The 144,179-nt window shown below is 40.1% G+C and overlaps 1 long non-coding RNA gene across 1 annotated transcript; it reads right to left on the reverse strand.

Annotated features, from left to right (window-relative positions):
- Positions 1-12,101: 12,101 nt before the first annotated feature.
- On the reverse strand, positions 12,102-89,275 carry LOC129629715 (uncharacterized). Its single transcript, XR_008703321.1, has 3 exons — positions 89,184-89,275; positions 44,441-44,493; positions 12,102-12,231 (listed from the first exon to the last, which is right to left on the reverse strand). It is a non-coding gene; the product is annotated as an uncharacterized LOC129629715 (long non-coding RNA).
- Between the last annotated feature and the right edge of the window lie 54,904 nt (positions 89,276-144,179).

Raw genomic sequence — 144,179 nt, forward strand, 5'->3', positions numbered from 1 at the left:
CATTTTATGAATGAGGAGACTGAGGCTCAGAAAGGCTGAGTAGCAGAGTCATTAAATGAAAGTCATGCTGGAAATAAATGGCAAGACTGGAGTTGGAAACAAGGGGTCAGAATGCAGGCTGCATAAGTGGAGAGGGGTTGCTCTACCAAGGAGAAAAACTCCAGGTAGAAACCATGGATTCAGTGAAGCAATTTAACCCCAAATAATAACCCCCAAAAGGCTTCCCTAAACATGCTATGAAAAAGAAAAAAGCTAGTTTTAATTCTTTTCAGAATATCCACAATAAAAAACATTGACATTTGTGCTGTTTTCCACCATGCTCCAAACCTACGTACTACCATCAGTTATGAAGCGTAAATAACTTGTTACTAATAACAAACCATCTTGGTTTGTAAACAAAAATTCCACAGGGGAAAAAACAGTTTTGTATATCTACAAAGAAGCTATACACTTCTTTTTTCTTTATGCTCACAGACATATCCTCTCATCTGAAAAACAAAAAATGGCATGCATGTGAAATCTGGTACAAAAGAGAAGAATTTGCCTAAAGTTATGACAGAGCAAGTGGAAAAATCACTTTGGAGAAGATCTCTAGTCAGTAAAATAAATATCTAATTAGCTTTATCTGCAATTAGCTAAATAGAGTAACCAATTACTCTGACCAGGAGTTTATTTATTCAATACTCTTCATTCAAAGCTGCTAACCCCTACAGCTTCATGTTTCTGAATGTTAATCATATCTGAGCAGAGTTCATCTGGTCTGATTTCTCTATAAAAGGACAATGTCATGAATACTGCTATATTACACCAACTATAGTTTACTTCCAGAAAAGGCAATGGCAAGCCACTCCAGTACTCTTGCCTAGAAAATCCCATGGATGGAGGAGCCTGGTGGGCTGCATTCCATGGGGTCACTACGAGTCGGTCGTGACTGAGCAACTTCACTTTCACTTTCACGCAATGGAGAAGGAAATGGCAACCCACTGCAGTGTTCTAGCCTGGAGAATCCCAGGGACGGCAGAGCCTGGTGGGCTGCCGTCTATGGGGTCGCACATAGTCGGACACGACTGAAGCGACTTAGCAGCAGCAGCATAGTTTACTTCAAACATGCAATAATGTTGACTTTAAGAAAAGTCCCTAAATTCTTATTTTTACACTTCTAATGTCTATAACAGCAAGAAGATCAAACTAGTCAATCCTAAAGGAAATTAACCCTGACTATTCCCTGGAAAGACTGATGCTGAAGGTGAAGCTCCAATACTTTGGCCACCTGATGCAAAGAACCAATTCATTGGGAAGGACCCTGATGGAAAGGAAAGATTGAGGGCAAGAGGAGAAGGGAGCGACAGAGGATGAGATGGTTGGATGGCATCACTGATTCAGTGGACATTAGTTTGAGCAAACTCAGGGAGATAGTGAAGGACAGGGAAGCCTGGCATGCTACAGTTCATGGGGTCACAAGGATTCAGACACAACTTAGTGATGAACAATGAACAGCAACAATGTCTGTATTAATCCTTTTAATGAATAATACCTTTATTATCACTGTTAATACTTGTTGGTAACTGATATCATAAAATGATTAACAGATACTTATATTCCAAACTTCTTAAGATTCATTCAAGTCTGTCAAATATCTAACAGGTACAATAGAGGGTGTTAAGTGATAAACAAGGCTGCTAAGTCACTTCAGTCGTGTGCGACCCCACAGTCCAACTATGTCACCAGTTGTCATATAAAATCCACTTTTTGTCACACATCATAACCTGATTGAGAAATGGTTCATTGTTGTTGTGTTTCAGAATAAGAGAAGACACTTCAAAACGATGATTTTTTTAAAAAATTTTTGGTCAGCTTATAAGGCACCCACTTACCAAGCTTTTTCACCTTTCTGCTGCTGCTGCTAAGTCGCTTCAGTCGTGTCCGACTCTGTGCGACCCCATAGACAGCAGCCCACCGGGCTCTGCCGTCCCTGGGATTCTCCAGGCAAGAACGCTGGAGTGGGTTGCCATTTCCTTCTCCAATGCATGAAAGTGAAAAGTGAAGATGAAGTCACTCAGTCGTGTCTGACTTTTCACGACCCCATGGACTGCAGCCTACCAGGCTCCTCCATCCATGGGTTTCTCCAAGCAAGAGTACTGGAGTGGGGTGCCATCTGAACTGGAAATCAAGGACCTTACCATGTAGTCAGCACCTCTTTTTATCTAATAACTTCCATAATCACAGCATAAATATTTAAATAAGCCTGTAGGCTAATCTTTCACAATACCTCTCCTATGGATAACCTTTGTTCTCTTTTTGGTGTATCTCAACCATATTAAGAAACCCAGCCCACATAGTAAGATTTCTATTTCTAAATAGAGGTGAATATGACACCTGATATTTTTACTTTCTATTTCTAAATGCAGCAAAGTTCTAAGTGTTCCTGCAGAGGAAGAAAACCCATGACAGAAATTATTTGCTTTTTTTAATTTCAAATTTCAAGTCATCTTTTCCACAATGAAAACATGTCCACTTGTTGACATGCTCTACTCTCATTGAAATGACACAATCATTTCAACCCCCTGAATTTAAAACTGAAATGTCTTTTTCTTCTTCCAGAAAAGAAAGAACCACCCTATGATTCAAACTTCCCACAGTTGCTTTTAAAGTGCTGGAACTTAAAAAGCCCTCCTCTATTTTTATCAGAAATCACCCTTCCTACACAAACACTGTGGCTAGCTCTGAGTGGCTGGCGAGTTGAGTTCCTTGCCTTCCTCCCACCTCACCTCCATTGCCCTGTTCTTTCCAGGAGTACAAGTGGGCAACCACGTTTGAGCATTTCCTGTCTTGTTCCACTGCCCCCTCCAAACACTGGTTCCCTTCCCCTTTCCAGCTGTGGTTTCCCTCAAGTGGCTGAACTGCACAGAACGTCCTCTTCACCTTACATGGGTGCCATAGAAAACTGAGTCTTTAGATGATATAATGTCTAAACAACATTACCTCCTCAAATCTTTCCAAACAAAGATATTCCTGAATTGCTTTTATTTTTTTAAGATTTTTTAAATTTATACAGAGCATTTGTTTTTAAGGTCTTTATTGAATTTCCTATAACACTGCTTCTGCTTTTAAAGTTTGTTTTTTCAGCCATGAGGCATGTGGGATCTTAGCTTCCCAATCAGGGATCAAACTAGCACCCCCTGCGTTGGAAGACAAAGTCTTCATCACTAGGCTGCCAGGAAAGTCACTGAATTGTTTCTGAAGTCACTAACTGTACACGTGCAAAAACTTGATTAGGCCATTGTCATTATTAAAATATATATTTACTCAGTACTTACTGAGCATCTATATTACGCTAGTCACTTTACTAGGCCCTGTGGTAGAAGACTTATGAAATGACAGCATGACTGTCCTCTGGGGACTCTTAGAGTCTAGAGGAGGTGGATGCAAACCTGCACAGATCGGCACAGACAAGGAAATGCTACCGAAGCACCGACCCAAGGGAAAACAAAAGGCAGAGGGGATGGTGGGGGGCAGGAAAAGAGTAGGAGTTGTTGACATCATCAAGGAAAGGTTTCATTGATACTTTGAGATTCAGCTAACTGAAAGATCAAAAAGTACTGAATGAAGTAAAGAGAGACCACAGTTTCAAACAACTAGAATACAAATTGGCGTTCTTTTTTTTTGGAATAACAATCGGTTTAACAATACCTGAGTGTTTACAGCTCAGAGGGAAATCCCTGGGAAATATAATAAAGATTTATATACATCAGATCAGATCAGTTGCTCAGTCGTGTCCGACTCTTTGTGACCCTATGAATCAGGCTTTAGAAAATATTCATTGACAGACAGCAACTATGTTTCCCAGGGACCTGGATGAGACTGGAACTTCTCTCTAGCTTATTTCCACTCATTGTAACAATCTACACTCTCCCTTCCCTTGGCTCAAATTTAATTAAGCCCTGAGGAGATCTTCACTATATTCTCTCTTTTTTAAAATTTTTACTGACTTATAAAAACATTGATTTACAATGTTGTGCTTGTTTCAGGTGTACAGTAAAGTGGATCAGTTATACATATACATATATCCACTCTTTTTTAAGATTCTTTTCCCATATAGGCCATTACAGAGTATAGAGTGCAGTTCCCTGTGCTATACAGCGTGTTCTTATTAGTTACCTATTTCATATATAGTAATGTGTAATCTCCCAATTTACCCCCTTATCCCTTGGTAACCATAAGCTTGTTCTCTGTATCAATGACTTAACTTCTGTATCTATGACTTTACTTCTATTTTGTAAATAAGTTCATTTGTACCCCCCCCCTTTTTTTTAGATTTCATATAGAAGAGATATCATATATTTGTCTGTCTGACTTACTTCACTCAGTATGACAATCTCTAAATCCATCTATGTTGCTGCACGTGGCAATATTTTGTTCTTTTTATGGCTTAGTAATATTCTACTATATATATGTACCACAACTTCTTTATCCATGCCTCTGCTGATGAACCTTTATGTTGCTTCCATGTCCTGGCTATTGTAAATAGTGCTGTAATGAATACTGGGGTGCATGTATCTTTTCAAAGTATAGACATTTCTCCAAAGAAGACATACAGATGGCTAACAAGCCCATAAAAAGATGCTTACATCACTAATTATATAAATGCAAATCAACACTACAGTGAGAAGTCACGCCAGTCAGAAAGGCCATCATCAAAAAAATCTCCAAACAATAAATACTGAAGAAGGTAGGAGAAAAAGAAGACCTCCTACACTGGTAGTGGGAATGTAAAGTAGTATAGCCACTATGCAGAATACTATGGACATTCCTTACGAATCTGAAATAGAGCTAGCATATGACCCAGCAATCCCTCTCCTAGGCATATACTCAGAAAAAGCCTTCACCTTATTCTTACAAAGTTCTACCACATTCAACCTTCATTCAACAATCATTTATGAGTCCCCAACTCCAGTATTCTTGCCTGGAAAATTCCATAGACAGAGGAGCCTGGCAGGCTACAGTTCATTGGGGCCAAAAAAGAGTTGGACACGACTGGGCAACGGAGCACACACACGCACTATAGGCAAGTCTCTGGGCTAACAGCAATAGACAGAGACAAAATACAGCCCTTAGCTTTAAGGAATGCACTTCTAACAAGTAAAACGAGTGAAATGAGAGAGGCACTGAAGTGGGGAAAGGCGCTGTGGACAAATAAGGGAGAGAGCATTTAAATGGAGGAGGAGGAGAGAGAAATAGTCCAGGGAGACCTCATGGGAAGGTGACCTCTGAGGAGCATCTGGAAGAATGCTGACCCTTTTCCTATGGAACAGTAACCAAATTTCTTGGAATGAAGGCAAGAGCCAGAGTTTACAGAGTCAAATTAAAAGAGTTAAATATGTCCTATAAAGGGATTCACACTTTAACCTCTAGGCATGAGGTGGAATATTAAGCTACTGAAGAAGGTTAAACAAAATGAATGTATATACATATGTATATTACATTTATTTGTATACATGTAGTAAACAGATGGATATTTATGTTATCTCTACTTAATACTATATTAGTGTTATAATTAATGTTGAATCAATTACATATATACATAAGTACTCTGGTAAATCAGTGCAAGACGGATGGGAGAAATTAAGCTAAAAGCAGGAAGATGAATTAGACGACTACTCCAGTATTTCAAGTAAGAGATGTGGGGGACTTGAACTTAGTGAAAATTGAAATTGAAAGAAAGGGATTTTAAAAATGCATCAAATGTTTAACTGAGAAATCTTGATTATCAATTCCATGTGTGGGGCTCCCAAGGAGAACTTGGAAGGCTCTCTAGATTTCTGATTTAGAGAAGGGGGTGCAGAATTGCCAGTAAGGTATATATTAAGCATAATAGAGGTATTATATTTGAGGTGGAAGAAAATGAGTTGATTAAAGCTTGTTAACTATGAGGTACCCATGGGTAGTTCAGATGGATTCATTCAAAAGATACCTGAAAAATTGTATGGTGATATTCTATTCCCCACACAAAAGTACATGAGGAAGAAGAGAAAAGAATCCAGATTGGTTATGGCTTATACTAAAAATTTAACAGAAACACAGCTGGAAAATCTCCAAATACTTGGAATTACACAACACACTCCTAAATAATACAGACATCAAGGAAGAAATATCCAGAAAATTTTAAAATATTTTTAACTAAATGAAAATACAACTTATCAAAACATGGGATACTGTTAAAACAGTACTTAGAGGGAAATTGAAGAAAAGAATAAAGATCTAAAATCAATAAACTAAGCTTCAACTTTAGGAAACAAGAAAAAGTAAAACAAATTTAATCTCTATTAAGCAGAAAAAATGAAACAATAAAAATTAGAGCTGAAATGAGTGAAATTGAAAACAGGAAATCAACAGAGAAAATCAGTGAAACTAAAATCTGGTTCTTAGAAAAGACAAAATCGATAAGCCTCTAATCAGAATAACAAAGAAAAAAGAGAGAAAACAAAAATTACTAATACCAAAAATGAAAGGGGGGTGTCATTACAGATCCTATGGATATTAAAAGGCTAGTAAATAAATACCATGAACAACTCTATGCCTATAAATTTGGTAACCTAGTTGAAAAGAATCAATTTCTTAAAAGGCACAATCTGCCATACTTACATAAGAAGAAACAGACAATCTGAATAGGCCTATATCTATTAAATAAATTGAATCAATAATTAATAACCTTACAAAAGAGAAAGCACCGGGCCCAAATACTGTATTCCAATATCAAATGGCAGATTTCAACAATGCAAAAACTCACAACATCAACAACACATTTGGTACAGGAACTGCTATCGAATGTACAGAGCAGCAGTGGTTTGAGAAGTTTTGCACGGGAGACAAGAGCCTTGAAGATAAAGGAGCGCAGTGGTGAGTCATTGGAAACTGAGAACAATCAATTGAAAGATCATTGAAGCTGATCCTCTTACAACTACAGGAGAAGTTGCTGAGTAAAACTTAACGTCGACCATTCTTATGGTCATTTGGCATTTGAAGCAAACTAGAAAGGTGAAAAAGCTTGGTAAGTGGGTGCCTTATAAGCTGACCAAAAATTTTTTTAAAAATCATCATTTTGAAGTGTCTTCTCTTATTCTGAAACACAACAACAATGAACCATTTCTCAATCAGATTATGATGTGTGACAAAAAGTGAATTTTATATGACAACTGGTGACATAGTTGGACTGTGAATAAGCTACAAAGCACTTCCCAAAGCCACACTTGCACCAAAAACAGGTTATGGTCACTGTTTGCTGGTCTGCTGCCTGTCTGATCCACTATAGCTTTCTGAATCCCAGAGAAACCATTACATCTGAGAAGTATGCTCAGCAAATCACTGAGATGCACCAAAAACTGCAATGACTGCAGCTGGCATTGGTCAACAGAAAGGGCCCAATACTTCACCAGGACAAATGTCCAACCGCACATCACGCAACTAGCGTTTCAAAAGTTGAACAAATTGGACAACAGAGTTTTGCCTCATCTGCCATATTCACCTGACCTCTCACCAATGGACTACCACTTCTTCAAGCATCTTGACAACTTTTTGCACGGAAAACACTTCCATAAACAGCAGGAGGCAGAAAACGCTTTCCAAGAGTTTATTGAATCCCGAAGCACAAATTTTTATGCTACGGGAATAAACAAACTTATTTATCTTGGGCAAAAATGTTTTGATTGTAATGGTTCCTATTTACTTAATAAAGATGTGTTTGAGCCTAGTTACAATGATTTATAATTCACCATCAGAAGCCACAATTACATTTGTACCAACATACCAATACTCTATAATCCCTCCCAGGAAACATAAGCAAAGGGAATAGTTCCTAACTCATTTTATGAGGTCAGCATTACATTAATACCCAAAACAGACAAAGACATTGCAAGAAAACCACAGACCAATATCTCTTATGAATATGGATACAAAACTCCTCATCAAATACTAGCAAATTGAATTCAATAATGTATAAAAAGAATTAGACATTGTGACCAACTGGGATTTATCCCAGGTATGCAAAGCTGGTACAACATCCAAAAGCCAGTTAATATAAGCAATCACATCAACAAGCTAAAAAAAGAAGATCACATAATCATATTAACAGATGGTGCATTTGACAAAATCCAACACCCATTCATGATAAAAACTTCAGTACACTATGGATAGAAGTGAATGTCCTCCAACCTTCAGAATGGAAGAAAATGATAGCAAATGAAACAACTGACAAATAATTAATCTCAAAAATATATAAGCAGCTCCTGCAGCTCAATTCCAGAAAAATAAATGACCCAATCAAAAAAATGGGGCAAAGAACTAAACAGACATTTCTCCAAAGAAGACATACAGATGGCTAACAAACACATGAAAAGATGTTCAACATCACTCATTATCAGAGAAATGCAAATCAAAACCACAATGAGGTACCATCTCACAATAGTCAGAATGGCTGCTATCAAAAAGTCTACAAACAATAAATGCTAGAGAGGGTGTGGAGAAAAGGGAACCCTTACACTGTTGGTGGGAATGCAAACTAGTACAGCCACTATGGAGAACAGTGTGGAGAGTCCTTAAAAAACTGGAAATAGAACTGCCATACAACCCAGAAATCCTACTGCTGGGTATACACACCAAGAAACCAGAATTGAAAGAGACACATGTACCCCAATGTTCATCGCAGCACTGTTCACGATAGCTAGGATATGGAAGCAATCTAGATGTCCATCAGCAGATGAATGGATAAGAAAGCTGTGGTACATATACACAATGGAGTATTACTCAGCTATTAAAAAGAATACATTTGAATCAGTTCTAATGAGGTGGATGAAACTGGAGCCTATTATACAGAGTGAAGTAAGTCAGAAAAAAAACCAATACAGTATATTAACGCATATATATGGAATTTTAAAAGATGGTAACAGTGACCCTATATGCGAGACAGCAAGAGACATGGAGATAAAGAAGAGACTTTTGGACTCTGTGGGAGAAAGCGAGGCTGAGATGATTTGAGAGAACAGCATTGAAACATGTATATTACCATAAGTGAACTAGATCGCCAGTCCAGGTTTGATGCCTGAGACAGGGCGCTCAGGGCCGGTGCACTGGGATGACCCTGAGGGGTGGGATGGGGAGGGAGGTGGAAGGGGGGGTAAAGGATGGGGGTCACATGTACACCTAAGGCTGATTCATGTCAGTTCAGTTCAGTCACTCAGTCATGTCCAACTCTTTGTGACCCCATGAATTACAGCACGCCAGGCCTCCCTGTCCATCACCAACTCCCGGAGTTCACTCAGACTCACGTCCATCGAGTCAGTGATGCCATCCAGCCATCTCATCCTCTGTCGTCCCCTTCTCCTCCTGCCCCCAATCCCTCCCAGCATCAGAGTCTTTTCCAATGAGTCAACTCTTCGCATGAGGTGGCCAAAGTACTGGAGTTTCAGCTTTAGCATCATTCCCTCCAGAGAAATCCCAGGGCTGATCTTCAGAATGGACTGGTTGGATCTCCTTGCAGTCCAAGGGACTCTCAAGAGTCTTCTCCAACACCACAGTTCAAAAGCATCAATTCTTCAGCACTCAGCCTTCTTCACAGTCCAACTCTCACATCCATACATGACTACAGGAAAAACCATAGCCTTGACTAGACGGACCTTTGATGGCAAAGTAATGTCTCTGCTTTTGAATATGCTATCTAGGTTGGTCATAACTTTCCTTCCAAGGAGTAAGCATCTTTAATTTCATGGCTGCAGTCACCATTTGCAGTGATTCTGGAGCCCCAAAAAATAAAGTCTGACACTATTTCCACTGTTTCCCCATCTATTTCCCATGAAGTGATGGGACTGATGATGCCATGATCTTCGTCTTCTGAATGTTGAGCTTTAAGCCAACTTTTTCACTCTCCTCTTTCACTTTCATCAAGAGGCTTTTGAGTTCCTCTTCACTTTCTGCCATAAGGGTGGTGTCATCTGCATATCTGAGGTTATTGATATTTCTCCTGGCAATCTTGATTCCAGCTTGTGCTTCTTCCAGCCCAGCATTTCTCACGATGTACTCTGCATATAAGTTAAACAAGCAGGGTGACAATATACAGCCTTGACGTACTCCTTTTCCTATTTGGAACCAGTCTGTTGTTCCATGTCCAGTTCTAACTGTTGCTTCCTGACCTGCATACAAATTTCTCAAGAGGCAGGTCAGGTGGTCTGCTATTCCCATCTCTTGAAGAATTTTCCACAGTTTGTTGTGATCCACACAGTCAAAGGCTTTGGCACAATCAATAAAGCAGAAATAGATGTTTTTCTGGAACTCTCTTGTTTGTATTCATGTCAGTGTATGACAAAAGCCACTATAATGTTGTAAAGGAATTAGCCTCCAATTAAAATAAATAATTTTTTCAAAAAGAAAAAAAAAGAAGTGAATGTTCTCAAGTTGATATAAAGAACATCTACAAAAAATCTACAGCTAGCATCATATTTAGCAGGGAACCTGGAAGCTTCCCTCTATGATCAGAAATAAGTCAAGGATGACCCTTCTTGCCACTCCTTTCATCTTTATACTGGAAGTTAGAGCTAATAAACTAAGGCAAGAAGAGGAAATAAAAAATTTGGAAGAAAGGAATTAACTGTCTTTGTCCTCAGATGACATGACTATTAACGTAGAAAGTCTGAAAGAATTGACAGAGAAACTCTTGGAACTAAGAAGAAACTCTAGAAAGGTTGAAGGATATAAAGTTAATACACTAAAGTCAATCACTTTCTTGTATAATAGCAGTAAACAACGGGATTTCCAATTTAAAATAAAATTCCATTTACCAACCCCCCTAGAAAATGAAGTGCTTAGGTATAAACCTAACAAAATATGTACAAGATCTAAACACTTAAAGGGTAAAAAGTACTGTATTGTCCTATATACAATTTCCTTATATATGGCTTTCTGCCAAGTTAAGAATCTTTTTGGCTTTAAGAATCAAGTAGTAGAGCATCTTCTTCAGGGTTTTAGTCCATGTAATAAACCAGTTAATTCATATGTATTAATTAATCAGATTCAGTATTTATGTTTAGAAACTACTGTGCTGGAAACTGGAGACAAAAAAAAGACAGTAAGAGACAGTTCTGACTCATTTGATTAAAGTACCAAAGAGGGGAGGGGTGAGTGAGGTGAAGTCAAGCAGCAAAAAACTCTATAGAGTGACATTTGGGCTTATATTCCCCAGGTCTGACATGCCTTACATTTTTATTTGTCTCTTGGAAATATAGAATTAGAAAAGCCACCAAAACCAGTTAACAATTATTTAGAGGTTTCCCAAATGAGGCACTGTTAGCCAGATCAAATACTAGACACCCAAGCCCAAGAACTAGCCCTCTAATGCAGTTTCTTCCAAAAATTTCTACCTAAAAAGAGCAAATGTATCTATACCATAAGGTATAGGACATCAAACCAAGGATCTCTGAGACAGGAAAAGTACTTATCTTCCTGGAAGAGGCACACTTAGGGTTAGGCACACACTTCAAAGAGTGTTTACTCTCCTATCTCTTGGACGCCTTGGTGTAGTAGCCAGTACTAACACTCCATTAGCACTTCATTAGCCAGGGCTCAAGAATGCTGGAAGAGTCCTGGACCTCGGAAGCATCCCCAGACTAAAACTAAGAGGATTCTTCCATTTTTATTATCACTTTTATAAATGCTCCAAAGGTCATTTATGACCCCCAAATAATACATATCTGAGCTGGTGTCACCTAGAAAAACATAGCAAGGTTAGACAAATTTTAATATCAAGATATCACATACCCAAATCTTTGAAAATACACCAAAATAGACATCAGGTCTAGGACCACTTTGACTACACATGAATCCAAAATCCTTAACTAACAACAAAACTTTGCCATCCACTTAAGATTTTTTTTTTTTTTTAGAGCTTTTGTGTAATAAAGTTTTCTTAAAGTATAAAGGAGATAGAGAAAGCTTCTGACATAGGCATCAGAAGGGGGTAGAAAGAGTACCCCCACTTAAGATTTTTACAATAACTTCTTGGTCTTTTCTTTCTACTAGAATTCCTATAGCTCGTATACCACTTAATCCAACAGTTTATATATACCTTCAACATTGCAGGCACTGAAATTCCAGTACAACAGTTCAAAACATTCTTTCTTCATGAAAAGCAAAATCATCTTCCCGAAGATGCTGTTATTAGCACATGTCATCTGTTTCCACGGGTTCCTGCAGGAGAACCAAACCTCCTTTACAAATTTTTCCTGATGCACATAGTACCTATTAGACTGAATAAACACACCAGCCTAAAATGTTAACATAAATGTATAGCTGCCAGCTGCCAGATAACAAAGATTTTAAGAAACTTCATGTTATTGAAATGTTAAAGGAAGGTCAAGAATTCTAACTTGTTAAGGGTTTAAAAAAAAAAAAAAAGAGAGCAAGACCTCTTGATGCTGTTTTGTTCCAGAGTACAATACAATAGTTACTTTCTTTAAGTAGTTAAAAAGAAAACTAGAAATATATGATGAAAATTGAATTCTTCATATTCCTTTAAAATAATGAAAATATCTGATAAAGCTGTTAGTGCACTTAAAATCTTATGACCTGGTTGAAGGATCAAGTTTTCCATAGAATACCAAGCAGTGATTCCACTTGGAAATTCCAACTCATAAAGAATGAAAGGAAAAACCTTACTTGATATGCTATGTTGTGAAAACACATTGGTAAAAGTAATGTCATGTTTGCAGTTCTAGGCCAGTTGTATAATCTAAGAGGAGTAGCCAAAAAATTTACTGACTATGCAAATTCTAGTTTGTTGTTAAGAATAAGATGAATGATTTCATGAAAGTAATAAAGTAAAAATAGTATTCAAAGGGGGATACAATGAAAACTGATAGCTTCTCCCACTCTTAATGTCACTTACCACCATCAACAATTTCTTCATCAAATGTTCCATCAAAAATCTGTACATATTTTTATTCAAATGGACATATATTATTTACATTGTTCTGAATCTTCCTTTTTTATTTAACAATATATTTGAAGCTCTTTCCATATTTGCATAAAGATAGCTATACATTCCTTTTTAATGGCTACATAATATTCCAGTGGCATTTCGCTTTACTTTGGGTTATTTCCAGTTTAGCAACCTAGATGTGAAATCTCTTTTTTAGGATCTTGTTTCAAAGTGTGGTGAAAGTGAAAGTGAAGTCTCTTAGTCATGTCCAACGCTTTGTGACCCCATGGACTGTAGCCTACCACGCTCCTCCATCCATGGGATTTTCCAGGCAAGAGTACTGGAGTGGGTTGCCATTTCCTTCTCCAGAGGATCTTCCCAACCCAGGGATTGAACCTGGGTCTCCCGTATTGTAGGCAGACGCTTTACCATCTGAGCCACCAGGGAAGTCAAAGTGTGGTAGCTTTGCAAAAATAAAATGGTAGCATTTCTCTACTCAGTTTTAAACAGTGTATAGGGAGCTTTGATATCATTTCTCAAGATCAACTGATTCTCCCAGAATGCTTTCATTGAGTTTGCCAAACTTTCACCCAACCCATGGTGGTGCCTGATAAACAAGTGTGGTTCAACATGAATGTTGGATGATATTTTCTCTTATGTTAATAATTCAAATGAAAGTGAAACAGCAAAGACATGCATCTGGGAACTTCACTCCTTTGTCAAGGACTTGAGCAACTTATTTGCTGAACATAACAGATTCAAACACTAGAAAAATACATCCTCAATTTTTTGTGCTAGAGACATAACACTGTTAATGTTAATCAGTATGATTAAAATGTTTTCCATCATTTTAAGAGTAAATAATAAATAAGGCTATAAATCAAGGGCTGATCTGTAGCATTTGCAGATTTTCATGGTATAATTACTCCCACCATGGCTAATTTCAAGCCATCATACCTGTGATATCTCTGACCATAAGGTTAGGAAGAAATGCACAGTAGGACACTTATATAATCCTCTCACCAACCAGCTACAATCAATGTAAATAACCTTATGAACAAAGATAATAGTAAATTATAGTAACTAAGGAGTGATGAATTTTGGGTACTTATTTCTTTTTAAATATAATGTATTGTACATTTATAATTTAATTTTTAATAGTGACTATGTATAACAATTGACTTGCAAAATTTCAAAAATTTACTGATTGTCTCCAGAGAGCAGACATGAGCTGGCTCCAGCACACCATACATGTCTTCAGCTGCCTGTAATTTCCTGTAAACTTTGTTGGCCTCCTAACATCTTCCCTTTTCCTAGAGGTCAGCCTGATTCTGATAAAATGGTTGCTGTTGTTGGTCAGTTGCTAAGTCATGTCTGATTCTTTGTGACCCCAAGGACTGTAGCCTGCCAGGCTCCACTGTCCATGGGAGTATCCAGGCAAAAATACTGGAGTGGGTAGCCATTCCCTTCTCCAAGGGATCTTCTCAACCCAGGGATCGAACCCAAGTCTCCTGCATTGGTGGATTCTTTACCACGGAGCCACCTGGGAAGCTCAATAAAATGGTATGTCTGATAAAATGGTAAATCTGTTTAACCATCACCCTGCTCCTCTTCGGCTGTGTAAACCTGAATTCACTGACCTTCCTGTAGCCAAACCCCCAAATTCTGGGATTCCAGGGGAAAATCGTTGGTTTGGCCCCCAGCTTATAAAGTGCTATGTTTACCACCAGAGACCAGAGATGTCCATGCCAGCAGACTGAAGCCATCTCAGTTCACTCCTAATTTCACTGTTTTGGGCACCTACGCTTTGCCGTCTAGTTGGCCTGTGCCTGATTTCATCAAACACAGGGTTTCTTATTTGTTTTGCCTTATTGTTTCTTCATGTTTCAAGGAATAAACTCGGCTACAAACACATTTCCTCTAACATCTTTTGTCAAAAATCTGTATTTGGTCTCAAACATTTTTACCTTGATAGCCATGTTTCTCTTGACAAGCAATGCCCTTGAGATACATAATCTTAAAGGGGTACCATAAGAATATCAAGTATAAAAGTACCAAAATAAATGTCCCTCCCCAAAGAAGGTGCTGAATATATAAAGATTACAAAAGTGGGAAAAAAAAATCATCTGTGTCAGGACATTTGCTGATTGTATGCAAATGTTCAAAGAACCAGAGGTTATTTTTAATCTTCAGCTGAAATGCATTACACACATTGTTTAACGATATGAAAGGAAGAACTCTTTACATATGTTTCCCATTTATATGGAAGAGACAACTTTTTAAGGAGGGAAAACAAGGACAGTCAAGTCATTCCAAAGTAGTGGATCCTGTAGAATTTATTCTCTGTGTGTGGAACATTGACAATTGGGGGGCGGGGAACGGAGAGGGCCCATACTATTACCACAGAGTCTTCTATTTGCTGAAAGGAAATGTCATTTGACAGTGGAGGTGTGTAATTAACATTCTCTGGGTGGTGGTGTTGTTGTTTTTTTTAATACAGATTCGTTTCAGAACACTTTGAGATCTATCCTAGCATTTAACATGGAAACACTTGAACACATGCTCATTTTGGCATGTCTTCTTTTCTTCAGAATTCACCTCCAAGAGTTGGAAAAAAGACAATACGACCTAAAACAAGGCAGAACATTTTTGGAGGACAGACGTGTAAGGATGATGCCCATCCTGACAGCAAGGCCTCATTCAAAGCTAAACTTTTATCAGGCCAAAAGTCGACTATCATCCAATAGAAAGTGGCAGGAGGGGAACACTGGCAAATCTTACATTCTGAAGGAGACAGAGAGTCCCCAGAGTAATGATGACCCAATCAAGTTTGTACTGAAGAGTTTCTAGATAAATAATGTCTTCCCACAAATAATTTGCTCTCAAAAGGCAGCCCCCAGATACAGGAAGCAGAAGGGGTGGCTAAAGGCTGTGGAATTTTTGAACGCGAACAGTAGAGAATGTAAGCCTTTGTAATTGAGAAATAACATCACTTTGAAAAAAAAAAAACACGTCTAGAACCAGGACTATTGCACAAGGTGGCACGTTTTCAGAGCCTTGGGAAGAAAAAAAAAAAAATGCAGTCTCAAGATTAATCTTTACATCTGTTTCCAGGGACTTCATTCAAAAGTTGACACTTTTGTACAAAGAACACCCTGATGCTGCCTGTGACAAGCAGACACCATTGCCCGCAAAGCACTAGCAGCTCATAAATCTGTGGGATGTAGTGTGTGTGCCGTGCGGTCACCCCCACTAAGCCCCTGCAACCTCTCCTTTGCCCCAGAAATGTGGAGGCTTAAAGTGAGAAAAGAAAAGCAATATAGCGTGTGAGAAGAAAGTGGCCTAATATGTAAAATAAAAGACAAAAGCCGACTGGATTATGCCAGCCAGCCATCTGCACAGCTGAACGCTTCTTCAGGAAAAAAAAAAAAAAAAAATGCTCTACTGTTCTTGAATCAATTGCTTCCTTTTCACAGGCCCTCTGTATAGGGCCAAATTCAAAATGGCTCTCGGGAAATTCTTGCCAATCCTGTGGTCTGATTTTAGGCTCTATTTTTCCTTTTCTTTTTAAGACCCGAGGATGTAAGTATGTATCAGTGCTGTAACCTTGCCAGCATTCGCTGGAATGAGTCAAAGGAACCTGGCATTAAATCACACAGATTTGAGTTGCTAATAAATACAGCAGGCCCCATCCATTGTTGATTAATTCTGACTGAAATCTAAACACCAAACAACAAACACTCTTCTGAACTGCTCTGGTACCCATTAGTTTGATGTGTTTATTAGACAGGGCTGTGTTCTTTCAAGTATATTAACAACAGATTAAAAAACTGCAAACAAATCTAGGTTTCTTTTTATGATTTAAAAGTGCGGGTACCATTTACTAATGTTTTTAGGGTTTGACAGAAAATCCAAACAAAATGAAAACACGCCATCATGTCAAATTAGGATCCTGGTACAAAGGATGAATACTCACTGTCAATGTGCAGCTCCCATGATTCAAACAAATAATCAAAATGTCTACTTAATTTTTTAATGTTTAGAACTGTCATGTTATTTAAATCCATTATTGAACAGGGATTTAAGTGACAGTGTAGGATGAGATGTAAAGATCTTTGCAAGTCATAGGATTTATTACATGGTTTTAAAGAGGACAGAGGTTAGTAAGATACGTTCATGGTATTTGATTATATTTATCACATAGCAAGAGTTCCTGCATGTTAATCTGGACTGGGCCAAGTAACACATGGTCATGAAAATGCCATATATTATTTATTAGCAGTACCTGAAAGTAAAAAAATAAAGTACAAGCAAACATAGAGTGTACAAAGATAATCAGTGGTGGCTCAGTATCAAGGATTCAAGAGATCAAAGACCACAAGCACAAATTTTCACACTTTTGGAATGTATTAATCCTAAATACTAACGCCTGACTGAATCCTTGAAAATTTCCAAGGTATGTAGTTTTAACAAACAGGTAGAAGACACAGAAGTCTCTGGGTGTCTCACAAAGGCCCAGTTACTGTTATTTCAAGTTCATCAGTGGAAGCAAAGACAACAGAGACATATATGCCATATTTATAGGCCCAAGAAAATGATCATAAAGGATATTTACTTTAATTCAAGCTGTCCAAGACAGAATAGATTTTACTGGCTTAAAGACCATACATTTATATCCTGTTTATAGTTTTTGCAAGCCATGTAATTTTACATGACCCTTTAAATAATGTTGTGAAAGGGAACCATTTTCAAGGTTTGGTTAAACAGAAAACTTCTGGTCTAGATGTCTAGAGCCTTGGGAGAACCATCATGTCCTAAGGTCGCATGAGGCAATATCCTGAAATGAAAAGGCTTCCATAAGTGCATCTGCTATTGCATTCACAAAACATTCCAACCCAAATCTGTCACTACAATATCTGGATTTCCCCCAGAGTTCTGCAGACCACCAGAGCTCAGCTCAGCAACTCCAAAATTAAATCACTACCTCCTTTAATCCTAAATCATGTCCTCTTAATTTTTACAGCATGTAAACTACTAAGCTTTCATTCTCTACTTCTTTCACAAATGTATACAAGCCACGATAGTGAACATCAGAAGACAACTCTAACAGATTATAAAATCGATTCATTGATTGAACCCAAAGGTTACTGTCACTCTGGTGGTGTTGATGATGATTATGATTATATGAGCCAAGAATGATGTTTGATTTTATGACATCTGTAAACAAATCTTTTTTACCAAAAGAAAGGATTATAAATATTTCAAAGACCATATGGTATGAAAATATAGCTTTGTGCCAAAATTGGTAAAAATTCACACACCTCATTGAAAAAAATAATCATTGCTAGGCTCTGCCCACATGAAGAACTGATTGATTGCTAATCAATTGAGCAAAGAAAAGAAGAGCGAAAGAGTATAGAAGGGAGGAAAGAAAGAAGAGAGTGTACTAAAGGTTATTATTATAAAACAGTCAAGTACTATTTTCAATCATTGATAGTTAATCAAGAAGATGGAAAAAATAAAAGAATAAGTAACACTGCCAACAATTAAGGGGCCTCCCAGGTGGCGCTAGAGGTAAAGAACTTGCCTGCCAATGTAGGAAACATAAGAGTCACAGGTTCAATTCCTGGGTCGCAAAGATCCCCCAGAGGAGGGCATGGCAACTTACTCCAGTATTCTTGTCTGGAGACTTCTATGGACAGAGGAGCCTGGCAGGCCACAGACCATAGGGTCACAAAGAGTCAGACACGACTGAAGTGACTTAACACACAGCACACACCAACAATTAATGACTAAATAGTTCACTTCTATCTATTAGAAAGTTAGTACTTCATAAAACTAAACTTCACATTGTCAGTTTTTTGAGGAATACATTGACATAATTATATGTCATACTCTATGTTTCAAGATAGATGTAGAAAATGGGAAATTTCAGGGGAAATTTATCTGGTTTTCTTTGATCCTATTTGAAACAAAATTCCTCTACCCAAAAACTAAATGGTATTTTGGGTTGGCATCCTAGATGCTTAATAATACAGCCCCACACAACTTTTCCAGACTTATTTCCTTTGGTGCCCCAATTTCTGATTCAGTAGTTTTGACCCTGTCCTTTGTTTTATGTAGAACATTCTTTCCTCTGTATGCATCTGTCAACATTAGACCTATTCTCCAAAGTCTATCTCAGGGTTAATGAAAAGAATGTCAGCTGTGAGACAGATGACCAAATCTAAAGAAAGAATGAGCAATGATTATGTGAACCAGAATAACTTCATGTGTACAACTTCCTCCTAAAATTGTGCCAAAATCAGGATTTTTAGAGATCCCTGGTCTTTCCATTGAAAAGTAATCTTGTAGATCCATTAACTATTCCTTGCCTACTGGACCACATGCTGAGTCCCAAGCCCCTAGCCTCCAGGTGTTGTTATAGACTGACACCCTTTCCTGTTTCCCAAGTTTGTCTAAACCACTGCTTTGAACCTCAGCTTTGACACTTATACTCTATCTTTTCTGGTGTGATTTTTTTTCCCCCTTCAATCATTGTTAATATTTATTTTTAGTGCCCCACTATATTAAAAAGTCCTCCAAAACAAGGAATTTGTCTTTAAAGCCCCCACATTTCAGCACCTGGCACATAGTGAATGCTCAGTGACTATCACTGATTACTAGATACATTAAGCTAAGACACACAACTGATTTTTAAAAGAATGATATCCAAAATACAAACTCCATTTTCAGTACCACTTGGAGATAGCTAAAGCCCAAATCACAAAACATGTGTGGTGGTGGAGCAAGAGAAGGTAAGCATGCTGAGAGGACTCGAGGGTCACAGAAAGAGCCCACTAAGTAGACTTTCCAGTGGTGAGAAGCATACTCATCCATGAAAAACCTAAATTCCATTTTTTTTGACAGGAGTTGGAAGAGTATGTTGTGTCTGGTCTCTAGAATTTCTCTGTAGTTTGGTTCCAAAAAGCAAAGAAGACGGGGATCAATAAGAAGCCACACAAACAGGCTGTATTTGCAAGGAGCAAGAAAAGAAGGGAAATTGCACTGTAGAGACAAACATGCTGCTAAGTCGCTTCAGTCGTGTCCGACTCTGTGCGACCTCATAGACGGCAGCCTACCAGGCTCCCCCGTCCCTGGGATTCTCCAGGCAAGAACACTGGAGTGGGTTGCAATTTCCTTCTCCAATGCATGAAAGTGAAAAGGGAAAGTGAAGTCTCTCAGTCATGTCTGACTCTTCGCGACCCCATGGACTGCAGCCTACCAGGCTCCTCCACCCATGGGATTTTCCAGGCAAGAGTACTGCAGTGGGGTGCCATTGCCTTCTCCCACACACTCAAAGGACCTCCACAAATGGCTTCCTATCTCTCTAAGAAAAGCAAAGGCTAGCCACAGTTATACACAAAGACCTGAGTTATAACACAAACTCAGTTGTCCTGAAACCAGCCCTGACCACTCCTCCAGGGGAGCCTCGTACAGATAGCTGGCCCCAGGAAAACTCACTTCATTCCAAGACAGTTTATCAGAAAAGAACATTCACAGTATCGACTCAGACATACTTCACAGAAAAGGAGAAAAGAAGCAGGAATTACAAATGACAGATACAGACCCGTCTCCAGAAAAAATTGCCACTGAGGGGATAAATAGTGTGCTAAACATTTTCACCATTAATCTGGAAACCTCAAGGAGGTCATAGCATCTATGATGCTAGAATACAAAACTGTGGATACAAGATGCAAGAACTCAGAAAGCAGTGAGACTGCTAGAGGAAGTGAAACATGAGCTTAGAGCTCAAGCAAGGAATACAGGAAAAAGTAAGATTATCACAAAAATGAAGGTGAAATCAGAAGACGTGCAAAGGAAAACAGACATTGCTAAAGTACACTAGGGACATAGAGGATAACAAGAGGAAATCAACCCCCCAAAAAATGGATCCAGAGAGATAAAGATGATTAGGAAAAAATGATTAAATGGCAAAAATAAATGTTTCACAAACCCAAGAAGAAAACTAAAATAATGGAATCACACACACACACATATATATATAATTCAAGAAACCTTTCTGAAATAAAAGAGAATTAGGATCAAGATGTTAAAGCGTACATACAATATGTCCCAAGAAAAACTGGTCCATTAGTAAATAGCAACTAGTAAAATTTATAGAAAAAAATAAAAGCAGGCATTGGGAAGCCAGATAAAAATACCATGTGACTTTAAAGGAGAGAATGTCAATTTGGGTGTATTTCTCAAAAGCAAGATACAGCTAAAAGATACTCATTTACAACTGCTGCTGCTGCTGCTAAGTCGCTTTGGTCGTGTCCAACTCTGTGCGACCCCATAGATGGCAGCCCACCAGGCTCCCCTGTCCCTGGGATTCTCCAGGCAATAACACTGGAGTGGGTTGCTGTTTCCTTCTCCAATGCATGAAAGTGAAAAGGGAAAGTGAAGTCTCTCAGTCGTGTTCGACTCAGCGACCCCATGGACTGCAGCCCACCAGGCTCCTCTGTCCATGGGATTTTCCAGGCAAGAGTACTGGAGTGAGGTGCCATCGCCTTCCCCTTCATTTACAGCAAATGATGGTAAAGATGTAGCTATTCCACATCTAGAACGTAGCTACAACCAGAAAATCATCAAATCACCCTAAGATTTGCCACCCAGACAAACTGTCATTTGATAAAGAGAACAAACAATTTTGCACATACAAAAAAAAATCAAGGAATATGCCTCAAGAATATCTGGCTCCCTTTTCATTTGCAGAGACTCTGAATAAAGTGGTTCGGGGCAGACTGTTACAAGTATGGAAATAGGTGAGGAGCTATGACTATCAATTATAGTGAAGTACTGTTCCCCAAACCTAGGCTACTTGCGGTTATATAATTTAGGTTGGACTTCACTATGTTGTTCCACTATTCCAGTACTATAGGTACCAGAATTAGCGATTGCCAAAAACCCTCCAGATCAAACCATCCCATTAGCTATTCCAACCCACACACTGCCTCATAGCCTCTAGTACAATGATTCCTTCCTTCATTCCCATTAAAGTCAAGTGAACCATTTCAATCAGTTGAACCATTTCAATGGCAGCATCTCACACCTTGCTTCCTGGACAGTAGTCACTATAAAGCTGGTGCTTCTACTGCTCCAGTTATGCACCCTTAACACACTATTTCTCAACTGCTTAGTATAGACAGTGTACTCTGAGCTCTCCTAGGATATGTAGTTAGGAAGTGAATGAGTAGGTCACACATGATATACACTCCTAAATCTTTGGATTCCTTAATCAATGTTTTACCAATGACTTTCTGGCATCATGATTTCATTGAGTTTAGGAGGACACTGATATTTCAAGCCAAACAACTGACACAGTTAGAGCCCAAATTCTCAAGTTTATGTTGATTTCAGAATTTTTGGTAAGTGTACCCAGACAGATGAAATAAGCCTAAAATTTATGTTCCTTTCTTCCTGGTCGAGCATCATTTTACTCTATCCCATGCCTTTTCTTCAGACTTCTTTCTTTTTTGATCTAAGAAAAGTGGAAAAGTACAATTTCTAGTCTGCAAGAGATTTCATCCAAGAGTAATATGTGTATCTCTGCACAGATCTTTTTGCTAGTAAAAAAGAGAAGAAGGAGAGAAAGAAAGTAAATATGTTGTTATAGCCTTTAACAAAATAATTTCTTAATGTAGAAGAGAGAGACCTGAATCTAATCCTCAAGAGAAAAGTATATATATACATATCTCTCTCTCTCAAAATTTACATCTCTAATGCATGTTACCAAGAGGAGTACAAGGTAAAAGGAAAAGTTTAAAATATTTCCCAATATTTTATTTTGTGCATAAACAAGACTAATTTCTTAGTGGTAAGAACAATGATTTGAGATATATTGGGAACCGTAACTGGGAACTTTAACCAGATATACTGATTTTATCTTTTAACTCAATCAGCTAGTCAGTCAGAAATGCAACTATCCACTTATTGGATGCCTAAAATGTGACACCATTCAAAACAACAGAAATTCTGGAGAACAAAACCAAAGCAGCCCCTCCCTGATGTAGCCAACACACAGTTTGAGGGGAGAGAGGTGCACATCAAACAAACAGTATCATCAGTGAATACGTGATCAGTAAACACAGACAAGAGGAAGAGAACAGGAGGCAGGAGAGGAAGTGATGCTTAATTTGAAACTAGATATGAGGAGTTAGTTAGGCAAAAAAATAATAATAAAAATAGACCCTTGGCAATCCCATGGACTATAGCCTGCCTGCCAGGCTCCTCCTGTCCATAGAATTCTCCAGGCAATACTGGAGTGGATAACCATTCCCTTCTCCAGGGGATCTTCCTGACCCAGGGATCAAACCTGGATCTCCTGCATTACAGGCAGATTCTTTACCATCTGAGCCACCAGGGAAGCCCGTCGCTGGGCAAAGAGTAAGTAAAAAAGTGCAATGCAGGCAGCAGGAGTTGTATGTGCAAGGGCTGTGAGCTTGAAAAGGCGTATGCTTTAAGAATTCAGTGAAGGTATGTGCTATTGAATCACGGTGAGCAAGAGAGAGGTTGATACAGAGGGACTGGAAGTGGGGGGGCTGGGGTCATGTGCTAAGTAGTTCAGAGGACATTCAAAGAACATGAATAACAATTGAAGGTTTTTAACGATGGACTCAGTATGACTAATGGGCACCTTCTGCAGCTTTCCTTAAAAATTCAAAGTCTCCTTAAAATCCAAACTCCTTCCTGTGACTAGGTAGTACAGCATAATTAGAAAATACTCTAACATGAAAAAAATGTCCTAGGACCATATGCAGTGGAAGTGAAAATAGTCCATTTCTCCCCTATAGCTGGTATCCTGCCATTTAATGAAATATGTGTATCCAGTAGGGGAGGGAAGATGTGTTATTAGTAAACCATCTGGTAGCTATATTCCCCATTAGAAAATGAGAAGATGAAAAACACAAACATCATAATAGAAACAAAGCCAAACAAAAAGAGCAAAAGACATAAAGAGAATTCACAGAAAAGGAAATTCAAATAGTAATAAACTTATGAAAAAGGGTTCAACCTCATTAACAATCAAAGAAAAGCCAAATAGAGTGAAATGAGAGGCCTTTGGGCCTCCTAGATTGGCCATTTAGACTGGCCAAACCCTTTGAAATGTTTAAATGCTGCTATATGTGTGGTGGGACTGGTACTCCCATGCAATGCTGGTCTGGGACACAAATTAGTAAAATCTGCCTGGAAAGCAAACTGACAATGCATTCATGATCCCTAAAATATTCAGTGATTTTGTTTCTAAGAGTCTATCCAAGAAAATAGTAAAGAGATATGTGACTTTTCTAAATTAAAAGTTAGAAGTAGTATTTTTTATTTTAGTGAAACACAAAGAATCTAAAATTGCAAATGTTTGACTATCAGGGAAGAGTTAATGAAATACTAAAAGGTAGGATGTCACACAGACAAAAAAAAAAAATCACAAATTAATATGCTTGAATGTCATAATTAAGAAAAAATGTTTTGTAGACTTACCTGTAAAGTATACAACAATAAACAACAGCCATAGCATGATATACTTAAAACAAGCAATCAGAATGTAGAGACGGGACTATTTTTGACAGTTCAAGGGCTAAGAAGAGCGATCCAAAAGCTTAGTGATCAGAATGTCCCTGGTGGTCCAGTGGTTAAGAATCTGCCTTGCAAAATGCAGGGGATCCAAATTCGATCCCTGTTCAGGGAACTAAGGTCCTACATGCCATGGAGCAACTAAGCCTGAGCACCACATATACTGAGCCTGTGTGCCACAACTAGAAAAGCCATGCCCTATAATGAAAGATCCCACATGACATAATGAAGATGTAATGCAACCAAATAAATAAATAAATACAATCTTCTTTAACAAATTCTTAGTGATAAGTGGGTATCAGTTCAGTTCAGTTCAGTCGCTCAGTTGTGTCTGACTCTTTGAGACCCCATGAGTCGCAGCATGCCAGGCCTCCCTGTCCATCACCAACTCCCGGAGTTCACTCAGACTCACACCCATTGAGTCAGTGATGCCATCCAGCCATCTCATCCTCCGTCATCCCCTTCTCCTCCTGCCCCCAGTCCCTCCCAGCAACAGAGTCTTTTCCAATGAGTCAACTGTTTGCGTGAGGTGGCCAAAGTACTGGAGTTTCAGCTTCAGCATCATTCCCTCCAAAGAAATCCCAGGGCTGATCTCCTTCAGAATGGACTGGTTGGATCTCCTTGCAGTCCAAGGGACTCTCAAGAGTCTTCTCCAACACCACAGTTCAAAAGCATCAATTCTTCAGCGCTCAGCCTTCTTCACAGTCCAACTCTCACATCCATACATGACCACAGGAAAAACCATAGCCTGGACTAGATGGACCTTTGTTGGCAAAGTAATGTCTCTGCTTTTGAATCTAGGTTGGTCATAACTTTCCTTCCAAGGAGTAAGCGTCTTTTAATTTCATGGCTGCAGTCACCATCTGCAGTTATTTTGGAGCCCAAAAACATAAAGTCTGACACCGTTTCCACTGTTTCCCCATCTATTTCCCATGGAGTGATGGGACCAGATGCCATGATCTTGGTTTTCTGAATGTTGAGCTTTAAGACAACTTTTTCACTCTCCACTTTCACTTTCATCAAGAGGCTTTTGAGTTGCTCTTCACTTTCTGCCATAAGGGTGGTGTCACCTGCATATCTGAGGTTATTGATATTTCTCCTGGCAATCTTGATTCCAGCTTGTGCTTCTTCCAGCCCAGCGTTTCTCATGATGTACTCTTCATATAAGTTAAATAAGCAGGGTGACAATATACAGCCTTGACGTACTCCTTTTCCTATTTGGAACCAGTCTGTTGTTCCATGTCCAGTTCTAACTGTTGCTTCCTGACCTGCATACAGATTTCTCAAGAGGCAGGTCAGGTGGTCTGGTATTCCCATCTCTTTCAGAATTTTCCACAGTTTATTGTGATCCACACAGTCAAAGGCTTTGGCATAGTCAAGAAAGCAGAAATAGATGTTTTTCTGGAACTCTCTTGCTTTTTTGATGATCCAGCAGATGTTGGCAATTTGATCTCTGGTTCCTCTGCCTTTTCTAAAAGCAGCTTGAACATCATAAGTGGGTATGGATTCCAGTGAACCTCCCTCTTGTTGATTGCAGTGTTGAAGGACTACATCTTGAGAATTAGGGTGGATCAGAAGTAAACAGGGCCTCATAGAAAGTAACTTTGGACAATTTTAATTTACTAATTGAATTGAGGTGATCCTGGAGTGGTACTGGCCACATATGCTTAGAAGAATAAACACTTTTAGGAGTAAGGTAACATTATCCTAGGCCTAGAAAAATTTAAAGCAAGCAAAGCACACACAAAAAAAGTACCTTCAAATAACAACTAGAATGAAAGCTGAATTCTCAACAGAAACAATGCAATAGATTCAAAATTATTAAAGAAAAGACTACCAACCCAGAATTCTGTATGCAGAATTTAGAAAGAAAATGAGAAAAGGAGAGTAAAAGACTGAGAATTATCCCACCTTTTCTCCTAAAAGCTTTAAAGATTGAGATCTTTAATCTACTTGAAATGGATTTTTGTGTATGGTGTGAGGTAATATTTCTTTTTTTTTTTTTCATTTTTATAACCAACCATCTCAACACAATTATGAAAAAATAGGGACCAATCTACTGTTAGCATAAATCAAGAATCCATAGATGTGTGTTTCTGAGCTCTTTTTGATTGTTCCATTGATCTGCTTATTTCTGTGGCCAAACTGATTTAATTACTATGGTAAGTTTGGTATGTAGTAGGGCAGTCACTGCACATTATTCTTCATCAAAAATATCTTGGCTATTCTAGACCTTGACATTTGTACAGAAATATTAAAATCAGCCTGTCAAAGTAAAAAAAAAAAAAAGAAACCTATTGGAAGCTTGATTCTTCCAATCTTGAGCATGATAAATGTCTCATTTCATTGAGAGTTTTTCTGTTATAAAATTTATAGTTTTATAAAATTTCCATGAAGATATTGCACAAAGACTGTACAGCTTAATTCTAGGTACTTGATACTTTCACATAATTATAAATGACATTTTAAAATTTTATTTATTAAATGCTTAGCATTGATTTATGAAAAAGCAATATATCTTTAAATTGATTTTGTATGCAGCAATCTTGAAATACTTTGATATAAACTTACAATTCAGCTGTGGATTCTTGGGAATTTTCTAAATACACAGTTAAGTCATTTTCAAATAATAGCAGTTTTCTATTCTCGTTCCTACCATTTTAAGTGTGAGTTCATCTCCGAACTGTCTGTTCTGTTTCACTGATCTATGTGTCTATTTTAGTGCCAGTATCATTCTGTTTTGATTACTGTAGCTCTGTGATATGGTTTGAAATCAGGGAGCGTGATACCTCCAGCCTTGTTCTTCTTTTCAAGGCTGTTTTGACTATTTGGAGTCTTTTGTGTTTCCACAGAAACTTTATAGGTCTTTGTTCTAGTTCTATGAAAAATTATCTTGGTGTATTTTGATAAGGATTCCATGGAATCTGTACATTACTGTAAGTAACATAGTTATTTTAATATTAAATTTTCTAATCCTTGAGCACAATGTATCTTCCCATCTATTGGTGTTCTCTACAATTTCTTTCATCCTTGTCTTATAGTTTTCTGAGTACAGGTCATATATCTCCTAAGATTTATTTCTAGGTATTTTCTTCTTTTTGATGTGATTCTAAGTGGGATTATTTCCCTAATTTCTTTCTGATATTTCAGTGTTGTGGGTCAATCATACTTCAAAAACAAACAAACTCATTTAAAAAGAGATCAGATTTGTGGTTTCTAGAGGCAAAGGGGAATTGAATGAAACAGTCAAAAGGCACAAACTTCCATTTATATGTAAATACTAGGGATGTAATGTACAACATGATAAATATAATTAACTGCTGTATGTCATACGTTAAAGTTGTTCAGAATAAAACATGAGTTCTCATCATAAGGAAATATCTTTTCTATTTCTTTAATTTTGTATCTATATGACACAGACATTCACTAAACTTACTGTGATCATCACTTCATGATGCATGTAAATCCAATCATTATTCTGTATACCTTAAAACCATAACAATGTTGCCTGTCGATTATATCTCAATAAAATTGAAAGGAGAAGAAAAGTCTGTCCCTGAGATTCATTTGTAGAAAGATTTCTAGCTCCTGGTTTATCTTTAATGGTTATGGTATTATTCCAAGTTTGGTCTCTTATTGAGTCAGTTTTTCAGTTCAGAGATGAACTCACACTTAAGATGATAAGAATGAGAATAGAAAATTGGTATCCGTTTAAACAGGTACATCCACAGAACCTAAAAGATCTTGGGGAATATTTTAAAATCTAATAGTCTAAATGAAAATCCCAATAGCTATGTTAGAATATAGAATTGAGAAAATCTCTTAGAAAAATAAATTAAAAAAAATAAGCCAAAGAGGGACTTCCCTGGCAATCCAGTGACTAAGGTTCCACACTCCCAATGATGAAGGGGGCAGGGATTCAACCCCTAGTCAGTGAACCCAAATGTCACACAGCCAAAACATTTTTAAACTAAATAAGAAGAGGGGGCAGGTGTGGAGAGAGAGACAGACAGAAATTTAAAAGAGAGATAAGAAAATCACAGGAGCAGTCCAAGAGAATCACCGTTCAACTCATAGAGTTTCAGATGTAGAGAACAAAGGAAGCTAACCAAACTAGAAAGGACGTGATTCTTCAGATTGAAATATTCTTCTGGGTGCCCAGCAAAACATACGAAACAGACATATATGAAGACATATGTTATAAAATTTTAGCATACTGAGGACAAAGATTTGTCAGAAGAGGGGGCAAGACATGTCAAAAACAAAGAATTCTAATAGCTTTAGAATTATCCACTGTAACATTGAAAGCAAGAAGAAAATGGAACAATGGCATCAAATTTCTGAAAAGGGGAGACCCGGGTTCAATTCTTTAGTTGGGAAGATCCCCTGGAGATGGAAATGGGGATTCTCCAGGATTTTTGCCTGGAGAATCCCATGGACATAGGAGTCTGAGGGGCTACAGTCCACAGGGTTGCAAAGAGTCAGATAGGACTGAAGCAACTTAGCCCATAGAGGTCTATACTAAACTCTCAAGTATGATGATGGAATAAAAATGTTTTCAAACATACAGGGCCTCAAAACATGTACCTTTTGTGCACCCTTTTTGAATAGGTACTGAAAACAGTTTTAACCCAAACAAGTAAACCAACAAAGAGGAAGATGAGGTTTCTAGGAAACAATAGGTCTAATGTCATAAAGAAGCAGAGAATTCACAGTAGGATGCTGTTTGCTACGAGGATGGCACTTGCTCTGTGCTAAGTCGCTCAGTTGTGTCTCTCTTTACAACCCCATAGACTGTAGCCCACCAGGCTCCTCTGTCCATGGGATTTTTCCAGCAAGAATAATTTCAGGCAAGAATGGAGTGGGTTGCCATTTCTTCCTCCAGGGAATCTTTGCAACCCAGGGATTAAACCTACATCTCCTGTGTCTCCTGCATTGCACATGGATTCTTCACCCATGGAGCCACCCAGGAAGCCCACAGTATGACGGTAAGCAAGTGCAAATAAGTGGAGTGCCATAGGTCCAGAGATGTTGGCCAAGAAGATGAACTCCACAGAATAATTCATATGTTAGATGATATAGAAAGAGGGATTAGAAAGATGTCTCGAGTTTGCAGTTGATAAGAACACAGAAAACCAATCAAGTAGTCAGAAAAACCAATACAACTGTTAACTCCAAAGAAAACAGAAAGTTGTGCAACAGAATGTAATAAAAAAAAACTGCATGGCTCAGTTAGAAATAGTATTTACATATTCCTAAGAACATAAACTCCTGGCATTGACCAAAGCAAAATTTTCTATAACTGTATTGAAAAAAATACAGGACCCAAGTGTGTGTGTGTGTGTGTGTGTGTGTGTGGTGGGGGTTTGCAAGAGAGTGCTAAAGTCTTCTTACTCTTAGAGGTAAGTAATAATCAAGATCAAAACCTTCACTATTAAAAAACAGCATTAGAAATGTATCATTTGAAGATGTGGGGAAAATACAATGAATCAGTTTACTTTATTGAAAACAATGAACAATGACCTCTGAAGAGAGAAAAACTGGGGGAAAGTCAGGAAGCCAATGGTTTTGTGTAACAAAATTCGTAGAAAAATGAACTCTTTAAGCATCATGTGTGTGTGCTGGGTCGCTCAGTCATGTCGGACTCTTTGCGACCCTATGGACTATAGCCCACCAGACTTCTTTGTCCATGGGATTTCCCAGGCAAGAATACTGAAATGGGTTGTCATTTCCTTCTCCAGCATTAAAAATCATAACTTTGATGAAAAAATAAAACTCAGTACGATTTTGTCCACTATTCTATTTGGGCCTGTAATACAGGACATCCAAACACTTTAAGATTTAAATACTTTTATTTTTCTTCTACTTTGTAGAATAAAACCAATCAAAGGCAACCCCTATGCCAGGACACCTGTATCACAAGGAGCTTATCACCCTGGACAAAAGGAGGAAAATGTGAAACGCTGCCACCTTTCTCTTGGCTTGAGCAGCCCCCTCCTGCCACACTGCCATGAAGCATAGGATACTGCGTTGCTGGGGCCCTACTCCTGACACCACAATGCTTCTGAGAAATATACATGGTTTTCCTTTCATTGTGATGTGCCGGACTCGTGCCAAGAAAAGGCACTTTCCACCCACTTTGGGCACCATCATCTCCTTCTCACAGTTTATGCCGTTGTATGAAACTTCCCTTCTACCACGTAAGAGGCTGTTCCTACACTATTTCTACTGTCCTGAAAATTGTGTTTCTCACCCACTCCCTCATTGTGATCCGACCACCACAGGGCATTAGTGAAGCTTTATGCATAGTTCAGAGTAAGGAGGGTGACAACGTCTCTGGTTTTCACTCTCCACAAATCATTTCATATGTTTCATATTTCAGGAGGCTGGACTCAATCACTCATTCAGTCTTTCTAAAGCTCTGCTATATTCTGGTGCCAGAGCCCATAATTACCATGAAACAGGTTGATTTCAGGCCGAATTGCACTGGAAAATGACATTTTGCATTTTTATTGGCACTTTGAAGAGAACATATTCTTCTCCAGTTATTGTACTTTTAACACATTAAAACACTGAGAAATCGTCTTTCCATATGTATTATAAGAAAAAATATTCAAAATTTAAGATTTATTCCCATCTCTTATAATTTTATTAGCACTTAAGCAAGTTCAGTGCCCATCAGACCTAGGTCTAGTTATTTTTATTGATGCCATATAGACAATCCATAATCAAAACCACCAGCAAAACTGCTATGTCTCCTCTGCTTCTGCCAGAAAATTGGCAGAAAATTCTCATTTAAAGCTTGCAAGAAAAACCCAGAGGAAGCTTGCAGAAATCCTTTATGCTATATTTCCCAGCAACAGAATATTTTCCTGTCTTTGAAAACTCAATTAAATTTTACTTTGCCAAAAGTGTGAAAACCAGGTGGCACTTAAGAATCCCATCCCCACTCGGGTTGATCCTTATAAAAATAACATCGTGGTATTTTGCAACAAATCGTATAAATCCTTTTTGACCACCCTAGTAAAGCGTTATGTCGGAGACCATGAATATGGAATATTGATTTTCCCCCCAACCATGAAAAGAAGAAACTTGCCTACAGCATAAATCTGTTTTGTGTACTTCACCAAGAACACACTTATTCTGCTGCCCAGTGTGGTTCTAGCTTTGCCTTCGTGTTTGAAGCTCTCCTCAGAGTTCTGTTCCTATAAGGGATGCCTTAGTAAGCTCAAACCACATCTTAAATGAAAATTTCTCAAATGACCACTTAAGCTCCTAGCTGTCGCTAAACTCCACCCAACTTCTGGGCACGTCTGGGAGGGACCTTATCCTTCTCCAGAGAAATCCAGTTACTGTTTCTTTTGTGGGTTTAGAAAAGAGAGCTGTTGGGTTTCGTTTTTCCTTTACTCATGTTCAATTAATATGGCTCTAACTAGGCTAGTCTCTCAAGAGGCCTGAGTTGAAGAGAAACGTGTTATGAATGCTTCTGGCAGCAGCACCAGCTTTTGTAAATCCGAGAACTTGATCAGTTTTGTTTGGTTCAGCCGGAGCCAAAGTTTCATCCACATTTTGTTTTATTACCATGTTGCATTGGTAGGGATAGAACCACAAAGCAAGGCAATATACTAAGCAGAGTTCAGAATTCTTTCAGCAGGTTAGTTAGAACTATGTTTGGGGGCTCTTCTGGGTTTCTCCAGAAAGCCTGCTCAAATTCCCTTCAAGGGTTAATGGCAGCACCAGCTGGAGAACCCAGTTCTCTCATCTCTCTTTACCATGTTTATATTATAATATTACCCACGGTGCCAAATATGGCAAGTCAGAGTAGATTTCCTGTTGCAATTAGATACAGGACAGAACTCACGTAAAAGGACTGAATTAGAGGCAGAAGTTCAGAGACACGCCAAATGAAGTCTGTAGCCACTGACTTTCCCAAAGGGGAAAACGTGAATAGGATACATTTACTGTGAAAAAGATTATACTTAAAATTGTAGTTTTGAGCATCTGTGAATAAATCTGAAGTCCCAAGATACATGGTGCTTTGAAATTTTGCTAAGATTGGAAGATTAACTGGTCTTTGAGCCTCACCTCAAGCCTAGCATACATACCTCAGTGGAAATTTATTGTCCTACACTTCTTCTCCGCCAAAAGTAAGGTGCGTAATGTTTTGTTTTTTTTTAAGAAGAGAAAGTCAACTAGAGGTGTGAACGAGAAAACAAACCAAAAGCAAGTATATCTTTAAAAATGATGTTCCTGGGACTTCTCTGCTGGCCCAGTGGTTAAGACTCTGCACTTCCATTACAGGGGATGCAGGTTTGAACCCTGGTCAGGGAACTAAAATCCCACATGGGCGTGATGCAGTAAAAAAAAAAATGATGTTTCTTAGATGAAATATGAGGTAAAGTACATATTGTTGAACTTGAAATGAACAGGCCTATAATCATTCAATCAATTAACCAACAAAAAATATTCTTTGAGTTCCTGATACATGACTGGACTAATAAGTCTTAGGGGTACAGCTGTCAATACTTAAGACATACGCCAATGAATTACAAATAATCAATCTCCAAAAAAGATGCCTTTTCAAAAAGAAGAGTATGAGGTGCCTCAGGACCATTTCATGAAGGAGCCTGCCATTGTCCTGCAGCTCAGAGCAAACCTACCTGAATGGGAGACACTGAAGCCAAGCCCTGTACTCCATACGGAAATAAGAGGCAGTCATCAACTGGTTTCAGCAAATGCCAAGTCAGTTCCAAAGTTATACTTCATGGAGAAAGTAGTGTCATTTAGAAATCTTTGCACTCAAAGTTCTCCAATTATTTATCCCTCAAAAATGTTAATGACAGGGGAACGGCTGAGGGCTGATGACTGAGATCCCTGTTAGGAGGTAAAATGATGAAGTTGATACAGAGAGACAGAAAAATGTGGCTGGAGAGATGGAGGAGGTGAACAAGAGTAAGAAATGCTTCCAGGGGGGTTAAGAAGAATAAAGAAACAGAAAAGAGAGTCTGTTGGAGATCTTCAGGAGGGTGGAGGGGTGATGTGATCGCAAGGGCTTATAAAGGGCTCAGGTGGACTGGAAACAGAGGAAGCCAACAAATAGCTTCACTCTTGCAAAGTTGTTGCACGTGTTCACCCTGCCACACTTCAATGACCTAAAATCCTACTGTCTTTAAGAAATTATTTTTAATTGGAAGAAGGCATGAAGAACACTCTTCCCTACTTTTCCTCAAACATCATCACAAACTCACTGCTGCTGCTGCTGCTAAGTCGCTTCAGTCATGTCCAACTCTGTGCGACCCCATAGACGGCAGGCCACCAGGCTCCCCCATCCCTGGGATTCTCCAGGCAAGAACACTGGAGTGGGCTGCCATTGCCTTCTCTGCAAACTCTCACTAAACATTAGCATATTCTAAAAATTTAACATCTTATTTACTCAATATTTATTTCACACAATTAGATGCTTTTATTTTTTAAACTTTTATTGTAGTAGAGTTGCTTTACAATGTTGGGTTAGTTTCTACTGTACAGCAAAGTGCATCAGCTATATGTATACATATATCCCCTCTTTTTTGGATTTCCTTCCCATTTAGGTCACCAGAGAGCACTGAGTAGAGTTCCCTGTGATATACAGTAGGTTCTCATTAGTTATATATTTTATACATTGTAGTGTATATATGTCAATCCCAATCTCCCAGTTCATCCACTTCTTCCCCTTTCCCCTTGGTATCCACGTTTATTCTCTGCTTTCAGTTCAGTTCAGTTCAGTTGAGTCACGACTCTTTGCAACCCCATGGACTGCAGCACTCCAGGCTTCCCTGTGCATCACTATCTCCTGGAGCTTGCTCAAACTCAGGTCCATCGAGTCAGTGATGCCATCCAACCACCTCATCCTCTGGGCCCCACTTCTCTCACCTTCAATCTTTCCCAGCATCAGGGTCTTTTCCAATAAGTTGGCTCTTCACATCAGGTGGCCAAAATATTGGAGCTTCAGCTTCATCATCAGTCCTTCCAATGAATATTCAGGACTGATTGCCTTGAGGATTGATTGGTTTAATCACCTTGCAGTCCAAGAGACTCTCAAGAGTCTTCTCCACCACCATAGTTCAAAAGCATCGATTTCTTTATGCTCCAATTCTCACATCCGTACATGACTGCTGGAAAAACCATAGCTTTGACTGTACAAACCTTGATTGGTAAAGTAATGTCTCTGATTTTTAATATGCTGTCTAGGCTGGTCATAGCTTTTCTTCCAAGTTACAAGCGTTTTTTAATTTCATGGCTGCAGTCACCGTCTGCAATGATTTTGGAGCCTAAGAAAATAAAGTCTGTCGCTGTTTCCATTGCTTCCCCATCTATTTGCCATGAAGTGATAGGACCAGATGCCATGATCTTAGTTTCTAGAATGTTGAGTTTTTTCAACTTTTTCACTCTCCTCTTTCACTTTTATCAAGATTCTCTGAGTCCGTGTCTCTATTTCTGCTTTGTAAAGAAGATTGTTTATAGCAATTTTTTCAGATGCATTTAGATGGGCAGCAAACTGAGAAAATATGATTCTGAACCATTGGTGATTAAGTCAATAAAATCACTACTATTCGGATCGATCCTGGAAAACTTGGTAATATACAGCCTTAAAAGAATGTCACCTTCACAGCTGAGCCAGCTCTGCCTCTCACTGTTTGATCAAGTGGCCCCACCGTTTTTCATGTTCCAAGTGCTCTGTGCTCACAGCTCTTGGTTCGGTCACTCTCTCTGCTCAAAAACATTTCGAGTTTCCTTTATCTACATGTAAAAGCAAGCATGCCCTAGCTTATCCTAAAAGGTCCTCTACCATAAAGGGTCCTCAGCTTGGCCAACTTTCCAAAATTGCCTTTTAAAAATCTTCCACTTCTGTCCAGTTGACCTACTCTCTATTTCTTGCGCCATTCCCCTTGAATGAAAGCCAGTGTCCTCGTTTGTATGGACATGTTTCTGTTGGGTGTCTCTGCCTCATGCCTTCCATTTGACCATAACTGAGAGAATACAATTAAAGTATTTATGACAGTGTCTGGCAACAGTGGGCACTAGATACATTTTTTTGCCTTTTTTCCCTTCAGTAGGCCTTTATTAATGAACTGTGAACAACTGATTATCTAGTTTTTATTGTGTCCAGTCCATTCTGAAGGAGATCAGCCCTGGGATTTCTTTGGAAGGAATGATGCTAAAGCTGAAACTCCAATACTTTGGCCACCTCAGGCGAAGAGTTGACTCATTGGAAAAGACTCTGATGCTGGGAGGGATTGGGGGCAGGAGGAGAAGGGGACGACAGAGGATGAGATGGCTGGATGGCATCACTGACTCAATGGACATGAGTCTGAGTGAACTCCAGGAGTTGGTGATGGACAGGGAGGCCTGGCGTGCTGCGATTCATGGGGTCGCAAAGAGTCGGACACGACTGAGCGACTGATCTGATCTGATCTGATTGTGTCCGGTATGTGTCTTGCATGATTCTTTTTGTCTATTTATCCTTCTTCAGATTTTGTCTTTTTTTTTTTAGTTCAAGATTCCTAGAACTAGAAAGTCTGTGTACTAACACTGTAAAGCCAGCGCTGTGAAGTTATAGTCTCCCCATAAATACTTCTGGATAATGACGATAGCTCACTTTCTTTGAATGAGTTAGTATATACAACACATGAAATGAACTCAATTATGAATTTATTATCTATAATGCATTGACAGACAGGTTAAGTCAGAAGATTAATTTTATGCAATCCATATAAATATGATTCCACAAGAAAATACACGTTTTATTTATTTTTTAAAAGTCAATGCCATCTCCCAATACCTTTCCTGTTTTATTCTATTTCATATAACTATGAAAATTATGCCCAGGCTTCAAAAATATTCTAAACTTTTTAAAGTCACTATTTTTAAAATCTAATATCAAATGCCAATGATTGGCATGCAAAATAGCTACCTCTCCAATCATTTAAACAAATCTTATTTTTCACACAATAAAATGTGCCTCCATACCTTAAAGAATATATATACTTACTTCACTTCATCTAGTTTTCCAATAAGTTCTATTTTCTGCAAATATTGTGGTCTTATTTCTCTAAGTGGCTACATAATAATGACATAAACTTCCTAACCCACATTTATTATGGAGAAGTACCATTTTTCACACTAAAAATAGCTGCTGGTAAATTTGTGCGAAATTCAGTGATTGCTTCCAAAACTTTTTATCAACATTTTTCAATTGCTCTGTTTCATGATTGTAAAGCTCGAACCAAAGACATTTGCAAAGAAACTGAAATGTGAATCAAAGATGATGGGAACCAGAATAATGAAAGTTGATTGATGTAAAACTCATAAATCTCTCCTAGTTTTAACCAAAAAAGTCAAATTAGATGACTGTGCTCTCCTTCCCTCCAGCTCCTCCCTTTCCCATCCACCAGGACCACGACACCCCTGCTGTTTTATGTGATTGCTACTAGACTAAAAATCCTTACCTCTTTCCCACCTTTGGAGAAAATGAGGAAGCACTACCCACCTGGTCTAATGATGACCAGTTCCAAAGCATGATATCCTTTGCAGAGACCATGCAAGTATTATTGATTAATTCTATCAACTCCTACTTGATATTACTTTTTATTGAACATTAGCAAATTTTGCCTGTATCTGCACACCATCACAAACCAGTTAATAAGAAAATTCAAATACTTAAAAATGATTTTGAACTGTGGTATTAAAAGTTCTTGAGAATCCCTTGGACAGCAAGAGGGTCAAACCAACCAATCCTAAAGGAAATCAACCCTGTATATTCATTGGAAGGACTGATGATGAAGCTGAAGCTACAATCCTTTGGCCACCTGATGTGAAGAGCTGACTCATTGGAAAAGACCCTGATGCTGGGAAAGATTGAGGACAAGAGGAGAAGGGGGTGACAGAAGATGAGATAATTGGATGGCATCACTAATTTAATGGACATTAGTTTGAGCAACTCCGAAGATAGTGAAGGACAATGAAGCCTGGTGTGCTGCAGTCCACGGGGTGGAAAAGAGTCAGATACGACTGAGCCACTCAACAACAATAGCAACAATTTCATCCATGTAGTGGCATGCAAATGTTTTTTGGCTTCCGGAGAAAGTTTTGTTTTCTCTTCATTTATCTTTTCTTCATTTTATTTTTCACTGAACTGACCCAGAATTGAGTGTCGTGAAGATACAGATTAAGACAATAAAAAGTATCTTTTTTAAAGTCACATAGATAACTGATAGAAATCATATAGCAAGACAACAGCAAGTATATGGTGAGAGAGACTATTTGCTACATAGAACTATATAATAAACAAGAAATAGGAGTCAAGAATCTTATACTCAAGGAATTTAACTGGAGAGATAGATCATATAAAACCATGGTAGAGCTCAACCCTGTTACCCTTGTCTGTTTGACTTTAGGTTTGTCATGCCACCTCTGTGGCCTTCACATTAGCTTTACTTGTAAAAGTAATAGACTGAGATTTAATCAACTCCAAGTCTAGCTCAAAAACAGGGACTAGGAGGCAAAATGTAGTGAGTGCCCCCAAAATGCAATAATCAAGATAAAACTGTTTAATGTGATTTTTTTAATGAACAAACTATGCCCCAGAGATTACCTATTTTTTAAATAAAGTTTTATTGGAATTGGGGCCAGGGTTAGGATGAGGTGAGTGAGGCAGAATTGTTCAAATATAAGATAAAATTCTGTCTTTATTTAAAGTTTCCATACAGTCTTTATCAAGGGGTTTTTTGGACTAATTCTGATTTTTTTTTAACATAGCAGTTATCTTTATTACTAAAGTTTTTGCAACTCCCTTAAATTCTGTGCCTGAAATGAATACCTTACTGACTTTACTTTAAATCTAGCCCTTCAAGACTCTAACAAAGCTGTGGTACATATACACAATGGAGTATTATTCAGCCATTAAAAAGAATACATTTGAATCAGTTCTAATGAGGTGGATGAAACTGGAGCCTATTATACAGAGTGAAGTAAGCCAGAAAGAAAAACACCAATACAGTATACTAACGCATATATATGGAATTTAGAAAGATGGTAACAATAACCCTGTGTACGAGACAGCAAAAGAGACACTGATGTATAGAACAGTCCTATGGACTCTGTGGGAGAGGGAGAGGGTGGGAAGATTTGGGAGAATGGCATTGAAACATGTAAAATATCATGTATGAAACGAGTTGCCAGTCCAGGTTCGATGCACGATACTGGATGCTTGGGGCTGGTGCACTGGGACGACCCAGAGGGATGGAATGGGGAGGGAGGAGGGAGGAGGGTTCAGGATGGGGAACACATGTATACCTGTGGCGGATCCATTTTGATATTTGGCAAAACTAATACAGTTATGTAAAGTTTAAAAATAAAATAAAATTAAAAAAAAAAAGACTCTAACAATGCCTGAAAATAAAATAACAGGAAAAATATCCAATGCATACATGACAAATTATTGAAATCACTGGCCAGCAAGTTGTTTTAATAGGTTATAGACATACACTTTATTTTAAACAACAAATTCCACAAGCAGCCTAATACTATAAAAGCTCAAAGCAGGAAAATTATCTCTACAGGCAGGGTGGTAATATGTGAAAAAAATTATTAATAAAATACTGACAAATCCAGAAGCTAGGGTTTGGTTTTTTGCCCTTGTGGTGTGACTGGCCATGTTTAGTCTGGCCATTCCACTTCATAGCCAAATCTTTGAGTGTTAGAAAATGCAGACTGAGACACCTCGGTTTCCACCTACTTCTTATAAATAAAGAGACTGTTGATATAGCTCCAGAAAGATGGGTTTATTTGGGATCAGCAGAGAATTTAAATTCAGGGTCTGCAACCATAGCAAGCCACGTGCAAGTCCCCACGTGGCAAGGACAGGAGATTCATGGGGAGGAAAAGGACGTTGGGAGGGTTATAGTAAAACAGAGTCCATGGCTTTTCATTGGCTGAGTCCTTGCCAAGAAAGAAGAGGACTCTACCTTCTTCTTCTTGGGCTCTGCTATCATCACAGGGCGTGAGAGTTCCTTGTTCTGGTCTCTCAACTTTATTTAGTTAGGGTTCTTGTTATTTTATAATTTTTTTCTTACAGTATGCTGAGAATAGAATGCTTCAGTTCAGTCGCTCAGTCATGCCCAACTCTGCAACCCCATGAATCGCAGCACACCAGGCCTGGATGTCCACCACCAACTCCCAGAGTTTACCCAAATTCATGTCCATTGAGTCAGTGATGCCATCCAGCCATCTCATCCTCTGTCGTCCCCTTCTCCTCCTGTCCTCAATCCCTCCCAGCATCAGGGTCTTTTCCAATGAGTCAACTCTTCACATGAGGTGGACAAAGTATTGGAGTTTCAGCCTCAGCATCAGTCCTTCCAATAAACACCCAGGACTGGTCTCCTTTAGGATGGACTGGTTTGGATCTCCTTGCAGTCCAAGGGACTCTCAAGAGTGCTTAGAACTGTACAATTGTTTCAAGTACATCATAAGTTGAAATCCTGGCCTTTCATAAAAGGCAAACCCTGCCTTGACTTCCTTAGAAATACCTGGTTTCCCTGGTTTTGCTTCTGTCCAGAGCTGCCTTTCCTGCCTTCATAGGCCTGTCTCACAGGCCATCCCTGGGAAACTGGGCCCCTTGAAAGCCAGTAAGGCATGAACTCTAAGGCCTAACGTAGGGAGGGGTCCTGTTGGCACTGGCGGGATGGGGAAGCATGGGGGTATGTGAGACGTGAGACATAGAGCACTTGAGAACACTGCATATACGTACGTATGTGATGTGATGTGAATGTGAAAGTCACTCAGTCATGTCCGACTCTTTGCGACCCCATGGACTATACAGTCCGTGGAATTCTCTAGGCCAGAATACTGGAGTGGGTAGCCTTTCCCTTCTCCAGGGGATCTTCCCAACCCAGGGACTGAGCCCAGGTCTCCTGCATTGCAGGCAGATTCTTTACCAGCTGAGCCACAAGGGAAGCCCAAGAATACTGGAGTGGGTAGCCTACCCACTGGTATCTCCTGCTTTTAATTCATCTACCACAGGTATAGGGCTTCCCTGCTGGCTCACGTGGCAAAGAATCGGGTTCAATCCCTGGGTCAGGAAGATCTCCTAGAGAAGGGAATGGCTACCCACTGCAGTATTCTTGCCTGGAGAATCTCATGGACAGAGGAGCCTGCTGAGCTGCAGTCCATGGGGTCACAAAGAGTCAGACATGATGAAGAAATCGCACTTCCACTTTCACTTTTTTCACCATAGCTATAACTGCCCTTGATGTACAGTTCAAATTAAAGAAAGCAGCTTGAATTAGTATTTACTTATTGCATAAACAAAATCAACTCCTGTTGGAATTGCAAGCAGTAGAGCATTATGATCAAAATTGTAATAGCTTCTGGTGAACAAACAAGCATGTATGAGAATCTACAGAAACCTTCATCTCTAAATAGACTTGAGGGAGAATTAAGGGGAACAGTGTTATAGTAGATCGGATTGAAACCCCACATCTGTCCCAGCAAAAGAGAAAAAGTGAACATGTCCTAAATAAGACACTGTGTCTTTTTATTTATGGATTTATTGATGCTTATTAAGTTGACATTTGCTTTTTACCTTCTGAATTATCTGAAAGTAGATGATAAAAGAGATAGTTGAATAACAAAGTGGCTGGAGTATATATAATTATTGTCAATAGCTATATTCTAACCTCTTGTTCAACCACAAATCCAAATAATGGAATAATAATTATCTGGCATTTCATTACTATAACACAAATTCCCTGCAAAGCATATAGGTAAAGAACGGAAGGTAAAATAAAATTTTCTTCAAAAACAATTATCATTTCACCTCCTAAGAGATGATTCTTCTATCATGCATAGCTCTCAAGTTCAATCTTCCCTACTTTTTCAATCTTACTAAGGTCTATCCTAAGAAGTCTGAAGATCAGAAAAATAGTCATCAGTCCCCTAAAGAGATAAGTAATTAAAACTAAAATATTTTATTTGGAGATACCTGCAACTTTCTGTAAACTTACCTTAATTTCACCCCAATATTTATCTTAGTTCATAAATATAATTTCAAGTTTTTTACTGATGAATAGTTGAATAATTTCATGTTATCTTTATGAATATTTATAGAACCTAGTGAGTACTGAAAAATTACAGAGAAAGGTAATGCATTTGTTTATGCTCTTGCTGTAATTATTTTAAATATTCTTTCTTTAAAAAAAATTTTTTTAATGTTCTTTCTTTTAAAATGTTCTTTCTTTTAAAAAAAAATTTTCTTAACACGAAAAAATTTTGTATTGGGGTGTAGCTGATTAACAATGTTGTGGTAGTTTCAGGTAAGCAGCAAAGGGACTCAGCCATCCATATACATGTATCCGTTCTCCCCCAATATTTTAAATGTTCTTAGAAAGCTTTCCACAAACTAAAAGTCCATCGACAGAAGACTTACTGAATAGCTATGGACCATCGATTCAAAGGAATACTATGCAGCTACAGAAAGCAATGAGGTTTATCTCTGCATGTTATTAGTGATTTCTGGAATACATTATTAGGTAAAAATTTTTAAAAAGGAGACAAGAATATAGAGTATATTATTGTTCATCTAAGAAAGGGTAGATATAAATATATTCATATCTCCAAAATAATAAGTGAATTCTTAAATTACAATTTTAAAAAAAGAAAAACTGATGAGGGAATGAGAAAGGGGATAGGGTTCAGGAGATGGGGTAAGAAGCTAGATTTTTTTGATCTACTGTGTTTTGTGGCTATGACTCTCTAGGACCACATAAATGCTTTACATAATTATAAAATGAAACTATAGTTTAAAAAAGAAATCCCTAAAAAATAAAGGGAAATAAAGAAATAGAAATCTGCATCTATTTTTTCTGGTAAAACCACACAAAGAAACTATCAATATTTCAAATAACCCTGAAACACAATAATATATCATCAATGAGGGAGACTCTAGGGATAAATAAACATGAAAAAATGAACCCAAAGATAAATATACCTTTTCACTATAATAACTTCATTGCTGGTAAGAAGGTATTGTTATCCTCAAATTATTATGTGTGTATTGTGGAATAAAGGAAACTGGTAGTTATACTGGTATCATTGAGAAGAAACTAAATTTTCAATGTTTCTTAAAAACAAAGAATCAGAGGCAGTATCATAGTCCTGATTTTAAACTGCATGCATCACAATGAATTCACAATGTAGTTTGTTTTTTTTAACCTTGATTTCTAACTATTGTTTTTATAAAGGCTAGAAACAATGACAGACCAAATAGCAGTGATCACCCTAGTACTCAGACTATATGATTCCAAAATACCACTGACCAGTAAATGGAACCAGAGCATCCAAAAATGGCTAATTTCCCATATGAGGCAGGATATTTACACAATGATTACGAAATACTTTATCACAAACCAGAAAACCAGAGAACTATCAGAGACTTGTAGGATCAGAGCAAGAGTTCTCAGGAGATAGTTTGAATAAACCCTCTCTGGCCAAGGATGGACCAGTTTGAGCCTCAACAAGAATACAATAAACTAAAATGCAAATTATGACTACATAACAACAACAAAAAAACATGAAGATGAAGATGCGTACTTTTGAAGAATACTAAGGAACTAACTTATTATTTTGACAGCTGACAAACAAAAAATAAGAATTAAGCAAATTTCTTGTCTTTTCTGTATAAACTGAACCTCACAGTAGCAACATAGTTGTCAAGAGGAAGTTTCTCTCTATAAAAATATTCCAACTAATAAGAAAAAAATAGAGTAAGAGCATTTTGCAGCTTTTAATGAATTAATGGGTCTGTAGCTATTCTATCCAATATGGTAGTCACTAGACATGTGGCTATTTACATTTAAATTTACAGTAATTAAAAATTTTTTAATTAAAAATCCAGTTTCTCCATATAAAATATCATGTATGAAACGAGTTGCCAGTCCAGGTTCGATGCACGATACTGGATACTTGGGGCTGGTGCATTGGGACGACCCAGAGGGATGGTATGGGGAGGGAGGAGGGAGGAGGGTTCAGGATGGGGAACACATGTATACCTGTGGTGGATTCATTTTGATGTTTGGCAAAACTAATACAATTATGTAAAGTTTAAAAATAAAATAAAATTTTTAAAAAAATCCAGTTTCTCAATCACATTATTCACATTTAAGAGCTACATGTGGCTGATGGTTAGCATATTAAGATATAGAACAGCTATGGAATGTTTAATACAGATACAGAATATATATTTACTGATACAAAACACTTCTATCCCCACAGGAATTTCTGTTGGCAAGTGCTATTGTAGAAAGTCTACTCTAGACAATGAACTTCAACTGCTACCAAACACTGAGCAACAGAAGTACACAACAGCACCTTGCCAAAAAAAAAAAAAAAAAGAATAAAATGAAACCTCTGCATCTAACTACCAATTTCCTGTATTTACAGGAAATACAAGAGACAGAGGGCTATGTTACACAACACTATGGGGATCCAGTCGGCAAACTCCAGATTGTGAAACACAGCTCAGAACAAACGAAGCACTTTTCTTAACAAAATTAACACTCAAAAAACTGACAGAGGAGGCAACTTAAGTCTCATAAATTCCATGAAATGTAAGGAACATACCAAACAAAATTACAATTCATAGTTCATAATAAAAGCCTGATTCAAACAGGCTGTAAAATAAATAATGACAAATTTTGAAACGATTGTGGAAATTTGAACACTGACTGGATACTTCCTGATAGTAAGGAACTATTTGCTAATTTTGGCCAGGCTTAAAAATAGGGATATTTTAAGCAACCTTACCTGTTAGGTACACCCTGAAGCACTTACCGATGAAATGATAGAGTGCTTGGACTTTGCTTCCAATGATCTGGATGTGGGACCTGGGGGGAAGTGATAAACAAAACTAGTTGTGACTTGTTTGTTGGAGCTGGACAATGGGTACACAGAAGCTCATTATGCTTTTCTCTCTACCTTTGTATGTTTGAAATTTTCGATAATTCAAACCTTAAATTTTTCATTGTGTCAGCCAATTATAATTCACTGTCATATAAAATTTGTTAATTACATATGAACTAGCAGAAATATTTAACCAATCCTCATCTGTGTTGAGACCATCTATACTCCAATTTGTACCCCAAATCTTGGTTAAGCTCACTGCAACACAAACCTCCAACGTAGGATGCTTAAATTCTATATCAAGTATAACATTTGTTTCCAAACAACAAATGAAAATTTTAATCTTAATTAAAATGTTTCTCTGTTAAAAGAAAAAAAAAAATTTAGACATCACCCTTAATATGACACCAGTAGGGGGAGATAGATGCTGCATTTCCTCTGAAAAAAAAAATTTTTTTTTTTTTCAAGAAATAATCTAAATTTAATCTACAGTCTAAATGATTCGGGCATGGGGGGAGGACACTCTCCAGGGTTTTCAGTAAAATCTCATCTCCACCCTCAATTCTTTAGTCCTTCATTTCAAAGAAAGGAGTTGTTCACTCTGCATTGTTACAATCCATTTTCTAGCCTAAGCACGTGTTCAAATTATGGTAACAACACTGTCCAAATTGTTCCGTCACTTATATCTCTTTAATGGACTTTCTAATATTATTTAAGCATTTTTTTAAGTACCTCTTTTGCTCTCCCATAGGTAACACATTTTACATTTGGCTAAGCAAGTACTTCAGTAAACAATGTCACTCATTTATAATACAGCTAATTCTTGAATATCTACTATGTACAAGGTACTGTGGTCAGAGCCAAAGTTAGCCTGAAGAGTAAGAATTAACTCTTACCCTCAAGTAACTTATAGTTTAGTAGGAGAACAGAGTATACAGTAGGCTAAGATAGGGAATTACATGACAATGGAAGGGCAGTTAACCCATCTTGGAGAACTTCCCAAATGGAGTATGCAACTGGATCTTTCATTCATTAATCAATTTGTTTAATTACTAGACATATACCATTTTGTCTACTCAATAAATGCATATTGAGCATATCTTATGAACAAGATATAGTGTCTTCTTGATTCAAACTTCCATAAACTCTTCATGCTCTGGATACACCATCTTTGACAGAGTGTTACCTACCTGTAACAGTGAAGAGTTCCAAACAATTTTTCTTCACTTTGTGAAGTTTGTGTTTTCAACATAATTTCTTCCTTCTACTGTCAATCCCCATGGTATTCAAATATTACTTCTGGGAATTTTGACCCAATTTTTAAAAATATTTTTATGTTATACCCTTAGATGAAACTAACCAGATGCACACATTCTCTTTCTTTACTGATTACACAATTTCTTATGCTCTTTAACCCATTCATTTAAAATATTCTTGTTGTCAAGACCTTGTGTGTGTGTATGTGTGCGTGTGCATGTGTGTGCACGCTAGGTCGTAGTCCAGCTTTTTGTGGCACCATCGACTGTAGCCCATCAGGCTCCTCTGTCCATGGAATTTTTCAGGCAAGAGTACTGGAGTGGATTACCATTTCCTCCTTCAGGGGATCTTCGAGACCCAGGGATCAAGCCCACTTCTCTTGCATCTCCTGCATTGGCAGGTGAATTCTTTACCACTAGTTCCAACTGGGAAGCCCTCACCTCCACTGAAAAGACTTCCCTGTTCTTCCTCTGCACTAAATCTGAGTTAATTAGCCTGGTCATCTCAAGGTCAGTAAGGGAAAAATCTCTCTTCCAGGGATTGCATCCCTAGAGTTATGGCCTTTTACCACTTTCTGATATTCCTATGTATTACCTCCTCCTCCACCCTAGCCACAGTCCAATAGAGGCAGATAACTAACATGCATATAACCTTTCCATTTTATGAGGAAATCTGAGTTGAAAGATAGTCCCTAGTTGGCAACAGTCTTGAGTATTCAGAAGTTCCACAAGGGGCTCTCATGTACTATTTTATGTCCCCAAAGGCTCTTCTTTGTAGACTTCTAACTTAGTCTCATCTCTCTCCTTCCCTAAGTCCAAACTGCTTTTTCACTCTGAGATATTTCACAGGTAGTGAGCCAGGGGTCTTTAGCCATTTGGCCCCAGGGCTACCATTTTACTTAAGGTCAAAATGGTGTCAGCGCAGCTCACCTCCACTGTCTCAACCAGCATCTCCCTGAATTTTCTTTTCAAGAAGGCTTTGATTAGCCTTTCATGTGTTTCTGAGCACGAAGCCCTACATTCAATTTCCCTCCCTCCAAATTCTGTTTCCCTCATGCTCCTTTTTCTGATTTCTGTTTATAATCAACCTTCCACTATGGATGATCCCCCATCTCTCAAGCATCTTCCTCTAAGTTTCACCCAGATGCCTTCTTGTAGGCATGTGTGCTAAGTAGCTTCAGTCGTGTCTGACACTTTGTGACCCCATGGACTGTAGTCTGCCAGGCTCCTCTGTCCATGGGATTCTCTAAGCAAGAATACTGGAGTGGGTTGTTGCAATGCCCTTTTCCAGGGGAATCTCCCCAACACAGGGATCAAACCCACGTCTCTTGCATCTCCTGCATTGACAGGTGGGCTCTTTATCACTAGCATCACCTGGGAAGCCCTAACATACCCTCTTATCTTCCCATAATTCTGTCCCTTGGGTTCTTGAACTGACAATCTAGCCTGCAGGCAGCCTCCCCTGATAGATGGTTCTCAGATATTCTTTGTCTTGTATAAATTCCAGTCAGCCACCAAACAACACCTATTTATGGGGGGGGTAGTTTTCTCCTAGAAAAAACCATGCCTTTTCCCTTTCACTCTGGCCATTGACCACAACCAGCACCTCCACTAGGATTCAGCACGCACAGCCCTTTCAAGTGTGCAACTATTTTTACTACAATAAAAAGGACTGTTAGGATACAAACTATATCCAGATGAGTGAAGTTACAAGTACAGAGTTCCATGTGACTCGGCTTGGCAGAGACTGACAGCATTAGTCTCTTCCAAGCCCTCTCTGTGTTTACACCATTTCTTGTCACAGGCAACTCTCCTAAGCCCTGATCCTTGGGGCTCACCATCTCCACTAGTTTCTTCTATGTTCACTCCCTGCTGCAGGGCTTGCCATTCCCCTGGAATTGTCAGGTCCTTTTCTGCCTTGAGTTAAAGGTCACTTGCTCAGCCTTAGATAATAACTGTCCTTCTCAGATCATATACACTTAGGAGCATCCACATTTATTAGTTCACCCTGGCTCCCTTCTGACTTTTGTTCTTCTTTTCAAAAGAGATATATTCACTTTCCATCAGCTCATACTGGCAATTCCTCTCTCTTTATCACTTCGATTGTTCCTTCTCCCTCAAATTTTTATTTTTCCTAAAACCTTCATGCTTATTTGCAATTCTGCTTCCAGCCTCCCTAACCTCGAGTGAAAAGTCACCAAGGTCAAAACAGACATATTAGCATAATGAACTTTCAACCAATCCCACTCCTGAATTCTGAGCAGGAATCTGACCGTACTTATACTGTTTTGACCTTAATTACATGTGTTTTTCGCGGCTTCCTTGATGAATCAGTGGTAAAGAATCCACCTGTCAACTGCAGGAGACACGAGTTCCATCCCTGGGTCGGGAAGCTCCAAGATTCCTCCTGGAGGAGGAAATGACAACCCACTCTAGTATTCTGATCTGAAAAATCCCATGGACTGAGGACCCTGGCAGACTACAGCCCATAGGGGTCCCAAAGAGTCAGACACTGCTGAGTGACTGAGTCTGCATGCGGGCACGCGCGCACACACACACACACACACGTGTTTTTAAAGATCCTATTTCCGCTTTATCTCATCTAGTTCATAAATCTTAGTGTTTTGAAGGAAAGTATATTTGATGCAATTTTTCCTGAGAATTCCTTTGCTGTACTTTAATTACTGTGATCTGAGTACTTGGTATAAATATACTGTAGTCACGCATATTTGTCCGGAACAAAGAAAAACAAACAAACCCTGGAACCCTGGATGGAGTTACCTAAAGGGTCAAAGTCTGCTGTCTGGCTTGGCTTGTGCATCAGAACTACCGGCAGATCATTTGTAAGATGAAAAGGCTCTGCTTCTCCCTCCTCTCAGGGATTCACACTCCGGAGCACCTTGGGGAACTTGGAGCCACTGACGAAAGTAATGCCTGAGAGAGTGGCATCAGCAGCCGCAGCAAAGGTGCTCCATCTCTGTGAATTAACGTAAGTGCTAAGATGCACCTCCTGTGACTATTTTGCCCTCCTGCTGCCTTTCTTCCAAGAAATGCACTTCACATGTTTTTTCCCCACTCCTTTCAAGTCCCATCCTGATGTTCCAAAGTAATTAATTTTTTAGATGAGAGTAAATTACCTACTACCCTTTGCTAAAGGAAAAGAAAGGGTGGAGGCAGGTGGTAATGCTCCGTGTTTACACTGTGTTTTGTCACCTGAATGCATTTCCTGGGATGTGTGAGGATTTCTTTCCGCATCCAGGATAGACCTTGGACTTGTGCGTGTGTGTGTGTGTGTGTGTGTGTGTGTGTGTGTGTTTAGTTGCTCAGTCGTGTCTGACTCTTTGCGATCCCATGGACTGTAGCGCGCCAGGCTCCTTTAGTCCACGGAATTCTCCAGGCAAGAATACTGGAGTGGGTTGTCATTTCCTTCCCCAGGGGATTTTCCCGACTGAGGGATCGAACCCAGGTCTCCTGCATTGCAGGCAGATTCTTTAGTATCTGAGCCACCAGGGAAGCCTGAACCTTGGACTTATTCCTTGGGATGGCTGAACCATGAATGAATATGTACTGGGGGGAATATGAGTATTCCTCACTTGTCTCCAGAGAGAATGCAAGAGAAGAAAGTCACCAAAGACCTCAGTGTCTCACACAACATTGAGCACACAGCCACAAACCTCAGGGAACGTCAGACACAGGTAGCCCCTGACGTTTTCCACAGTCAGACTTACCAGCCCTCATTTTCAGGAACCTGGGTTTATGAGAGAGAAAGGAAAATGGAGACCTATTTTCTCTGTTTTCATCAGGCCCAGTTTCTCATTATTCTACTCCTTACCACACACATTTTTATCAATATCTTTCTCCGTTGTAAATGCAGAAAGCAAAAGAGGGAGGATCTTTCTCTTTTAAGAAATAACCAGGGATCTCATGAACAATGCCTGCAATGTGTCAGGTAATCTTGTTTTGTTTTGAGCTTGGCTGTTGGATGGCTGGGGATTCTGACATTGCTAATAATTTCTAGGTAACTTACATTCCCCACAAGTTGAGTGAGTTACCCCCTAAAATATTTGAAAAAATATGGGGTAGGAAGACCTAGAATAACAAATCTGGTTTAATCCTCGCCTCATCTAATCATCTATGTGACCCAAGGGAAGCCCCATGTGCTTGAGGTAAAATGCAGGTAAAGTGACTTGCCCAGTGGTTCAGTGGTTAAGATTCTGCTTTCCGATGCAGAGGGATGTGAGTTTGATCCCTTGTTGGGGAACTAAGATTCCAAATACTGCAGGGTGTGGCCAAAATTTTAAATAGATAAATACAACTGATTTTAAAAAATAATGAATTATCAAAAAAAAAAAAAGGCAGATAAAGACCCACATAAAGAGTGATGAGAATTTTACACAATATCCATTAAGCACCTTAATATCCAACAAGTTCCTATCTCAAAGTATTTAATAGATGGCAATATTATTATTATTTTCTACAACCCTGAAGTGTCAGCAAGAATCTTTGAGATTCCTACAGGACCAGCATCATGTGCCATTATATTTTAGGAATAAAAGAGTTTTGTGAGGAAATGGATCAATGGCTCACCAATGAACACTTCAAAAATCCTTCACACAACCACATCACTCCCTATCATGCTGTTAAAGAGCTCTTATCAAGCAAGAGGGTAAATCATGTAAAAGGCATCAGATACACTGAAGCATCTTACAAGACTACTCTGTTTTATTTTTACACTGAACTGTTCATCAGACTGGATGCTTTGTTTTGTTTCTGTTATTACTTGCAGCTGGTCCAGGAAAAGGAAGGAAGGAAGCCTGTTCCTTTAAAAGCTGAAACTTTAACTTGCACCTAATTCTGAACAGAAAGTGAGAAGACATTAGTTTTCTTCTCAAACTCCAGGTCAGTGCACCCCATCTGAATGACCCCTTGCCACCATCATCCACAGATCATGGACCTAGAGTTAGAAGAAAAGAAATCTCCCTAGTAGCAGACCCGCCTGGATACAAAAGAAGGAATATTATTAATATAAGTGGCATTCATCCATCTATCTCCAAGTAAATAATCCCACAGAAATTGGGAGGAAAAAAGTTAACCTACATTATTGTGCTTCACAACATAGTTCCAGATAAGGTCTTTGGTTTTATTTTTTTATAAATAGAATGCTCTTAACTACATATCAGTGACAGCATTCAGCATTCATTTGTATGGTTTAAAATATTGGTGTGTAGGGTAAAATCGATATTTTTAATCATTCCTAGCTATTAGTTTGTTTCCCCAAGGTTTCTCCTAGTTCTAAAATTCTAAACTTCGTGAAGCACTGAGAAATGACTCTTGCTATGATTTCTCTGTATTGCAGAGCATAGTATATCTTCAAAGAGGCCTTTCTGCCTATCCTGAGGGAAACTCATTGGGATGAAGCTGCTGTGTCTTCCAAGAGGGTTACCGTCTGGTGTTGATCAGCATAGGAACACCGATGCAAAGGACAGCTGTCTGGACCAGGCTAGCATGTTGTGTCTAGTGGTATATTCACTCCTTCGAATACCCTGTAAAATAGGTTTTCATTTCCACAGATTACAAAAGAGACTTCAAGAGATTCATTAAGCTACTGCAGGTCACAATTTAGTAAAATCCGGAACTAGTACAATCTATACCTCCCTGGCTCCAAACGTGTTCTTTTCTTTCTGCCAAACTTCCTAGAATAAAAAGTAAAATGTGTAAATAGGATGCCACCTGACAGTTTTAGAACCTAAGAAGCTGAGAAATGCCAAGCCTACCCATAGTAAATCCTGGGTAAAGCCTGGGGTTTGGATCCTAGCAGACCCAAGCATTCGAGAGCCATGGTTTTATTGATCTTCACACTGTTTGACTTCAATTCAAATTAAAATTTGCCATCATTTAGGTACATCCATGTCTCTACAAATAACCGAATTTTGTTCCTTTTTAAGGCTGAATAACATTCCATTGCATATATGTACCACATCTTCTTTATCCATTCCTCTGCCGATTGACATTACGTTACTTCCATGTCTTAGCTATTGGACATTGTACTGCAATAAACACTGAGGTGCATAAGTCTTTCTAAATTACCGTTTCTCTACTCAGCGCTCTGCGGTGACCTAAATGGGAAGGAAATCCCCAAAAGAGGGGATATATGTATATGCACAGCTGATTTATTTTGCTGTACAGTAGGAACTAACATGAGATGGTAAAGCAACTGTACTCCAATAAAAATTAACTTAAAATAAAACCCAAATGATAATATTACAAATAAGAATTGGAAAGAAAAAAAAAAAACAACCTTTAAAGCTTGCAGAATTCACACAAAATTCAGGATCTGGGAACTTCCAGTGACAAATTAGAATATCGGGCAACTCTACACATTCCCACATGGTAACTTTGGGGGCAGCTGAGCAGCGGATGCTCTTTTGAACAGACCACTCCCTCCCTGAGACCACAGCACAGTCTTGGCTGACTTAGCTTGTGCACTGGATCCCTAGGGCTTTTGAACTGGTGATACCCCCAGCCCTCCTTTTTTCCAAGGCATTCAACCCAGAGAAATCAGAGTGGTAAGAATGTTCTCAAACTTCATAAACACACAGTGTGTCAAAAAACGCTAAGAAAGGAGGTAACTTGCACCTTTTCCTCAATAGCTTCCTCTTGGGGATGACCCAGAGATTGTGAGGATTTGAAGAACCGCCTAGGGCCTTCAATTAAGATAGTTTTGTCTTTGGTTACTACCGGAAAAAACCTGTAAGCAGACAGCTGCTTCATGCCAGCTGAAATTCTAGTCTTGGGTGGGATGGCAGAGGTTTATGACTTCAGATGAGAAACAGGCAGCAACAGATTATATTCTTACGCCAAGTTTCTCTCTTTATTGCCATGGAAGCAAAAAGAGAAATGCAGAAAGGGGAAAGCTTTGTGAGACCTGTGTTTCACTCAGACTTTCTGCTAGGCATCGGGAGCTGCTCAAGATTTTGCAAACACTTTTACAGGAAAATCATAGATGTAGAAAACCTCTGAAATTCAAACGGAGCTGGAAAAGAATAAAGACCACGCATGTTGTCTTTAAACTCAGAAGCAGAACCCCCCGGGATTTGGTGTTCTAAAACAAGACTGGAAACATTATTAACGTTAATAAATAAACATCTGGATTGACTTGCAGCCTAAATTTAAGTGTCCTAAATATTTTGGCTCTATTATAATGATGCTGCATTTTCCTAAATTTTCCAATGTTTCTTTGGTCCATAGCTTACACTTCATTTTCTTGTGACTCTTTTAACTCAGGTCTTGTTTTCCATGAAAATAGACCCCGTTATATAAATGTTTAAACACCAAATGTCCATAAAAAGATACGAAATTGGTTTTGATTGCATCCCTATATCTGCACAGTGTGGGTCCTTAGTATACTCATGTCCTTTTCATTGGAACCATGTCATCAGACCATCTGCTTCTCTTTCATTCTCCTAATACTTTGCGCTACATCTAATTCTAAGAGAGCCAAAATTTACCAACAAAAATTTTGTTAAGCTAAAATTAAAACTCAAGGTCATGATGAAGCTGTTAATTCCATTCTTTAATGTAACATTTAGCCAGTGTTAGCCCAGTTTTGCACTAGGGAGAAAACACATATACTATGGAGGCATAAACCAGATTAGGTCGTACTCGGAGCCAAGTTTCACTTGGAGCCTCTAGTGTGCTCCAAAAAGCATGAGTGCATGTGAAAGGAAAGGTCAGCAACACACATCTCCACCAAGAAAAGTCCAATAAAACCAATGCAAAATTAAATGAGCCAGCTACAGAGAACTCTCCTCATAACACAGTGCTTACACCTAATCCGTTCCTCACCACCTTCTATTGAGAGTGTTGGTCTCAGGTCCCTAGGCTGTTGCTGTTACTGCCTTGAGCTTTCGACTAGTCGTAAGCCAAGGGGTTGCTATGCAGAGTCCCAGTGCATGGAACCAGAGTTAATCATTCACAGGCCCTTTTGCCTGAAATAAGATGCTTTTCATTTCCCCTGGCTTATGCGAATAATGAAAAAAGAAAACAAACAAAGGAGATAACTGCACTATGTTAAAAGATAATCCCTTAGCATAACTATTGTCTAGAAGCCTGAACACCACAGGCAGGCAAAAATCCAGTCTGCATTCAGGGACGACGCTGACATTTATTTATAAGAGATTATGCCGTGACAGAGCTTCAAGGCATTTAGAATGCTCCTATTCCCCAAGGCCTCCACTATATTTATATGCAGGATCCCATATTATTTTTCCTGCTGTTATGGCAACAGAGATTTCAATGTTTACAGAGCTATCAAGTTCTGACAGGCCGAGCTGGGGACTTTGCATCACTGAACATGGAGCAAGGGACCCGGGAAGCAGGCACAAACTCCACTGTCTGAACAACTAATACCTGAGCAGAGGGAGGGAGCAAGCAGGCAAGCAGCAACGATCAGCTCTCAAGGCCGCTTGCCCCCAGGGGAATTTGCCCTCTGGATCCTGTGATTTCGGGGATCTATTACGAAGTACGCTGAACCTAGTAAGTCAAGTTAAATCTAAAAGAAAAGCAAACCCCAAATTCCTACTACAATTTTATACTCCGAATGAGTATTTTTTTTTTAATTTATTTTTTTCATTGAAGTATAATCGCTTCACAATGTTGTGTTGGTTTCTAATGTACATCAACATGAATCAGCTATCAGTTCAGTTCAGTCGCTCAGTCGTGTCCAACTCTTTGCGACCCCATGAATAGCAGCACGCCAGGCCTCCCTGTCCATCACCAACTCTCAGACTTTACTCAAACTCATGTCCATCGAGTCGGTGATGCCATCCAGCCATCTCATCCTCTGTCGTTCCGTTCTCCTCCTGCCCCCAATCCCTCCCAGCATCAGAGTCTTTTCCAATGAGTCAACTCTTCCCATGAGGTGGCCAAAGTATTGGAGTTTCAGCCTCAGCATCAGTCCTTCCAATGAACACCCAGGGTTGATCTCCTTTAGAATGGACTGGTTGGATCTCCTTGCAGTCCAAGGGACTCTCAAGAGTCTTCTCCAACACCACAGTTCAAAAGCATCAATTCTTTGGCACTCAGCTTTATTCACAGTCCAACTCTCACATCCGTACATGACCACTGGAAAAACCATAGCCCTGACTAGACGGACCTTTGTTGGCAAAGTAATGTCCCTGCATATTAAAGAATATGCTATCTAGGTTGGTCATAACTTTCCTTCCAAGGATCAGCTATAAGTATACATATATCCCCTCCCTCTTGAGCCTCCCTCCTATCCCACCCCTCATCCCACCCCTCTAGGTCATCACAGAGCACTGGGCTGAGCTCCCTGTGTTATACAGCAGCTTCCCATTAGCTTTCGATTTTATACATGATAGTGTATATATGGGCTTCCCTGTTGTTAGCTCAGCTGGTAAAGAATCCACCTGCAATGTGGGAGACCTAAGTTTGATCCCTGGATTGGGAAGATCCCCTAGAGGAGGGCATGGCAACCGCCTCCAGTATTCTTGCCTAGAGAATCCCCATGGACAGAAGAGCCTGGTGGGCTACAGTCCATGGGGTTGCAGAGAGTTGGACATGACTGTGTGACTAAGCACAGCACAGCGGCAGTGTATGTAGTCAATTCTACTCTCTCAATTTGTTCCACCCTCTCCTTCCCCCGCTGCATCCACAAGTTATTCTCTATGCCTTTGTCTCCATTCCTGTCCCACAAATAGGTTCATCTGTATCATTTTCCTCAATTCCATATATATGTGCTAATATACAACAGTTGTTTGTCTCTTTCTGACTCACTTCACTTTGTATGACAGACTGTGGGTTCACCATCGCATCACTACAAATGAAGCTCTTTTGAGTATGGGAAGATAGTCCATTACTAGAGCTCTGGGGTAGAGGAAGAGGAAAGGAAAATGCAGTGGGTAAAGAAAGGGCAGAGCAAGTCTTCTCTTGGTGCCCACTTCTATTTTTAACTGCACAGTGGACACCAGCCGCACTTTCCTTTACACCAAATTTAATCACTGCTTAGTAGTAAACACGGCTTAGCAATTTCTAGAATACTCCAATGCCGAAGCTAATTACTGCATGAGCTGGCTATAAAAACGTCCTAGAAATACTTGTGTCTATCTCACAAACAAGATTATCTTAAGAACTTGCCTCCTCTTCCACAGAAATAACTATGTATAAATGGGAGCTCATGGTTTGAGGTTCTCAACTTTGAAGTCACTTTTTGGAGTGGACCCAAACTCCTCCATACTCTGTGACTGAGACACTGGACTAGAAACCATGAAAACACAAGTCCTTTCAAACACGCCTTTGGATATCTTGGTTCTAGAGAAACTAGGAATACAAGTCACAAGCTTAGCCTCTGATACAATTAGCCACCACTTCCCAGTTCTACATGTGGACCCGGGAAAACACTATCAAGTCACAGAAAAATGGAGCAAGAAGTTCTAGGCTGAATTCCTTTCTTTTTTTTTCTTTTCTTTGTGTATGAGTGCTCATAAGAGCACTTATTTGCTTACAAAAGTGCAGGACAGACTTGACAAACATGTCTACATTTTTTTTTAATTCAAGTTTGGTTCTGTTTAAAATTGTAAATAGCAGAAAATATGCATATTTCCTAACACTCAAGATGAACATGCCAACAAATAACAAGCTGAGATTCACCATATAATATTGGACACGTGAAAAGATTGTTTACATGATACAAACTTCAACTTCTACAAAATAAATGTTAAAGTATGCAGGAAAAGGTATTAATGATAATTGCAATAAATGTCTCTGTATGTCTTTCCTGATAAGCTAGAGCTAGAAATGAGTATGGATGACATATGGTCTTCCCCTTTGGAAGAGCTGCTTTCCAAGGTAGGTCAGTTGTAAAGACAAGTTGGAGAGCCTGGGAGAAGACAGCAGGGCTTTGAGCTGGAATAGATGCCAGTCCATCCAACTGTAGCAACTGTGACCACTGATTGCAATTCCTGTTGCCATTGGTGACTTGGCCTTTCTTTCTTTAAGAACTGACTTTGAGGGACTTCCCTGGTGGTCCAGTACTTAGGACTTCACATTTCCACTGCAGGTGACAGGAGTTCAATCCCCAATAAAGGAACAAAGATCCTGCATGCCACATGGCGTGGCCAAAACAAAGAAAAAGAACTGACTTTGCCCATAGTTTGCTCCCTTGAGATCCTGGCCCCCAGACAGGATTATCTGTGGCTGGTCTTCCCAGCAGTCATAGATTAAAGGATACTGTTTGAAGCTGCACTTCAGCGTGTCTACCCACTGGCCAACCCACTTCAGTTACCCTACAGCAGCAGGAAAATCATATGATGTCATCATCTTCATCATCACAACAGTCTTCTTCATCATCAAGAAAAGAACTGGTTACAAACACAATTAATGGCCTGGATCTCTTCCTAAGTACTCTTTCAAGATAATCATTTAACCATGAGTCTTACCATGAACTCTGCAAACATAATATTCCTTTATTTAACAAATATTTCTCAGCCCCTAACTTATGTGCGGCTCTGTATGATACCCTAAAGATGCAGTAATAGGCAAGATAAACCAGGTCTTTGCCTTGACAGAGCTTAAATTCTATGGGGAGACAGTCAATAAATACAAGTAAATCAACCAGCAATACAGCTGTTAGTGTCAAATATGATAAAAAAGAAAATTAAGAGGTTATTACAATAGAGATCAAGGAGTATCTTCAGATAGCGAGTGTTTAAGAACCCCTCCCCTGAATGATGTGCTCGATAAGAAAACAGTTCTGAAACTAAACAAACCGGAAGTATTCCATTGATGGTAAACCTCATTATGTTTGGGGCTCTCAGTGACTACTTAAAAGTCAAATGAAATATTTCTGGTAGTGAAATCTCTCAGTCTTCTGGAAGACTGAACAGGGTGACTTGCGGGGAGGCTTATGTCTTAGTCCAAAGCTTGATCCTACATTGTTAACTAATGTCATCTGTTGCTTTCTCATGCACATTTTGGCTTCCACAACAAAACCAAGATCCTCCTTTACTGAAGGAAGATATAGAAAAGGGTTTTTAGCATGGCAAATAAATGAAGGATTTCCCTTAGAATCCACCCTGAATTTATATGCAAAATAAACTATGTATGGCTCATCTATACAATTTACTAGTGTGAACATCTAGTGTGCTAGTAAATTTCATCAGATTTTTAAAGGGCTCCGTGATCGAAAAAAAGAACATGATCAAAAAAAAGAACCCACTCAGACAGAATGGGTCTAATGTAGTCCACTGATTTGGAATCTTTCAAAGGGCTGAGTTGTTCTACCCAGGCCTTCAACTGACTGGATGAGGCCCACCCATATCATGGAAAGCAATCTGCTTTACTCAAAAAACTACCAATCTAAATTTTCATCTTATTCAAAAACATCCTCACAGAAGAATTCAGAAAAATGTTTGACTAAATATCTGGAACCATGACCTAGACAAACAGACACATAAAATTAACCATTACAAAGTACATAATGCATCCTGAAAGGCAGAGGTTCAGACTCACAGAGTATCATTTCAAAGCTGATGCCTTAGTTGTATGTATAAGAGACGAGTCCAGAGCTTTATCAGGCCACAGCTTCTGGGTGATGGATGGTGTAGTATGTGGTAGGATGGGGCCCATGGTCATTCGTTCTTTGCTACACCTCCTTTGCTGTAAGGTGGGCCCCTTGGTTCAAAGAAATGTCATGCCAGATATCAAACTGATAAATCAGATACTCTGTGAACCCTTAGACAACAGAAAAGCTAAGTAACTTGAAAACAGGAAAGAATATCATACCTGGAAATATATGCAAATCTTAATCATGACAAATGACTACCCTCTCCATGACACTACGTGTCCAATGTAAATATCTTGCCAGTAAGTGGTTGATTGGTCTCCTTGAGGGATAGTACTATATTAGGGGCTCACATCATATTACGTTAGAGGCTTCTCCTGCTGACAAGTTGCACATTCCTGCATACAACCAAAAACATACTAAACTCTTTGCTAGAAGAAGACATGCAGTCCTTGAGTAATGTTTAGTATTTCCTTGATATCCCGTAACTGAAATGTTATGATATAAAATTAACAATACTTAAATACTGTGATATTAAATTGATACATCTCATATTACATAATAAAGGAATAAGAGAAGAAAGAAAACAATGCTTGCAGCTGGTATTTATAACTGCCTTCTTCCACTATCCATTCTGTATTCCTTTTGATTTCAGCAACCACCTGAGCTGATCGTAGTTCTTTACCAAGTAGGGTGACTCAAACCATCATTCCTCAAGGATCTGGGCTATTGGTAGTCCTGCCTGGGTTGGGTTGCTGTAGTTTTCCATTGACCTTAATCACTAAGCATGATGTGATTACTGAGAGAAATTCTAAGGGACCCCCTGTATCCCAGACACGCTCTTCCTCACCTTCACTGTAGAGTGGTCATCCAATTTCTTCTGGTAACCAGGATTGATGCCCCCCAGCCAGCACAGTAACTCCCTTCTTTGCCTGTTGATTCAGAGGCATCAGGAGCCCAGAGTGGCTGGGCAGCAGTCTTAACTTACAGTTCAGTGGAATCATTGTTGTGTCTTCTGCTAGAATCATTCCTCTCTCAGGAACTAAGCACTCTGGCCAGCAGAGCATAAAGTTGCAGAAAAAAGAAGCAAAAATTTCGCTAGTAGGTCACTAGGTATAACAGGAAGTGGTACCACCCTCATTTCTACTCATTGATTCCTGGACCCATGAATCTTGCCTACTAGAGAAACAGTAACATATACTGGACACTGATTCAGAGCTTATATGGCCTTCCAGGGGACCTTGCCCCAGCCCTGAAAAGTATTGTCACCTAGCTCATGCTGGAATAGAGTCTTCAAAAAGCCATTTCATCATTCTTCAAACCAACTGCTACAAGATGGCAAGGAACATGGTAAGACCAATGAATTCCATGAACATGGGCCCAATGCTGCGCTTCGTTTGCTGTGAAGTCAAGATCTAGCATGTCCCAGGCTAGTGGAGCCTTAAGACTTTTACTGGTATAACAGGCTCCTGAATCTCTGTAGAGTTTCTCTCAATCTCTGGAATACATGGGTCTTACCAGGGCAGTCAAAGTACTTGCCATTTCTTGTTTATGTATGATTAACATTCTGTCACCAATATAGTGGGCCAAAGTGATATTAATATTTTGTGGAATGATCAGAAGATCAAGGTCCCTTCAAGCTACATTGTAACAGAACAAGAGAGTTAACTTGGTCCCAGGGAAAGTCTGTGACTATATCCTATTATCTGCTCTGGCTAACTGCTTCTGATTCTCATTCATAACAGGTATTGAAAAGAACACACTTGCCTGTTCAACAGCCTCATACCACAAATGAGAAGCCATGGTAATTTGTTCTAGTAAAAGTACCTCGTGCAGCAGACTAGCCACGTTGGGAACACCACTAAGTTACATTTCTGCTAGTCCATGGTCACCTGCCATGATTCATCTGATTTATGTGAGAAGTAAAATGATGTATTACATGAGGATATAATGGGGTTGACCATCTAGGTGGGTTTGAAGTCTTTGAGGATGGTGCTAATCACTGCATTCACACAGGAGTTGGGAGACCGAATTATTTTTGATTTAGCATCTTGACCTGACTGACCTCCCCTTGGTCTTTCCTGTTTCAATAGCTCTTACTCCACAGGCTAGGGAGCTAATGTGAGTATTCTGCCAGACACTAAATATGTCCACCATGATTATTCAGTCAGGAAATTGGAAAATGACTACCAGGTGAGTTCAGAGGCCCACTGGACCCAATCTGAGATGGGTCCAAGCCAAAACTTCATTGACCACCTGTCCTCTATTCTCCCAGACTCTAACAGAGAAACCATGAGAGTGTTTAGTTTTCCCAAGAACCGTGTCATTTGGATCAGGTCCTCTAGCCATCAGCTCTTTAAACTGTGTGTTTTCTCCAGAATCTGAAATAAACATTCATGAGCAAACAGCCTATTAAGAAAGTGTCCTCAGATTCCACTCCTGGGTATGTATATCTGAAAAAAACAAAAACACTAATTTGAAAATATACACGCACCCCAGTATTCAAAGCAGTACTATTTACAATAGCCAAGACGTGGAAACAACCAAAATGCCCATCGACAGAAAAATGGATAAAGAAGATGTGGTGGGGACTTCCCTGGTGGTCCACTGATGAAGATATCATGCTTCCACTGCTTGGGACATGTGTTTGTTCCCTAGTCAGGGAATTGAGATGCTACATGCCACACAGCATGGCCAAAAAATAGAAACAAAAAGAAGATACAGTGTGTATGCATATATATACATATATATATATATTATGGATATTCCATTAATAGATATCATATATGATAATCTCTAGGTCCATTCCTGTTGCTTCAAATGGCAATATTTCATTCTCTTTTATGACTGAGTAACATTCCATTATATTAACATGGAATTGGAATATTACTCAGTCATAAAAGAAAATGAATACCACCATTGGCAGCAACAAGAATGGAACCCAGAGATTATCATACCAAGTGAGGTAAGTCAGAAAGAGAAAGACAAATATAGATGTCACTTACATGTGGGATCTAAAAATTACAACAAACTAGTGAACATAACATAAAAGAAGCAGACTCACAGATATAGAGAACAACTAGTGGTTACCACTAGGGAAAGGTGACAATAAAGGGGTGAGGAGTGAGAAGCACAATCTAGTGGGTGTAAGGCAAGCTCAAAGATACTTTGTAAAACACAGGGAATATACCCAATGTGTTACAATAACTGTAAATGGAAAATGCCAAAGAATGCTCAAACTACTGCACAATTGCACTCATCTCACATGCTAGTAAAGTAATGCTCAAAATTCTCCAAGCCAGGCTTCAGCAATACGTGAACCGTGAACTTCCAGATGTTCAAGCTGGTTTTAGAAAAGGCAGAGGAATCAGAGATCAAATTGCCAACATCTGCTAGATCATTGAAAAAACAAGAGAGTTCCAGAAAAAACATCTATTTCCTCTTTATTGACTATGCCAAAGCCTTTGACTGTGTGGATCACAATAAACTGTGGAAAATTCTGAAAGAGATGGGAATACCAGACCACCTGACCTGCCTCCTGAAAAATCTGTATGCAGGTCAGGAAGCAACAGTTAGAACTGGACATGGAACAACAGACTGGTTCCAAATAGAGAAATGAGTACGTCAAGGCTGTATATTGTTACTCTGCTTATTTAACTTCTATGCAGAGTACATCATGAGAAACGCTGGGCTGGAAGAAGCACAAGCTGGAATCAAGATTGCCGGGAGAAACATAAATAACCTCAGATATGCAAATGACACCACTCTTATGGCAGAAAGTGAAGAGGAACTAAAGAGCCTCTTGATGAAAGTGAAAGAGGAGAGTAAAAAAGTTGGCTTAAAGCTCAACATTCAGAAAACTAAGATCATGGCATCCGGTCCCATCACTTCATGGCAAATGGATGGGGAAACAGTGGAAATAGTGTCAGACTTTATTTTTGGGGGCTCCAAAATCACTGCAGATGGTGATTGCAGCCATGAAATTAAAAGACGCTTACTCCTTGGAAGGAAAGTTATGACCAACCTAGACAGCATATTCAAAAGCAGAGGCATTACTTTGCCAACAAAGGTCCATCTAGTCAAGGCTATGGTTTTTCCAGTGGTCATGGATGGATGTGAGAGTTGGACTATAAAGAAAGCTGAGCACTGAAGAATTGATGCTTTTGAACTGTGGTGTTGGAGAAGACTCTTGAGGGTCCCTTGGACTGCAAGGAGATCCAACCAGTCCATCCTAAAGGAGATCAGTCCTGGGTGTTCATTGGAAGGACTGATGCTGAAGCTGAAACTCCAATACTTTGGCCATCTGGTGCAAAGAGCTGACTCATTGGAAAAGACCCTGATGATGGGAGGGACTGGGGGCAGGAGGAGAAGGGGTCGACAGAGGATGAGATGGCTGGATGGCATCACCAACTCAATGGGCATGGGTTTGTGTGGGTTCCAAGAGTTGGGGTGATGGACAGGGAGGCCTGGCATGCTGCGATTCATGGGGTTGCTAAGAGTCAGACATGACTGAGTAACTGAACTGAACTGAACTGAAATGGAAAATAACCTTTAAAAATTGTTAAAAAAAAAAAATTGTAAAAAGTGCCCTTAGGAAGAACTGCAAAGGGATTGGGAGAAGTAGAATGAATAAAAGGAAGAAGTGGAGGAAATGTGTAATTGCAGGCAAAATCCCAGCCTGGGACTAATCTAACAGGTGAAAATTCTAAGAGTGGGTTGTCCACATGGGAGGCGAGTGAGCTGGTCTTTCATATTCCTGCATCAGTCAATCTCTGCTTAGCAAGAGTAAGAGGGTCAGTGTAAACTTCTGGGCACTTGTGGCTCTCCAGAAGTGGGGGTTTCGTGGCAGTCTTCTGAAGAGAGCTGCAGACATGACTTGTTCACAGCCAACACACATGCAGGCCAGGGAGGGTGGAACACAGATGAAGATAACAGACAGCCGAGAGGCTCTAGTGAAACAGGGAGCACAGCCACTACTGTGGCAGACAGTGGCTAAAGGGCAATAAAAGCTAGAAAGGATAATAGTCTAGGACCTGCCTGGTGGTCCAGGGGCTAAGACTCCAACCTCCCAATGCAGAGGCCTGGGTTCCATCCCTGATCAGGGGACTAGGTCCCACATGCCACAACTAAGACCTGGTGCAGCCAAAAACATTAAAAAAAAAAAACAATTTAAAGTCTGGTGGAAAGGAAAAGTTAAAAGAGGTAATGCTAAATTTAGTGTAAACAGACGACCAAGACCAAAGGAGAAGTGAGATAGGATCTCAACAGTCCAGAACATTCCCATCTCCCCTTTCAACAGCTACAGACACGACCCTGGCCACCCCCTCCCACACACACACTCCATCTTAGAAGGACTACCAATCCAACAAGCACCCACACTATATCATCCCATTAAACTTGTTTTATTGGTTTACTTGCATCTCAAGAGGAAACACTTCCTCAGGAGCACAGCAGAAACCCCGGGAGCTGAGTGGTCTCGTGCAAGTTATTTAACCTCTTCATACCTTAAGTACATATTTTTAATGTGGATAATATCCATAATACAAAGATTTTTGTAGATTAAGTTTTTAAATCTATCAAGAAATGACTAGCACAATGAAGGCATACGACAGCACTAAATAACTAATAGTTTCTTCCTTCCTTCAAATGAGTCTCCAAACTAGACTTTTTTTCCCCTGTAATTCTTGAGGACAACTGGATTCCTGATGTAGCAGCCCTAACTTATTAAAAAGAAAAAAGTAAAGCCTGAGGAGTGCAATGTGATATAATCCTGGCAGATCTGACAAAGAGAAGGACTTATAACTTTTCTTTAGTTTCAGTTTCTAAAATGAGAAAAAGTTTGCTTTTATAGTATATTTGAGCAAATAGAAGTGACTTACATTTTAAAATATATGAAGCTGATTTCTTGGGTGATTGCATATGGTAACTCCTGACATTTTGGACTGTTAACATTGTTTTCCACTCGGACAGCAGAATGTAAAGTTTCAGCACGTAGGTGTCTAGAAAAGAAATTTGCTACAGTGTGGAGATGTGAGGTTGCTCTGACGATCTTCTATAGGAATCTGTATTTCCACCTTAGTTAAGTATCTAAGTATCCATTAGCAGTGAAGCAATGGTCTCATCCATAAAATCAGTCCTGAGAAAAAAGAAAGAGAAGGCCTGTGACAAGGAGATGAAAAGTAAAAATGTACAAGACTGGAGGGTGGAAAAGAACAGGAGAAATTATGTGAATGAATGAAAAATAATTATGAAGAATAATTACTGGCAAAGTAGTCAATAAAAAGATATATAATTCAACTGACTACTTGTAATTTGTAATCTCAGAATCAGTCTGCCAGGATGGATAAATGGACGGATGGAGAGATAGGCATAGATATTAAAGACGTAACCATTGATTAATAGCTGTTGAAATGAATTATTAAGGGGGAACATATTCCAAATTTCTAAATGGTTATGCACTACAGTTCCCAGATGGAGGCTTTATTTTTCCATGTGTCTTTGTCATTTTCCTTCTCTGTATGACCACCTGGCACCCTTTTGTTCCCCAGCCTGGCCCCATAAGAATGCCAGTTGCTTGGCAACTGATCCATCCACTCGAGTGTCTCAAGGAAATAACCCCTACTCCTAGGATGGTGCATGATCCAAGTTATTATAGTAAGCTCTAGTGTTTACACCTAAGCCTGAAGAGATAATCCTTGTTCACAGTATTCCCACTTCAGTCCATGAAAACCCATGTACGAACCAAAAAAGGTAAATGAGAGCTACATGACCTGCTCTTTCTTTCAAGAACTATTAATTTGACGATATATGAACAGGTGCTGGGTAAAGTTGATTGAATGCTGAACTATTTCTTGGTCAAATAAAACCAGGAAAATGTCTGACTGTTATAGGCAACCAACATCACAACAGTGGTTAGGTGTTTTCAGTACAGTCATTCATAGAAACCATTTAATCCATAAAATGTGGTTGAAATGCTGTCTTTTTTGCTTGGACTCTTCAGTTTTTCCAACCTAAATCTTACAGACACAAACATATATACCTACCACACTAGCTGAAGTGGCTACTTTTTAAACTTTTAGAGAGAACAGCAAAGCACAGAGAGGAAAGTGATAGGTTACCATCTGCTTCAAAGGTTTGAAAGCTCATAGAGCTAGAGACAGAGGACTTCTTTTCATGAGCTACAGGCAGAGAAAATGGAAATCGTCCGTTAGTTTATAAGGACACATTCATTAGCCCAAAGTACATAAATCTGCAGAGCAAGACTCAAGAGGATGCCTTACAATGCCTCTGTCCCATTACAAAACAAATTATGTGTTTTTTTTTTTACTATCCAGGAAGGAGAGCTCCCACACTCAGCACAAAGGCCAGGCTCACCTCATTATATCCATTACAATTAAAACATTGTCTATAAACTTCTTCTTTCCCTTAAGATCCATGTTATTAGGTGTAGGAACTCTTTATAAGATAATTATTCTCTTTCTCCAAAATTGAAGCATTAAGGTGCTCATATATGGAGCTTTCTTACAGTAAAACACATATATCTTTATTATTTATTAGTATTTTTTTAAAAAAGCATGAGGGATTAAGTGAATAAAGTTTTACAAAAGCTTTTCCAAAACTCATAGACAGACAGAAGTATAGGGTCTCTTGGAGGCACTCTCCAGAACTGATGTGGTGAAGTTCAATTTTGGGAGGAGTAATTGTTTCATTTTTATCATCTTTTTAACTAATATGCAATAATGATGTTCCCCCTTATATTCTGTAGTGAATGATATGATCCCAGTTCACCCAGAATCTAACAACAGAATCAGGACATTTTACTCTGAATTAAGAATACCAGAAATACATCAGCCAAAATGAAAATAATCAGATTCTTTTTTTTTCAAACAACACATTGGTAAAATTTTGAAGGGGCATGCCCAATATTGCCAAGAAACTAGAATGATTAGCATTTCCACATAGTATTAATATAAGTATAATTTGATGTAAACTTTTTGAAAGAAATTTGTTAATATACATCAATTTTTTTCAATATGAACATATTTTAATTTATAAATTCTTTCTAGGAGTTTACACTTAGCTAAATTGGGTACTAAGCAAAAGCTTCAAAGATGTCCACACAAAGTACAATAAAAGAGGAAAAAACTATTAAGTTCAACAATTGAAGATCCATTCAGGAATTCATTCAACAATTTTTTTTGTATATAAGCTGTACTTCTGGGGATACAGGAATAAATTAAAAAGTTATTTGCTTCCATGGAGCTTACATACAATGAGAACTGTACGAAACAATTATACTGATATGTAATTTATAAAGAAAACTGGAGCAGTTGATGCAACTGCTATGGGGTGGAACAGAGGATTCGGGGGTGTGAATCTGAAGATTGTAGCCTGGGTCAGTGAGTGAAGAGCACTGGTGAATTTCTGTGACAGAAAATATCGATGCTGTGTGTCCAGGAGAGGGGGTCATGAAAACCCCAGACAAGTCTTTGGCGGGGTGTGGGGAATCTAAAGAAAGAAGAAATGTGTGCCTAACTTCCCAGGGAAGCTGGGGAAACAAACTCCATAAGGAGCGTCATAAACAAAAGTGCAAAGGAGCCCATGAGAGGTTAGCGGGTGCCGACGGAGCACAGAAGAAGGTCTCGGACGGAAGTCGACTCCCCACTAGCGTCATGGTGCAGCTGAGACCCCACCCCCACCCAGGTATTCAACAGGAGAATAAAGATGGAGAGAACATTTGGACCATGCTTGCCCCTGGAATGCCCAAACATCACGGAGCTCATGCCCATCTGAGTCTCTGGGATTTCCCAAGGAGGTGGCATCATGACACTGACGTCTAGGCAGCCCGCTGCCTTGACTGTGCCCTCATGACACTGTCCCACTGAGCTCCTGCGCTTGCCCCGTCCAATCCAGTCTAGGGGGCAAGGGGCAGTTCTCAGCTGTCCTTATGCTACTGATGAGCCAATGGTTTTTATTCTGTTTGCTTTTTTTTTTTTTGGCTGCACTGCAAGGCATGAGGGATCTTTCCCGGTCAGGGATTGAACCCCCCCACCCCTCATAGTGGAAGCAGGGCAGTCTTAACCACTGGACCACCAAGGAAGTCCCAGGCAGTGTTTTAATAGGAGGAAACTACCATGACTCAATACCTGAAAAACAAAAACACAGACTGTTTCATACTAGGAAACGGTCAATATCCTCAACACTAACTAAAAGGCGTTTCTGCTTCTCGAGGAATTTCCCAACGTCTTCAGTACACAGAATGTCTATGGTGAGAAGGAGAACGTGTAGTCTGTAATAAGGTAACTCCTTCTAAAGACACCCTAATGTTTTTGGCTCTAGCTAAATCCTCACTTAGAATGAGGTAAGACCTTGCCCCAAGGTCAGATGTGTCTCCACTTACATATTAGAAAAGTCAGATTTGGGTGGGTTTTTTTTGTTTTTTGGGGTTTTTTTTTGTTTTGTTTTGTTTTTTTTAGTAAATCACTAGTAGAATTAGCAACAGAGTCCCTGTTTCTGCAGAAACATCTGCAAAGATAACACCAGAATGACCCACGTCTGTCCTTAGCAATCAGGCTTACCGGTCCTTCACAACAGATCCTCAGGAGTTTTTGGAAAGGAAAGGTAAATGGAGCCTGCTGGAATGCCATCTTGAAAACAGCCTTACAGCAATAAAAAGCCTCAGAGGTTATGCCAAGAACAGGCAATTAATCACTAAACACAATTAATCACAGTTTTGAAAGTCACAGACCCCAATTCCCTCACCCAACAGTCAAAGGCTTGTCTTTCCCAACCTTCTAAAAGAAAATGTGAAATTTTCTCAAAAACTCAGTTTCATTTCTGAGTTGATTAAAATTTCATCATCAAAAGTACAAAAGGATGAACGCTAGAACAGTATAAATGAGTTGTACCTCTTCCAATAACCCAGATTCTATATTCACTTACCAGGCATTTACTACTAATAATTTTGTGCCAGATGATGCCTTTAGAAGAAAATAGATGATTATATAACCATGAAACCCTTTTCTTCAACCTAGTGTAACATGTTCAACCACTTTAAGTTTATTTGGGGTGGGCTGGGGCTATTTTCTTGGATTGATATTTGTTTCTGTATATAATGTTCTCTAAGCAGAACTTCCCATATATTTATTTCTGAGGTCCTGAAAAAATAGAAAATAAGATTTGGAAAGGGTATCACAGGATACAGCTCTCAGGAATCCAAAAATCACTTTGTCCATGTGTAGCAGAATTTTTATAAGTGTTCGGTCATACAGTCTGGGAGTTATAAGATTTTGTAAACACAGTACAACCCTCTGAGAGTTATCTGCTGTTGTGTGGTCTTCATCTCAGCTGTAATAAGTTACATGTAGGTATTTTTTGTTTGTTTGTTGATTTGTTCTTTTCTATCTCAGCTCTAACTTTTCATTTAGAGCCAAATAAGGACATCGAATTAAAACATGAACTGAAGAGACAGATCAGGCAGGAAATTCCAAAGTGAAGTTTCTCATTGTAATTTTAACTTTCCCATGATAGACAGTTTCTGTACTTATTCACATCTTGCATGTATATATATATATATACAGCTTTACATAAAGAGTCAGATCCTGACCTCAGTCACACTTGTTTTATTTTTACTGAAAATGTAAGAGGGAGCAATGAAGAATCAAAGAAGGGCCAGAGGTCAGTAGACTGGAAAGCAAATGCTAAAGAAGAAGGTTATGGGAGGCAGGCAAATATGGGAGGTTGAAAAAGAAATACAAGGCACAGATGGAATTGCGTTAGTGGAAGCACAATGGCATTTCAAGATTTCTTAATATGCATGTCTTCACGTAGTTCTTTTCAAATATCTGTTAAACAACAATTTAAACCACATTAATTTTTTATTTTTTTATTTAGAGAGAGCTTGAGCGTTTGGTTCCCTTTGATTTCACCTCTTGCTTTATAAATCTTCCGACCAGTCATTAACTGCTTGTAAAGCCCTGGCACCTCATATATTGTCACTTAATTATGTTATGCTACAGTGGGCTTCCTAGGAGGCAAAAATTCTACACAAAAACACTTATAAAGAAAGCCAGGGCAGACAGCCTGACTAAGCCCGTAAGAATAAAAATTGTTGCTGACAAGGGAATAGAATCAACAACTAAAGCTTTCTGAACCAAAGGGGAAAATGAATAGCCAAGACATTTGAATTGTTGAAGGAAAGGATGCTTCAGATCTAGGCGAGGGGGAGGAACAGAGCATAAAACTGGAAATAGGAGATTAACCACTAAGCCTGCTCAGAATGAATCATAAAGAGAGAAAAGGGATTATTAGCCCAAAGGATCTAGGCAGGAAGGGCCCAGGGCAAAGTCTCCTGATGTATCTTGCTTTCAAATCTAAGATGTTAAAAACTGTACCCTGTTGGAAGAAGGGTGTCTTTGCTGTGAGCCTGCCCAAGACATGAGGGAATAAAAAGGACTGGAGAAAAAAAACAGATTCAAATTGCAGGGCACAATTAAAAAAATAATAACTATAAGCATTTCCAGGATAATACTCAATGATGGTGAGGATGTGGTAAAATTAGCACCCATATATTACTGGGGGCAGCATCAGTTGGGACAATCCTTTTGAAAAATAATTAAATAATATATATCAAGAATCATAAAACTACTACTAGCTTTAATAGAGAATTTCCTTTCTTAGTCATGTATATTAAAGAAATACCTTAGGATTAGAAAAATCTCTATTCATAGAAATAGTTAACACAATACTATAAATAAAGTTCAAAATGGAAACATTAAATATGCAATAATAAAAGACAATTTAAGTGTAATATTATTGTATATATACTCAATGGAAAAAAGTGATCATAAAATCATGGGTATTAAAGTATATAGAACGATGAAGTACTTATGAAGTAAGTATGAAATACTCCTTACCCCCAACCCCAAATTGTTGAACTTTAATCAAGTTTTTAGACAAGATTTCCAATTTACAGGAAATACTCAGCTGAGAAGGCAAACTGTCCATAAGCAGGTAGTTCAAAATTACTGACAACTGACCCAGTTTCTTCAGTAATTCAGTGATCTGGGGGTAGGCAGGTAGTGGTGGTTTAGCTGCTAAGTCATGTTCAACTCTTGCAACCCCATGCACTGTAACCCACTAGACTACTCTGTCCACGAGATTTTTCAGGCAAAAATACTAGGTGGGTTGCCATTTCCTTCTCCAAAGGATCTTCCTCACTCAGGAATTGAAACCAGGTCTCCTGCATTGCAGGTGGATTCTTTACTCACTGAGCTACCAGGGAAGTCTTTGAGTATAAGCAGAGTATAGGTTATTCTTCCAGAGCCTGCTGTCCAACAGAGCTTTCTGCAAAGATGGCAATGTTCTTATAGAGTAATCACTAGATATGCATGACTGTTGAGCACTGAAAGGTGGCCAGAGTGACTTACAATCTGAATTTTTAACATCATTTAATTTAAATTTAAATAGCCATTTGTGGTTGGTGGCTACCATGTTAGATGACACAGCTTTAGATTTAAAAATTTAAGAAACACTCAACCATATGCAATGTATGGATTTTGTTAGATCCTGAAGCCAACAAACCAATTTAGAATGACCTGAGTATTGGGGGGAAATCTGAATATGGCCTGTATTAGATGTTAGTTTTGTTAATTTTGATAAAGTTGCTGTGGTTCCATGAAAAATTGCTTATTTTAGAGACCCATGTTGAAATGTTTATGGACAGAATGGCAAAATATCAGTGTCTGGGATTTGTTTTAAAATGCTTCCACCTGAGAGAAAGAGAAAATAGAAATGAAACAAGTGTGACAAAAGCAGATAATTATTTAATCTGGATGAGAGGTGTGCAGGGTTCATTACACGTTCCTCTTTAGTGTGAGTGTACGTGTGTGTGTGTATGCTTGAAATACCTTCAAAACAACAATCTCTAAAATAAAAATACTGAAGTGAAAATAAATAGGTGAAAAGACAAAATACAAACTTGCCCATCTGGTTGATACTGACTAGCAAGTAATCAATTAAGATGTTAAGATTTACAAATGATTTTATGTCTATTTCAGTGAAGAGGTAGAATACAGTCAACCTGTTAGGAAATGCTTATAGAAATATTTTGAGCATGTGTAAGGAAAGTCCATTAAGTATGGCAGGAAAAAAATTAAGAATTACTGTTACTAACACATATACATACCCACACACGCCCATACACACAAGAGACTGGATGGAAATACACCATATAGTTTATTCCATAGCAGTGGAATATTTTGTTCATGTGATTGAACTGAGTAAAGCACAGACAAATTTTTGTAATGTGGTTCTGTAAACTTTTAAATGAGATTAAAGCCACATTTAAAATAAACCTTTTAAAAAATGAGATCTATGGTTTGCTACATGGAATTTATTTATTTATTTATTTTTTTGCTACATAGAATTATTAATAGCCTCAAAAACTATTTCTGCCAAAAGTCAAATCCATGCCTCCACACTACACTGTCTTTTCAAGTGCTTTCAGTGGCATGTAAACAGAATAAAATAAAGACATTCACAAAATTTGCAAATGTACTATGAAGAGAAGAATTAATGTCATGTTATGAGAAAGGGGCAATTTATTCTACCTTAGAAGTGAAATAAACTTCTGCCTTCTTCTGAATTCAAAGGCAATATTTAGGATTATTTAATAATTAACAAATAGTCATTTTAATATCTGAATTTATATAACACACAATATATTTAATATAGTCCAATACTGTTTTAAGCACTTCACTTACAACAAATCTCACAACAACCCTTTGCAGTATGGGATTTCACTAGTCTCATTTTGAAGCCAGAGACACAAAATTTTAAAGTCACAGAGAAGTTGAGTAAATCTAAGACCACGTAGCAAGTAACTAGTAGAGCCAAGATTTAAACCCAGGAATTCTGCTGCTGCAGGAGTCCATCCTTTTAAACACTGTGCCATGCTAGCTCAGGTAATAGCTCTATTGCCTTTGTTCATTTAAAAGCAGAATTAAATATCTTTGTCTCTCACTGTAACACACGCCACCTCACCCCTTTCCTGTAGGCCAGGGAGCTAAGGAACTTCTGGCATCTTGTGAAAAGAAAAGGTGACTGAGCCAAAGAGACATTAGCTTGCTATTATCCAGCTTCCATCTAAATCAAATTCCCACTGAGCCCTTGGAACTAAACTTCCCCTTCATGGGTGATGAGTCATCCTCCTAATTTCACTCTTGATTAGCCCAAGCTGTCCTTGATGGCAGGTCAGTTCAGGTGATGCCATAGTGCAGACCAGTTTCTTGAATATGCTATTAGAGTGGTTTGTTCAGAAATGAAGTGCTCGTTTTAAACCTGGTCATGAAATAGTTGTTTTGCACGTGGTGATTTTTTTGTTGCTGTTGTCTCAGTCCCTAAATCATGTCCAACTCTTTTGTGACCCTGTAGACTGTAGCCCACCAGGCTCCTCTGTCCACGGGATTTCCCAGGCAAGAATACTGGAATGGGTTGCCATTTCCTTCTCCAGGGGACTCAGGGATCAAACCCACATCTTCTGCATTGGCAGGCAGATTCTTTACCAGTGAGCCACCTAGGAAACCCTGGTAATTTCATAAAAAGACCTTAATTCAACCCACTGAGAAGAAAAGGTTTTTGGCTGAGTTAATTTTCTCAACTGAAATTTGGTCCTTGGAAGAGATCCAGTTTTTTTAGGTACATCTTTCTAAAGGCAGTGTTATTAGACTGCCTTATTAGACAAAATATGTGGAATATAACATAATCTTATCTTATTAACAACACGTACAGAATTGAAACTATTACCAATTATTGGATTGGAGAGACACGTGGGTTATTCCAGCCCTTTCTAGAACAGTCTTGGGAAGCTGTTTTAGAGTTCCCACACTTGTCCCTTCTGACAGCTTCCTCGTGTCCTCAACAGAGATTATCAGTTGACATTCCTACTGTCCTTTCTCTAGCAATCATCCCGCACCTCCTTATTTCCAGCTTCTAATTTGCTGTCATTTGAGAAATCATATAACTATGAATTTGTGAATATATGAATCAAAGAATTTATGAGTGTGTATATGTATATCCCTTTCTACAAAGGATTTGTGGCTTTGCATAACTTGGGGGGGTGAAAAAGATAATGACTGTTGAATGAATTTGAACAAAAGGAAAATAAGAATAGGCAAATAATAAAGTCAAGAGTCATGCACTCACAGACCGCATGCTCTGCTGCCCTTTAATGGCTGGCACTAGGTAGCAAGTAGACCTCTAAGCTTCCTGGAAGCCAAAGTGAAGATGGAAATGTGATCAGTTAGTTACAGGTTCACAATGATCAGAAAGTAAAAACAAGCCAGACATTAAAAAAAAAAAAATACTACCACTCTTGACACGAAGACCAAAGACACTTTCTTCCATGGTGTTGATAATAAGGATGATGTAAGATACAACAGATAATGTCTTCAATGGTGCTCTGAAAATCACTGGTGTAATATATTTTGAATAGTGTTTCTTTTCAAAGTCCCTTGAAAGTGAAAGTTGTGTCTGACTCTTTTCAACCCCATAGACTGACTATACAGTCCATGGAACTCTCCAGGCCAGAATACTGGAGTGGGTAGCCTTTCCCTTCTCCAGGGAATCTTCCCAACCCAGGGATCGAACCCAGTCTCCCACACTGCAGGCAGATTCTTTACCAGCTGAGCCACAAGAGAAGCCCAAAATTCCCTTAATATAAGCCAAAAGCAAATACCCAAGACAAAACATGTCAAGCAACAGTGAAAGCAATTGGACTGACAGCTATGAGATTCTCAGTAAGGAACATGCACAAATTTGTATATGTGGGCTTTACAATAACTATTTACCTCGATCAAAGGTTGCTGGCACCCACTTCTTAATTGATGGCCATACTCCAGGTATGCAGGTTTATAAACATGTATACATTTCTATGGGGAAATCTATTTCTTTTAGGTACTATCTCGTTAGAAACCATTAAATACCCCCAGCCATTAGATTTAGTTAATTCTCAATTCCAGCCTTGCTGCTATCTTCATTCTATGAAAAGGAACAAACAGTTCTTATTATTTGAGCGCTCTTTATAACCGTCAGCTTCCAAACCTTCAATAAAAAGATAAGATTGCCAGATTTTCAAAGAGAATTTCTAAATGTGTAAATTAGCAAGGTGAATGGAATAAAGACATACTCTCGCACACCAACTAAAAAGACAGTCTTTCATTTTGAGTCCTTTTCTGAAGTGAATTTAATCAAAGTTTATTCAGTGAATTTCAAAGCAAATCCACCAGCCCACTTTACTTTCCATTTAGGTCCCTAACAACAGGATTTGAAGACTGTTCCTTACTTTTAATTCTTTACTTGTGCGGTGCCTACTGTATGTAGAGAATGTTTGCCAGTTTGGATTCTCCGAACAACACAATGAATTCCCCATACCATGCTACCACACAATTGCTCAGCTATCAAGTAAAGCTTTTTTATCCTGCTGAGTTCAAAGTTCAAAATTTATTTCTTAGCTTAATGCAAGGCTAGTGCAAGTGTGTTTAATATATTCATTCTAAATGCCATCAGAGGACGGTGGTGTCAACATTTTGGCTTTGTTTGGACAGCTTTTGTGCGAGTGCAAACACTGAGTGTATGAAATCTAATGAGATTAGGCGCTTACTGCAAAATTAAAAGCAGGCGACTAGACTTCAAAGATTATTACCGCAGCACAAATCCCCTTGCTATATTTCTTGGGCCATTTCAGTGAATTAAAGTTTGAGAATCACCTTTACCGAAAGATTTTCTTCATAGCAACCCTTTAATGGAATACTTGATATTAAATACTTCCTAAAGAGTACATGACTTTTTTTAACATTTTTTTTAACCATCAGTAAAAAGCACTATAGTTAAGGAGAGTGAAATTAAATCAAGACAAGTAAGAATGAACCAAAAGCTTTATTACAGACCCAGAATTAAACATGATTCCTTAAAAAGCTGTGGATTCTCAGTGTGGTTTGGTTTTGATTTAACAAAAATAAAGAAAACAACAAAAGAACTTTGACCCCATCACATGATAAGGAATCTTCTCAGTTTTTTTTTTTTTTTTCAGCATAATTAACCTTTAATAAGAGCTTACTACATCCCAGGCACTGTTCTAAGTCATCTATATGTATTAAGTTCCTTTCAACAACTACCTTATGAGACTATTAATATTATTAGTCCAAATTTACAGGTGAGAAAATCGAAGCTTACTGAAATTTAACAGCAGTTTATTAAACTAAAATAACAGACCCAGGGTAGAGTAGGAGCTACATGATGAAAAACTGTGCAAGAAAGAACCTTGTATCTAATCACAAGTATTTTTTTAAGTTCAAACAAGAGATACAAAAGACCCTCCAAAGAAGTCATGATAAACAAACACATGCATGCCTGCATGCTAAGTCACTTCAGTTCAGTTCAGTCGCTCAGTCGTGTCTGACTCTTTGCGACCCCATGAATCACAGCACGCCAGGCCTCCCTGTCCATCACCAATTCCCGGAGTTCACTCAGACTCATGTCCATCGAGTCAGTGATGCCATCCAGCCATCTCATCTTCTGTCGCCCCTTCTCCTCCTGCCCCCAATCCCTCCCAGCATCAGAGTCTTTTCCAATGAGTCAACTCTTCGCATGAGATCACTTCAGTCATGTCCAATTCTGTGCAACCCTATGAACCGGAACCTGCCAGGTTTCTCTGTCCATGGGATTCTCCAGACAAGAATACTGGAGTAGGTTGCCATGCCCTCTACTTCCCAGGGGATCTTCCCAACCAAGGGATCGAACCTGGAACTCTCACGTCTCCTGCATTGGCAGGCAAACTCTTTACCACTAGAGCCACCTGGGAAGCCCAAAGAAACCCATATTACCTAAGAATCAGTGCTCCTAGGGATAGATCAGATTGTACAAAGGGATATGCAAGCTTCCTTATGGCACTCCAGGGATAACACGGTTAGGAAGAAAATACAAGAGAATAGCTATAAAGGGAAATGGAGAAGAAACAAGAGAGGCAGAGAAAAGAGGGTGTAGCTACTCTTGTCTCCAACATAACTAACCTGGCAACCAACTGTCCAGAGCTTGGAGTAAGAGGCTGGCTGGAGAAAATGAAGGTTTGGAGAAAGCAATAACTTCAGTCTGGGGACATAACTATTGTGTGTGTGTTCAGTGGCTTCAGTCGTGTCTGATTCTTTGCAACCCCATGGACTGTAGCCTGCCACGCTCCTCTGTTCATGGGATTCTTCAGGCAGGAATACTGGAGTGAGTTGCCATGCCCTCCTCCAGAGGATCTTCCTGACCCAGGGACTGAACCTGCATCTCCTGCACTACAGGTGGATTCTTTACCTGCTGAGCCACCTGGGAAGCCTAGGGACATAACTATTAGGTTGACTCATATGAAACAGTTATTTGACCATTTTTTTATCTACTTTGGTTGCATCATTGCAGCCAAAAGTTTTGAGATATCCAAATAGTGAGGTTTCTGATAATGGTGTGTTTCTTTGGACTTGTGTCTGTTACAGTAAGAGCTGCATGTATGGACTTACAAGTCACCTAGGCATGGTAGAAAACTTGAAGACACATCAGAGATTGCATTTCATAGGGCTGCCAGGGGTCCTCATGGTGAGAAGAGAGAAAGAAATCAGTAACATGTGAGGATAAATAAGAAACTCAGCTACCACCAATGTTGGCTCAGATGTGATTAATATTTTGAAAGACAAAATCAGAACCAAAAAAATACTTTGGGTACAGACAAAAGATGGCCATGCTACAAGGGATTCCTGCCAAATGGCAGATAGTAAGGGCTGGGTGTGTGGAGGGTGAACAGTAAAGAAATGTATGGGTACAAAATGTATATATGCATTCCATGAGCTTACTCTTGAGAGAGAAATAAAGATGCCTTTTTCTTTCTTAATGAGATGGCATTATACATTTAAAACATGAGAAGACTACTTGGTACTTACTTGAAGACAAGAGAGACGTGGGTATTTTTAACAGCAGGGAAAAGAAAATATAGGTAACAGAATTGAGACAGTACTCAAGATAAAAGGGAAAATTCTCAGTATTTATTTACATAACCCCACACTAATGAGAAATCACAGCCCTAGAATTGGTGGAAATACTGGTTGATGAACAAAGATGCCACAGAAGATATTTCTGCTCTCTGTAACTCTGTGGTAGAGAACCTTTAAGAAAAAAATTTGATGTAAGTTTTCAGTAAGAAAAATCTGCCCTTATCCCCAGACAATCATGTTCTCAGAAATATTATAAACATTAAAGTCCACTAGAGAATCTTGCTCTTACGTGCATGTAAAAAAAAAAAAAAAAAGGCAGACTGTTCCAGCAGGAGTAGGAAGCAAGGCAGCTGATGGTCTTAGCAGTTTTCCTGAATGTAGTGGAATTAACCTCTCTTTGAGGGAGACCAGGAGTTTAAGAAATCATTGGAAGTTGTAAAAATAAAGTGAAGTTGCTGGGAGACAAACTCATAAATAGAAATGATGTGCCAGTAACAGGAAAAATAGACACAGAGCAAGATATATCATATCACCAAACTTGACTTCTACCATTTTTTAACCCCTGTTTCATGTTACTTACATTCTGCCATACATATACACACACATATATACACAGACCCTTAGAGGGAAAGGATTATTTCTTATTTATATTTCTATGTACAAAAGACTTAGCACTGTTTTGCACACAGCAGACATTTAATAAGCATATTAGATGAATGGGGTGAACTTAGTTTACTAGTTTTGAAAGGTAGAATTTATAACACAATGGTTTGAAAGTATTTTAAATGATTCATGCAATTGATCCTAATAATAATAATAACTAACTGACTGCAGCCATGAAACTAAAAGATGCTTGCTCCCTGGAAAGAAAGCTATGATAAGCCTAGACAGTGTATTAAAAAGCACAGACATCTCTTTGCCAACAAAGGTCCGTCTAGTCAAAACTATGGTTTTTCCAATAGTTGTGTACAGATGTGAGATTTGGACCATAAAGAAGGCAGAGCACTGAAAAATTGATGCTTTTGAATTATGGTGCAGGAGAAGACTCTTGACAATCCCTCGAACAGCAAGGAGATCAAACCAGTCAATCTTAAAGGAAATCAACCCTGAGTATTCATTGGAAGGACTGAGGCTGAAGCTGAAGCTCCAATCCTTCGGCCACCTGATATGAAGAGCGGACTCACCAGAAAAGACCCTGAAGCTGGGAAATATTGAGGGCAGGAGGAGAAGGGGGTGACAGAGGATGAAATAGTTAGATACCATCACCAACCCAATGAACATGAGTTTGAGCAGACTCTGGGAGATAGTGAAGGACAGGAAAGCCTGGTGTGCTACAGTCCATGAGGTCGCAAAGAGTCAGATACATCTTAGTGACTAAACAACAACATTCATAGGGTACTTGTTGCTGCTGCTAAGTCGCTTCAGTCGTGTCCGACTCTGTGCGACCCCAGAGACAGCAGCCCACCAGGCTTCCCTGTCCCTGGGATTCTCCAGGCAAGAACACTGGAGTGGGTTGTCATTTCCTTCTCCAATGCATAAAAGTGAAAAGTGAAAGTGAAGTTGCTCAGTTGTGTCCAACTCTTAGCGACCCCATGGACTGCAGCCCACCAGGCTCCTCCGTCCATGGGATTTTCCAGGCAAGGGTACTTACTGTGGGCTAAATTTTTACATAGGTTATCTGATTTAATCTTTGTAAGAAATAGAGACTAATATTATCATCATTTCATAACTAAAGAAAAAAAATGTGGTTTGAGGAGGTCAGTGTTAGTACAAGGATTCCAGCTTGTACTCTCTCAAAGCCCATATGTATATAAAACACCTGGCCAGGCGCCATGAGACAGGAAGCAGTCACCATGGTACAAACATGCCCCAATATGACAGCTAGCCTGCAACCAGGCACTCAGAGCAACCATGTGGCTCTATCTGAGGTACTTCACTTTCCTAGTCCCCCATCTCTACAATAGGAAATGGGACAAGACCTTTCAAATAATGTCAAAGCCTGGAGTTCTGCGACCTTAGACCTTTTCCCGAAAATTAAGATAATGGTATTTAAAATTCTTACATCATCTTATTCAGCAAATGTTCCAAAGCACTGATCATCATAGTTGTAAAACTGAAAGGGGTCTGTAAAGTGTGAGGCTTCAGAGAACTGGATGCTGGTCTTAGAATCATGCGTTGTCAGCCTCAGACAACGTATAAGATTACCAACAGACAATAAAGCAAAATTTCTATAAAATTTTCTTTGTCATTTGTCTTAATCATCAGCCTAGGAAGAAATAGCTAGATAGAAAGTACAAGTCATTCTTACCCTACTCTGAAGAGTGAGGTAATCGCAGACAAAATAAAACTGGAAACTCCAATATAAGTATGATGCCCTGTCCCTAATCATACAAATTCAGTGATGCAACTTCGCCATTTCTCTTATGAAAAAGCAGACATTTTCAAAACATGAGGGACTCAAATGCCAGTGGTATTTTAAAACATAATACCAGATGCCTATTAAACTACATCTCCTGCCCCTAGAAGGCAGAGGCACAACATCCTGTCACCTCCATGTAAAACAATCATCTTCCTACCAAGACAGGAAAGCACATTCTTCACCCCTAGGCTCACCAAAACACCAAATATTTAATGATTTCACAGCTCTCTATTGCAGCTGGCAGACATAATTGAAGAAGTAATGGCCCTCCAGACTGTAGATTAGAATAATCAAGCTCAAGTTGACAGGGTCTAGGTGTGTACTCACAGGTTCCAAGGTCATTTAAAAAGGACCCTTGCATTTTCATTCGAAAAAAATAATTGATGAGGGTTCTGTCCAGTTTGCCTGAAGACAAAGTGCCTCCCCCAAATGCAGAAGTACCCCAAGATAAAGTTCTCTTTTCTTCCAAAGAGAATAAAGAGTTGTAACTCATCATATTTTTTGGCATCTCTTGATAGCAACACTATATGTGTGACTTTGTTCCACCTGAAGAATGTTAAAGGTTGATTGTCATCAACTAAAAAACTAACATTATTCTTTTCGTTTCTCCCCTTTATCCACCCCTACCCTAACCCCAAATACCTTAGTTTGGCCGAAATGTTCAATATTGCAACCATTTCTGTTTTAGGAATTCCAAAGCCTTTTTAAAACCCAAGATGACTTTTTCTCATTAGTAGACGGGGAAACTCTGTCTTTTAGTCAAAGCCACAGAAAAGTATTTGGTGGATCACCATAAAACACGAGAAAAAAATGCAATGATTTCTCATCTTCAGGAATTACTTAGTATCGTGCTCACAGTTCAATAATCTTTGCAGAAGAGAATAAGGACAAGAGATATATTTCCTCAGATTGACAGATGGAGGGGTGAGGGGATGCATAGCATGTGTGTGTGTGTGTTTGCGTGTGTGCACGCACACTACTTTAAAGGAAGTCTCACTTTCACAGGAAAACCACCTGTGGTACTAAACTTGATGACTCTCACCCACCAGGTTGGCAGCTGGATACAGATTCTTGGGAAACCAGCCTCTGTGGTTCACCTCACTCCCTGATAATGACAGGCCCTTGCCTTACCCTCAACCCCGAGAAAGGAAAAAAAAAAAAATTAACACTCTAAAAATAAGAAGAAAGAACAAGGGAGTGAAGTTCTTGCCAGTACTAGTAACCAGGAGACCTAGAAAGAGGCCACTGCATACCCTGCTATTTATTGCCCATTTCCACCCATAGGAAGCTGGCCTGAGAGCTTGCCAAAGGGAAAGAAAAAATCAAAATGTTCTCCATCCTTCCTGTTTACATTAATAGAACAGAGTCACGTACAGCATTCCAGCTCTATTATGTTCCCCCTCCACACAGAGTAGCTTTTTTAGGTCAAAGTTTTCAAGAAAAAGAATTTTAAATTATATCTTCAAGTCTTAAACTCTTCCCTTTCTTATATGCCATACATCCATTACTCAATTAAATTGATAGAAATAAAAATTTGCTTTCATCACCTTATCTAAGGGGCCATGTTTTCTTATTTTAATGAATGTAAGTTAAACAATCGGAAGTTCCCTGAGATCACTGTTCCAGCGTGAACCATCTATTTAATGAAATGGAGTTTACACTTTTAAAGAAACTTCTTCCCACAGGATAAATAAGGTCAAATTCCTAGGATAAGAAACCATAATAGATGTAACTTTACTGCTGAAATCAGTGGTTTGAGGAAAGGTCAAACCACTCCCCAATTCCCTAAAAGACTGTATCTTTAAAACAAAGAAACACTGCTATTAATGCACAATTATTTGTGCACTTTTCTAAGGAGAAATTTTACCACAGAGTAGGATTCGCCTCAGAACAAAAGAAATCTGACTTTCTATAGACTGTAAAGCCTACAAAGAAATAGGGTGCTGTCCCAGGGGGGCTTCCCAAAACTTTTTGTATATACAGTATACAGTATAATAGATACAACATAGTATATTTTGTATACATGGTTTAATGTCCTGAAAAGTCTCAGGGCACAGCCTTCTAGCCTTTTTGCAGGGGCTGCAAAACTTCTAGATGCTTGCTACTCCAGGCTTTCCCCACTCCGTTCCCTCAGTCTGGAGAGACCCTCCCTTCTCCCTTACCACTCCCTTGGCTTCTCCAAGCCCTCCTGTCACGTCCTCAGGAAACTCTCCTCTGCCTCTCAGTATGCTGCTGCTGCTGCTGCTAAGTCGCTTCAGTCGTGTCCGACTCTGTGCGACCCCATAGACGCCAGCCCACCAGGCTCCCCCATCCCTGGGATTCTCCAGGCAAGAACACTGGAGTGGGTTGCCATTTCCTTCTCCAATGCATGAAAGTGAAAAGTGAAAGTGAAGTCGCTCAGTCGTGTCCGACTCTTCAAGACCCCATGGACTGCAGCCTACCAGGCTCCTCCGTCCATGGGATTTCCAGGCACAAGTTACTGGAGTGGGGTGCCATCACCTTCTCCGGCCTCTCAGTATATTCAACCCCAAACTGTCCTGCCCTCACCTCCATTCCCTCATATTCTTTGCTCTCCTGCTCTCTCACTTAGGTTTCAGATGCCTTAAAACATTTGTGATAAATTGGTTCCTTGTGTAATCATGTATTTAATGGCTATATAATTTTTATGTAACACCTGCCTCCTATACTTAATAAGCTCCCACACAGCAGGGACTATAGCTTTCTTGGCTACTGCTTGAGCATAATAGAAATACTCAACAAAATGTTCTGAATGAGTGACTGAAGTCTTGCACAAAATACTCATTACAATTCTATCAGCTCCATAACCTTTTCAATTTTCCAGAAGCCCTAGAGAATAGGATAGGAAATACTTCATCAGAAATCATCCTGTGGGGACTTCCCTGATGGCACAGTGGTAGGGAATCTGCCTGCCAATGCGGCAGACACAGGTTCGATCCCTGGTCCGGGAGGACCCCACAGTGCCCAAGAGCAACAGGGCCCAGGCGCTGCGGCTACTAAGCCTGTGCTGTAGAACCCAGGAGCCCCAACTACTGAGCACACACACTGCAATTGCTGAAGCCCACATGGCCTGGAGCCCAGCTCCGCAACAAGGGAAGCCACGGCAATGAGAAGCACAGGCATCACAACGAGAGCGTAGCCCCCACTGGCCACAATTAGAGAAGGCCCACGTGCAGCAGTGAACACTCAGTGCAACCAAAAATTAATTAATCAATTTTAATAAAAGACATCTTCCTGTCTAAAGCAATAACATGAATAAAGGTAAACAGTCCAGGAATCTCTGACAGCGGAGGGGGTGGGGTGGGAGGGAATGAAGGCAAATAAAGCAAACCTCAACAGAAGAGAGGGTTTCTAGTGATTGGAATGGACGATAAAGGCGAGTTGGGGGTGAGAAGGTCTATGGAGAATTAAACTCAGTCCTGAATATCAATAAGCAGAAAAGTCTGCATACTAAAGTGACATGATAAAGCTGTGCGATTTACCCAAAGGTCATATAAAATATTGACTCAAGGGATAGAGGTTAAATGCAGCAACCAATTAGGAAACTAAAATAGTCTCAAGTGTGAAGTAAATAAGGGGGCTTCCCCGATGGCTCAGCAGGTCAAGAACCCGCCTGCAATGCAGGAGACACAGGAGACGTGGTTCAGTCCTTGGCTTGGGAAGATCCCCTGGAGAAGGGAATGGCTACCCACTCCAGTATTTGTGCCTGAAAAATCCCATGGACAGAGGAGCCTGGTGGGCTACAGTCCATGGGGTTGCAAACAGTAGGACATAGCGACCAAATAACAAACAAAAAGAGGTATATAAAACCTCAGTTATTGTGGCAGGAGTGGAAACGGGAAATAAAGACCAGATTATGAGAGCTCAAGAGAGAAGGACTGATAAAACCCGGCGAGCCTTGTTGTTCAGTCACTCAGTCACATCTGACTCTTGCAACCCCATGAACTGCAGCACGCCAGATTTTCCCGTCCTTCACCATCTCCCGGAACTTGATTATGAGAGATCACGAGAGAAGGATTGCTAAAACCTGGTGAGGAAGGAGGGTTCAAAATTCTTGGAGCCATCAAGCCTGGGTGGAAGGGAGTAGCGGTCCAGCAGAGAGAGCTCTTCCCTCTGTTCTCAGCTCTCTGGATGACCTTGAACAAACCAGCTAACCTCTTCAGCCTCATCTGCTTCACCTAATTAAGACTGGAGCAGATGATCGCAACCTTTCCCATTCTCTGAAATCAGCTCTTCACCAAAACCAGGAGGACAGCAAGGGCCCATGGCTGGGAAACAAAAGACTTGTGTCTCATTTTAGCTATGTTGAGCTTGAGGTAAAGTGAGACACCCAGAAAAAGATCTCCATCAGGCAGCTGGGAATACAAGACAGATGAGCCCAGAAGGAAAGCAGGCTACAGACCACGATTTAAGAGCCAGAGGCCTCATGGTTTAGTTGAAGTGATGGGAGTGAATTAAGCTGCAGAGGAAGACAGTGAAGAGAGGAAACTGTGGCCAGCTCAGATCCTCTCTAGTCCTAGGAACCCCAATCTCAGGTCACTTGTGGCCATAAATCACTCCCAGGAGTCAAAGGGTTCATTCCTCATCCAGGAATAGAAAGACCAGGATAGATTTTCTGATTCCACTGTATACTTGCACCTTCTTTAATTCAGACTGGTGGTCAGCTGTAATCCATACGTAAGATCTGGGGTGGCGGAGGGGGGAATGAAGAGCTTGCACACCCTACTGCTGCTGCTAAGTCGCTTCAGTCGTGTCCGACTCTGTGCAACCCCATAGACGCCAGCCCACCAGGCTCCGCCATCCCTGGGATTCTCCAGGCAAGAACACTGGAGTGGGATGCCATTTCCTTCTCCAATGCATGAAAGTGAGAAGTGAAAGTGAAGTTGGTCAGTCGTGTCCGACTCTCAGCGACCTCATGACTGCAGCCTACCAGGCTCCTCCGTCCATGGGATTTTCCAGGCAAGAGTACTGGAGTGGGGTGCCATTGCCTTCTCCGGCATACTGTACTAGTTCTATAGAAATTAGAGAATTCCTGAGGTCATGCTGCAAATGCAAAAAGCCTCTGTGGCCCTCAATTTTTGTTTAGTCACTAAGTTGCGTCTGACTCTTGTGACCCCATGGACTATAACCTGCCAGGCTCCTCTGTCCATGGAATTCTCCAGGCAAGACTACTGGAGTGGGTTGCCGTTTCCTTTTCCAGCGGATCCTCCTGACCCAGGGATAAACTCATGTCTCCTCCATTAGCAGGCAGGCTCTTTACCACTGAGCCACCTGAGAAGCCCTATGGCCCTCAGTGGTCTCCAAAAAAAAGTCAGATAGCTATTGTGCTTTCCCTCTCCTGAGGCACCCCCCACTGGGACCCAGTGGCATATCCAACCCTGGCAGGACAGCAGTGTGCGTGGGATCCACACCAGGCTGTGGTGGCAGCTCTGGGAAGAGAACCCTGGTCCTCTGCCTTTCAATCCAATTCTCTTTTCCAATCATCACCCTGCCTGTTAAAAGCATATGTGCTACACCTTTAAAATTCCCATTGCCCTTCACTGTGAATAGTGTTCCATTGTCCACTGCCATCCTACCAGAGAGGGAGCATTGTGCACTTCAACAAAACTTGCACCCTTGAGCAGCTGAGGGCTCAGTTTCCTCCAGTGATCCGCAGGCGGGCAATCATTGCCAAGGGCGTGATTGTATATCAGTTCTCCTTAAACTGCATATAGGAATATTGTTGCTATGTGGCCTGAGCCAAACAATCCAAGTCACCTGACATCCTCCATCCCACATTTAGGAGTCATCAAACTTAATTTCCCCTTTGTGCAATAAAACACCAAGAGGAAGCTTTAATGGATTGTATTATGTAACGGTTCTATAAAAATAGCAGGCCAGCTCCGAAGCACTTCCTTCCTGGGGCCCAGTAACCTATGCTGAAAGGATACACACTGGTTGCTCCGGCAACCATGAGAGATGACACTAGGGAAAAAAAACAGCAACAAAAGGACCATTTTTTGGCTCAGTCAAATGAGGTCTGGCTTCAAGCTTGTGATAGAGTGAATACAGACAGCCCAACACAGAGAGAGGGAACCAGTTAGCAATTCTACTCAGGCACTAGCAGCCTTGCAAAGCTGCCTCTGCTTTCGTTCTTTCTTTTTTTCTTTCTTCTTGTTTCTTTCAAGAGGAAAAAAGCCTTCCCCTAGTAATTTTATTTTTAATTTTAAAAAGCAAATATTACTGCAGCAATCAGTAAACAATGATTATCTTTTTTTTTTCTTTCTCTTCCCAGGAGCTCAAAAAATAATTTCTCTGACATGCAATTGTCTTTTCTTTTCTCCTAGATTCTTGGGGATTTGATCACACAGGAAGCAACTAGTTTAGTGGCAATAACCCTTAGACCCAACCTCTAAATAAAAAAAAAATAAATCAATCAAGGACATTTGAGGAATAATGCATTTTAAAAGTGAGAACCATTTCTGGGATCTCTCTTCACAGCAGACATCGAAGGACTTCCATCTCCTCTCTCCTGCTGTATTGAATCAGAACTCCTACATTTTATTAGCACTATCATTATTCTGCCTCGTTTTAATTTCAGAAAATTGATTTTCCCAATATACTGAGAATTGTGGCAGAAGGTTCATAACTGCTGACAGACACCTAAATGTTTTTCCTCTTACAAAGAGGAAATGGACCCTGAGGGATTTACAAATACGATTTAGAACCTCTGGAAAATAAAATCAAGAATTAATCAAATGGGATTAAGTTCAGATTTCTAATATAAAGCCACAGCAATCGTTTTTTCAAAACGATTCTTGAAATCAGTGCTCAAAAATAAGTAATGCATTTTTTTTTATCCAAAAGGCCTGTTTTAATCCTCATCTAGTAAATGATTTATTTCAAGATAAGGCACTCAGAACAAAGCAGGTGCCCTCTGATCAAGCAGGAATAAAAATCTGTGAAAGCAGGTGGTAAAATATTATGTTAATGTAAACAGCTGTGACGATGGTTATCCTGTGAACTGGTATGTCTGCAGGAAGAAGGCCAGAAAACCCCAGCTATGTATGCTTTTCAGGCTTGTTTCTACCTTTTGTTGCCCTTTATCCATGAATTCAAATTCTCGCAGCACCTTTTAATCATCTACCTGCTGGTAATTAACTAACATTAAGACTGTTGCAAAGAGTTGGACAGAACTGAGCAACTGAGAGCATGCGTGCATGCACACACACACACACACACACACACACACACATACACACGACTGCCTTTACAAACCAAAGGGAAATGGAGATTTCAAAATTATTCACTTATTTTTTATCAATGTATGCTGCCAAACTAGAGATTCTTGTCTCCAAAGGGTAGGTTTGAGGCAAAATTCCAACCCTTCCCCATAAAGTCGGTTGAATCATCTCTATTTACCACATCTGGGCTCTCCTCAGGATGGATTTAGAGACAGATTAATCTTTAAACATCAGATGCTGTTGAAACACAAAACAGCCTTTATTATCAAAGTTGCAAACTTCAAGCTTAAGCCTTTTAAGACCCAAGACCCTGTATCTTTGGAGAAAACATATGCAGAATGCATGTGCCTTAAAGTTATTGGGCCTTATTTTCCTTTTGTGCTAAGGGTTTTGAAATCAACAGGATTAAGTTACAGATAGTTGGGTTTTATCCAGATCTTTATTTTTGACTCTAAAAAGGGATTGAAGAAGGCTTTGATGAAATGGACATAGAATTAGTATTCAATAGGAGCTCAACTCCAGGGGAGAAGACTGATTTCGAGGAAATAGAACAGTGTATGTTGCTTGGTTTTCTGGCCCATGATGCCAATTCACAGATGTTTCAGCACATGGCACAAATAAAGGATATAGGAGTTTATAAAACTTATTGCTTGTGTGTGTGCTCAGTCATGTCCAACTCTTTGTGACCCCATGGATGGTAGCTCTTCAGGCTCCTCTGTCCATGGAATTCTCCAGGTAAGAATACTGGAGTGGGTTGCCATGTTCTTCTCCAGGAGATCTTCCCAACGCAGGAATCAAACCTGGGTGTCCTGCAATGCAGGCAGATTATTTGCCATCTGAGCTTCTAGGGAACCCCTTCTAAAACTTGGTATACGCCATTAAATTCATAAATCCTTTACAGTTATTAAAGAAATACCAAATAACATGAAGTTAGGATACATATTTCCCAAGCTTCAGGTTTTCAATTTAGCATCTCCTCTGGTTGCTTCATGCATGGACTATGTCAATATGCATAATAACATTAATCATTTGGCCATTCCTTTTAGAGGTTATGGAATCTACAGTATACTATGTGTATTTATAGAGAAGGAAAAGCACATCATAAAGTATGAGATAAAGCACTAGTGTTTACTAAGGTTTACTATACGCAAGGTTATTCTGCCTTGTAGGAATTTACAGTGCAGACTGGATTTAACACATAAACTTATACAAAGATAACTTCCACTACTAGGCATTCAGTAAGCCCTAAAGAAGTACTATAGCTAACAAATGCCAGAGGAATTTTTCACATAGCAGAGATCTCTATGGATGAGATGGACCAGGGAGGATTAATAAAAAGAGAATCTAAGCAAATAAAGAGGTGTGAGAATTAGAAAGGAGAAGATATTAACAAAAGGGGCCAGATACTAACACTTAGGGTTTATTCATAGGACAATTGGGAGACAGAGGGCGTGGAGGTGAAAAGACAAGCCTCGGAGGAGAGAAAGGCAGGAAATAGCATTATTTGAATTTATAGGAAAAAAATGTAGATCATTCACCATGTAATATTGAGCTTCAAGGAAACTTAGACATCATTTTCATGTCATTTGGGATGAGTCTTAACCTCTGCTTGCCTCAATTTCCTTGTATATAAGATGGAGTTAATAATAATAATAATAATAATAACACCATCTTCTAATGCATTAAACCAGTGGTCCCCAACCATTTTGGCACCAGGGACCAGTTTCATGGAAGACAATTTTTCCACGACCAGGGTTGGGCAGGGGTCGGGGGGGATCATTTCAGGATGACTCCAGCACATTACACTTATTGTACATTTTATTTCTATTATTATGACATCAGCCCCACCTCATCATCAGGCATTAGATCCCAGAGGGTGGGGACCCCTGCATTAAACAAATATTGGTTGTCCTCTCTGCCAGGTCCCTCAGCTTACATTTCATTTCATATACCGTCTCTGTGTTGACTCAATCAGTCTCAAGGTGTGATGTCTATGTAGTGAGAGTAGTACCCCCAATCCAGCCCCCAACCATGGCCTCTTTAAGAGATAAAAGGAGAAGCTGGAGTCAGTAAATCCTCCCCACTGGCTTGGAGTCGGGAAGAGACCCTGAGAAACAGGCAGTCAGTCCACCAAAGACATCACACCATTTACCTACCTCTGTCTTCAACTAAGGCTGGCCTTAGGAGGAGAGCATCATGGGGTCAGATCGGAGGAAACGCCCACCGGCACGTTCTTCTCCCTGCGGCCAGCCAGCTCTTGGACAGTTTGAGGTTCCTGATCAAATAGACCAAAGGCAGTGGATGCTTAGAAGACAGACTCCCATTTCTCAGCCTTCTCCATGGCCCTGACAGCAGTAAAATTACTCTCATTTTCCAAACTTGGCACCCTGTCAAGGGCCCCAACAAGAGAGAAGACTCCCCTTTGCCCATTTCTTTCGGAGCATCTTGATTTTTCATGAGGCCTCACTCTTCCCCGATGCACGTCAAGTCATAGACTCATGGAACCACTTCCTTGTGGCCCACTTCATTTTGTTTACTTAAAGATTGTTTTTGTGACTTTTTAAAAGCCATGCTTGCATCTGGGATGTGTAATTCTAAGTCAGAGAAAGACAGTTGTTATGTATTGTTTAAAATTTGTTTAATAAAAAGGAATTTCTTTGAAAACATCAGGCCAAGCTTATGATGTAAATTTACTGTCTGTAAATTTACAGTGTAGTGACAGAAACTATAACACAGTATGTTAATTGATCAGTGTTGCAAGAAACATCCACTACAGCAATGAAAGAGTATATGGTGTTTTGTTTAAACGATATTAACTCAAGATGAGAAATAAAATGTTTTCTTTGGGGTAATTTTCCCTTTTATGGTGATTTTTTTTCCCTTGGTCTGTCTATATTTGCTAACTTTTCCATAACAAATATAAACTCCTCACATAATTACAAAAAAAAAAGCAAGTAAGATATTGACAATATGACTTCAGACAATCCAGCAGGTGATCGTCGCCTGAAAATTTCATCTCTCAACACCAAAGCTCTTGTCCAGCCCTTCCTGCAGATTTAGAGAAGCTGAATTCAGGTGTGTTTCTGAAGCTGAACAAGCCCAAGTTCAGATGCAATAGACTTACCTCTTCCTAATCCATTTAACATATTATTGCTTAAGACTAATCCAAAATGAATCCTGGCCTTTGACTGTGCTCCTTTAGAAAAGGAAGGAGAAGCTCTGATGCACCGAGTCCACAGCCTAGATTTCCATATGGGCTCAGGAAAAAAGCTAGCAGGAGGCCGTGAGGTTTTGCATTAGGCTCAGATCTCAGGAGACCAGAGTTTGATCCCTGGGTTGGGAAGAGCCCCTGGAGAAGCAAATGGCAACCCCCTCCAGTATTCTTGCCTGGAAAATTCCATGGACAGAGGAGCCTGGCAGGCTACAGTCCATGGGGTCGCAAAGAGTCAGACACAAATGAGTGACTAACAATTTTACTTTTTTTTCCTTTACTTTCAAATGCTCCCTAAGACTTTGCTTAGTACAAAAGCAAATCCTGGGACTTGAGACCTAAGCTTCCCCCTAGCACTGGGGAAAACCCAGCTGGGTTATCCTCCAATCACCTCTTCAGTGACACATGTCCTGAGAATCTATGCTGACCATTGTAGGGAAGTGAAGTTGCTCAGTTGTGTCCTACTCTTTGAGACCCCATGGGCTGTAGCCTACCAAGTGCCTCCATCCATGGAATTTTCCAGGCAAGAGTACTGGAGTGGGTTGCCATTTCCTTCTCCAGGGGATCTTCCTGACCCAGGGATCAAACCCAGGTCTCCCGCATTGCAGGCAGACACTTTACCAACTGAGCCACCAGGGAAGCCCATGGTAGGGAAAGGCGGGCAGCAAACTCAGACCTCATTCTGAAGCCAAGGAACCTATGTCATAGAAGGGCAGGTAAAACATGAAATGGACCATAAGAAAACAGCCCCATGACACAAAGTCAGGCAGTCATCAGTACCATTCCCTGGTGATTCTGGGCCTTGTTCTACGCACTCGGTGGGATTGTTCCTCACTTTGAAGTTAGCCGCGACATGAGAGTGGCTGGCTAATTATATGCACATCACTTGGAAGTAGCAGCTTTAAGAACCAATGCATAACTGACTCTGCCCCCTTCCTCCCGCCACAGTGACTGCGTTATTGCAGTTACTGGAGGCTCTCACAGCCAAGGTCCCAGAATATGAACACTGGAGAGCAGAGTTCCTGCCAACCTGAGATGGACATGGAGGGTGAGCAAGAAATAAGCTGTGGTGGTTTTTAAAACAGTAAGACTTGGGTTTGGTTTTTTTGCCAACATAACCTAACTCATCCTGATTAATACACAGTTAATCGTCACACCAATTCTGTTAGTTATTCATTATCTCCATTTTACACTTTAGGAACTGAGCCATAAAGAAGAAAAGAAGCTTGCCCATGGCAGGTCAGATGGGGATAGTTCCATACCCTGATGCATTTTATATTTAAGGAAACTGAGTCTCATATATTCAGTGACCTGCCAAAGGTCACATAGACAATAAGTAAAAACAGGTCACAGGCAAACCTGTTCTCTTCACCATGCCTTATAGTAAGTGATTATGGCCAAACAATGGGTTTAACAAGAGATGGCCTAAGCAGGAATGATCTCTTGATCTCAGAGCTAACAGGGGTACCTTTAAAAAATAACCAGAATCTGAACTGGACTCAGAATGATCAAGTTTATTAAGCAGTGAAAAGGCAGGAGAAACAGCTTGAGGCCCAGGTAGAGATGTAGGAAGACCACTTGACAACACTGGATCCAGGTCCAGTTAAAGGAAAGCTGGAGAGGGGATTCTGAAAAAGCAGTCTGGGGACAGATTATACAAGTCCTTCCCTGCCATCCTTAGGAGTTCTGACTTATCTGCAGTCAACTGGGAGATGCTGGATGACTTAACGGAAGTGGTGGTTCAGTGTATTAACGTAGTATTTTTCAGCCATCAGTTGACACCAAGGTGAATAATTTTGCTAATAAATATTATTTTATAACACAAATTCCCCTGCCAAAGAAAATAAAACAAAAAAAATACCTCAAATACATTCCCATGCCCAAAGTTTAAAAAGGCAACCAGCAGCTACAGTGTCTGCTCTCAGAGACTGACTGTGTGCATCTTGGATCTTGGAACTGAGCAGGCAACTTCATCTCTCCTAAACACAACAACCTTTTCTTCCCTAGACTCTGACATGTTCAAGAATGAAGAATCAGGTCACCATTTCCTTTGAATACCAAAATTTCACAGCCTGACCATTCTCGTTCACTGTGGTCCACAGCACAGTTAGAAACAGGCGGTAAATTTTATCATCATTTCACTCAGACATTTGTCTCCTTACTACTTAAAAAAAATTAAACTTAACCTGGAATTCAAATGCTAGGAAAAATAAAATAGTTCTGGATTGCCAAGCAAGTTACCCAATATCCTTATTTTAAAATAACAACAGCAGCAGCCAGGGGATCTACTTAATTGGGGTAAAAGCATATTCTTTAAATTGTAAAATTCTTTGGAATACATCAGTTGCGGTTTAATGAGGTTTCCCTGTAATTCATTTTCACTGAGTTTATTATAAAAGAACATCTCCAATATTCCTACTTTTTAAGAATCCCATTGTTCTTATCTCTATCATGTTGTTTGTTATTGTTAGCTTATCACATTTTTTATTAAAGATAATTGCATTAGAATTGGTTACTGAGAAAGAGAATAGGAAAATCTTAAATTCTAGGAAGAAAAAGATTCTATCTAATAGCATTATTATTAATAAAGCATGCAACAAGGAAACCATAAAATATCCTGTTAATTAGAATTGCTCCCCAGGAAGAATTTTCCAAAGGATGTCATAGGCCTCAGTCATGACTGGTTCTTAAATTATATATGTTTACATGCACTGCGGTATTTTTTAAAGTTTACCAATAACCCAAATGCTCCGGGCACATGTACAAAAAAATAATTTTTACAATACCACAATCAAATCAGATTCTGTGGTTAAAAAAAGAAAAGCTAAACCTTAAACAACCCCATAAAAGAGAAGGAAAGAAAAAAATAACCCAGCTGGATAGTCATAGAATGCCAAACCAAAACTATATACTTTTGTCCCAGGCCCCAAATGTCAAAGAACCTGAGATGAAAACAACCACCAGGAAACCTCATGCCACCTTCTACCTTACACAGCCACACCATTGGCACACAGACCCCACACGTGGTGTTTCAGCAGTAACCATATGTATACATCTGGTCAACCACTTTTCAAGCATAGGAATGACCTATAGGTTTTATCTCATCTTTTCTGATGAGAGAGGCAACGTTCAGCTCTGAAACCACACCCCAGCCACTTCCTAGCCTCAAACCCGCTGGCCAGCAAAACCTTTGGGAAATGGGCCAAATGGCTATGGAAACTGTACAACTTCAATTTTCTTCTCCTTTGGTCCAGTCATTTACCAGAACTATAACCAAGTAACAAAATGCACTGGCTTGAGTTTCAGCATTTTTTGCTTCGCCTCTCCCACCCTCTGGTAGAGATGCTAAAGAACAGTAAACTCTCCAGACAATAACCTTGTTGCTTAGATAATCAAGAAATAACTGGGGCTTCTAGGGGCAACCTGGAAGCCACCCAGGTAGCTCAGACAGTAAAAAATCTGCCTGCAACACAGGAGATGCAGCTTCGATCCCTGGGTCAGGAAGATTCCCCTGGAGAAAGAAATGGCAACCCATTCCAGCATTCTTGCCTGGAGAATCCCATGGACAGAGGAGCCTGCCAGGCTACAGTCCCTGGAGTCGCAAAGAGTTGGACAGGACGGAGCAACTTACACTTTCTTTCTGGGAGCCACCAAGAACATCAGCCCACAGGATCCTACAAGAACCACTGAGCTACAGCTAAGGCAGGATGTGAGACCCTGTGTGTAGGAGAACACACTCTGGTACTGGATACTGAAAGAATAGAATGCACACATTCTAAATGCCTACAGTCCTTTCAAATATCAGGTCGTGCTGTGTGTGGCATGTCATCAGAGTACCCTAGGGTTGAGGATACAGGGAAGCAGAGGCTGGGAGAAACAGTAAAGAAACCAGGTAATGGACAGCCTTCTTGCATCTACTTTTTCAAAGTCTAGGAAGAAAATGGCTACTTGACATGTACTCAATTCATATCATAATAAATACAATCATGCATATAAAGCTCTGACATAGCCTCTGACTTGGGAAGGTGAACTTGATTCATTCACTTCACAACTCTGACTGGACACCTACTACTTACTAGGCCATCTGTAGATTACCAGGATTACACCTGGGTTAGAGAATAAACAACCTATTTCTTGCCTTCAGCGGCCTCCTCAGCTCTGTGATGATAAAGGTCTTCCAGAACAAAACCAGAAACTAGAGAGGGGTGTAGAATATGCAACCATTCTACCAACCAAGAGTTCACCATCCCCCAGCATGAAGCCTCAATGACTCCAAAGAGAGTCTTGGCCAAGCTCCAAGATTCTGTGAAATTCAATAAAAAGATGCTACTGAACAGAAAAAAGGAGAGACCATCACAGCACCATCTGACAGGTGCATGTCTCAGCATGCAAAACCATGTCTTTGTCAATTAACTAACACTCCTGAGAGTGGATGATAAATATTTATTTTCATATTTCATGATACTATACTACTTCAGAACCAGGAGAAACCTAAAAATATTAAATCCTTATTTTAGAAATGAGGCTCGGAGAAGTGAACATACAACTGCAAGTATGTGTTGCATGCGTGTGTGCTGAGTCCCTTCACTCATGTCTGACTCTCTGTGACCCCATGGACTGTAGCTCATTAGGCTCCTCTGTCCATGAAATTCTCCAGGTAAGAATACTGGAGTGGGGGTGCCCATTTCCCTTCTCCAGAGGATCTTCCCACCCCAGGGATCGAATCTGTGTCTCGTGTATCTCCTGCATTGCAGGCAGATTCTTTACCTGCTGTGCCATCAGGTAAGCCTTCAAGTATAAATGAAGCAAGTGCAAAATAAGGATAGCAGGGAAGGGAGACAGGAAGGGAAACAAATGGTATTTGCTGAGCTCTGAGCTCTCAGATCTTCTTAGACTATAAACATCTACTGCTCACAACCACATACCACAAAGTAGGTATTAGTATCTCTATTTTACAGATGAGGACATTGAGGCTCAAAGAGGTTAAGAAACTTGCCCCAAATCACCGAGCCAATCAGTGTGAAAACATGTTTGTTCAATAACTCATGGCACTATCATAGGCCACCTTGATCAAGCTGCTCGTTTTACAGCTGCCTCTTTGGAGTAGGAAACAGCTTACCATCCTTGGTAAATAAATTCCCCACTGTGGCTGACCTTGAATCTTGAGAACTGGTGTGATGGAAAAAAAAATGAAAACCCATTCACTAAAGTTTAGTGATCTTTCTTAATCTAGAAAAGCTGACATTGTTCAGAAAACCGTCTCCCCCATAGGCTATTCTTTACAAGGTTTTCTATATAGGTCTAATTTTCATCTTCACAGTCAACCTCGAAACTCACCACATGCAAGTATTTAGCTTCTAAACTACAAAATAATCAATCTCTATAACATTATTGTTCTTCAGCTGCCAGAAATCTCTTCGGAGGCCTTATCAGAAATTTTGGTAATCCTTCAAAACACCACCTGGCATCTTTTTCAAACCATTTTGTAACATCATCTCCAGTAACATCCCCCACGAATATCTCCTTCAATACTTGACTGAAAACCTTCACTACACATATGGGACTAGCTACAGATGAGTGGCTGTAAAATATTTAAGAGGTCACCATAAATGCAGAATGGAAACTGCTGCATATTCCAGTTCCTGAAGACAAAGTCTGTTTATAGGAATTATAGATTAAAAATATTAAAACAATTTGTGCATCACAGAGTACCTTCCTTTCAGTGATAACAGTCAACAACCAAAAAAAAAATTGCTGGTTAAAATCCACCTTAAAATATGTATCACGTTTAGATTTGAAAATACTTTCATCAAAGCAGGAAATGTTGAATTGTATTGAGGGGCGTTAGAAAGAAAAATCAATAGAGGGTAGCATAGATTTCGTACCTTCGCTACTATAAACAAGACTGCATCTCCAAACTCTTTTTTTTTTTTTTAATTTACAAACGTGTAGGGAGAATGAAGAAACTAGGGCTCATTTGTCTAGATTCTTAGCCTGTGCTGCAGTCACCAGCTAACTGTTTAAAAGTCCACTTCCTGTTGGTTTGGGAGGGAGAAGGGAAAGAGAAAGGGAACACACAGAAAACAGATGTGTAAATAAGTATTTATCAACACAAAATCTTGGCAAACCTTGATCTTTCTAGCGCCCTTGCACTGCATTTCCCAAGTTCCCCAGTTTCCCCAATCCCCAAAGAATTTACAGCCGGAAAGGAAGATAAAAACCTTTTACATTACAGGTTTGCCACAGTGTGAGGAAAGCTTCTTTTGGAGAGTTCTGATGCCTCTCCCTTAATCTAATATTAATAAATGTTTTTGACCCAAGGAATTCCTGCCAGAGAATGGGAGGAATAAAAGGTTCATTTAGCTGGTTTGTCCTGTCCTTGGACTTCCAGGCAGAATAAACAGCACCTTGTGACAAAGGCGGACCACAGGCTGGCGGAGCTCCAGGCAGACTCTGGGGGATGCAGTCTGTTTATCAGACAGCACATTGTCTTAACCAGGATGTGGTCGGCCTTTGTGACAAGAAGTATGCAAATGAGCTTCCCAGAGCCTTAGCACCCTGCCCCCCTCCACTTGCTCCCTCCGTAGGCCCAAGCCCACGGTGGCTGTCCTGAGAACAGAGCACAGAGTCATAGAAAGACGGGGGAAGAGGAAGCAGCCAGAATTAACCAGATTAGCCCCACAGAACTTTTCAAGAAACACACCACAAAGAATGTAACTCCAAACCGCCCTGCTTCCAAAAACACAAAAACAAATTTTACAACAGGATGGTTTGGTTTTTTTAATGCTCGAGAAACTAAAAGAATTCTGAAGCCAGTTCATTTATTCCCAATGCAGGGGAAGGCAATGAGGCTTTAAAACACTCCATTTTCTGGCAAGACAATTGCATCACCAGACTCCTCGGAAAATAGCGGCCAAGAGCATCTCTCTCACCTTCAGTGGCTTCATATATAAAATGGTATACAATGAGGCTAATAAGCGTACATGTGATATCTGGTTGCTGGGAGGACTGAAGGAGGTAATTAAAGGAAAACAATTTTTAACACAATGCTCAGCACCTAATTTGGACTCAGAAAATGTTGGCAGGCTTTATATTGTGCATGTTGTTGAACTGTGTATCATAATAGCACAAAGAATGAAAGAAAAGTACCTGGGGTAGTGAAGACAACGATGAAGAAAGAAACAGTACTTCACCTTCTGGTTTATAGCTGGGGCATACTTTGGAGTCACACGGGCCCGGTTTTACATCACCTTGGGAAAACTCCCTAATCATATAAGTCTCAGTCTCTTTACCTGTAGTATGAGCACAACACTCCATTCATTCAAAGGGTTAATTGCATGAACGTGCCTAGCACACCACTAGGCCAACAGTAACCACCCCATGGCAGTAATCATGTGCTTATTTTAGTCACACAACTCTATGGTTGGGTTCAGATTCACACTTTGTGGCTCTGTGGTTTTAGGCAAATGGCTTAACCTCTCTGGGCCTCAATTTCCTCTTCACAAACCAGGGATAATAATAATACCTACCCCACCAGGTCTGCGTGCCAAGTGGGGCTTCCCAGGTAGACCCCTCTAATAATATAAACTTTATTAGACTTTGCTGTGGTTTTTCTTTCACTTGCCTGTATTTCCAGCTATTGAATATTTAAGAGGAGTGTCTCTGCCTTATTTGAATCTTCAGCTCCTGTTACTAGTACATCAGATCAGATCAGATCAGTCGCTCAGTCGTGTCCGACTCTTTGCGACCCCATGAATCGCAGCACGCCAGGCCTCCCTGTCCATCACCAACTCTTGGAGTTCACTCAGACTCACGTCCATCGAGTCGGTGATGCCATCCAGCCATCTCATCCTCTGTCGTCCCCTTCTCCTCTTGCCCCCAATCCCTCCCACCATCAGAGTCTTTTCCTATGAGTCAACTCTTCGCATGAGGTGGCCAAAGTACTGGAGTTTCAGCTTCAGCATCATTCCTTCCAAAGAAATCCCAGGGCTGATCTCCTTCAGAATGGACTGGTTGGATCTCCTTGCAGTACATAGCAGAGTGCAAATCCCAACTTAATCATTTAATAGCCATGTGACCTTGGATCAGTCACTGAAATTCTCTGTAACAACAATACCAACCTAAGAGATTATAATCACAATTAAAGGGGTAGAGAACCCCTCCACCAAAGAGGAGACATAAGAGACCTGAGTTCAATCCGTAGGTTGGGTAATAATACCTACCTCACCAGGTTTGTGGTGAGGCTAAAATAAACTGCAAGGCCCTCAACCTAGCTCCTGGCATGAAATGAAGGCTGGCCATTATTAGTGGTAATCGTAGTCTAATTTATTGCTTGATCTGTATAGTTAATCTTATTTTACCACTAAACCCAGTGAGGTATGGGATGGCTACTTGGCATACCTGTGATCAAATTGTCATTTCTGGCCATTAGCATTGCACCGGGTTATCTTGGCAAAACTTTCACATACTCCTAAACACTAACATTAATTATGCGTCATTATTTCAAAAGGATTTCTTCAAAGCAAGCAGATAATGGTTTCTCCTGATGGTTGGGCTCACCTTCTTCCAGTTCCCTAAAATCACCTTTCATCTTTGAAAACACCTCTCTCTTAGCCAGGGTAAGGGAATAGGAAACCACTATATCAAAACCACTAATCACTTCAGAAAAAGAATCCAGTCTAACAGACTTCTGTTTCACAGTAAGTTTTGTATTGGAAATGGTTTCATTTTGCTACCTACCCGTTTCTGCTTTCTACAGTAAGGATTCTAACTGTGCTGTGTGCTCAGTTGTGTCCTCCTCTTTGTGACCCTATGGACTGTAGCCCCCCCAGGCTCTTGTGTCCATGGGATTTTCCATGCAAGAATACTGGAGTGGGTTGCCATCTCCTACTCCAGCGGATCTTCCTGACTCAAGGCTCAAACCTCATCTCCTGCGTTGGTAGGTGGATTCCTTACCACTGGTGCCACCTGGGAAGCCCATAACAGTGCCACACACCTATGGAAGCAAATGTAAATGGCCCAACAAACATACTAATGAAGGTGTTTCAGATTTTTCTAATGTATTTTTGTAAAACAAGTTTTATATAAATAAGATGCCCCACTTTTATGCTTTCCTAGCCTCACCTTTTGGAGAAAGCAATGGCACCCCACTCCAGTACTCTTGCCTGGAGAATCCCAGGGATGGGGGAGCCTGGTGGGCTGCCATCTCTGGGGTCGCACAGAGTCGGACATGACTGAAGCGACTTAGCAGCAGCAGCAGCTTCACCTTTGATGCCTGGAATATAAACTTTATTAGACTTTGTTGTGGTTTTTCTTTCACTTGCCTATATTTCCAGCTATTGAATATTCAACAGGAGTGTTTCTGCCTTATTTGAATCTTCAACTCCTGTGAGTAGTACATAGCAGTGTTCAAATCCCAACTTAATCATTTAATAGCCATGTGACCTTGGATCAGTCACTGAAATTCTCTGAGGATAACAACAGTACCAACCTAAGAGATTATAATGACAATTAAAGCCCTAATAACATGGAAAGGGCTCAGAGCAGGACCAAACTGAAGAATCATAATAAACACTATATTATTTTGCTGACATTATTATTATTACTAGTGATAACTGACAGATATATTCCTACTCTTATGCAGCTTACATCTCACTGCTTGAGACTGATATAGAAATATATCAATAAAAGTCATCAGACAGTAAATACACAGTGAAAATCACAAAACGGGAAGTAGGATAAAATGCCATTGGAAAATTACTTGTATTAGATGGTCAAAGGACACTCTAAGGATGTGACAATTGAAAGCAAGACCAGGAAGGAGCTAGCCTTAAGAAGTCATGGAGGAAGAACATTCCACAGACAGGGAAAACTAGCCCTAGAGCCCGAGGCAAGAAGGAGCTTGTCTAATTTCAGAGCAGAAGAATGTCAGTGTGGTTTGGCTGGAGTGTGATCAGCAAGGAGGAAAGGGGTAGGAGAGGACGCTGCAGAGGCAGGTGCTGGCTGGAGAACAGAGCCCACGTAGAATCAGGGAGAGAAGTGGAATTTGATTTCAAGTGGGAAGAGTTGCCTGTGTTGAGTCTTGCAAACTCACATGATCTCATTCATATTTTTAAATAATCACTCTGGCTGCGATGTAGATTAGAATCAGGAAGAGAAATTTGGAGGCTCTTGCTTCAGACCCAAACAAAACAAACAGAAAGGAAGAGAACTTATATTAGGATGGTAGTGGTGGAGACAACATAAACGGAGCTGGGATAGGTTTTGAAGATAAAATCAACAGGATGTGCTGATGTTTCAACAATACAGGTCATTGAGGTAAATATACTTATTAAGGGGAAAAGATGTTCAAATAACACTGGACTGTTTTTAAACTGTGCTTGAGATTTATTTCTGACTTAAAGCACAAAGCAACTCTGAACAGTCAAAATTTCTGAAATGGACAGAAAAAGAGATAAGGCTATAAAAGCATGCTAACAAGTACGAGGAAAGAAGTAAACATCAGGGCCAGCAGTCACCTTCCCCTGCCATGACCTACAGAAGGCTGCAGGCTTCTAGGAGAACCCTCCTCACTGCTTAGTGCCATGCCAACACGACATGGGAACCCACTCCAGGATTCTTGCCTGGAGAATCCCACGGATAGAGGAGCCTGGCGGGCTACAGTCCATGGGGTCACAATGAGTCGGACACGACTGAGCTACTACCCATAATGCATAGCTTGCAAGGACCCCAGTAGGGCACACAGAAGAACAGACAGGCTGGTGGAGCAACAAGGATGGAATAATAGGGATGGAGTATCAGAAAAAGCAGAAGCCACGGAATGTGAAAATTTCTCAACCCAATGCCAGCACACCCAAAAGCTGAGAGAGGACCAGTCCTAGACTCAACAGACCCCTGCAACAGAGACCATTATGGATCCAGAGACTGCTGATAGATGCTGCCACATTACATAAAACAGCCTTTTATACCTAGATGCCAGCTCGAGAAGATGCAGGGAGAGGAGAGGGGCACCTGAGGAACCTGAGCGTTTACCCAAAAGAGTATGAGTAAACAAAGAGTTAGGATACCATTAATTAGCAAAGTTTCAATTTTCTTCCTATCTAGCAGGGTAAATGGCTTATGAAGTAAAATCGCTCAGATTTGAACAATAAAAGAGCCATAGCTTTCTTTGTAAATCTAATTTATTGCATTTGTAATACAATCATAAATGTTGGTCACTATATCAATGTTCAGTTCAGTTCAGTTGCTCAGTCGTGTCTGACTCTTAGCGACCCCATGAATCGCAGCACGCCAGGCCTCTCTGTCCATCACCAACTCCCAGAGTTCACTCAGACTCACGTCCATCAAGTCAGTGATGCCATCCAGCCATCTTATCCTCTGTTGTCCCCTTCTCCTCCTGCCCCCAATCCCTCCCAGCATCAGAGTCTTTTCCAGTGAGTCAACTCTCTCAGGAGGTGGCCAAAGTACTGAAGTTTCAGCTTTAGCATCAGTCCTTCCAAAGAAATCCCAGGGCTGATCTCCTTCAGAATGGACTGGTTGGATCTCCTTGCAGTCCAAGGGACTCTCAAGAGTCTTCTCCAACACCAAAGTTCAAAAGCATCAATTCTTCAGCGCTCAGCCTTCTTCACAGTCCAACTCTCACATCCACACATGACCACAGGAAAAACAATAGCCTTGACTAGACGGACCTTTGTTGGCAAAGTAATGTCTCTGCTTTTGAATATGCTATCTAGGTTGGTCATAACTTTCCTTCCAAGGAGTAAGCATCTTTTAATTTCATGGCTGCAGTCACCATCTGCAGTGATTTTGGAGCCCAAAAAAATAAAGTCTGACACTGTTTCCACTGTTTCCCCATCTATTTCCCATGAAGTGATGGGACCAGATGCCATGATCTTCGTTTTCTGAATGTTGAGCTTTAAGCCAACTTTTTCACTCTCCACTTTCACTTTCATCAAGAGGCTTTTGAGTTCCTCTTCACTTTCTGCCATAAGGGTGGTGTCATCTGCATATCTGAGGTTATTGATATTTCTCCTGGCAATCTTGATTCCAGCTTGTGTTTCTTCCAGTCCAGCGTTTCTCATGATGTACTCTGCATATAAGTTAAATAAGCAGGGTGACAATATACAGCCTTGATGTACTTCTTTTCCTATTTGGAACCAGTCTGTTGTTCCATGTCCAGTTCTAACTGTTGCTTCCTGACCTGCATGCAGATTTCTCAAGAGGCAGGTCAGGTGGTCTGGTATTCCCATTTCTTTCAGAATTTTCCACAGTTTATTGTGATCCACACAGTCAAAGGCTTTGGCATAGTCAATAAAGCAGAAGTAGATGTGTTTCTGGAACTCTCTTGCTTTTTCCATGATCCAGCAGATGTTGGCAACGTGATCTCTGGTTCCTCTGCCTTTTCTAAAACCAGCTTGAACATCAGGAAGTTCACGGTTCACATATTGCTGAAGCCTGGCTTGGAGAATTTTGAGCATTACTTTACTAGCATGTGAGATGAGTGCAATTGTGCAGTAGTTTGAGCATTCTTTGGCATTGCCTTTCTTTGGGATTGGGATGAAAACTGACCTTTTCCAGTCCTGTGGCCACTGCTGCGTTTTCCAAATTTGCTGGCATATTGAGTGCAGCACTTTCACAGCATTATCTTTCAGGATTTGAAATAGCTCAACTGGAATTCCATCACCTCCACTAGCTTTGTTCGTAGTGATGCTTTCGAAGGCCCACTTGACTCCACATTCCAGGATGTCTGGCTCTAGGTCAGTGATCACACCATCGTGATTATCTGGGACGTGAAGGTCTTTTTTGTACAGTTCAATGTTAGGTATGATTAAATTCAAGCAAATATGTTAAGCAAAATGAAGAGGGAACTTTATGATAAAGAATACAGACTACAATGAGAGTGTAACAGTTCAGATGCATAAAATAATTATTTTAAATTCAAAATATGCAGGCCATAAGAAATGAAAAGAAAAACAGATGCCAGCTAACATAAGATTCAGTTCAGGACAGTTCAGTTCAGTCACTCAGTCGTGTTCGACTCTTTGTGACCCCATGAATCGCAGCATGCCAGGCTTCCCTGTCCATCACCAACTCCCGGAGTTCACTCAAACTCATGTCCATCGAGTCGGTGATGCCATCCAGCCATCTCATCCTCTGTCGTTGTATTCTCCTTCTGCCCCCAATCCCTCCCAGCATCAGAGTCTTTTCCAATGAGTCAACCTCTTTTCCACCTCTTCGCATGAGGTGGCCAAAGTACTGGAGCTTCAGCTTTAGCATCATTCCCTCCAAAGAATACCCAGGGCTGAGCTCCTTCAGAATGGACTGGTTGGATCTCCTTGCAGTCCAAGGGACTCTCAAGAGTCTTCTCCAACACCACAGTTCAAAAGCATCAATTCTTCGGTGCTCAGCTTTCTTCACAGTCCAACTCTCACATCCATACATGACCACAGGAAAAACCATAGCCTTGGCTAGACGGACCTTTGTTGGCAAAGTAATGTCTCTGCTTTTGAATATGCTATCTAGGTTGGTCATAACTCTCCTTCCAAGGAGTAAGCGTCCTTTAATTTCATGGCTGCAGTCACCATCTGCAGTGATTTTGGATTGGGGGGCTTTAAATCATAATTGTAGTCAATAAGACAAAATCAATAAGACAAAAAATAATTAAGCATGTTGTATGTCAATTAGATAACTGATGAACATGAACATAATAGACATAGAAATTACTATCCTGATTTTTTTTTTAAATACACCTATTTTACAAGAATTTAATGGGATATTTATAAAATTCTGACCTTAAAGCAAACCAAAAAGAAAACTAGAAATGGCACAGAACACATTATCTGACTGGGACCTCCAGTGATACTATAAATAAAGAGGAAGAAGAGAAGAAAAAGAAGAGAGGGATAGAGAGAAGAATGAAAATTAAGAAATTTACTTGAATCTATACTTGGGTCAAAGAAAAAAGCAAAACTAAAATTTTGAAATATCTACAAAATAATAATGAAATACATTACATATTAAAAAAACATGTAACAACCTAAAAGAGTTAGGGCCTAAACCACAATCATAAATACACTGTTAATTAAGAAAGAAGGAAAATAAGCATTCAAGTCAACACCTTAGAAAAAGAACAACAAAATAAAATTAAGGAAGTATAAAAAGGAAGAAAAAATGGATTATGAAAACTAAATTGCTTAATATTACAATACTAAAAGAAAAAAGACTATTAGATATTGGATAAATAAATCCAATAACTGATTCTTTGAAATAATTTATGAAGTCACAAACCATTAGCTGGCCTAACCCCAAAAAAAGAAAGTTAACAATATTAGAAAGAAGAAATAGCCACAAATATGGAGAAGTTTAAAACCACATTCAGATGAAGGAATATGTATTTATTCATACTTTCTGGAGTTGGTCTAAAACATTTCTCACATATTGTATTTCTTTTTGGTGTTCCTATTATCAATGTCAAAAAATGTCACAGCAAAGCAAAAGAATTGTTATGTTATTAAATCAAGAAAATCTTCAACTTCTGTGGATTTTTGTTTTCCTCTGTTGTCAGTAGCATTTTTTTTTTCCCCACAGACCATTTCTCACTGACTCAACTGATTACTTCACGGACATGACAATCATTGGGCTACATTTCTTAAATGAGTTTATCCTAAATATAGAATTCTTTGATAGAGGCTAAATCAGCATCAGCAGGAAATAATATGCTAAGTATATTCTCAGCCTCCAACCATCCCCAAAACTACCGGTCAAAAAAATTCCACCAATTTACTCTAATTAAAGCTAAAAAGTGTCATGTATGCTTTAAATGTCAGTCAATTTTGAAGTAATTATACCTGAAGGCAGGAATCCATCAGGGGCTCTTTTTTTAGAATTAAATTCAGATGGGAAGTAAAGGAGTCAAGGGATGTTTGCATATAATTAGTTCCACCCCTATCTTTCTGTGGCTGTTTATTGACAGGACAAGAACTGGTACATTTTTGGAAAGATATATAAAGATTTTTTTTCTCATCTTCATTCCATTTCCTTCAGTTGGGTCAATTTCACTGTGAATTTATATGAAACTGACATTTCAATTTGAGGAGAAAAAAAAAATGCATCTTAAAATACAGGAATAAACCCTTACATTTGTAGAATGTTTTACAGTTCTCAAAATGCGTTCAGAGAGACCATCTCATTCAATTCTCACAATAGTTCTTAAGGTGATATCATCTTTATTTCAGATAAAGAAATTAGAGATTAAAGAGGATCTGAAAATTCCACCCCATCATAGCTCCCTTTCCATAAGGATTATTTTGAGCTGAACACAAGAAACAACAGACAAGAAGGAACTCTCCACCTTCCCCCTTACTTCCTAAAGGAAGAGCATCAGTTTGCCTTCGTAAAGGTGTTCTCTTTCGCCTCCCCTGTACCAGGAAGTAGAGAATGACTCAATCACTGCAGATAGCACCCTTTGAGTCTGCATGACAAACCTTGTTAAAATAACCCTTATCTTCCATTAGTTTCCCCCAGATACTTACCATCTTACAATTTACCACCCCTAGAAGCCCAAATCCCATTTCCTATGTCTTATTCAGTTCAGTTCAGTTCAGTCACTCAGTCGTGTCCAACTCTTCGCGACCCCATGGACTGCATCATGCCAGGCCTCCCTGTCCATTACCAACTCCTGGAGTTCACTCAAACTCATGTCCATTGAGTAGGTGATGCCATCCAACCATCTCATCTTCTGTCGCCCCCTTCTCAATCTTTCCCAGCATCAGGGTCTTTTCATATGAGTCAGCTCTTCACATCAGGTGGCCAAAGTATTGGAGTTTCAGCTTCAGCATCAGTCCTTCCAATGAATATTCAGGGCTGATTTCCTTTAAGATGGACTGGTTGGATCTCCTTGCTGTTCAAGGGCCTCTCAAGAGTCTTCTCCAACACCACAGTTCAAAAGCATCAATTCTTCGGTGCTCAGCTTTCTTTATAGTCCAACTCTCACATCCATACATGACCACTGGAAAAACCAAAGCTTTGACTAGCTGGACCTTTTTTGGCAAAGTAATGTCTCTGCTTTTTAATATAGTATCTAGGTTGGTCATAACTTTTCTTCCAAGGAGCAAGCATCTTTTAATTTCATGGTTGCAATCACCATCTGCAGTGATTTTGGAGCCTAACAAAATAAAGTCTGTCCCTGTTTCCATTGTTTCCCCATCTATTTGCCATGAAGTGATGGGACCAGATGCCATGATCTTAATTTTCTGAATGTTGAGTTTTAAGCCAACTTTTTCACTCTCCTTTTTCATTTTCATCAAGAGGCTCTTCAGTTCTTTGCTTTCTGCCATAAGGGTGGTGTCATTCGCATATCTGAGGTTATTGATACTTTTCTCAGCAATCTTGATTCCAGCTTGTGCTTCATCCAGCCCAGCATTTCTCATGATGTACTCTGATATAAGTTAAATAAGCAGGGTGACAATATACAGCCTTGATGGACTCCTTTCCCGATTTGGAACCAGTCTGCTGTCCCATGTACAGTTCTAACAGTTCTTGACCTGCATACAGATTTCTCAAGACGCAGGTCAGGTGGTCTGGTATTCCTATCTCTTTAAGAATTTTCCATAGTTTGTTGTGATCCACACAGTCAAAGCCTTTGGCATAGTCAATAAAGCAGAAGTAAATGTAGTCTTACTACTTCTCCACAATTTATTGCCCTTTCTTAAATGATATATAAGCTCTCAAGCTTAATCATTTCTTTGGGTTTTCACTTCTTTTCTATGAAGCGCCCATGTGCATGCAAAATAGAACTTTCCTCCTGTTAACAGGTCTTCTGTCAGTTTAATTCACATGCCCCATTCCCTAAATTTAAAAGGGTAAAGGAAAGAATTTTTTTCCTCATCTACAAGATCAAAATGCTTGCCACAAGATTGTACCTCAAGCAAATTTACTGTGTGCAAAATTATTTCCTCCTCGCACACCCACAGCAGACATCACTAATTCACCAAACTGGTCTTTACTGATGAGGCCAAACATTCCCAGAATCCTTGGCACAGTTTCCATGAAACCACTTTGCTCTGCCTGCAATACAACTTCCACATAATGTTCACAGTATACTGGTAGTTCTCTGCCTTGCTCCAGGGAGAACCCTCCTTGACAACAGAAAAGTATCTCTGAGTCTCCTTCCTTGAGAATCTTTATCTGTATCACTTTGTTTTAAAGAATTTTCTGAAATTAAAAAGAAAAAAGTTTTTTAAAATGCTTTCTACAAACCTACAAACTTGATGATACCTCCTAAAATCTTTCACCCAAAATCTGTAACAGACCCTTTCCCACAGAATTTGGCATAGGCAAATTTGGGGGCTTTCTCTTCAAAGAATCAACCTTTTGCTTGGTTGACTATATTCGGGGTTACCCAGGGGCCATTCTCTTGACTTTCGGGGAAAGTTAATGTGGTCTGGTTAAGAGTCTTCATAGAGGAATCCTCCCTTGAGAACACCAATTTATACGTGTCCCAAGGTTGGCCAGTATAACAATTTCAATTTCTTCCTCTTAGTTGCCATATCAATTTCCTCAGCACAGAAGAGCTTACGAGCTGAGAGATACACAGGTGAGTCAGACCTCAAAACCACCGACATGATCTCTTCCTGTAAAATTGTTTAATCTTTAAATGAGATACATCAAAAAGTCCAAGAAAATTCATATAACCTTTCCAACCATTTCTACTGTGTAGTATGTGCTGATAGGCCATAAGATAGAACTTTTATCCAATGGATGCAAGTAAGTCAGTGATTCTCATTACTGAAGTTTCTTTGGCATCAAGATTACACAGAAAATGAGGCAGTTTTTTTTTTTTCCAATTGCTCAGCATATTCTAGAAATTATACATTGAATTTACTGCAGATTCCAAAAAAGGACTGTATTTTCAGTGTTACTGAACTGGAGTGATTATATAGTAAATTAAGATATAAGATTATAGATTAAGTAAATTAAGATATAAGATCATATAGTAAAAGAGGGAATAAATCACCCCTCTCCTTTTGAAAAGCACCTCTCTGGGGCTTCATTCCCTTAGGACTTACTCCATACACTGTAATATAAGCACATTTGTGATGAGACATTAATAGCCAATAATATTGCTGTAGCACATAAAATACATGTATTTTAATAAGTCCAAAGTCCAAGAAACTGAGTTTTCAAACACCAAAAAAAAAGAGATAATATTGTACAATAGGTTCTTTCACGATCCCTAGAATCTTACCCTATGTGTTAGTCTACCACTCCTAAAATTAGAGCCTCACTAGCAGCCAAAATGTTGAAAATAATCAAATCCATGAACCACAGTTTTTTTTAGACTTCTATTATGAAGGACAATGGGAGTCAAAAGCAAAGATAAAAATAAGCAGTTACTAGGACGACGGGTCCACCCATCTCCTGAATTGTCTAAAACAATGAGAGGTTTATTTCATCTATGATCACCAGGAAAACTGGATGTTCAGGCTTGAAAGCAGAAACATGGAAAATGGATCTGATAAAATTAATCTTACCTTATCTTGGGTTGGGTCAATCTCATGATGCTAGAGAAAAAAGTTAATATACATATCTTCATTTTTTACAAACATTTGCTCATTTCAACACATATCAACCATAAGAGTTGTGGCTTAGCTTAGCATGTTTGTCACTTGACATCTTCAATTTCTAAACATTCTATAGGACCAACTGGGTAACTCCAAAAGAGCTTGAATATTCGGAAGTATTTAGGAGTTTGATTTTAATGCCACAATTTTGGATAGGCATAGAGTAATAAATGAAAGGAAGAGATGCATAATAACTTTAAAAGTATCAATCCCTATGGATACTTAAAAAATTTTAGGTACAACTGAAGGTACACCTGCAGAATCGAAAGAGAATCTGTTTTGATCTTCATTACTACATATTATTAGTTTTCTCTTTTAAAAACTGTTTTTTTCCTAATGTGCAGATTGATACTGAGCTGTTGATCAGATTGTTGGACCAGATTGATACTGGTCCACAGGTGCTCAGGTTCCTTCTCAACTTCTATGCTGACCCTAACTCTACAATAAATTGCGTAATAGAGGCACGAAAATCTTGGTTATTGATGTTGATAATGGTGCAGATGACCCCAATAATTTAGACCAGCATTCAGAAAATGATGGCTCCAAATTGAGCCCACCACCTGTTTTTCTAAATATAATTTTGTTGGAACACAGTACACGTATTCACTCACCTTAACTAAACTGTCCCAGTCAGATGAATGATAACTGATGGTGAAATAATCAGAATAACATAAACAAACAAAAATATATTGCTTAGAATATCAAAGTCAAGTGAGACAAGGTCAAGGATATGGGCTTAATAGAAGGTTTTCTTCTTTTCCTCTGCAGTTGTACCATTTGACTTTCAATGAGAATGGTGAAAATTCTCTTCCTTTTCTCAAAAGAGTTGGGAATATCAGAATTTTGAACTAAAAGAATCTTCATCCAACCCTCTTAATCTGTCGTATTAAAGCCCAAACCACGTAACTAGCTAGAGCCAGAAACTGAACTAAAATTCATATCTTCTGTCTCTAGTCAAGAACTCTTTTCTCTGCATCACATCGGGTTAATTTATCTTCGCCTCTTGGATGGGTCAGTAGATATTAATAAGTTTCTTGGTGAAGAAACTCAAAGAAGAAGTTTTGCTACATACACTTCCTCTGTGGTGATACAAGGTAACTTCTGGGCCCCCAAGCGAAACTTTTAGAAAAGGTCCCATCACTCTTGATTAATTGCAGAAGAACTGAAGAGTACATCTGTGTCATGAGAAGTCCTTCCCCCTCCCCACCCCCCCCAACACACACACACACACACACATACACACACACACACACACACACACACACACACGGCTGGCCTCACTAAAAACGCAGGCACTATTCAGGCAGTAGTTACGACCATCTGTCTTTGGAAAAACTTCTAGTTCTTTTTTTGGTTATGGCCACAGCCCCTCCTGTTCCCTAGAGTGCATAGTAAAGACTAGATGCCTTCTGTATAATGACTGTGGTCAGCTATAAATACAAGGAAAATGAACACACACCATCTTGATGTCAAGCTAATTTTAGCTTAACAGTTTCATTTAAAGTATGCCCAACCTAGACTGGGCACATCATGGCTCATGCTAAGAAGTTTTTAAAATGGAAATTACAAAACCACAGCGCAGAACCAAAATTGTTCAGATGGTAGGAACAGTGATTGAGATGCTTTTCACGATATGTTGCCAAGAAGAGGTTTTTCAATGCACAGCGGTGGGCTCTTAAACCACACGGATAAATAGATTCGGTCACCACTATGAGGTGAACAATAGATCCTATGTTGTGGCTTTGGCTTTGTCGCAATGAATGGGAACAGCTTCTCGCCATTCAGATGTGGACAATGCTCTGTGTGTTCTGGAACACGCGCTGTGGCAGGTGTGATAAGGGCTTCTTATCAGGTCCTATGTGCTGTCTTCTCCATATTTTACCTTATCTTTAAGTGCCAACAGTGTTTGACTACTGTTTTCAATCCACAGAACAGCTACAGAAGATGTCTGAAGATTCCCAGCCTGTTATTTTTCTTCAAATCTGGGTTTCAATCTTGGTTAATGTTTGCCCAGAAATATGTAATTGCGGACTTCCTCCTCGTAAACCCTTCCAGAGTGTAGGCTGCCAGCGTGCATACTATTATTATCTCTCTGCCTGGGGGCTAACGTAGGGTGCGTCCTCATAGTTACAGGATGCATAACCTGCTCTCTGCCGGGAAAGCCTGTATGGGTAGCAGCTGCAGCCAAGAGAAAACACAGCTTGCATGTTTCCAATAATGTTTTTCTTCTCTTTTGCATAAACAACATATAACTGGCTTCTGTATTAAAAACTCACACTTGCCTTTCCCTATAGTTTTTGGATCACTCCTCACATACCCTGTTTACATTAGTCACTGTGATTCGGATCTACCTGACCTCGCTCCCTTTTCCTCATTCAACCCATCTTAGTGGGAAAACTTTTTCGCATCTATTACATATGGCTTCCTCTGGGAGACCTTCCCTGCTTACAAACTCTCATCCTCAAAGATGAGCACATACACAGACACTATTAGAGTTTATGGCAATCTTCTGCATGCTACCTTAGCACTCTGTTACACTTCTGTTTTAAAAATCATGGTCTTTTAGCTGTGTCCATCCAATCTCCTTCAGCCAGATTGATCTTGCCAATCTCTTCATCTCAGTCCTGGGATGAACTTAAATAATTTTTAGTTCTGAATTTAGGTATAATTTACATATGTAAATCTTAAAGGAAATCAACCCTGAATATCCATTGGAAGGACTGATGCTGAAGCTCCAATACTTTGGCCACCTGATGCAAAGAGCCAGCTCTCTGGAAAAGACCCTGATGCTGGGAAAGATTGAGGGCAAGAGGAGAAGGGGGCAGCAGAGGATGAGGTGGTTGGATGGCATCATCAACTCGATGGACATGAGTTTGAGCTGACTCTGGGAGATAGTAAAGGACAAGGAAGCCTGGTGTGCTGCAGGCTTAATGGGGTCACAAAGAGTCAGATACAACTTAGCAACTGAACAACAACAACACATGCAAACCGCACGCTTTTTGGTGAATGGTTCTGTGAGTTTTCACAAATACAGTCATGTAACCACCACAACCAAAGACAGAGTAGCTCCATTGCCCCCAAAACTCTCCTGTTCCTCATACACTCAACCCCTCCCCTCACTCCCAGCTCCTGGAAACCACTGTTTCCTGTGTCCTTACAGAGGTCCTGCACATCAACAAATGCACCCATACAGAACACAGCCTTCTGAGTATGGCTTCTCTCACTTAGCATAATGCATTTGAGACTCTGCCATGTTATTACTGTGGTAGTTCATTCCTTTTATTGCTGAAGAGTATTCCACGGATGGAAATACAGATTTTTTACCCATTCATAAGCTGAGGGACATTGGGTTGTTTCTCGTTTGAGGCAACTGTAAATATAGCAGCTATAAGCATTCACGTTAAGGTTTTTGCATGAACATAGTTTTATTTCATTTGGATGAATAATTAGAAATAGGATTGTTGGGTTGTATAGGAGGTGTCTATTTTACTTTATAAGAAACTGCCTGGCTATTTGTCAAAGCGGCAATTTCATTTCACACTCCCACCAGCTATATAGGAATTCCAGTTTCTCCACATTCCCAACAACACTTGATGCCATTTCTTTTGATTTTCACCATCATATAGATGTGCAGAAGCATCTCGTTGCGGTCTTAACCTGCATTCCCCTAGAGACTAATGGGCTCCCCTGGTGGCTCAGATGGTAAAGAATCCGCCTGCAATGCAGGAGACCTGGGTTTGATCCCTGGGTCCCTGGGTCAGCAAGATCCCCTGAAGAAGGAAATGGCAACCCATTCCAGTATTCTTGCCTGGGAAACCCCATGGAGAAAGGAGCCCGGCAGACTACAGTCCATGGGGTCACAAAGAGTTAGACAGGACTTAGCAACTAAACAACAACCAGAAACTAATAACACTGATATCTTTTAATGTGTTTATGTGCTATCCATACATCTTTGGTGAAATGTCTATTAAAATACTGTTCATTTTTGGAGGGTTGTTTGTTTTCTTATTATTGAATTTTGAGAGCCCTTTTTATAATCTGGATATTAGCCTTTCATACGTGAATTGCAAATATTTTCCCCATAACTCTTTAATATTTCTAAATACATTGAAATCTCATGTAGAAAAAAAAGTTCTCTTGAAAAGAACTTATGAGATTTAAATCTACAAATAATGCAGGTTGTACCTTTCCCTCTCCAGACAGGTCAACAAGATGCTTAGAATAATGTAATAGAAAACCTGGTAGTGGCAAATCTAAATTTCTACTTGGAAATTACTTAAGTATAGCATACAGGGAGATTTGATCTAAGGGATATCCACACCCCAAATCACTTAAAAAAATTATTTACCATTAAAGGACTGAAGAATATAATAGAAAATATACATTGTGCACATTTTTACTAAGCAATTAGGTATTAGTTTTTCAAATAACTTCTCTTATAGAAATCAATTCTTAGAATATATATATCTCTACCAAGACAAGCCTGAAGGGTAAGCCAGTCAGTACTGAAAGCTTGTTCCTCATTCCATTGAAACCAGACTGTTGAAAAGCAATACTAAAGGACTATGCACTCAACTTTTCTATGCAGACACATATAGGGGAGTCTTTACATAAGGGCCATGGACTTGCAGTTCTAAAAGGATCTTCAACCCTGTAATAAAATATTCCACTGTCAATCCCTAGTTGAAGGGAAAGTTTTATAGGAAGGGGAGGAAATTTTACTACTATTTCTAGAAATGAGGTATTCTGACATAGAGTGAATACCTACTGGATCAAAAGACCCACATATGATACAAAATGTTGCATTTTTCAAGCATATTTCTTGCCAACCAATCGAGTGTATACTGTTTGCACTATCTTTTGGACATCACAGAGGAATTACTAGATACAGTTGCTACCTTCAGTGGGAATGCCTCCTAGTTAAGGAGACAAGAAAATAACACAAAATATTCACAAAAATATCAAACAGTGTTGATTATTAAAGACCAAAAACAGAATAAGGGGAGTAAGTTGGGTAGAAGGAGAGGAAGCTATCTACACAGATTAGCTATTTCTCTACTAACAATTCAAAGGGGCCATCAAATACTATTCTACTTATAATAATTCATTGGGACAATGAGGTTCAGGTCTAGTGATATGAAGTCAACTTTTCATATTAGGTTTTCTCAGCTCATTCTGGCTGTAACTAATGCAGAGGTTCAGAAGACAAATAAAACCAAAACTAGAGGAGTCAGAGAAAATTTCATAGAGGAAGTGGGATAAAAGCTGAACCTTAAAGCATGGATAGATTCTGCTTAACCAAAGAGAGACAAGAGAATAATATGAAGGAAACAAAAGGGCAGCTGTGGAACGTGTCGTTCTTGGGTCTCCCAACATCTGATGTCCCTTGCTCATCATAGAAGGTAAAAGCGCAACGTATTTGCTTTCTGAGTCTCCCCAGAAAGCACATCATGGCATTGTTTGTTCTTGTTTAGTCATGAACTTATGTCCAGCTCTTTGTAATCCCATAGACTGTAGTCCACCAGGCTCCTCTGTCCATTGGATTCTTCAGTCAAGAATACTAGAGTGGGTTGCAATTTCCTTCTCCGGGGGATATTTCCAACCCAGAGATTGAACCTGCATCTCCTGCATTGGCAGGCAGATTCTTTACCACTGTGCTACCTGAGAAGCCCACATCATAACATAGGCTCTGCAGGTTGAATCGCCTATCCGACTTGGAATCACCATTGAGTGCTATGTCGGGAAGAAGCAGGTAGCATGCAACATCCACACTGACCGTGCATGGCTGCCCCACCCAGAGGCAGCCAGAGCAGGGGCTCAAATAACAGGACCCACCTCAGTGGGGTCAGTGGCGTGGCCAGCATCAAAGAGGTGTCTTCATTGGGTCCATTTCACACTATAATTTGAGGCATTGTGCCTGGATATATGCCCTCCAAGCCTAGGGTCCTTTTGGAAAACCTGTGAGCCATTCAGTATCTTTTTAAGAAATTTCTTTCCTACTTAAGTCAGTTGAAATCACTTTTTGGTACTTAGAGTCATAATGGGCATTATATTCTAAAAACCTCTTTATCAATTCTCATGTCCCTGTATAAAGCATTCATTAGTAGTCTACTCTCATTTTTTTTTTAGCAGGCAGCCTAGCATAGGAGTCAAGGGCACGGCTCTGGACTCCAATGGCCCTTGGCTCAAACCACAGCAACGTGTTAAAACAAATCTACAGGGAGTTCTGGGGCCCTTAGCAACCTGTAAGACACATCATGTACTTTCACACCTTCCTCACTCATTCCCAATAAACATGTGTGCTGAATAAGCACTCAAGGGTCCAAGATCCTTTTCATTCACAAGTCTCATTAGAACCAATATGGATTTTCTGCCCATGCCTAACAGACTTAAAAGATAATAAGATCAAACTCAGTGACCCTTGGTATAACCCACCCTCGTAAGCTCATTAAAACATGGCCCAGGTTTAGCCCACATTAGCACATCACATTTCTTCTAATGGTATTTAACTTCCTGTTTGCTATTTAACTTCTCACCGATTGCCTCACAAGTAAGCTTGTCTCCTGGAGGACAAAGACTGTCTGTGTCTTTGGATTTTACCGCTATACCCAACACAGAGCTGGGCATGTAGAAGTTACTCAATACATATTTCCTGAATGAAATACAGCCAGTGGAAGTACCTCAGTCACCACGAATTAAACGGAGCTGTATTCACACGCTGGGAAAAAGTATCTAGTCCTATATTTGTGCCACTTAAGATATATTTCTTGGCCTAAATACACAGCAATAGAGGACTTGTTCTATGTATTGAGGTAGCCACACAATGGCATGTTTTGTACTCATGTGTAATTACCCTTTTAAAGGGCCACGTAGAAAGTGGTAAGGACACACTACGTTTAAGAACCAGAATTTCACAATGTACGTGTATATAGATGAACACTGCCAGACAACACAGTGAGATGAAAACTTCTTATTGTTAAGGTAAAACGATGATGTGATGTTTTCTTTTAAGGCCTGAAAAACATACCAGTACCCTAAGAATAAGGACTTGGGGTGTATTTCCTTTAATTCTGTAACAATAGTTGGTCCAACAAATAAAAATTAAGAGGAAAATGTATTTCTGAGGAATCTTTCCAAGATACAGGCAATCATAGGGCAGCAGTTACTGTTGGAGCCCCAGCCACCTGCTCCCACCCTCATCCTGACTGTCTGCTGATCACCAGCACCTGCATTTCTTCCCCTAAGAACTTTCAGTCATCACCTAAGCCCACTTAGTTTGGCTCCTCAGAAACACCAGGGAATTGCATCCCCAGAAGGAGGCCTCTATGGATAACTATAGACACCCCAACTCCCTCGTGGTTCAGGTGGAATAACCCTGAGATATTATATGTTCTAAATCATTTCCCAGAGCTCTTCAGGGATTAAGATCCAGTCATCCAGAGTCATAACTGGCTCAGTAATGAACCCCTCTCACTTCTTCCCTCTTCTGTCTCACTTTCCCACTTCCAGGCAGGTGGCTTCTGGGATCACCTTCCAATTAAGCCATATCTGAACCCTTGGGCTTCACTGTGTCCATGCTTTGGAAACAGAGAGGCCTGGGTTCCACTCCTGTCACTTTTACTCACTAGCTGTGCAGCTTTAAGTAAGCACGTCCCTTGAAGTCTCTAATCCTTGGCTTCCACTTGTATGTAATAGGGAGGTTAGTATCTATGTTGCATTGTTATTCTGAGAATAAAATTATGTGCAACAGTGTACATAAATTGCTCGTCCATGGCGCAAAAAGTGGCTGTTCTCCTTTGGGTTTTAGCGGCAGTGACATTAACAGAAGCAGTAGCGACAGTAAGCAGTATAGCTTAGACTCATGTTCCTCCAACTATAATGTTCACAGGAATTGCCTGGGATCTTGTTAAACGCAGATTCTGATTCAGAATCTAGGGCAGAGCCTGAGATTCTGAATTTCTAATAAACTTCCAAGTAATACCAAAGGCTCAGACCATACTATGAGTAGCAAGAATTTAGAAAATCATCTTCTATAGGGCAAGGAATAAGGAAGATGACTCATTTATATAATGATTCACTCTGGGATTGGTTTTAAATACTATATAACTACACACACACATACATACACATTCTTTCAGGTGATTTCAGGTCAGCAGGTAAACTTCCCATTGTGCCTGGGCAGCAAAGATATAACTATTTAACCATTTAATCCTTAGACTTCATTAAGCAGGTAGACATTCTCTCGATTCTCTCACTTCTGACACCAAATTCTGCTCCATTTATCCGCTTCTGCATAACAAACTACCTCAGAACTTAGCACTCATCATCATATCACATTTTTTCTAATGGTGTTTAACTTCTTATTTGCTGTTTAACTCGTCACCAATTGCCTCATAAGCAAGCTTGTTTCCTGGAAGACAAAGCCTGTCTGTATCTTCATATCCTACCTCTGTACCCAACACAGAGTTGGGCATATAGAAGTTACTCAGTATGTATTTCCTGAATGAATAAAGCCTGTGAAATAAAATAGAACATTTTATTATTTCTCACGATTTTGTGGGTCTATAACTTGGGTAGGGCTCAGCTAGGTGATTCTTCTGTTACATGCATATCAATGTAGGTAATTATTTGGTGCCGACTAGCAGCGAGGCTTGTCTGAAGATTCACAACAGATTCACTTCTATGACTTGCATCTTAACAGGGATGGCTGAAAGGCTGAACTCAGCAGTAACTCTCGACCAGAACACTTATGAGAAGCAACTCCAGGATGATGGTGGCGGAGTGGTCACCTGTTGCTTGGCCATCCAGGGTTCCAGAGCAAGTGTTACAGTGAACAAAGCTAAAGCTGTCCGCTCTTAAATCACCTAGAGACAGCAGTCTCACAGCATCACTTCTTTCACATTCTGTTTCTCAAAGCAGTTAAATCCATCCAGATATGAAGAGAAGGGACAAGCCCCCTCCTCTCAGTGAATTTGCAGACATGTTTTAAAGGTGTCACAGTCTTCCCTCTGGCCACAAATCCTCACATAACTCTCACGTTAAAAGCACACCCACTCCTTCCCCAAACCCTCCATGATGGCATCAGACATTGGCCTAGGCTCAGAATAGAAGTCCAGAATCTCATCATCAAAATCAAGTACTTATCAGATGTTTCCTACAGGCAGCACATCGATAAACCTTATGCCTTGTTTCTATAAGGTCAGTTGAAAGTCGGGAATTAATCTGAAAAATCAACTGAGAATTATATTTTGTGTAAAGGGATGGAAGAGACTAGAAAGAAGTATTTCAAGGAATGCTTTCAATTTACTTCAAATAATATATCAAATATTACCAACAACAAAATTCAAGAAGCTAAGGTCTCCCCCGGGGCCTGGCTATAAATGAGGCACTTAGAAAAGCACAGTGAATCTGGAGCCACTAGGGGATCATTTAACGTTCCGTTTAAGGCACATTCCTAAGCATCTTTCTTATTCCCAGGAACGTTGCTCATCAACAACATTTATTCAGTGCTTAAAGGTTCTGACCTGTCGCTGGAAGGGCTATGGGGGTTCATTCAAAAATGTTTAATCCAAACATGACTACATTCTCTCCTTCACTCAGTGCCAAGGGCCATGAGCAAGTGATTCATGATGAAATTCTCATACTGCCCTTAGAAGCTGAAGTAGACAACAAAGAAGTCTGGGGGCTTTTTGACACTGTTTTGATAAAAATAATAAATGGCCCGCATTCACAAACAAATTCATTAAGTTGCAAATTAACGGGTCATCAACGACTGCTGCTGAGGCAGGAGAAAAAAATGGTGGGAAATGGACAGTCCTGGAAACATGGATCCATGGTCTGGTTTCTGCCTCCTGTATTCTCTGAGCAAAGCATTTACCCTCCTTGTATCTCAGTTTCTTAAAGTCCCTAGGAAAAAATGAAGGCCCTACCAAACTATCTAAAGATGCAATGAAACTAAAGAAAGAAATAATGTTTAAAACTGTGAAGTGCTGAAATACAGTGTCATTAGGTTTTGACTGACTTCAATAATCACCTTTCAGTTTAATCTCCACCCAGGTATGTAAATTCGTGATGGCAACCTCTCCTCCCAGCAACCTAACACACATGGATATTTACTGAACTTATTTATTCCTAATTTAAGCTTAGACTTAATGTCAGGCCTCCATCATTTCTATTCACAGGCACAAAGTTAGTTCCATTTAGTGACGTATGTCCCCCCACGTTACACGTGCGCTAAGTGTGATGTGGCAGAATTAAGGCAATCTGTCTCCCTGTGTTTGCTGTCATCACTTCCAACCAGCTCAAACCTCATCACCTCTCCTCTAGATCACTGGCCTCCTTAGGAGTTTTCCAACATGTGTTTCATCAGAGTAAAATTGATCCACATTGCCAAAAATTATGTAAATGAAGCACCAATTCCATATTCTGGCACTCAAAGCCTTCCACATATGTCCCCCAAAATACCTTTCAGTATTCTTTCTCAGAAACCCCCTAGAGATCACCTATACTCCAATTAAACAGATCACCTAACCTTTCCTAGGACATGCTCTGCCTCATTCTCTTGCCTGTGCTATTTGCTTCATGTGAAAACCTCTGCACCCATCTCCTGTTAAAATCTGACCACTACTTAAGGCAAGTTACAACTTGGAAAAAATAAAATGAAACCATGTCAATAATGATAATACCCATACATAAAGTCACAGGAACTAATCTGGTGTGCCAGGCAAGACTACAACTTATAGATAGCTATAGAACTGGGAAGATAATGTCAGGCTGTTACAGCCGAAGTTTGCATGGTCCCTGGCATAAGAATTTTGGAAAAGCTCCTCACCCCTGGGAGTTTACTATACTGAACTAGTAGACGGTACCCAAAAATCTGTCAACTATGACAATAACTGGCTGTCTTTTATGTACAGTTCTCATCACATAAGCCCAACCTAAATGGTGCCAAAACAATCCATCATTTTGTTTTATTTGGTATTTTAATGCAAAACAGGTCTCCGAAAAATCTATCCAAAAGTTGTATTTTCCAGATCTTTGACAAAGAAACTTCTTGGTTGTTCTGTTTTGTTTTTATTTCTTCTGAAACCTTGGTAAAACAACTGCAAGCACATATTATCTTGCATTTTTTATCTTCAAAGAGGCTTTAAAATTTTTTTTTGACTTCTTAGCTTTATAAAGTTTGAGCAAAGAATCCAAAGGTAAGTAAAAGTAAACTTAATCAAATTTTCAACCACCTATTACTCAAAGAGAAGTTGCCATGTACTGTGCAAGACAGATTTATTTCAAAAAGATTTCATTGGTCTAACCATTTAAAAGTATGCTAGCAACTGGAAAAAATGCTTGCAAATCACACATCTGATAAAGGGATAGTATATAGAACATATATTTTTAAAAACGTCTTAAAACTCAAAAATATAAGAAACAAGCAAACAAATAATAAAAGTGTGCTGGCACTGAGTGGTGAACTCAATGCATAAAGTACTACAAGCCCAGAAAATAACCCTCACATGAAAGCTACATGACAAAGGGCCGTCCTCTGATGTAACCTAACCAAAATCCACACGAGATGGTTGGCATTAGTGATCCACTGCTGAGCCACTCAACTGCTGAGTGGGCAGAGGGAGTCCTAGCAAAGACCACTATAGCTTTTAAGCTCATAAAGCTCGACAACAACGGCAACATAACAATTACAGCCCTTCTCAGAAAAATAAATGAGCTTTTTTTCCCCCATGGTAGCTACTACATACAAAATATTGACAGGCACTGATGCACAAGATGACTTCCCCAAGGCAACCCATCTTACAATATTATGTCGGGACAATCTGCACCAACTAAGAGATCACGTGCTACATCATCAAGGAAACAGCCCCTCTAAAATGCAATCAAATACCCACCGTGTCCTGAGGGCTTGTTATGTGTGATGCCTTACAAAGAAGATGAAGACAAGACAAGGCAAAGAGGTCAACATTTTGTTTTTTCATTTGTTTATGTTTTCATTTAATTGAAGTATAATTGCTTTACAATCTTTCACATTGTTGCATTAGCTTCTGCTGTAGAGTAACATTACAGCTCTATATAAACATCTACCCCTTCCCTCTTGAGTCCCCCTCCCACGTAACTCCCATCCCACCCCTCTAGGTCATCACAGAGCATGGAGCTGAGCTTCTTCTGCTTTACAGCAGCCTCCCACTAGCTATTTCACACACAGTAGTGAGTGTATGTCAATTCTACCGTCCCAATTCGTCCCACCCTCTCCTTCTCCCCCTGGGTCCACAAGTCCATTCTCTACATCTGCGTCTCTTCTTGCCCTGCCAATAGGTTCATCTGTATCATTTTTCTAGATTATATATATATATATGCGTTAATATACGGAAATTGTTTTCTCGCAACACAAGGTATTCAGCCCAAAGTTCTTTTGTAGCTACATCACTCAATCCCCATGAAACCCTGGAGTTATGTATTAATATTATTACTCATATGTTTACAGATTTAAGAAATTGAGGGTCAGAGTGATTAAACAACTCTCCCAAGTCACATATGCACAAATTATGGTTGAAAGTAGCCACAGTTTGAATCCAACCCTCTCTTCCTCAAAATGCAAGCCTCTTCCAGGGCACGCCTGCTTTCCTGAAGCAAAACCCATACCCTCAAGGAATTTACCATCTGGTATATGCTTTTGAACTGTGGTGTTGGAGAAGACTCTTGAGAGTCCCTTGGACTGCAAGGAGATCCAACCAGTCCATTCTGAAGGAGATCAGCCCTGGGATTTCTTTGGAAGGAATGATGCTAAAGCTGAAACTCCAGTACTTTGGCCACCTCATGTGAAGAGTTGACTCATTGGAAAAGACTCTGATGCTGAGAGGGAATGGGGGCAAGAGGAGAAGGGGACGACAGAGGATGAGGTGGCTGGATGGCATCATTGACTCGATGGACATGAGTCTGGGTGAACTCCGGGAGTTGGTGATGGACAGGGAGGCCTGGCGTGCTGCGATTCATGGGGTCGCAAAGAGTCAGCACGACTGAGCGACTGATCTGATCTGATCTGATATTTGAAACCTTTGAGAATCACAACGTGTATCGTATGTTGGAATGAAACAGTTTGGTGGTCAAACAATATAAGAAGAGGAGTACCTTAAATATAATGGTGGGAGAAAATAAAGAAATGTAGCAGTGTTTTGTTGACACTGTGTGTGAAAGTGGCCTTCTCAAATTCACTCAGGGGTAATTAAATTAGATTGTCTATTTGATGAGTATTTGTTTTTAGTGGCGAAAACTGATCCCAGAGAATAGTGTAGCTGGAAGAAAATAACACTTCTAAAACCATCCAATGAAACTTCACTTGTATTTATCATATTTCTAAGCCAGCTCCTCAAACAGGAAAGCACTGGTCAGCTGATTCAAACACCCAATTCATTAAGAAGTTAGATTTTGCATCATAAATTGGTCTTTTAAAAAGTAATACCTAGTCTCTCAAAATTATGTAAGATTCATGTGTCCCTGCCCTCATAACTCTGAAAAAAATAATAAAACCACATACCCAAGTCTGCTCAATAGTGACCTCCACCCAGGCTCAAGATTCTAAGCACCACCAGGCAGAGAACCAGCCTCAATTTTACTGCTTCCTTCAGCACTGTCAAGGTACTCTGTGGAATCAAAGCTTCTCCTGGTTGCAGGGAAATATTCAAGCACAAAGGGACAAGTTACCTCCCAATTAATATCCTAAGAACCTTACAGAAGCTGTGTACAACACAACACTCTCAGTGAGGGAGTATTAGAAGACCATACATAGGGTTGTGATTTAAATTAGGATATTCTAATTTTCTTTCCCAGTAGAGTGTATTTCCTCACACATTTGAGGAACAAGTTTTACTTAACTGCACTCCCTCTTAATTTCACACTCATAAGAGCCTGTATCCATTATGTATCCATTAATGCCAATGATGGTTGCTGAACTAGCTTTAAATTAGAGGTTGAACCATTTGAAACAGCCAATAACCATATTTATATACAAGAAAAAAAAAAGCAGTATCATACATACAAACCAATAGAATGAAAAATCCCAAGAGTTTCTGGTGTGCAAAACTGTCTTTGGGCTTCCCTGGTGGCTTTAAGCAGAATTTTTTCTTTCTCTGGAGGATTTCAATGTTTCCCTGAAAGACAGCTCTAAGTTTTTTCCATCCCCCATACCTGTGTGTCAAAAGTCAGTCCCTCTAACTGCCTTGGGAAGTTCTGTTTTAGAGAAACTATAAAGCAGCAAAATCCAGCCTTCTTTCGGAGGATAACTCCAAAACCATAGGAAATAATCCGAAAAAAAATATAGGACCTTTTAACTTGTGAAGGCAATAAAAACGCTTTCCAAAGTGTAAACAGTTTAAGACTCTATAATACCTGGTTCTTCCACCTCAGCAAAGGCGGTTGTTCCATCTCGGCTGAAGAAAATCTCTGTCAAGACATTACAGGTGATTTAGCTCCCAAACTAGTTTAGTCCTGTATGATCTCCACCAAATTGTATTTATGGACTTCCATAAAGTGAGAGCATCAAAGACGCTTCACCTAGGTCCCCAGGCTGGGCTGGCACCAGGGCCAATGAAAGCAAATGCCTTCATTTAAGATCCCTTAATTCTGGGCCCTAGCTGCTCCCCAATCCCCTTTTCGGCTGCCCTGCACCCCTCCCAACCCTGCTTTGCCAGGAAGTTTAAATGGAAGGATTTGGTTTTATCCCCCAGCAGGTACAGTACAAAAACACAGTATGAAAATAAAGCATACAGGAAAGTAAGCTGATTCTCCCGGGGGTGAATGTTTATGCCGCACTTGCTTGCAGATCCTGCACTTCCCCTTACCTGCCCTCCTCAGGCCAGCATCCAACGGTGCTAAGATGTTCACCTCGGCCTTCTCAAGCAACAGCACAGAAATAACTCCTCTTGACAAGGATAGGGGTGTGGGGATGCAGGCGTAGGTAGACCTAAGAATGCGTGTACAAAATCCTTTTTCTCTAGGCTATGCCTGTTCTGCCCAGGATTGTGATGGTTTGGTTACTGTATATGGAGGAGGAGACACAAATAGGGTAGGAGATCTGGCTTTCCCCAAAGGAAGGGCTGATCATGGGTGACTGCTAACATCACAACAGAGAAACAACTCTGTTTCCCAGACACAGCTTCTGAATTATTCTTGCTAAAAAAAAAAAAAAAAAAAAAATGGTAGTATCTAACTGGAAAGAGGCCAACATCTAAATCTAACTAACAGTTCACAGAAAATGGAGAGGGAGGAGGAACAAAAAGTACAGAACACAGATCAGAACCTGCCTACCAATGCAGGAGGTGTGGAAGATGCAGGTTCAAATCTTGGGTCAGGAAGATCCCTGGAGGAGGAAATAGCAACCCGCTCCAGTCTTCTTGCCTGGAGAATCCCATGGACAAAGGAGTCTGGTGGGCTACAGTCCATAGGGTCACACAGAGTCAGAGACAACTGAGCGTGCATGACACACGCGTCCGCTGTAGTTGAGTGGGTAGATGTGATGTGACGGTGACATGTGGGGTGCTCGTTAACCACCAGACAAACTACACTCCCAGCACGTAGATCTTTCCACGGTGCCCTTCTGCTGGGCATTCCCGCACTATCTCTAGACGGATCCCACACTTGGATAGATTTTAAATCATCCCTTTCTTTCTTTCTCTCATTGAGCAAACACCTACCCCTATTGTGCTGAGAAGGCCATGGTCAACATGGTTAGATTGGCAGCTACACTGCCCGGATTCCCTTCCCGCCAGGGTTCTGGGTTGAAGTCACCCAAAGAATCCCTCAGGCAGATCTGAGAGACACAAATGCAGCCTTCAGTGGGACACAATGACAAAAGGGCGCCGGGGAGACTGGCAAGTCCCCGGGGTCCTCACTCCCCTCCACGCCACATTTAGTTCTTTTTCCCAATCATGAGACCCACCAGCCACCAGCGTCCCACTACCCACAACCCTCTGCAGCTAACCCAAGGCAGCAGCTTCCCAAGGAAGCTTTCCACTGGCTCCCCCTTCACAGACCCACTTGAGCAGCACACAGCTTCTCTCCCGGTCTCACCGCAAGCTCTGACTTGCCCCCTGGGCCAGTGCTTCTCTTATTTCTTAAGGGAGTGACTCCTCTGATCCTCCAACTCCTCTTTCTGGACCTCGCTTTCCCTGATCCTCCCACAACTGTGTAAGGTTTAATTCCTACAGTAAATCCCTCAGTGCACACTCAGGGCAATGCTTCCCCATGGAACCCCATATGACACACGTCTATCATCTCCAGGACCTGGAAATGCTTCCCAGAGCCTCCCCAGAGGGACCGTCTAATCCTTCTCAGGAGAGCCTGTGGGGGCCTGGACGGTTGCCATGACTTCTCACTGTGGACCTCCTTCCTTCTGGTGGTCACACTGAACACCTCAGGGTTTCTGCTGGGATGTGGTTTCAACTCCTCTTACCTCAGGTCACTCTCTGTCCTAAGACCATGTATGGCATTTAATCAGTTTCTTATGTTTAATCAAAGCTCTTCACTTCAGTTTTTAGAACCATTTTTCCAAGCGCTGTATTCCACACATTCAGTGTTTTTCCTAAGTAGTCACATTTGACTGGTACCTGTTCACATGTTTATCTAACTCACTGATCCATGGGAAAGTGTCAGGGACAAATCGCTGCTGCTACAGATTTCTCTCAAGGGTTTCTGTTTTTGTTTGTTTGTTTGGGCCAAATACGCAGGGCTCTTAGTTCCCTAGCCAGGGATAGAACCTGCATCCCCTGCACTGGGAACTCAGTGTCTAACCACTGGCCTGCCAGAGAAGACCCTCAAGGAGTCTCTTTTGGATTCGACTGTCATGTCCAAGTTTCCATAGGATTCCAGGTAAATCAACATCTAATCTAAGTGATTTGTCAAATTAGGCAGTAGAGGGACTTCCTTGGTGGTACAGAGGTTAGGAATTCACCTTCCAATGCAGGGGGATGTGGGTTTCAATCCCTGGTCAGGCAACTAAGATCCCATCTGATGAGGGGTAACTAAGCCCTCGCCATGACTACAGAAGTCCCCACATGCCACAGTGAAGACCTACTGCACCCAATACATAAACAGAATTGGAAGCATTTCATTTTACAAAAAAAATTAGGTAGTATAAAGTTTAAATAGAGATATACAACCAGTGGCATTAAATCTGGAAAATACACTGCATCACTGAAAATAGCAAGAGACAGTAGGGCAGATGTTTTCACATCCTATGCAAGATATCCAAAAGGATATATTTAATTTAGACGCCTTAGGTTGGTAGTCTGTGGAGACACACTTGAGCTGAAATGGACACTTGCATAGAAGTGATATTTGAATACACAAGGGTAGATTTATTCTTTAAAAGACAAAGAAAAAAATGGGGAGGCCAAAAACAGCACACTAGTAATGTCTATGTCCTATGTGTATATGGTCTCCTAAAAGTTAGTAGCTGCTCCAAACTTATTTATGATTTACATATGTAAATATGTAGAAATATGTAAAGTTAGCAGAAAAGAACTGCACCAATTTGGATCTCCGGGACTAGGAACCACATGGAGAGTTAAGAAACCCCATGATCCTGATTCTACTATCACTTCCCTAAGTGCCGTATTGTTGAACAAGGAAGATTCTCTTACCTGATACATACGTGATGCCAGGAGAGTGAAGCAAATCATAGAACACATTTTATCTACATTTGCCCCCTTGCTGGAACGGGACATTAATCCCCATTTAAATAGCTTTAGACTTTGACCCACATATGGACAGACCTTTAAGTGAGACTGTCCCATCACTTGGGAAATGGCTGAATAAACTTTGCAGTTCTCAAGGGATGAGAAGTGTCTGCACAAATGCTGAGGAGTGACTGTTGAGATAAGTGGTGTAAAGAAGTGAAGACCAAGATGGAGGCAACTATGTATCTCAAGCTGGCATTTATGCAGGAAAGTGAAGATGGAGGAGATACCGACATCTACATATACTGGCTCCCATAAAAAAAATAAAATGCTAAAAAAAATTAAAAAATAAAAAAAATAAAATAAAATGCTAGACAATGAAATTGAAAAACAAATACTTATGGTGGAGAAGGAAACAAAATTGGAAGCCAGACTTCTCTGAATAGATCTTGTTTTAGGTGACCTTAAAACAACATTAAGTGAAATTCAGCATAACTACAGTACAGCTCTAAAGCAGAATGAAACAAACTTAGCCACTAAGCATGCTTTTAGATTGTACAGAGAACAATTCAAGTGACTTTCAAAGACAATAATTTGACTGTATATCCTTAGTGTTATATACTCTAAAGATGAAAAGAATCACACAATAAATTCAAACTGGTTTTGGCAATTATATTTCAACAATATTTTTATTGTTATTCTGAAATATTATTCATTATAGTTACATGTAAATTTATAAAGAGAAAACAATTAATTATTGGTAAGAACTCATTATTTCGTTTCTCTTTGAAAAGAAAGAAAAGGAGGAAAGGTGGGAGGGAGAGAGAGGAAGGAAGGAAGGACAGAAAGAATGAAGGGAAGCAATAAGCACCCCTCATAATCAGGTGTGGTCTCTAACTATAACTGTTTCCCATAAAGGGATGCCAGCTCCAGACTCAGGGCAAGAAATACACACAAGATAAGCCTAGAACATTGTCATACCAGAAAACAATGGAGCAGCTGATGATGACTGAAGGACTCATAGGCCAAACTTGAAGAGGCTTCCATTGACCCAAATCAGACAATTCTCAGCACTGATAAGAAAAATGCATCAGTATTTTGCATAAGTGCCAAATATGTTCAAACATCCATAAGTTCACTAAGATAATTTAAACAAATTAAGTGATCAACTCTGGCTGATGTTAAAAAGCAACTCACTGAAACTAGTTAAAAAAAGAGAGAGAGACAGAGAAATATATATAGAAAGAGGGTGTTTGTGAATTTAGCATCTATCTGGCCTTTCTCATGCAAACTATACACCAGGCTAATCAAATTGCTGGTATAGGGGAAATATTACAGTAAATAAGTGAAGAAGAAATGAAAGAATATCACAGATATGGACAATCATTTTCCAGACAGTTAACATCACAGAAATAGAGACAATGTGCATCTTATGAAAAAGAGTGTGGCTTTTTAAGCTACTGTTTTTTAACAGGTACTTACTAAGGTATTTATGGATTATAGGATATCTGTGTTTTCTTGAAAATAATCCAGAAAAGGGGCTGGGAGACCACTAAGGATGTTGAGACATAGATAGAACAAAACTGGCCATGAGTTAATGGTTGCCGCAGCTGGGAGATGGTAAACAGAAGTTCATTGCACCGTTCTACTTTTGGGTATGACTGAAATTTTCCATAATCAATTTTTTTTTAAATTGATGAAGCTTTGAAGCCACACTGCCTGGGTTTGAATCCCAATTCAGCTACTTAATAGAGATGTAATCTTGGGCAAATTACAGCAAGTTGTGGAGCCTCTCTGTAACTCACCTTCCCCATCTGTAAATTATGGAGGATATTGGGTTGGCCAATAAGTTCATTCGGATTTTTCCATACGATCTTGTGGACAAACCCAGCCAAACTTTTTGGTCAATCCAATACAAATGGCCTGTTATGAGGACCAAGTGATGTGAGGCATATAAAGCATCTAGAATAATTCCTGATATACAGTAAACACCTGTTAGCTATTACCATTTTTAGGATCCTCAAAACTAAATGAAACCTTGGCTTATTAGAGTTTCTGGGCCACGAAACGGTTAAGACTGGCTCATGAGAAACTGTTATTTCTTCTTACTGAGGAGCATAACATACATCCAACAATCTCCTTTCCTCCACCTAGCAACTAGACAGACTACAAAGACTGACCAGTCTTTCCGTTTTCACCATTCTGACACTCTTTCTGCTGCTCCCAAAGAAGAAGAGGTCTCAGGCCAATGCCTCCAGTGCTACTCTTAACTCCCACCTGACTGGTCTTTATGTCCTAGCACCACGCCCAGGGCCAGCCCACAGTCCCGTGCTGAGCCCTAGTGGTGGGTGGTTTAGAAAACCAGTAGTCTAGTCAAAAGCCCTGGATTTTCATCTAGTCTCTGTCCCTGAATAGCTGTGTAACCGTGGATAGCAGTTTGATGGTCCCAGAATTGGGTAACAAGATGTCGCCAGCATTTCTGGAACTCTTGCCTTGAAGCTCCCTTTGGAGACTATTAGAAAATTCTTATGAGTCCCTTTTGTTGTTGTTCAGTTGCTCAGTTGTGTCCAACTCTGCGACCCCATGGACTGCAGCACGCCAATCTTCCCTGTCCTTCACGATCTCCCAGAGTTTGCTCAAATCGGTGATTCCATCCAACCATCTCATTCTCTGTCACCCCCTTCTCCTCCTGCCTTCAGTCTTTACCAGCATCAGGGTCTTTTCCAATGAGTCGGCTCTTCACATCAGGTGGCCAAAGTACTGGAGCTTCAGCTTCAGCATCAGTCCTTCCAATGAATATTCAGGGTTGATTTCCTTTAGGACTGAGTTCCTTCACTGACACAGAAAATCTTCAGCCTCTGAGAGTAAAATCATAATAAGACACAGCCAAGAAGATTTCAATGAGGTAGATAATAAGGCTGTTTTTGGTTGAGAACCATTTGCAACTATTAGAGAGAGATTGAATCTCCATTAGAAAGCATACACTGACTTTTAAAAACAGTCCTAAAGAAAAGCAGTGACTGAATTCTCAGATAAAATGTAAATAGCTACTTCAGAAGATGTCTGTTTCACAAAACTCTCCCTGGGGTACAGTTACTAATTTTTCTTTAAACCAACTTTTAAATCTCTCCTTAAGAAGAATCAGTCATGTCATCTACAAAGTATTTGAGTGTGTGGGCTTTCTCCTTTGTACAGATGTAGTCACATAAGTAAATTTACAAGTCAAAAATCATAAAACTATTTATATTTCAATTAAACAGCTTAAAGAAACTCAGTACAAGTAGGAGCTTGATTAATTGTGTTTCATCCTCTGTAAAATGGGGCTCAAAGTAATGTGCCTAACTCACAGAGTTGTTTTAAGGATTAAATGAGTAAATATATGAAAACTATTTAGACAAACTAGCTCATAATAAAAGACACGTAAGTGTTAGCCATTATCCTTATGAATATTTCACTGTTTTCAGTTCTCAAAAATGAAACATCCCTTATTCAGTTTCACTTTTCAGTTATCCTGTTTATGGCAAATGTAGACTCAAATCACTGATGCACACACATTTCTGAGGATTTGAAAGGCTCTTAAAATTTTGTCCTATATTTATGCCAGTATTCTTATCCAGATAGATAAATAAGATTTGCTTATATGCAAATACGTGGGTTTCTACATAAGGGTCCACCACAAACACTAATTATAGGATGACTACATACCTTTGGTTTTCAGAAAATACCTATATATATATATATATATATATATATATATAAATCAGCAAATATTCACTGTATACAACTATACCCAAGCTAACATGGTAGGAACTATGGAAATACATGGAAGAAAAAGGCACAAGCCTCATCCTTGGGGAGTTTCCCAGTTGAAGAAGGAGAAACATTTGCACATGAGGCTGGATAATGAGTTATGGTTACGGGTCACCTGTGAGTAGTAAGTGACTGGGGCAGAAGGTAATAGCACCTGCTGTGGAAGAACAGGGGTGGGGAAAAGCAGAGACATCCCTATCAACCAAGATAATTCAATATCTTTGGCTTAGAGAAGATGGACCTGAGCCAAGGTTTAAGGGATGAGTGAGATTCAGAAAACGGAAAAGGAGCAAGAAGGGCATGAACAAAGGGGAAGGACAGATTCTGAGTGGACACTGGGATGACCACATGGACTCAATCAGGGAGCGGGAGTAAAGAAATGGTGGCAGACAGATTGCCAGACTCTTTGAGACCAGCCTGCAGAATTTCTCCTTTATAAGTGAGACAAAGGTAATAAGGGTTTTGAACAAAACTTTGACATGATTAAAGCAGTAGTTTAAGAAAATTTCTAGATTTGGGGTCCAAAGGGCCTCCTATGGCTGAATTAGTTGCAGATACGGGCATTTGTGATTCCCCTCTCTCTCATTTTCAAGAATTTTGTGGTGCATTTGCCTGTGTTTACAACACCTTCGGTTCATATAATCCCTGAGATTTGCTTTCACCTTTCCAAAACAGGAGAGGACTGAGGTAGCAGGCATGTGATTTGCTAAAAACTAAACCCATCTTGTACTCAGATGGCATGGCCACCCGCTCCTTCTAAATTGGATACTGACAATTTCTCAGGCTTTCAAATATCTAGAAGAAGAGAGACTCATCCACTCAAATGCCATCTCTCTCCCTTTAATAGAGAGTTATGAAAATAGAGAAGCATTGCTTTTTTTCTTTTTCTTTTATAGTAAAGATATTTTCTTGTTTTTCCTGGTGATATAAAAAACACACACTTATTGTCAAAAATTGAAACAAATCAAAGAATAAGAAAAAAATCACCCAGAGTCCCAATTCTTCTGAGACAACCATCATTAATATTTAGAGACTCATTTTTTAAGCACCTCAACATGTACAAATACATAAACACACATATTTTGTAATTTAATCATGATTATCTATAGTATGTTGTTTACATACCTTATTATTTAGTCATTTTGTTATCTTCCAATTTTCCTTCTTCTCTCTCCTCTCTCTCAGTCCTGTCCTTCTGACACCTAGCTTTATATACCTAGTATATATCTTCCATAATTTTATTCTCTTATACACATATTACATAAATTATATAGGTATCACTGATAAATTCATAAAAGTAGCAGCCATCAAAAATATTTCTCTGCATCATATTTTTCCCACTAAACAGTGCATTATGAAAATTTCTCTATTAAGTGATATTTAACTCATTCTTTTTAATATATCATGAGATAAGAATAATAGTTATTGAATACTTACTATGTGCCAGGGACTATTTCCATATTATGTTGCCAATTTTATTTTAATTCTCACAAAAATCTTCTGAGATTGGTATCACTGTTGTCCTCATTTTATGGATGAGGAAAGGGAGACAGAGAAGCTTAGCACCATTCCTGAGGCTGTTCATCATACATTTAAGATGAAAATAGGGATTAAAGCCCAGGCAGCCTGACGCTACAGCCATGCTATTAACATTAACCCCACACCATATGACTGAGCCAGGCATGGTGAGGCCCCCCAACCAGCCCATCACTAATGGGCATTCTCATGATTCCAGTTTTTTTGCCACTGTAATAATACTTCAATAAATATCCTTGGACATATATCCTGATCCATGAGTATTTTATTTCTTTATCCAACAAATATTTAATGAGGATCTACCCTGTGCCAGAGGCTATTCCAGATGTTACAGTTCCAGTGGTGAGGGAGACAGACACAGTTCTAGCTTTCATAGAGCTCACATTCTTTGGGAGAAGACAATGAATGAATGCATGAACAAAGGAACAAGAAAAAACAGGAGATAATATCTGTGAGTCATATGCATAGAATTAAAAGAGGGGAATACAATAGAGAGCCCCTTGGTGATGATTACAGGTATTGCTTATATGAAACAGATTGCCAAATGTAAGATTGGTGGGTTGAAAGATCTGTGCTTTTTTTAACTTTAATCATTATTGCTACTCTGCTTTCTAAAAGGCTTATTGCCAATAAGTCTCATTTCTAACAACAGAAATACAGAGTTGAAAAAAAGAAACTTTTCTTGTCTTCCTTTTTGACTCACTAAGGAAGTTCTTAAAGATTTTTCTTTTTCTGCCCAAGTATGTGGACCTATTTCAAATTCAACAGAAATAAATGTACATCAACTGCAAGGGAAACATCAAAAATGATTTTACATCACTTTTTTAAAACTTGTGTACTTTTATATCACTTTGTGTATACTTTGAGTACATATATATGGCTATTCCTATGAAAGAAAGAACGCACGTCTCTCAGGGAACACTCTCAAAGGAAACACGTTGGTTTGCTGGTGAGGCGAGGGTGGAAGATAGCAAGAGTAAACATTTTTAAGCTAGTTAAACACAACTGTGCTCTAAAAAATAGCAAGGAAATAAGTCTAGTAGGTTGAAAACAGACTCCTATAAAGAAAAATTTTGATAAACATTAAAAAGCATGATGGTAAATTCATGTTGATGTATGGCAGAAATCAAACCATTATTGTAAAGCAATTGTCCTTCAATTAAAAATAAATAAATTGGGGGAAAAAAGCAACCTTAGGGGCTGAGGTACTTCAGAAGTAGCCATCAAAAAAATACCACTGAATGCACTATCCATAGCCTGGGAAGCTAGACTTTCTCACCATATCTCCTTTCCTTGTTTGTAGGCCTATCTGGTTATCATAAGTTCTAGGGCACTGCCATTATTTAAAGGACTCATAAATATGCAACAGGTATTTAATGGAAGAAAATGCAACTGAACAACTTCCAACCAGAAGGAAGATGACTTCCAATCAGAGATGCAGAAAGGAGAGCATGGCATAGTGGCTCTCACCAGTCCCCAACCTCTCCACCATCCCACGGAGGAGCTGGCAGCACTCAGACATATCCTTTCTGCAAAATGCCCTGACAAATCAGAGAGAGGGCACGGCAGCCTCCATACCTAAATCCAGCCCCTCGTTTTAAAGGGCTACGAGGTCTATGTGCGCAGAAAAGCAGGGTTTTATTTTAACCATGTTCCACAAGCAAAAGAAATGGAAAGAATTCCAAGCCTAATCATTTTTTTTCTTCCTTGAAATTTGATCATATTCCTAACTTTAGTCATAGTGCCTGGTTTCCTTTCCTTAATGGAGTGAAATTTATGTCTGTGATTAGAGAATTGGCTTGGGAAAACCATTTCAGTTTTAAAAGTTATATGTTTCAACAATAATAGATATGGGAACTCTGGAACAAAACCAGTATGTTTTGGATGTTAATTCAGACATCATAATGACTTGCTATTTCAATCTGCAGTTAGTAGGTAATGGTGGTATTAGATATATTCAAGGTGGAAAAAAATTGAGTTGAAAGTTTTCATAAGGATAGCATAGTGATAAATTTAAAATTATAGCCTCAATGTATAGCTTTGGGGCTAAAATGTCCAGGATTATTTTGAAAATAAAGAATAAGGTGACATGCATTAAAAGAGTAGCTTTTCTGGAAGTGCATTTACTACAAGTGTGACACAAGTTCTAACATTCATAGACATAAGAAAAAAAGAAATCGATTGCTTTATGCAAAAGATATATTCCTTAATTCAACCCCATCTTTCAGTATATCAGGGAAAGTCACTAGAAATGAAATGATGTGATGAGACCTTTAGGGGAAGAGGGACAAGGCCATAAAATGGTCTGGCTCAGTCATGTCCAACTCTTTGTGACCCCATGGACTATAGCCCCCTGGGCTCCTCTGTCTATGGGATTCTCCAGGCAAGAATCTTGCCATGCCCTTCTCCAGGGGATCTTCTCAACCCAGGGATCAAACCTAGGTCTCCCGCATTGCAGGCAGAATCTTTACCATTCGAGCCATCAGGGAAGCCCCTTTACCCAAAACAAGCAAGCTAAGTTCCTCCTGGTTGGAGGCTACTACTGGGGGGAGTCAAGGAGCTCTATCCTTGGAGCTGCACAAGCTTATTTGGAAATCCTTTGACCTTCTTACTGTGTGACTTCAAGCAAGTTGTTTAACACTTCTGAACCTCATCTACAAAATGGGGTGTTAGTAATACTTCACTTCAAAGGATGTTGTGAGAATTAAATGAGGTAATGTACTGACATACGTAAAACAAAAAAGACATTAATGACATTTTAGTTCCTTCCTCCTTCCTACCCAGTTTTTATATTGGCTGCAAGAACTGAATTGGAAGAAATGAATGTCGAAGGGAAGAAAAAAAAAAAAAAAGAGAGAGGCAGACATAGGAGTGAAAAGAAAGAGCTGCCTAGGAGTGGCCTAGACTTAACCTGGCAGAACAGTCTCAATGAAAGAGCCAAAGAAACATCACCCTTATCCGACGCATCACGGTAGCCACCCCTCTCTTGCAGCACAGAATGCTTCTTCTACATGAATTTCTAAGTCTTTCTAATCAAGGCATACTTAGTCATTTATATATAATTTATGCCACTCATTTCAATACTGTTCATTTAAATGTTATGGGCCTAGGACAGTGCTTGTCCCAAAAGAAGTAATAAAACATTTATTAACTCCAACAGCATGATAACCTAAAAAAATATATTCCAAGACATCATAAGCACAGCAAAAATGAAAAACCAAATCTATAATCGCAAGCGGTTAACATACCAATTCTAAATTATTAAATATCACGATGGCATACAGCATTCTCCGTAACGTATAGGAAAGGCCATTTGAGAAGTCTGTGACTCTTTAGGCTTCTTAAGAGATTAATGATGTTAAAAATACAGGACTAAAAATTGTATTAAACTATTATCTGGCTAAGAAATTTTATTTTTGTAGATGCTATCTTGTCATTACCATCAGTCTTTCAGGTGACTTGTGTGCAGGTCTATTTTTTTCACAGGGAACCAAATGTTGATCACTTAACAAGAATTACAGGCTGTGTCCATCAGGATATGTGAAGAACCACAGAATCACCCTGAGGTGCTGGGCACTTTATTTGTGGCAGAGGCCAACTGTCCCCACACACAAGATGGAATTTCAGAGCTTTGGGCCTGGCAAGGATTATCATGGGACCGTCATGGGCTTTCAGGATACCTCGTGAGTAGGTGAAACTGCCAATATTATCTCCATAAATGCTACAGACAGAGGAGGCATGATGCACTTAAAATCACATCCTTCAAACTCCAGCACATACAGCAACTGAGAGGAAGTAAGATATACTTCAATTCAACTCTAAAGCTAGTATCTTCTGCAGGGATCTCTCTGGTTTTGAAGAGATGGGTAACAGATAGCTGTTGGATAATCCATGCCCTGCCCTAAAGAGGGCTGTCTGATGATAAGAAAGTTGTCTTGACCTCATTCTAAATTACCCAATCTCCTTACATGGTGTGAGAATCCATTTGGCAAGGGGAATTTTTAAGCTTATTTTGTTATTTATTCTCCATTTCCCACAGACCTGCCTACACAGCCTGGTTTTCTAGACAATTTGCCACAAGTTTGTTTTGGTTTGTTTGTTTGTTTGTTTTTAATTATAGTCAAAGACAACTGAAATATTTGAGACTCTTTTTATTCCACATACAAAAAACAAATAATCATTGATGTAAGTTAAAAAAATCAGTAAATAGGGGGACTACTACATAAACTCATTATTTGCAAAATACAAGTCCACACCACTAAACTATCCCCCGTCTTTTTTTAAATATATATCTTTAATTGGAGGAAAACTGCTTTACAATGTGGTGTTGGTTTCTGCCATACAACAATGCAAATGAGCCATATATATATAGATATAAAATCTCCCCTCTCTCTCCTGAACCTCCCTCCCTCTCCCCATCTCACTTTCCTTTAAACTTTTAACTAGTTCTTTTCACATCATATAGATGCATATTTAGACGGTTTTGCCTAGCACCAGTGCTCTAATTAAAATACTTAAATAAGATTTCACACTAACATAGCTTTATATTAATATTTCTTAAACGAATACAGAAAAAATCCCATGATAATCAATTCTCGGCTCCCCACGTCCACCAACATTCACTCCATCATCACTGCCAGCCCCAAATTGCTTTACTGCAGCGGAATTATATTATAACGTTGAATTGCTATAATTCAAATTTCCAGACCAGAGGAAAAGCAGCCCATAGAGTTAGGTTTTCTGAGGAGAATTAGCAAATAAAAAGAAGTATGATGTAGGAGAACTAAGGGGGTGAGGAGGAACTTTGTGGGGAAAGAAGGAAGTAATCCCCACAGGCGATTTCTAAGCCCTTTTGCCCCCCTCACCCCTTTGAGTATTCCTGGGGTTTTGTTGTTGCAGATTTAAGGGTGTTTGAAGTACTGGGAGGATGGCTGAAAGGTGACAGTCAGTTGGTGCTAGGCCTAAAGAATCTTTTTTTTTTAAGTCTTTATTGAATTTGTTACCATATTGCTTCTGCTTTACGTTTTGGTGTTTTGGCTGGCGGCATGTGGGATCTCAGCTCCCTGACCAGGTATCAAACCCGCTTCCAGCCACACTGGAAAGCGAAGTATTAACCACTGGACTGCCAGGTTAATCCCTAAAGAATCTTGAAGGGTTCAACTCAGACTCCCACTACTGCCCACTCAGTCTCTCTCCTCTGCTCCTAACAAACTCCATGCTCAGCTGGGTCCTTTCCGAATAAAGAGTGACTGAAACAGGGACCAGAGCAAACATTTCTGGAAGACAGTTGCTTGTTGTAGAAAATGAGTTGTAATCAAATCAATAAAACATCAATCCTATGAGCCTCTACCTGACGCAGAAATTATATTGTCCTACCGAACACTTCTTTGAAATGAGATTCCACTGCTCCCCACACCCCTGCTCCACACAGCCCTTCATTGAATAAAGATTCATTCAGAATTATGACGTGCCAAGTCCTCTGCCAGACACAGGCGGGAGACACAAAGATGAGATGACAGAAAGATGGGTCCCCGCCTTCAACGTGCAAGAAGGGGGTGGTGGAGGGAAGGAGTGTAAAGTCTAACTTCTCTTTGTAGCTCTTTCTCCCCTTTAATCAAGCCCACATGTTTAACGCAGGGGAACTCAATGTAGTGAGGAGGGGAGGATTATAAAAATGTTCACTTTCATCCTACAGATATGAGAAAACAAGAACATGTTGCCATTACGCGACAACTTTATGGCTCCGAACAACGCCAGCAGGCAGTAAATCAAGGGAGGGTTGCAACGGGCTGCACCAAATAGGCACCTCGTGTTTGCTTGAGGAGGGAGCCCGAGGGATGCCAGCCCAATGCCAAGCTGCCCAGGGCCCCAGACAAGAGGGGGAGAAAGGCCGGAGAAGACAGGAGGCAACCAAGGCCCCATCTACTCTCAATAAAAGCACGCCAAGCCCCAGTCCCTCCGCAAACCTTCCTTCTCTTCTTAAGAAATGACAGAAATCAGGAAATATTACTTCGGCTTGCAGGCTTCTGTCCTGGCCTATCAAACCCACGGAGAAGTCCCAGCAAATTACTGGAAACTGCACTTTGAACTTCGCCCCTGGCAAGGAGCCCAGTCAAACAGAAATGTAAAAGTTCCTTTCCTCCGAGGGGCCCCTGCATCAGGGTGTCCCTACAGACACTCGGGAGAGCTGATTGCAACAGGTTGGAATGAGGCCCCGAGCCAGGAAAACAAGCCCTGACCAGTATGATTTCCTACTGCCTGTGTTGTTTCTCAAAAAAGTTTTTTTTGGCTTGTTCGCTCTCGTTTTGTTGGACTGCATTACAGGCTCAGGTCCCATCGAGGAAAAGACTGGCACCATTTTTCACAAAATGCTTAATCCTTGTTTAGTTCCAAAACAGCTCCATCAGCCCCACCAGTAAATCCGGTAATGTGTGGGGGGGCGGGTAGCAAGAGTGGTCGGGTGGGGTGGGGGTGGTGGTGGGTGGGGGTTACTGACTGGCCAGGCCAGTTGCTAAGCAAATTCTCTGTGCTCCCAGGGCATCAAGAAGTAATGAGCTGGTAAACCCTGCAGGTATTTCCACCTCCGACAAGGGAGACATCTTTCACTGCCCACTAGACTTCACAGCAGGGGCTGTCAGAGCACAAGAAGCTTCTGGGGTGCCCGTTCCCCAGCTGCTGCTTCTTAAGAGAAAACAACCAAAACACTGGCCTCTTTCTAGCTCTGTTCTATTTCTAAGAAAACCAAATTTTGCACCGGCAAATAAACTGACTCATTACAAAACCAAGAGGTCAAGACAGATAAAGCTGAAGGTTAAACAGCTGGAGAAACAAGCCTCTATTCGTGCAGCAGTGGGAGCTCCTTGGAGGAAGTGGCAAATCCCCCGGGGATCGTCAGCAACCTGCGAGGCGGAGGAGGGGCTGCCTCTAAGGCCACTTTCTGTCAGATCAAACATTCCTCTCCCAAGCACCAAAATGGATGCAAATCACTGCCAGTTAGGCCAGCAGTGACCTAACTCTCCTCATGTGCACTTTCTCACAATGGGGCTTTTTCCTTTGACACTTGTATTGTTTCATATGCGGAGTCTGAAGAGTGCGGTCATCTACTCTTCTGATAATGTTGTAAAGAAAATTCCCTCCAATGTGTTTTCTGAAGTCCTGTGTTCTCTCAAAAGATCTCGCAGGGATGGGTAGAACTGCTTGTTCCATCTCTCTAAGCCCACAGCTTCCCCTTCCCTGGCTCCCTGACCTCTGACTGACCCAGTCCTGCAATAACCAACAGTCAATGAACACTGCACAACCCCTCAACCCACCCACCCCTGACACACAATGCTGCTGGTAAAGTCTCCTTTATAGGGCACTCCTGGCTGGCCCTGGCATAGCCCAGGGAGGTTCCCACAGTTTCTGTACTGGGATTGTTAAAGCTGAACACTACCATTAGTTCCCACTCCTTCTACCTTCCAGAGGTTCTAGAAGTAATTTGAGAAGAACAAGACACCCAGACCTCACATAAAGCCTATAAAGATGGTGTGTACTGGTGACCTGTTCTCTCATCCATGCATTCAACACACATTTATGAAGATTCACTCTAACAAAGCGCTTCTCACCAAGTAGATGGCCCTTGGGCACTGTGTCCTCCTCTACAAAATGACCTGGGAGAAAAATACCTTACACTTGGGGAAGTTGGGCCAACAGATGGCCTGAGCGGTCACACCCAGCACAGGGGAGAATCCCCATGAATAACTGGAAACAGCAGATTGGAAGTGAGATAAGAGGTCAAAAGGAGATCAGCCCTGGGTGTTCTTTGGAAGGAATGATGCTAAAGCTGAAACTCCAGTACTTTGGCCACCTCATGCCAAGAGTTCATTGGAAAAGACTCTGATGCTGGGAGGGATTGGGGGCAGGAGGAGAAGCGGATGACAGAGGATGAGATGGCTGGATGGCATCACCGACTCGATGGATGCGAGTTTGAGTGAACTCCGGGAGTTGGTGATGGACAGGGAGGCCTGGCGTGCTGCGATTGATGGGGTCGCAAACAGTCGGACACGGCTGAGCGACTGAACTGAACTGAAGAGGTCACATCTGGAGAGGAGCCCCTGGTGCCTCCCAGGAGGGTGAAGCCTACCAGTGGATGAACCCTTCATGAGAACAGGCCACAGGGGGAAAGTAGTGTCAGGAGCTGAGTCTGGTGTGCATCGGGAATTAAAGCAGCATGTCTTGAACTCAGTTCAGTTCAGTTCAGTCGCTCAGTCATGTCCGAATCTTTGCGACCCCATGAATCGCAGCACGCCAGGCCTCCCTGTCCATCACCAACTCCCGGAGTTCACTCAGACTCACGTCCATCGAGTCGGTGATGCCATCCAGCCATCTCATCTTCTGTCGTCCCCTTCTCCTCCTGCCCCCAATCCCTCCCAGCATCAGAGTCTTTTCCAATGAGTCAACTCTTCGCATGTGAACTCAGGTGTACACAAAAAGCCCCAGGAACACTTGACCAACCAGCAGACCCCTCAGCCACCCCCCAGCTTACCCTCAGCAGTTCTTATCCATTTGGTCTGGTCAGGTCCCAGGTGATTCTGATGCTGCAGATTCATAAGCCACACTTTGAAAAACACCAACTTAGAGAATGAGAGGAAGAAGAAGAGTTGGGAAAGGTGAAAACAGAGAGGCATCGAAGGTAGCAAGAGACAGTCTGGAAAAAGGGAGAACCGAGATGGTGGAGCAGTAGTTCAGAATCTAAAGAGAAGAAAGTTTGCTAAGGGGCTGAGGGTGGAGAAAAGACATTTCATTTCAATCTCCAGCAAGACCTGAGTATCTGTTAGACAAAGTCTCTATAAGACAAAGATAAAAACTAGGTCATTTGAGCTTACTCTGTTAAATGCTCAAATTCTGCTCAAAAATACAATAAACAAATAAGCATCATCCTTAAAACTGTATTATGCCAATATGATGTTTGGATGGAAATATTCTAAAACTCAAGTTAATCCAAACTTCTTTCAGAAAAGCAGTTTCATTCAAGCAACATGGATAGTTGGCTGCCTGGAGTGATACTACTCAATCATCAGAACCTGCATTCCATGTATACTAATAACAAGAGGTGACCTGCTTGTGACCATCCACTTCTTCATGTGTTACATTAAGGACCAAAAGCATGAACACTGGTTCTAAGCCACAGAGACACAAAAAGCTATAAGAACTGAGTCTGCAAAGAAGGCCTTCATCTCCATTCAGAAATCCAAGGAACCAACGAATTTCAGTTGTGCCAAATAACATGGAAGACTAGAGCCATGTGGGTCATGACTAACAGCTAGGGAGGGGAAAATTCAGAGCACTTCCTCACTAGATCAAGTCCTGGTGCCAAAAACCCTTCCCACCCCAACTCCCTTCACTGGACCATGACCACCTTTTGATGACAATAGAAAAAACAACTGCCCTAGAAAGAAGGCAATGCAAAGGTCCACAAAATATAAAACAAAGGGATGAAAACAGGAAAGAAAAGAGAAAAACAGGAGATCCATCTTGTGACTAATGGGATTTCCAGAAAGAGAGAACAGAGAATGTATCACAAAGAAAATATCAAATAAACACCATGAGCAAATGCCCCATACCCGAAGGATGCACATGAGGGCCCATTAGGGGAGCAGCACACTGAATAATACGGACTTCCCAGATGGCTCCGTGTTAAAGAACCTGCCTGCCAATGCAGGAGACACAGGAGACGTGGGCTGGATCTCTGGGTCAGAAAGATCCCTGGAGGAGAAAATAGCAACCCACTCCAGTATTCTTTCCTGGGAAATCCCATGAACAGAGGAGCCTGGCGGGCTACAGTTCACAGGGTCGAAAAGAGTCAGACACAGCTGAGCACACAAAAATAAAAAGTAAGTACACTGAATAAAAGATTTACAGCAAAACATTTCAGTGTCAAATTGAGAAGATCCTAAAAGCTTTCTGTAAAGAAAGAAAGGTCACAAATAAAGGACTGGTGGTCAAAATTGCTATCACACTCCTTGTAACCCTAACCCAGAAGACAACAGAACAATGCCTCCAAAATTGTGAAGGGAGGGATATCCAAAGTCTAGGCTTATATAACCAAGCATACTAGTAACTAACACTCTATATGACAGGCAGGCTGGGTGGATTATTCTCTCTTCTCTCATCAAGCATGCCTTTCTTAAGGCCACTAGGGACTTTGAGCAAACTCCAGAAGATAATGAAGGACAGGGAAGCTTGGTGAGCTGCAGTTCATGGGGTCGCAAAGAGTCCGACGCAACCAAGCTATGTAAGGACAACTAAGGATCATCTGTTTCTCTTGCTGCTGCTGCTAAGTCGCTTCAGTAGTGTCCAACTCTGTGTGACCCCATAGACGGCAGCCCACCAGGCTCCCCTGTCCCTGGGATTCTCCAGGCAAGAACACTGGAGTGGGTTGCCATTTCCTTCTCCAATGCATGAAAGTGAAAAGTGAAAGTGAAGTTGCTCAGTCGTGTCCAACTCTTCGAGACCCCATGGACTGCAGCCTACCAGGCTCCTCCATCCATGGGATTTTCCAGGCAAGAGTACTGGAGTCGGGTGCCATCGCCTTCTCCAATCTGTCTCTCTTAAGGAGCTGCTTTTACCTAGGCAATACCCACTAAGAGCTATAAAACCCCATGCTCGGCGGATTTAAATTCTGCTGCCTGAGCTCACCACCCCTTGTCTTCGTTGTTAGTTTCTCAACCACCTTTACTATTTTTTTTTAATATTTATTTATTTGGCTGTGCCAGATCTTAGTGGCAGCAAGCAGAATCTTTAGTTGTGGTGTACGAACTCTAAGTTGTAGGATCTAGTTCCCTGACCATGGATCCAACCTGGGCCCCCTGCATTGGGAGCGCAGAGTCCTAGTCACTGGACCACCAGGGAAGTCCCACCACCTAACCTTGCTGTCTGTCCCCACTCCCCATCTCATTTTGGCCCTCACCTCTACATGTTCAATGTAAGCTTTTCTCCAAGACCCAGAGACGCTGTATATGGCTCTTTCCATACATTCTTCCTAAAATTCAAGGGCAGCCCCCACTGAGCCTGTGCAGCCCCAACAGTGGGCCTAAAACAGGAAAGGTCAGGTGGGGTCAGGTGGAGATTCAGAACAAAAAGGGAATAAAGGCGTCAACTACTAAGACATGCTTCTTGATGACAATGAAAGTTTGGTGCTTTGTCCATATATGTGCTCCCTAGGGTGGAAGAACACACGGAGATTCTGGGAGAAGCTCTTTGCTTTGCATTTGCCCCAAACATCATTCTTGTCTTAACTCTCAGGATCCTTAGTTGTTATTTAGTCTCTCAGTTGTATTCGACTCTGCAACCCCAAGGACTACAGCATGCCAGGCACCTCTGTCCATGGGATCTCCTAGGCAAGAATACTGCAGTGGGTTGCCATTTCCTTCTCCAGGGGATCTTCCCAACCCAGGCATCGAACCTATGTCTCCTGCATTAGCAGGTGGATTCTTTACCGTCTGAGCCACCAGGGAAGCCCTTGGGATTCTTATACCTAATGGAAAAGCACCTCTATGGAGCTCAGGTTCAGCAGAGAAGTAACCCTATTGCCTTACTCCATCATGATTAACAGAACATCCCTAAATAACATGTGAAGCTTAAGAAAGCATCTGAGATATTAGGATGCCTTATCTATTAGGATTTTAAAAAGCAGGTGATCTTCATATTTACTTGGCAATGTACAACAAAATTCACTCAAGCTCCAGACCTGGTGTACCACCAGCATCACACTCAATCTGTCCAAAATCTAATCCATGGCCTCCTTCCTTAAAACTCCCTTTCTGACTTCCTTTTTCTAGTCACTGGCATCACCAGCATCTGTTTCACATGGTTCTAACACTGGGTGTGTTCTTTGCATCCTTCCAGGTCCTCACATCCAGCTGATGAAATCCCATCAAACCTGGAGAGTCCTGTTGGCCCTCCCCTGAGTGAGCTTCTCCTTGCTCCCCATCCCACCTTCCCAGGGTTACTCCAATTCACAGCCTCATTCCCTCCAGCTAGCTCATAGCTTCCCAGCTACTGCCCAGCTACTCTGCATCCAGGGCACAGCTCTGATCATTCTGTAGCAAGACTATGCATCAGCTGCCTTCTGATATCCATTTTCCCTTCTCTCTTCATAACAGAACCCAAGCTTTCAGCTAATCACCTCCCTGTCCAGAATACAGTGTACATTTCTTAGCCTCCATGAGACTAGGTGTGGCAATGAAACTCAGTTCTGGCCAATGAGATGTAAAAAAACAGGTCATGAGGGACTTCTGAGAGGGCTGATTAAAAGTG

The sequence above is a fragment of the Bubalus kerabau genome, chromosome 16 (assembly GCF_029407905.1).
Source record: "Bubalus kerabau isolate K-KA32 ecotype Philippines breed swamp buffalo chromosome 16, PCC_UOA_SB_1v2, whole genome shotgun sequence".
NCBI classification, from domain to species: Eukaryota; Metazoa; Chordata; class Mammalia; order Artiodactyla; family Bovidae; genus Bubalus; species Bubalus kerabau.